General features: G+C 50.7%; 7 protein-coding genes and 2 long non-coding RNA genes across 23 annotated transcripts; 5 read left to right on the top strand and 4 right to left on the bottom strand.

Annotated features, from left to right (window-relative positions):
• The first annotated feature begins 24,023 nt into the window (after positions 1-24,023).
• Positions 24,024-33,785, top strand: PDIK1L (PDLIM1 interacting kinase 1 like). 3 transcript variants are annotated; one of them, XM_005302040.4, is made up of 3 exons: positions 24,024-24,146; positions 26,699-27,000; positions 29,829-33,785. In XM_005302040.4, the coding sequence occupies exons 2-3, from the start codon at positions 26,716-26,718 to the stop codon at positions 30,567-30,569; spliced, it is 1,026 nt and encodes a 341-aa protein (XP_005302097.1). In that variant the 5' UTR covers positions 24,024-24,146; positions 26,699-26,715; the 3' UTR covers positions 30,570-33,785. The 3 variants fall into 3 exon arrangements, with proteins under 3 accessions (XP_005302097.1, XP_065433383.1, XP_008169208.2); XM_065577311.1 differs by lacking the exon at positions 24,024-24,146 and adding an exon at positions 24,600-25,210; XM_008170986.4 differs by lacking the exon at positions 24,024-24,146 and having other exon boundaries at positions 25,217-27,000.
• Positions 33,786-36,504: 2,719 nt separating this feature from the next.
• On the bottom strand, positions 36,505-43,518 carry LOC135977290 (uncharacterized). Its single transcript, XR_010594693.1, has 2 exons — positions 42,853-43,518; positions 36,505-37,575 (listed from the first exon to the last, which is right to left on the bottom strand). It is a non-coding gene; the product is annotated as an uncharacterized LOC135977290 (long non-coding RNA).
• A 196-nt stretch (positions 43,519-43,714) lies between these two features.
• Positions 43,715-55,950, top strand: FAM110D (family with sequence similarity 110 member D). 3 transcript variants are annotated; one of them, XM_024107624.2, is made up of 3 exons: positions 48,425-48,477; positions 49,490-49,581; positions 53,686-55,950. In XM_024107624.2, the coding sequence occupies exon 3, from the start codon at positions 53,961-53,963 to the stop codon at positions 54,993-54,995; it is 1,035 nt and encodes a 344-aa protein (XP_023963392.1). In that variant the 5' UTR covers positions 48,425-48,477; positions 49,490-49,581; positions 53,686-53,960; the 3' UTR covers positions 54,996-55,950. The 3 variants fall into 3 exon arrangements, with proteins under 3 accessions (XP_023963393.1, XP_023963391.1, XP_023963392.1); XM_024107625.3 differs by lacking the exons at positions 48,425-48,477; positions 49,490-49,581 and adding an exon at positions 43,715-45,192; XM_024107623.3 differs by lacking the exon at positions 49,490-49,581 and having other exon boundaries at positions 48,376-48,477.
• A 4,705-nt stretch (positions 55,951-60,655) lies between these two features.
• C23H1orf232 (chromosome 23 C1orf232 homolog) lies at positions 60,656-68,610 on the bottom strand. The gene is made up of 4 exons (XM_042844661.2): positions 68,524-68,610; positions 66,202-66,393; positions 64,061-64,158; positions 60,656-62,774 (listed from the first exon to the last, which is right to left on the bottom strand). Exons 1-4 carry the CDS (start codon positions 68,608-68,610, stop codon positions 62,372-62,374), a joined length of 780 nt encoding a protein of 259 aa, XP_042700595.2. The 3' UTR covers positions 60,656-62,371.
• A 5,921-nt stretch (positions 68,611-74,531) lies between these two features.
• On the top strand, positions 74,532-76,069 carry ZNF593 (zinc finger protein 593). Its single transcript, XM_005302038.4, has 3 exons — positions 74,532-74,792; positions 75,340-75,402; positions 75,865-76,069. Exons 1-3 carry the CDS (start codon positions 74,596-74,598, stop codon positions 75,992-75,994), a joined length of 390 nt encoding a protein of 129 aa, XP_005302095.2. The 5' UTR covers positions 74,532-74,595; the 3' UTR covers positions 75,995-76,069.
• Positions 76,070-77,419: 1,350 nt separating this feature from the next.
• Positions 77,420-85,434, bottom strand: LOC112059941 (uncharacterized). Of its 2 annotated transcripts, XR_006173090.2 has the most exons (3): positions 85,327-85,434; positions 81,372-81,510; positions 77,420-79,080 (listed from the first exon to the last, which is right to left on the bottom strand). It is a non-coding gene; the product is annotated as an uncharacterized LOC112059941 (long non-coding RNA). The 2 variants fall into 2 exon arrangements; XR_010594673.1 differs by lacking the exon at positions 85,327-85,434 and having other exon boundaries at positions 81,372-81,630.
• On the top strand, positions 79,079-113,541 carry CNKSR1 (connector enhancer of kinase suppressor of Ras 1). 7 transcript variants are annotated; one of them, XM_065577162.1, is made up of 22 exons: positions 79,079-81,360; positions 82,265-85,030; positions 90,036-90,193; positions 90,496-90,698; positions 91,457-91,541; positions 95,887-95,928; positions 96,062-96,181; positions 96,278-96,337; positions 96,875-96,943; positions 99,269-99,397; positions 99,849-99,934; positions 102,147-102,262; positions 103,436-103,617; positions 104,262-104,361; positions 106,205-106,377; positions 107,433-107,506; positions 108,126-108,197; positions 108,638-108,711; positions 109,926-109,990; positions 110,236-110,377; positions 111,002-111,183; positions 111,272-113,541. In XM_065577162.1, exons 2-22 carry the CDS (start codon positions 84,946-84,948, stop codon positions 111,479-111,481), a joined length of 2,427 nt encoding a protein of 808 aa, XP_065433234.1. In that variant the 5' UTR covers positions 79,079-81,360; positions 82,265-84,945; the 3' UTR covers positions 111,482-113,541. The 7 variants fall into 7 exon arrangements, with proteins under 7 accessions (XP_065433234.1, XP_065433233.1, XP_065433232.1 ...); XM_065577161.1 differs by lacking the exon at positions 79,079-81,360 and having other exon boundaries at positions 81,610-82,930; positions 84,930-85,030; XM_065577160.1 differs by lacking the exons at positions 79,079-81,360; positions 82,265-85,030 and adding an exon at positions 87,478-89,107 and having other exon boundaries at positions 89,753-90,193.
• On the bottom strand, positions 112,292-116,379 carry LOC103306299 (claudin-1-like). Its single transcript, XM_065577166.1, has one exon. The coding sequence runs from the start codon at positions 115,176-115,178 to the stop codon at positions 114,579-114,581; it is 600 nt and encodes a 199-aa protein (XP_065433238.1). The 5' UTR covers positions 115,179-116,379; the 3' UTR covers positions 112,292-114,578.
• A 1,834-nt stretch (positions 116,380-118,213) lies between these two features.
• CEP85 (centrosomal protein 85) lies at positions 118,214-137,269 on the top strand. 4 transcript variants are annotated; one of them, XM_065576725.1, is made up of 14 exons: positions 118,214-118,345; positions 121,095-121,167; positions 122,196-122,348; positions 125,335-126,035; positions 127,730-127,866; positions 128,733-128,850; positions 129,267-129,452; positions 130,869-131,021; positions 131,277-131,431; positions 132,070-132,190; positions 132,700-132,750; positions 132,838-132,945; positions 133,908-134,133; positions 134,525-137,269. In XM_065576725.1, the coding sequence occupies exons 2-14, from the start codon at positions 121,113-121,115 to the stop codon at positions 134,686-134,688; spliced, it is 2,328 nt and encodes a 775-aa protein (XP_065432797.1). In that variant the 5' UTR covers positions 118,214-118,345; positions 121,095-121,112; the 3' UTR covers positions 134,689-137,269. The 4 variants fall into 4 exon arrangements, with proteins under 4 accessions (XP_065432797.1, XP_065432800.1, XP_065432798.1 ...); XM_065576726.1 differs by having other exon boundaries at positions 118,306-118,383; XM_065576728.1 differs by lacking the exon at positions 132,838-132,945 and having other exon boundaries at positions 118,217-118,345.
• The last annotated feature ends 1,071 nt before the right edge of the window (positions 137,270-138,340 follow it).

Below are 138,340 nucleotides of genomic sequence, written 5' to 3'. Positions count from 1 at the left end.
GCAGACAGGTCCCCGTTTGCTCTCTGGATGCAGCCACCTGCCAGGAGAACAAAGTGTCATGGGGCAGACAGCAGGTGGCCCCTGTGAGGAGCCCACCCCAATTGTCCATGTCCCCAGTGGGAGAGATTGAAGGCTGTCGGGCCTGTCCTCTAGGAGAAGGAAACTCCCTTTCCTCTCTACAGCGGAGTGACTCCCAGCACAGGACACCTGCCACCCTGGGCACTCAACTGTTGTGACCAGCTCTGCTTAGCACTGGGAAGTCTCAGCAGGCTCCTGAATGCATTGCCCTGCTGGGTTAGATGGGGAGACACCGACTCCCAAGGGAAAAACCTTTCCCTGATGCAAGACCATAAGAGACATAGCTGCTATTTCCCAACTCTCTCTGGCCCCAGCTCTGAAATCACCCTCTGCCCCATCACAATCCCACCCAAAGTGCTTTACAAAAGGTGGGTTCTAGAGATGGGGAAACGGAGGCTCACAGAGGGGACGCGACTTGCCCAAGGTCACCCGGGAGATCAGTGGCAGAGCCGGCAATAGGACCCAGGTCTCCTGACTTGCAGTTCTGTGTCCTATTCACTGCCCCATGCAGCCTCTCTATTATTTAGCAACAGGCAGGGGTGGGAGACGTCCCTTATTAATCCAATTTACAGGCATGAAAATCTCCCACCATCTCCTGGAACTTTCCAGGATTCATCTGAATTACCAGAAAGCTCAGCTGTCTTTCCAGAGCCCATGGGATATGGCCCCAGTTGGCCCCGTTACCCATGGGTTGTTTCCTAGGCTTCTGGCAGGGGCTGGAACACGTTCAGGAGAACAAGGACAGAGCCGAGTTTAGTTCAGGCCATTTCTGAGGTGGCGAAAAACCTGGCCCACATGATCAGGGTGTCGCTTCCAGATTCAGCTGGGAACTCAAGTGACAAGCAGGTTATTATTCCAAATTCCGGCACCCGTCCACACAGAGACCTGTAAACACTGGCAGGGGAGCAGGAGGGGGGAGCGAGGGGAGGCCAGGTTAATTATAGCACCTTGACTCATGGGGTCCTGATGACAACTGGCCTCGTGTTTATCATGCAGACAACTCCCAGAGCGGGCATTCCAGCCTCATGTAAGGGTGTCCTCAAGGGGGGCCGCACAGTTGGCGATTTGTTACTGACAGTTACTGACCTCCTTTCACACTGCCTGTATGGAGGATGAGACTATGCTAGCAACAATTAAAGGGCCCATCTTACCTTAGCTGGGACCAAGATTAATGCCATGCATGGGGGTGTCCACATGCAGCAAGATGGTCACCAGCTCTGCTGTGTTTGGTCACAGCTCAGGAATGGGGTCATCCTAAGTCCCACCATGGTTCTTCTGCTGTGTAGCTGGAAAAATGGGGAAACTGAGGCACAGGGTGGGGTGAAGTGACTTTTCAAGGCCACACAAACTCAATGGAGAGCTGGGGAGAGACCCAAAGTTTGACTCCCAAGGACTCAGAGTCCCAGCCCCAGGGCTCTCCCCAACACAGCCCCAGAGCTGGGGGAGTCCTCTCTCCCCAGGCCCAGTGGGGTAGCAGCGAGCTCCTACTGGGGCCGGAGGGGGAGCCTTCCAGTCCTGCCTGTGCAGCCAGTGGGTCAGGGACAGGTTCAGCAACAACCGGTAAGTGGGAGGGGAGGAGGAGGCCACGTGCCCCAAGCTCCCCCATCACTGCCCCCCACCCCCTATTCCCCACCCATCTCCACTCACTGCCATTTACCTACACATCCAGACCCACCTGGGGCCATGCCCGTGTGCACGCCTGTACTAATCAAGCGTGCGGCCCTTGATTGCCTTTTCTACGGCTGCAGAGGTGTGCAGCTTAGAGGGAACACTGGTCAGAGGTGCCAGCTGCTAAGAGATACAACAGTATCCCCGGGGACCAATGCAGGACTACGCCCTCCAATACATCTCCTAATGGCAACAACAACCACCACCACCAAACAGAAACCTATTGCGGTACCATAGCCCTGCAGTAACTGTAATTTCTTGGGGCATGTACCATCTGTTTGTTGTGTGTTTGTACAGCCCCTAGCACGGCAAAGTCCTGGTCTAGGGCTGGGATCCCTACGGGCTACAAGAATACAAATAATGAAGCATTATGCTACCTACTTCATAGGCAGATAAGAGGACAGAGTGGAGAAATGACTCCCTCAAGATCATTCAGCAAGTCAGTGGCAGAGCCAGGAATCGAAGCCAGCAATCCAGGCTCCCACTCCTTGCTTTCAGCACAGGATCCTATCGCCTGGTGCAGTTTGTTTGTTTGTTTGAAACCAGAAACAGTTTGCATTTTTGCTTGGTTTAGAGCTTCCAGGAACAAGGATCGGTGGAGCAACTGCAGCCTGCTAGAACTCTTGTGATCTTTTGGGGATAAGGCGGCACTGGCCGTGTCATCCTATCTCCTGCGGCAGCCCTGGGGAAGAGAGCCAGGACATGGATCCATTCTGTTTGTTATCCTTTTTTTATTTTTTGCACAGAGTTAAGTAACAGGAACATGTGCTGTGGTCAGGGAAAAGCACAGCTGTTGTTTAGAGCGCGGTCACTGTATCTCACTCACATGTCAGGCTGGTGAATGAGTTGGCCCCCTTCCCCTTTAAAAACCACAGTCACTGTCTGGCTTCAGCTTTGGGCTCATGGCAGACCCTAGATGATAGTTGCTTGGAAGCAAAGCTTCCTGCAAAGGCTTAGCCCTTGTCTACAACTAGGGCAGAGCGATTTAGTTTAAGGAATCAATTGAAGCGAAATCAGAATTAGCCACTTGTAATCCACTGTAAGTGTGTCCACAAAGGAGTTGGCAGCAGGTGAGCTAAATTGATTTTAAAAGCCAGTTTTAGGCAGGGCCAGGCAATTTGTCAATCACTGCAGTGAAAAAGGTACAACCTGTGTGTTTAGCTAGGACTTCAGATGAGCTAACACTTTACCTGGCTGTGCCACCATCCCTCTTAGCATCTCAAAGCGCTGGGAAAGTGAGGCAGAGAGCTGTTAAGGGACAACATGACCCCCCACCCCCCAGTCTTCCCAATCCTTCTGCCAGTGCATAGGCACGTCTACAGGGCTCTCTCAGCATCTCTCTTGGCCTTCAGCTCTGCTAACGAGTCCTTCCAGGCCCTCCACTGGTGACAAGTTTTCCCAGCAGCAATTAGATTTGCTCCTTGTGCAAAAGGGACAACGTGAAGTCACCATAGGGCGCACAAGACAGTGAAGATCTCAAGACACGTCCATGCAACAACCCTACAAACTTTTATTATGGGCCTGATGAAATGCATCCTAGAATACTCAAGGAGCTGACTGAGGAGATCGCTAATGGCTCAGCTATTATCTTTGAAAAGTCATGGAAGACGGGAGAGATTCCAGAAGACTGGCAAGGGCAAATATGGTGCCAATCTATAAAAAGGGAAATAAGGACAATCCAGGGAATTACAGACCAGTCAGCTTAACTTCTGTACCCAGAAAGATAATGGAGCAAATAATTAAGCAACCAATTTGCAAACATCTAGACAATAATAAGGTGATACATAACAGTCAGCATAGATTTGTCAAGAACAAATCATGTCAAACCAACCTAATAGCTTTCTTTGACAGGGTAACAAGCCTTGTGGATGGGGGAGGGAGCAGTAGATGTGGTATATCTTGACTTTAGTAAAGCTTTTGATACTGTTTCCCATGACCTTCTCATAAACAAACTAGGGAAATGCAACCTAGATGGAGCTATTATAAGGTGGGTGCAGAACTGGTTGGAAAACCGTTCCCAGAGAGTAATCATCCATGGTTCACAGTCATGCTGGAAGGGCATAACGAATAGGGTCCTGCAGGAATCCGTTCTGGGTCTGTTCAATATCTTCATCAATGATTTAGATAATGGCATAGAGAATACACTTATAAAGTTTAGTATCACAGGGGTAGCCGTGTTAGTTTGAATCTGTAAAAAGCAACAGAGGGTCCTGTGGCACCTTTAAGGCCAACAGAAGTATTGGAGCATAAGCTTTTGTGAGTGAATGCCCACTTCATCGGATGCAAGTAATGGAAATTTCCAGAGGCAGGTATAAATCAGAATGGAGATAAATGAGGTTAGTTCAATCAGGGAGGGTGAGGTGCTCTGCTAGCAGTTGAGGTGTGAACACCAAGGGAAGAGAAACTGCTTCTGTAGTTGGATAGCCATTCACAGTCTTTGTTTAATCCTGATCTGATGGTGTCAAATTTGCAAATGAACTGGAGCTCAGCAGTTTCTCTTTGGAGTCTGGTGCTGAAGTTTTTTTGCTGTAAGATGGCTACCTTTACATCTGCTATTGTGTGGCCAGGGAGGTTGAAGTGTTCTCCTACAGGTTTTTGTATATTGCCATTCCTGATATCTGACTTGTGTCCATTTATCCTTTTGCGTAGTGACTGTCCAGTTTGGCCAATGTACATAGCAGAGGGGCATTGCTGGCACATGATGGCATCTATAACATTGGTGGACGTGCAGGTGAATGAGCCGGTGATATTGTAGCTGATCTGGTTAGGTCCTGTGATGGTGTTGCTGGTGTAGATATGTGGGCAGAGTTGGCATCGAGGTTTGTTGCATGGGTTGGTTCCTGAGTTAGAGTTACTATGGTGTGGTGTGTGGTTGCTGGTGAGAATATGCTTAAGGTTGGCTGGTTGTCTGTGGGCAAGGACTGGCCTGCCTCCCAAGGTCTGTAAAAGTGAGGGATCATTGTCCAGGATGGGTTGTAGATTACTGATGATGCATTGGAGAGGTTTAAGCTGAGGACTGTAGGTGATGGCCAGTGGAGTTCTGTTGGTTTCTTTTTTGGGCCTGTCTTGTAGCAGGAGGCTTCTGGGTATACGTCTGGCTCTGATTTGTTTTTTTATTTCCTTGTGTGGGTATTGTAGTTTTGAGAACGCTTGGTGAAGGTCTTGTAGGTGTTGGTCTCTGTCTGAGGGGTTGGAGCAGATGCGGTTGTACCTCAGCGCTTGGCTGTAGACGATGGATCGTGTGGTGTCTAGGGTGGAAGCTGGAGGCATGAAGGTAGGTGTAGCGGTCGGTGGGTTTTCGGTATAGGGTGGTGTTAACGTGGCCATCGCTTATTTGTACTGTGGTGTCTAGGAAGTGGACTTCTCGTGTAGATTGGTCCAGGCTGAGGTTGATGGTGGGGTGGAAGCTGTTGAAATCATGGTGGAATTCTTCCAGGGTCTCCTTCCCATGGGTCCAGATGATGAAGATGTCATCAATGTAGCGTAGGCAGAGAAGGGGCGTGAGTGGACGAGAGCTGAGGAAGCGTTGTTCCAAGTCAGCCATAAAAATGTCGGCATATTGTGGGGCCATGCGGGTGCCCATGGCGGTGCCACTGGTGTGGAGGTATATATTGTCACCAAATTTGAAATAATTGTGTGTGAGGATAAAGTCACAGAGCTCAGCAACAAGTTGTGCTGTGTCATCATCAGGGATACTGTTCCTGACAGCTTGTATTCCATCTGTGAGTGGGATGTTTGTGTAGAGAGCCTCTACATCCATGGTGGTTAGGATGGTGTTTTCTGGGAGGTCACCAATGCATTGTAGTTCTCAGGAAATCAGTGGTGTCACGGAGATAGATGGGAGTGCTGGTGGCGTAGGGTCTGAGTAGGGAGTCCACATATCCAGACAGTCCTTCAGTGAGAGTGCCAATGCCAGAGATGATGGGGCATCCAGGATTTCCAGGTTTGTGGATCTTGGGTAGTAGATAGAATAACCCCGGTCGGGGCTCTAAGGGTATGTTGATTTGTTCTTGTGTTAGTGTAGGGAGTGTCCTGAGTAGATGGTGCAGTTTTAGTGTATTCCTCAATGGGATCTGAGGAAAGTGGCCTGTAGAATTTGGTATTGGAGAGTTGTCTGGCAGCCTCCTGCTGGTAGTCAGACCTGTTCATGACAGCAGCACCTCCTTCATCAGCCTCTTTGATGATAATGCCATCCACAGCCTCAGAAACCACCCTGACATTGCGTTCTGCACGACTTAGGTCATGAGGCAAGCGCTGTTGTTTTTCCACAATTTCTGCCTGTGCACGTCGGCGGAAGCATTCCATGTATAGGTCCAGACTATCATTTTGACCCTCAGGAGGAGTCCATGTGGAGTTGTTCTTCCTGTGTTGTTGGTGGGAGGGTATCTGTGCATCAGTGCGCTGTTCAGCGTTATCTTGAAAGTATTCTTTGAGTCAGAGGCGGCGAAAGTAGGCTTCCAGATCACTGCAGAACTGTATCATGTTCATGGGGGTGCTGGGGCAAAAAGAGTCCCCGAGATAGCAGAAGAGTCTGTCCTGTGTTGAGTTTGTAGCTGGATAAATTGACGATATTGCTGGGTGAGTAAGGGGTACCCCTGTTGTGGCCCCATGTGGCAGGTAGGATTTTAGACAGCTTACGGTCCTTTTTCCTTTGTAGAGAGGTGAAGTGTGTAATGTTGATCTCCTCTTATTTTAGTAAAGTCCATTTGTGTGGAGAGTTGGTTATTTATGAAAGTCTCCAGGTTGGAGAGCTCTTTCTTGATGTTTTTCTGTTTGCTGTATAGGATGCTGATAAGGTGATTCCTCAGTTTCTTTGATAGTGTGTGGCATAATCTCTCACTGTGGTCTGTGCAGTATGTAGATAGCAATGGATTTTTCACCTTCAGTCCATTTGGTATGATGTCCAGCCATTTGCATTTGGAAAGGAAGATGATATCTGTCTGTATTTGTGCAAGTTTCTTCATGACGTTGATAGATTTCCATTCCATACGGCTAAATGCAGTGCCTTGCATGGTGTCAAGTATCAGAGGGGTAGCTGTGTTAGTCTGTCCTATCTTGGGGACTCTTTTTGCCCCAGCACCCCCACGAACATGATACAGTTCTGCGGTGATCTGGAAGCCTACTTTCACCGCCTCTGACTCAAAGAATACTTTCAAGATAACGCTGAACAGCGCACTGATACAGATACCCTCCCACCAACAACACAAGAAGAACAACTCCACATGGACTCCTCCTGAGGGTCAAAATGATAGTCTGGACCTATACATGGAATGCTTCCACCGACGTGCACATTTCCATTACTTGCGTCTGATGAAGTGGGCATTCACCCACGAAAGCTTATGCTCCAATACTTCTGTTAGTCTTAAAGGTGCCACAGGACCCTCTGTTACTTATAAAGTTTGTGGAGGATACCAAGCAGGGAGGGGTTGCAAATGCTTTGGAGGATAGGATTAAAATTCAAAATGATCTGGACAAACTGGAGAAATGGTCTGAAGTAAATAGGATCAAATTCAATAAGGAAACATGCAAAGTACTCCACTTAGGAAGGAACAATCAGTTGCACACATGCAAACTGGGAAATGACTGCCGAGGAAGGAGTACTGCGGAAAGGGGTCTGGTGGTCATAGTGGACTATAAGCTAAATATGAGTCAACAGTGTAACGCTGTTGAAAAAAAACAAATATAATTCTGGGATGTATTAGCAGGAATGCTGTAAGCAAGACACGAGAAGTAATTCTTCTGCTCTATTCTGCTCTGATTAGGCCTCAACTGGAGTATTGTGTCCAGTTCTGGGCGCCACATTTCAGGAAAGATGTGGACAAATTGGAGAAAGTCTAGAGAAGAGCAACAAAATTGATTAAAGGTCTAGAAAAACATGATTTATGAGGGAAGATTGAAAAAATTGGGTTTGTTTAGTCTGGAAAAGAAAAGACAGAGGGGACATGATACGTAAAAGCTACGTAAAAGGTTGTTACAAGGAGGAGAAAGAAAAATTGTTCTTCTTAACCTATGAGGATAGGACAAGAAGCAATGGGCTTAAATTGCAGCAAGGGAGGTTTACGTTGGACATTAGGAAAAACTTCTTAACTGTCAGGGTGGTTAAGCATTGGAATAAATTGCCAAGGGAGGGTGTGGAATCTCCATCACTTGAGATTTTGAAGAGCAGGTTAGACAAACACCTGTCAGGGATGGTCTAGAGAACACTCAGTCCTGCCATGAGTGCAAGGAACTGGACTAGATGACCTCTCAAGGTCCCTTCCAGTCCTATGATGCTTATTATCATGGGGTCAGTAGCATGCCTCCTGTTCGTAAGCTCTACACCCAGTCATAAGCATTGGCAGGATCAGACCTTGAGGGTTTTTTCTCCTTCCACATTAGAAAGATTTTTGGACACCTTTTTTGGTACTTGCTGTGGTAAGTGTGGGGCCATCTCTCTGAGCATCTCACAGGCTTTTCAGATATTTATCCTCACAGCTCCCCTTTGTGGTAAGGAAGTTTTGGTAACCCCATGGTACAGGTGGGGAACTGAGGCACAAAGGCTCAGTGACTTGCCAAAAGGTTGAGCCCTAGTATTTCAGGGAAAACCCAAATGAACCCATCACTGCCAGAGTCAATACAAGCTCTCATCTGGCTGCTTGATCAGTGCTCTAATGGCAGTACATGTGCTGGATATGGGAGTTCGGGCATTGAGCTGCCCAGGAGGGCTGAGGCTGGGAGAACTGTGGAGACAACACATCCATTCTCCAGGGACAGCGACCCTCTTGAATCTCATCTAGGCAGGGTTTCTGGAGCTGCATTGATGGTGCTGCCCAAGAAGATCATTTGTGTGGCTTTCCTGTGCACACAAAGAATCATCATGCATAACACGGGAACCTTGGGGGCAGGATGGTGGACCCTCCACAAACAATATGGTGCTGACTGAGGTGTATTGATTTACTACAGAACCAGACAAAGCCTCCAAAAGGTGGCAGTGGGGGAGAAATCAGGCCAAACTGAAATTGTGGTAACTGAATTCCAACTCAGCTGCTTTCAGGCTCTGGCCCTTTGCCAGGAGTCTAAGGGATGACTGAGCGACTCGAGTAGCAGGTTTGATGTATCTAGATTCCCTGCAGCTTCAGGCCAGCTTTCTTCTGCTGCAGGTAAATAGAGCCCCCTGCACTTTAAGTGTATGTGAGCCTTCTGAGGAGCTCTTAAATGAGGGTCTGTCTGGGTATTAAGACTCTCATGGCCCTTTTTGGAAGAGCAGGGCAGGGCTTCCACCCAGTATCCCTGGCCAGGATCTCTTCTACACCCACACCACTGTCCACACAGCCACTGCTCCCCCCTCTACATATGGTGGTATTTCAAGAGTGACCTAGGCTCAGATCCTCAAAGGTAAATCACAATGGGAGTTAGGCACTTAAATACCTTTGGGAATGTGGGCCTGTAGTAGTCTCAGCCGAGGTTCGGCCCTCAGCGGGGCTGTGGGGTATCCCACCACCTCGCTCTGGTCCACTGTCAGTCCTAGTCCAGCGGTAGTGTGGGACAGCAAACACACGTTTAGGGGCTCAGGCCCTTAAGCAGGGGCTGAGCCAATAGGTCAGAAAAAGCCCAGGCCCTCAATCAGGGCAGGGCAGCAACCACGCAGTCTGGAGCTCAGGCCCTTAAGCAGGGGCTGAGTCAATGGGTTGTAGCAGCCCAGGCCCTAGGTCAGGGCAGGGCAGCAATCAAATAGTCAGGAACCCAGGCCCTTAAGCAGGGGTTGAGTCAGTGAGCAACAGGTCCCAACCTCTCTAGGCCAGGGGAAACAGGGGGAGTCTGCAGCAGGGGGGGACACAGGCCCTCCCACTCCACTGCGTCCCAGTCCGGGGCCCTAGGTGTGGTGGAAACTCACTGCTGTCAGTGGGGATCCTGGCCGCAACACACTGACATCAGCTCTGGCAGTGCTGCAGCCAGACTGGGGTCGGCTGCCCTCGGGCTACTTCCACACTCCCCCTCGTAGGATACCTGGGCCGGACTAGTGTCCTCGGGGCTCTCCACCAGCATCGGTTCCTCTGGGTAGGTAGCGAAGGGTATGCTCGGCTCCTCCTCGGGATAGCTGGAAAGGGGCAGGCTCGTCTCCTCCTTGGGGTAGCAGGAACGGGGCAGGCTTGCCCAGTCCTCCTCAGGGTACCGGGCGAGGGGTAGGTTCGGCAGGCCTGGTGAGTCGGCAGGCTGGTCGCGGCCTGCAGCTATCTCCCAAGTGGGAGCTTGGCCACAGACGTCTGCTCTCTCCGCCGGCTTGTCCTCCACAGTGCTCTGCAGGCGGGCTTTTATACTTCCGGGTCGGCGCCGTGACCTCTGAGGGGCGGGCGCCGGACCCGGTGGCTCCACCCACGTTGGTGTTAGGGGAGGTTCGGCCCTCAGCGGGGCTGTGGGGTATCCCACCACCTCACTACAGGGCCCTAATCCTTGTCAGCACAGAGATTGCTGGGGATCCTCTCAGATGAAAGGCACAATCTCCTGCAATGAGAGATTACTTTCAGGTACCTCCCTTATCACACACAGCACATCTCCTGGCTTCCTCAAGGAGTGACAGTTCAGCCTCCCTCAGACAATTCATGAGCTGGAGTTGTAAAAATGCAGTGCCATGGTACTTGCCTGAGAAAGTTTCCCACTGTCCACTCATCAGCTGTTCTCTGTCAACTCCACACTGAGAGTATTTACGCCCAGCAGTTAACTTTCACCTTTTGGGCTGAAGAAACCAGGAGTCAGCCTGCCCTTCCTTGCCTTTTAGCTGATATTTATAATCACGAGGTCTCCTAATTCAGACCTGCCAGGCAACCCACAGAGAAAGAGCTAAGGAAAAAACTCAGTATATGGGAAGCATAATATCAGTAAGAACTTGACTACAGACTGGGAAGGGTTAATGCTAGTGGAGAAGAAATAGACACACCTCTCTTACTTTCCATAGCTTAACAAAATTCTATTCCTCAGTATTTCCTTGTGGCTATTTAATCACAGCGCCTACCTGCTGTAACCAAATGTGAGGTTAATAGTTACAATTAGGCTCAAATCAGATTTAACAACCAGCCCTCTGAAGTGACTAATCAGGCAGAGCTGAATCCTAATCTGTGTATCATGCTGGTAGCCAAACTCATTAGTTCTAGATCAGATAGTTTAGGCCTGAGTAGATTAATTTAATGCCAACTGGCTGCCTCTGAAATTAAATGATTCTGAACTGACTAGTCTAGTGTGAAATTGATTAACTAATTATGTCTGAAATTGATTAAGGAGGTTGGATAGACTAGTCAGGTTTGTAATGCACTGATAGGCTTCAGCACGGCTGCAGGCCTGTAAATGTCTAGTACTGCCTCTAATTGGCTCTAGGTAGTTAAGTGAGATGCACTAATCAGCACTAGATAGATCCCTGCAGGTCTCACACGGATTAATAGGTAGAGTTAATTAATCCAGTCTGAAATTAACTAATAAACCTTCCATCAGCCAGGGAAATCTAAAGTGAACTATATGATTTTAACTAGGTCCAAAATGAATCAGGTCCGGTTAGATGATTTAGTCTTAGAGTTGCAACAGCACTGCTTTATCCAGGAAAATCCCTATTAAAATCATGTTAGCACCACTTGTTGACGGTAGCTGCCCACACTGCAGCTCACTCCTGATTTTCAAACATCAGGTTTCCATTCTAATCTCTACTTTTGCACAAACCCAGATAAGAAGAGAAGGAGAAAGGGAGATTGAAGGTTGGAGAGCAGTGTTTTGGAATCAATATATTAGTTTAGGAAGAGAGGCATTTTTTTTTCCAGAAATAGCTTGCCCCAATAAATGCTAGAATAGCAGAGGGATCCAAGGGAATTATGACAGGTTTCAGAGTAGCAGCCGTGTTAGTCTGTATCCGCAAAAAGAACAGGAGTACTTGTGGCACCTTAGAGACTAACACATTTATTAGAGCCTAAGCTTTCGTGGGCTACTGCCCACTTCTTCGGATGTATATAGAGTGGAATAAATATTGAGGAGATATATATACACACACATACAGAGAGCATAAACAGGTGGGAGTTGTCTTACCAACTCTGAGAGGCCAATTAATTAAGAGAAAAAAAACTTTTGAAGTGATAATCAAGCTAGCTCAGTACAGACAGTTTGATAAGAAGTGTGAGAATACTTACAAGGGGAGATAGATTCAATGTTTGTAATGGCTCAGCCATTCCCTTATTCAATCCTGAGTTGATTGTGTCTAGTTTGCATATCAATTCCAGCTCAGCAGTCTCTCGTTGGAGTCTGTTTCTGAAGTTTTTCTGTTGTAAGATAGCCACCCGCAGGTCTGACATTGAATGGCCAGACAGGTTAAAGTGTTCTCCCACTAGTTTTTGAGTATTATGATTCCTGATGTCAGATTTGTGTCCATTAATTCTTTTGTGTAGAGACTGTCCGGTTTGGCCAATGTACATGGCAGAGGGGCATTGCTGGCATATGATGGCATATATCACATTGGTAGATGTGCAGGTGAACGAGCCCCTGATGGTATGGCTGATGTGATTAGGTCCTATGATGATGTCACTTGAATAGATATGTGGACAGAGTTGGCATCGGGCTTTGTTACAAGGATAGGTTCCTGGGTCAGTGGTTTTGTTCAGTGATGTGTGGTTGCTGGTGAGTATTTGCTTTAGGTTGGGGGGTTGTCTGTAAGCGAGGACAGGTCTGTCTCCCAAGATCTGTGAGAGTAAAGGATCTTCTTTCAGGATAGGTTGTAGATTTCTGATGATGCGCTGGAGAGGTTTTAGTTGGGGGCTGAAGGTGACAGCTAGAGGTGTTCTGTTATTTTCTTTGTTGGGAATTATATTAATCTCAGAGCGCCTACGTATTTAAAGTAGGAGCAGAGATCATATGTCTTTTCCCTCACGCTCCCAACCCTTTTATAACTTTTCATAAAAGCAAGTAATTCTGCATTGCATTTTAAATTTGGCTATAACTGTGAAGAACAGTGGTGGGCACTGTGGGGAAGTGCAACCTCAGTGAGTACTAATTCAGAACTACAGCACGGTTAAGAACAGTGTAAACACAGCTGAAGAAAGGGGAGCAGGAAGTGATCATCCCCAAACCTAAGTGCATTATTAAAGTCTCTAAATAACTCCCTGAATTTGTGAGACTGACCCTCATTATCAGATTTTTTACTACAAAATTGGCAATGAATTACAGTGTGCATCATACACAGAAAACTCAAAGTGCAGACCTGTGTGTATCCACCTGTCCTCTTTTGTCTTAAACTTAGTTCCTGGCCCAAAGATTTTATAATCTGTTTTTGATCTGTGTTTGAACAGCACCTTGCCCAGTTGGGCCTGGTCCATGAATAGGGTTCCTAGGTATTACCACAAAGCAAATAATCATTTTTGAATTGCATGCAGAGATGGGCCCAAACGTAAACCTTGGATCCAAACCTCAAACTGAGAGGGGACTGGAGTTTACAGATAGAACTGCTCTTGATAACCAGCTAAGTCCAAAATCTCAGAGTCTGATCTGGATTTCAACCCTGTCCTTTTAACATTCTTTGGAAGGGTGGGTTTGGTTCAGCCCACCATACAGATATAAAATGCAGATCTACAGCTGGAATTCATGGATTCATAGACTTTAAGTCCATAAAAGGCCACTATGATCACCTAGTTGGACCTCCTGCATCACACAGGCCAGAGAATTCACCCAGCAATTCCTGAATTGATCTAAACATTCTGGCCTTGAACTAGTTCAGAGGAGTTATATAAGCCTGGATCCATACTAGTTGCATTTCTATATCTGATTATTTGCATTAATGGACAAAATCCTCTTGAAGCTTCTAAAAGGGTTAAAAAATGCCCATTGTCAAACAAATCCCCTAATTTGATTATACAGCCCTCCCCGTCCAGTCATGACAGAGTAAACATTTCCCCTCTACTTTGCCATCTCTTGAAACCAAAGGCATCACGCCACAGAATGTTGCTGTTCTTTGTGAATGGATTCTCATTTCATTCAACAATCTTGAAAATCAACTCCAAGACGTATTTGTCAAAGGCTGTATGGAGGATCGGTGGCCTCCAGGGACTGGCAAAGGGATATGGAACCTTTAATCTCTGCTGTTGGTTTAAATCCAGCCTCGCTCAGAAGTGACCAAGAGTTCTTACTCACGGAGTAACAACATAGGTCTCTTTGCAGTTCCCAAGTCCACTTTGTCAGGTACGCTTGTACATGATAGGTTGCAGGGCTGCTCCTAGCAGATGGGGCTTCTGTATCAGATACAGACTGACTACAAGCTTGCTTCTCAGAGAACACCAGATGTGTTCACTATAAAATCCCTTAATGCTTTGCCAGGTCTGGCTAAGGTTAGCTTGAATAAGATCTTTTACACACAGCACCACCTAGTGGCAGAACAGTATAACACAATTTAGCATTCGATTACACACATCACCACTATCAGTGCCAGCTAGCACCCTTGGAGACCAAAGACCGGACAGGTCACTAATCGGATCCCCTCTCGGACTTGCTGTAAGGGGAAGGCATGTCTGCAGATCAGCATGGGAAAAGCATGCCTGGCTACTGTGGCTGTTCTGTGGAATTGGTCCAGAACCTTTCTCGACCCTAAATTCATACTGAATTTCAAGTTATATGTTTCAAAATGGGCTGATGGGGGCTGGAATGACTTCCAGCAGCTGGGCATTTGGAAGAGGCGTCTCCCCTGATAGACTGAAGATCTCCACTGAACAGAACATTTCCACTTTGTCCTGTTCCTGGGAGTCAAGTATCAGAGGGGTAGCCATGTTAGTCTGAATCTGTAAAAAGCAATAGAGGGTCCTGTGGCACCTTTGAGACTAACAGAAGTATAGGGAGCATAAGCTTTCGTGGGTAAGAACCTCACTTCTTCAGATGCAAGTCCTGGGAGAATCTCATAAAGGCAATTTGTCCCCATCCCCTTCTCCAGAAGCACATGCCCTCTGTCTGAAATCACAGGGCGCCCCCTAGTGCCCTAAAAGCCAGATTTTTTTCACATGTGCCCAATGACAGCTGTTGTGGCTAGTCCTGCCTCCTTAATTGAGGATTTGCAGACTTTGGAAAAAGCTCCCCGTGAGAGCACGGCCAGGATTAAGCTGGGCACAGGCAGCGAGAGGAAACATTCGCTGCTTTAATGTTCTCATATGTTGACAAAGCAAGTGTCAAATCACAGTATAAAAGACTAATAACATCCCTGCATTAGCTTAATGCAACAGGAATGAGGAGAGCAAAGCTGGAAGGTGTCTGTACTGTTTCTGAGATCAGGACAGGATAATCTGCGGCTCTTGGGATCCTCACCTGCAGGAGCAGCCGCTCTGGGAAGGCGATCTCAGCGAAAGCCTCAAGAGAGGAGGCACGACACCCCCAGAAGGCCATGCAGGGAGACAATGGCAAAAGAGAGTCTGTGGCCAGGGTTCTGTAAGGGTATTGAGATGCAGTGACTGTGGGGGACAGCATGGATGTGTAAAGGAGAAACGCCTGCACTAGGACAGCGTTGAAAGGAACGTGGCAAGCCGAACCCTTTCAGCAGCATGGGCAAGAGCAGAAGTAGCTCTCAAAGATTCAGTCAGCTTTGTACAAGAGGGGGATGGCGCATCAGACAGCAGTGATGGCATCACGAGTCTCTCCTGGAGCCCAAGAGCGGAGCAGCGTGACAGAGATGGCAATTTCCTACAATATCCCGCATAAACTTTACTGAATTAAGTTCAAAATTATTGAATTAATAGACGTATTTTAGGAGCTCATTGGATTAAAAATGCAAATGTTTGTGGGAGTGTATGTAACTGGTCTAGGAGACATGACTAATGTGAACCTTGGAAATGTTATGAGCTTCAAGGACTCTTTTAAACAAAGGGCTAAGACATGAATGAACAATTAGTCAAGTAGGTTTCCCAGAAATCTCTAGGAGAAGGAGGATGCAAATGCACCTATTCCAGTTATTCAAGAACTGAGTCTTCGAAGCTTTGCGAGGAGGTGCGGACCTTTTGTCCGGCTGATTCCCTACTCAAGGTCATGTCAAAGACCCAGTCTGGATAAAGGAGTGACTCCCAGATTCATGAGCGTGTGTGGTCTGAGTGAAAGCTGTCATGAACTGTGACCAAAGGAAAACCCCGCAGTGGGGTTCGAACAACTGTTTACCACCCAGAGCCCGTGTTGGAGTCAGGTGTTGATCTCTGGTAAGCTTATCGGCATGTGTGTAGGTTCTTTTATTGTTTTTAATATGTTTTTTTCTGGAATGCTTTTGCCTTAAGAATAAATGTTCCTACTTAGAAAGAGCTGTGTGGCAATGACACTGTTTACCATCTCTGAGGAGGAAAATAAAGCAAGCTAACATAGGCAGCCAGACTTTGCTGAGGAATTCACCGAGTAAGGAGGGAACTGGGCAGCCTGCAAACACCCCGCCCAGGAGGGAGAGAGACACGGGTTTCCACCTGAGAGAGGCAACAGCTGGGGAGCTGGAAGCCTGAGAGTGGGTGCCTTCACTGGACCACGAGGAGGTACAGTTCCCCTGAATGGAGACAATCAGGTTTAGGCTGTTGGGACGGGAAAGCACCAAGGGACAATACCAACCTCCATGCATGCAACAGTGGTAATAGGGAAATGCCATGTGGGATTTCACCTGGATAGCAGGGCCTCCGGGGATGTGATTCCTCGGGGTGAATTGGACTTGAACACACCCATTACAAAGAGTGGTCACAATCTAATAGTGTTGAGAGTATAATGCAGCCCATAGGAAACGGAACCTTATAGTAACTAACCCGAAAAATAACAGATGATCCCAATTGAAGTTCGTGGTAATGGACGATAAACCCCACCAACTCCTCCCGGGGAACACAGCCATACAAGCTGTGGAGCTGAAAGGAAGCTGCGACAGGAAGTGTACCCTACTGTGGAATCTGTGTTCTTACCATGAAGGGAAATTCCAGTGGCACTATTTCATCCAGCATGCAAGGTGCTCAAAAGTCTACAGAGCAGGCATATCATAGCACCAGTAGAGGTCAGTACGGCCTGGGGAAGCAGCATGGTAAAGAAGCCACCAGGCAAATTACACATAGAATCATAGAATATCAGGGTTGGAAGGGACCTCAGGAGGTCATCTAGTCCAACCCCCTGCTCAAAGCAGGACCAATCCCCAGTTAAATCATCCAACGGATTTTTGCCCCATATGAACTGGGCATGGAAAAGACTCCACTATGCACTGCCCACAGACTGTGATGTGAGGAATGGGTTTTGGCAGAAGCCTGGATAAAAAGGCCAGCATGATAACAACCTTTGAATAACCATTTGATCTCTATAAATGGCTGTGCTTGCCATGGGAATAAGTCCACCACCAAAGGTGTTCCAGAGAAGACTCACCGATGCCCTGGAAGGGCTGGCTGCCTGGAATAAAAATAATTGCAGGTGATATCCTCATTGTAGGTGAAGGGAGCAAAGATACCGAAGCTGAACGAGATCATGACAGAAAACGACACGCTTTTCTATAGCAGTGCGGGGACAAGATCATACAACTCAACCCAGAAAAAATGTGACTCAAACAGTATGAGGTGGCATGCAATGGACATCTGCTCACAGCAGAGGGACTGTCAGCAGATCCCAACAAGATCAAGGCTGCCAGAGATATGCCAGCTCTGTGGATGTGAAAGAGTTACATTCATAGAAACGATACATTTTCTGTCCATACCTGGCTGCAACAGCAAAATCCATACATCAGCTCTTAAGACAGGAAGCTCAATGGGACTGGGCAGTTCCCAACAGCAAGCATTTGACACACTGAAACAAAGGATAAAAGATGACCCTGTCCTGAAGTACCATCTGCCAGGAGAGACCACTGACACACCAGTGCGATGTCTCGGAGAAAGGACTGGGTGTGGCTCTTTTCCAGGAACAGCCGGTCACTTATGACAGCAGAACCATGTCAGAGGTGAACAGGGATACGCCCAAATACAAAAAGAGCTTGTGGCTGTGGTATTTGGAGTGGAGCTATTCCATCAGTACACCTGTGGCCACCCAAGTGCAATCAGACCACAAACCCCTGGAGACAGTCATGGCAAAGTCCCTTCTTTGTGCTCCAACGCATGTTGATGTGCCTCCAGCGACACCGGGCAGTGATCAGATATTGTCCAGGACAGTTACTGGTGTTAGCTGACTCCCTGAGCAGAGCATATATACCCAGCATCAGCGAGTTGGGGGTTCGGGATATTAACTCCATCAACATGCTGCACACTCTCTCAGTTCCGACAGGGAAGCTGATGGAAACCAAAGAAGTAACGGAAAAGGACATCCAGTCAAGACAGCAATACTAGCAGGGTGTCCAGAAGACAAAAGCCAGGAGCAGAACCATATTTTCAAATTCACAAGTCTATGATTGGCACACTTGAATCAGGAGCCCGCCGCTTTCCTTCCCATTGGTGGGTTAGAATCCAACAGTCCCTCCCTGCAGGACCCAGTCTTGCTCCTTGCACCATTCACCTGCAGCGGCTTCTTCAAGCTAGCTACAGCTTCCCAAGCTTCTGTCCGGCCTAGTTGGAGTGTCACTGGCTCCCACTCAAGCCCCACACTGTCCTAATCCGGCCTCTCCCTTATGTCCCTCGGCCTGGCCTGAGTTAGTCACATGACCTTTGATTGCCCCCCCCCCCGTGTTATATGATGGGCCCCAGTCAGTTATTCTGCAATACTTTAAATACCCTCAAATAGCTAAAACTAAACAAAACTTGTTGACTTGATCTTCCCTTTCAAATGGCAGTAAGGATTTTGGGAATTTAAGGGCCCGTCTATAATCCAGTTGGCCACTAGATGTCAATACAGTTTCACGCAAGGAATCTGAGGCACTTGAAGGGACATTATCCATTTAAAAATCACTATCTGAATATTTATTTGCTTATTGTTGGTACCAGTAGTAATTTACAGCCACAAACACGTGCTCAACTTTAAGCCCCATTGAAGTCACACCTCAAAGTGCTGGGTCATACTTTATATGAAGGGTATAGTTATCGTTTATAAAGGGTCAATCAATTATGAATAGATGTTATAAAGACATTTAGACGTGAATAGAACATATTGGATGGTTGTTAAGCCCATTGGTAGTTGGGGTTATAGCTGGTTCTAAGCAAACTATTGACCTCCTGGACTGTGTAGCAATCTATTACAATTGGCTAAGTGTTTATTAAAATATGGATTGATCATCCTATCTTATCTCTGAGAGCTGGGAGGGACCTTGAAAGGTCATCAAGTCCAGCCCCCTGCCTTCACTAGCAGGACCAGGTACTGATTTTGGCCCAGATCCCTAAATGGCCCCCTCAAGGGTTGAACTCACAACCCTGGGATTAGTAAGCCAATACTCAAAGCACTGAGCTATCCCTCCCCCCAAGCCATTTATAAATGTACCCTTACAATCAAGTCTGATCTTTTAAACACATGAGCACACATAGGTTATGAAGTGACTTGCCACAACATGGTGACATCCATTTTCAGCATCCACTACCGGACTTTTCCCCGCTCCCACCCCGTCAGTAGAATCATCCAGTGCGGTGGCAAATGTGGAGGGATAGAGCGCAGCTTAACTGGATCAGGGAATTACCCCATCCCTACTGCTCACTCTCTCCGCCTCTCTCTTAATGCCATCAGTGCACCGATGCTTGCTGATCGCTATTATCGTGGGCTTAACAGCCAAATTAACAAACCATACAAAATAAATGCTGTCTCAGCTAATCAGACAGGCTTCATCCTATGGCAAAAAAATCAAAGAGCAAGATGTGACTTCCGTACAATAAAAGCTGACACCCCACACCCCAATATATTGTCCATGCTGTGGGGGAGAAATTGACTTTTATATGCTTGGATGCATATATCTCCTCCAGTGGAAACCCCACTAAAGAAAGAGGTTGTGTATGACATTGAGAAAGCATCTCTGGCAAACTCCTTTTCTCCCACCTCTCAGTATAGGTAGACGTAATGGGCTGACCACATACTACAGATAGATGATCCAGTTCAGATAAAACAAGAACCAACCCAGATCAGACCTTTCTTTAATTAATCATATGTGCGACATAGTGGAGTCCAAGCTTTGCTCAGAGCAAAATGTAACCCAAATCTCTCCTGTACACACTGCAGAGGACATCTACTCCTGCTAGTGCTAGTAAGAGTTGCAGAATCTTCAAAAGACATTACAAAGCCATACATGTAATGGCTTTTGTGATGGGTTCGGTCACGGAGACCCCCTTGGGACTGTCACCTGATATGCGGAGACTACCTCTGAGCCCGTTTTCCCTGCCAGCTTGGGGCCTCAGAACCCTGTCTTGTTGAGCCAGACATGCAAACCTGCTGCAACACAGACCCAGGGTCTGAACCACGCCCCCAAAGCTGCAGACTTAACTGAAAACCACTCAGCAAGTACTTCTGTCTCCAGCACACAGACAGGCAGCTCCCAATGGGATCCAAACCCCCAATAAATCCATTTTACTCTGTATAAAGCTTATACAGGGTAAACTCCTAAAATTGTCCGCCCTCTATAACACTGATAGAGAGATATGCACAGCTGTTTGCTCCCCCAGGTATTAATCACTTAATCTGGGTTAATTAATAAACAAAAGTGATTTTATTAAGTATAGAAAGTAGGATTTAAGTGGTTCCAAGTAACAACAGACAGAACAAAGTAAGTTACTAAGTAAAATAAATCAAAATACGCAAGGCTAGCTTAATATACTAAGGATCTAGTCACAAATACTAACTTCTCACCCTACATGTTATCTCAGGTACAATCCTTTTCAGACCAACGTTGTAGTTGTGGCCTGGGTCTAGCAATCATTCCCCCTCACCCCCGTAGTTACAGTCCTTTGTTCCAGTTTCTATCAGTCATCTCTTTGGGGTGGAGACAAGGCCGGCTCCAGCTTTTTTGCCGCCCCAAGCGGCGAAGGGGGAAAAAAAAAAAGCAAATCGGTGGCACTTTGGCGGCAGCTCAATTGTGCCGCTTCATTCTTCAGTGGCAATTCAGCGGCGGGTCCTTCACTCCCTCTCTTCCTCTTCGGTGGCAGCTCAAAGAGGAAGAGAGGGACTGAGGGACTTGCCGCCGAAGACACGGACATGCCGCCCCTTTCTATTGGCCGCCCCAAGCACCTGGTTCCTTCGCTGGTGCTTGGAGCCGGCCCTGGGTGGAGAGGACATCTCTTGAGCCAGCTGAAGACCAAAATGGAGAGGCTTCCAGGACCTTTTATATTCTCTCTCTTGTGGGCGGAAACCCCTTTGTTCTTCTGTGCAAAATCATAGCACCAAGATGGAGTTTGTAGCCACATGGGCAAGTCATATGTCCATGAATGATTTAGTTTTTTGCAGGCCAACGCCATTGTTTACATGTTAGTTTGAACGTTCCTAGGAAAGCTCAGATGTGGATTGGCGTCTCCCGAAATCCATTGTTAGTTAAATACTTCCAATTACTTGAATAGTCCCTTCACAATATGCTAGTCAAACCTCCCTTATGTGTTTCCTACAACAAACTCTTCAAATACAAACATAGAGCCAACACTCATAACTTCAGATATAAAAATGATACATGCATACGAATAGGATGAATATATTCAGTAGATCATAACCTTTGCAAAGATAGGTTACATGGCATATCTAGCATAAAGCATATTCCAGTTATGTCATATTTACACTCATAAGCATATTTCCATAAACATATAGAGTGCAACGTCACAGCTTTGTTATACTCTTTGTTCAGCAAGAGTCCAAAAGGACTGAATGTCTTGGAAACAAATAGAAGATACACTGGGACTGAAGTTCAAATTAGTCCAACCTGGGAAAACCTGCTGGCTTTCTCATGAGCGATCCTTGACTGTTGTCTTAAAATTACTGCAACCGTTATTACTGGCTTTGGAAAGTATCTACCAAGATAGGACCAATCTAAGTAGTAAGGCTAGGCTGGTGGACTACTTTTGTTACTAAGTTCAGAGAAGACTATCGCCATTCTCTCTCTTGTAAGTCTACTGTTGAAACCACGTGGGTCATAAACAATGTCATCCAGGTATCTGCTACAACAATAGTAGATCTTTGTCCAGCAATAGAAGCTACCCTTGGATCAATCAGCGATATCCATTGAAATCATACGGGAAGAAGCAAAGACTTCAGTCCAGAAGTTGACTAATGAAGGTACTTATATATTGATTCCTTAAGTGAAGAGGACAAGAAGTGTTTGTTAAGCCAGCTGAAACAATACACAGACTTGATTCTTACAAATATACAATAGCGATTTCTGGATTCTACTCAACCTCCACGTAGCTTTTACAGATGCCTGTCTTATAAAACACCTATAGTTGAGTGGAGTGAGGCACTACCAGCAATGGGGCTGCTATGTGATCAGGACAGAATAGAGAATTTTGAACACAGAGTGGCATATCATATGATGAACGAATGAAGATTTAACTTCAACTATTTCTTCTTTATCATCACTAGTAGTTCGACCCGATCTTTGTGCTCTGTTTCCTGGGATGAAAGAAGTAGGAATTCATCTCTTGCTACTCCCAGTCACAACAGCTACAGTTGAGTGTTCTTTTTCCTCATTGAATAGAATTTTGTATTCTGAAATAAGTTGCCTTCTGCCTGATCATGAGCATATCATGAAGGACTGGAAGTAACAGACACACAAGACACCAAAGAGTTGTGCAAAATTACAACAAAAAACCAAGAAGGGTGTAGATGTAGTGCTTCATAGTAGGCTTGAGTAGCCAACTTTAATTTCTGTGATGATTTTAAAACATTAGTTAAATCTAATAAAATGATCATGAAACATTTTTCAGTTTTTACTATGGTGCCACACAGCCTACCTTCGTCCTCACGGTCTCGACCCTCATTGGCCCTCGCCCCCCCGTAAATGCAATCCCTGCCCCTAATTTCAATTCCTGGGGGAAACACTGGTGCAGCCCCATTCCTGGGAAGAGGGCGCCTCAGATCAGGGCACTTCCACTCTGACTGTTTTTCACAGGCAGGCGCTGGAGGATATTAATGAGGGGTGTAACGAATGCTGATCCCTGCCTGCGAGCCGTGTGAGAGTGTTCTAATGAAGACTGATACCTGACTGTCTTGTGCTATGAAGTCCAGGGGCATTAAACGTTAACCCATTCTGAGATGCGTGCAGTGGTGCCTTTTCTACCACATTGATCTGGGAGGTATAAGGAAGATGGGACCTCAGCTGCCTGTCACCATCACTTCTGAACTGTATGTCTTGCAGGTGACTAAGTATAATAGAGACACCGCATAGTCAATAAGGGTGTCTTCCTGCTTCCCAGCAGGGATAAATGTAGACAGTGTCCCTTTAAGGGAAGATACCAATAACCCTGCATCCTCTCGAGAAGAGGGGGGATCTTACCAAATGATCGCATCCTTCAATGTGCTTGCAGACCCCTAAAAGGCATGTCCCCATCACACAGTGACAAGGGATAACAAAAGGTGCAATCCTCCTCCCTGCGTGGCAAACAATAAGCTGCAGCCTAACAAGGGCTGCTTTTTCTTTTTAAAAAGGCAAAATAATAGGATTTGTTTTTTAAAATGGCAAAGATCTAATTGCAGAAGAGAAAAATGAGAAATACATAAAAATTCAGCAGGAAAATCAGCATCTATGAGTGACAGACACGGTAGGTGTTTGCACAGGGGACGGCAGCAAGCAGGGGGCAGCAGCATCCCCTTGGTGAAGTGGGCTGGGGAGGGCTTGGGATAGAGGGCACACCCTATGCAATTCAAACCATTATTACTTAACCGGAGCAGAGGTGCAGGTTGGATTTGCAACGGGGTGTTGATAATATCTAGAGAGGGAGACGGCGTGGTTTCCTCGACCTCCTCCCCCAATCTCTATGTCAGCTGCGCGAAGTGGTGTATATTACACCCCCCCCCCCCATGATCTGCATCCATGGCGCATCATCCCCTCTCCCTCCTTCCTTGCATCCTAACGTGAGCTGCACGAACGCCATATCCACCCCTCACAAACCAACTCTCCCCCTGCCGTCAGCTGCCTTAAGTGGTGCATCCTCGTCTCCCCTATTCCCTATGCTGCTCTGGGAGCTGCACCAGGCGTGCATCCCTCCCCCCACCCCGCATCCCGACCCCCATGCATGGAACTGGGGGAACGAGGAGGTCTATTGAGCGGCATGCGGCAAACAGAGGCGCGAGCTCCTAGGGAAAGCCCCGCCCAGCGCGCATCCGGCCCAGCCAATGAGAAGCGGCGGCGCGCGCCACAAAGAAGGAGAAGGGGCTCGCCCGCCGCTTCAGCCAATGGGGAAGCGGCAAGGGCAGGGCGCGTGCGGGAGTCGAGTCCGGGCTGCGGCGGGGGCGCGCGGAGGGGGGTGTGTCGGCGCCAAAGTGGGGGGGAAGGGAACCCTATAATGGCGGCCGGGCGGCGGGAGCGCGGCGGCGCTGAGGTAACCTCCAGTGGCCGGCCGGGGAGGGCGGCTGTCCGGTGCGCCGCAGCAAAGGGCAGGCGGGAGCCGAGCGGGCCCGAGGCCTGCAGCAGGGGCTGAGGGGAGGAGCTCCTGACAGACAGCCCGAGCAACGCGGCCTCCCGTGCCGGGGGGAGAGGGCAAGCCCGAGTCCCCCGCTGTCAAGATGGGGGAGGGGACTGTAGGGGGCGGGGGCTGAGGGAAGGTGGGAGGGGGATGGAAAGGATGGGGGAAGGGCTAAGGGGAGCGGGGGGGCTGAGGCTCAGGAGGGGCTCTGGGAATCTGGGGTGAGGCCTCACCTGCCCTGTAGGGGAACGATGGGGCTGGGGTCTAATTTCCTGCCGCTTCCCCCCCTCAGGAATCTTAGGCCAGCTCTGGTTTTGCTGGAGGTCTCCAGGGAGCACCAGAGCACTGGGGAGGGGAGGGGAGGGGAGGGGGGGGGGAGCATAGAGAGTTTCCCACCCTGTAGTTTTTCCAGTACTTGAGTTAAATGTTGAGGAAACACATGGGCTCGAAACACCTGAGTAAAAATCATTTCACCTGTCAATCAATCAGAATGCCCTTCCCTTACTTGTCTGATGCGCTCTAGTCATCTGAGTTGAGAATATGTGAAATGGGATATTACAAAACATGGGGGGGGGGGTGACCTTTTTACCAAAAAAAGCCAAACAATTAATTTCCAGGCCCTACTCCTATATCCTAAAGGAACTCCCACCCCCCCCAAAAAACATACACAATTGGGTGTTTCCTTTGTGGGTCAACTTTAACCATGCGTTCCTGATAGCCTCATCTATGATGGTTAACTGGGTTAGCACCTATTTAGCATGTGTCTTCTGGGGTGTGAGGTTTGGTTAGATTAGATTATTACATAGGCCCTGATGATATTTGGGAATGTTCTGATGCCGTATGAGAGAAGGGGCTTGTTGAATCTGGAAATGGCCTTTTATTTTTTTGGAGGGCAGTGGGAAAGACAGGTGACAGTCTTTATATTTATTTAGCAATGGGAGTGCTTCTAGTACAGTGTAGAGTAAACTGATGTTTAAAAGGTAAATTGTGCTCCATACTCTGTTTGAGCCTGAGATGACCATGTCTGGGAAATATGTGGCTTTCCTTCACAATTACATTCATTTTGCTGGGTTTTTTAATATCAGAACTTGATACCATTTTGTGTGCGTGTACCTTCCTTTGTGTGTTTTCTAGTTACTAATAGGCTGCACTATTCTCCATATGCTTATATCATGATGATATAGGAGCAGGCTAAATAAATATTACTATCTGAATCTCACATTGTAGTGGCATTTCTGTGGGGAATTTATAGATTTACATTTAAATCATTCAAGATTGTAAACTCACATAACAAAGATGTTGCTGCCAAGTCTCCATATATCTGCACTGATGTTGTCATGACACTGATGATATTTGTAATTTATTTTGTGCTGCAAACCTTGTAGATACTTGAAAGTTGCCTGATGATAGTAGGTTGCTTCAGTGAAGTAGTCCTTTGTGCATGGTTTACTGTAGTAAATATACTGACCTGTGTCACTAACTTTTAAAAAGTATTTTAATTCTAATAATCTAACTTGCTATTTTACCATTAGTCCATTTATTTTCTTTTTGCAAATCACTCTGCTTGGCCAAACTTTATTTTCTGTCTGTAATTAGTGTCCCTTTCTGGTTGGCTTGCATTAGTGCAATGCTGTTGTATTTTTTGGGTTTGTAATCTTGCAAGGAAGATCTTGGGTATATTCCCATGATTTTTTTAAAAATATGAACATACAAGTTTTAGTCCAGCCTCCTTCTTTTCTTAACAAAACTAGAATTTGAGTGTAAACAGTGTAGAATGTCTTTTTAAATATCTTGACCTATTTAAACTGCCCATTCATAATAAGCTGTTTGTTCAGATTGTATTTAAAATTAAAATACATCTCAAAGTACTCCTTTTGCCTTGGTACCAGGAAATCATTTAATAGTTAAACTACAACAGAAAATTTTTACCCATGCTGTATGTGACTTTCTACTTAGGGGATTTTATACATTGTGCCAAACTGTATTAAGTATGGGCTTCACGAAGGCCCTTAACTGGAAAAATGCTATAATATATAGGGAAAGAAAGCACAGTACTACACTGATATTGTACACAGGGTTAGTGTAAAAGATGTTGAGATTAAGCAGTTGAGAGAGTTATGTGACCGTTCTATCCTGACCTAATACAAGTGAAAGACAGAGATGATGTTGTGTGCCTGAACTGTGAATGTTTTATGATAAAGGCCAGCTAAAATGATAACACTAGTATATAGTGTATATTTTTTGAAAATCCTTCTTAGTCGTGATTTTACTAAACAAGCTTGAGGCTTCTTCATATTGGTAACTTCTGAATGTAATGGCTCATTGCAATCTGATTTATATTTGATGAATGAAAATACTGATGATTTTAAGCACAGTGATTAGCCCAAACGATACTGATACAAAGAGAGGAAATGCAGATCAGTCGTCATTCATAGGATTTAGTCCCATGTTATTGTTTTTCCCCCTAGAATCCCTGACCTTGAAGATGGTGAGTAGCCAGCCAAAGTACGATCTAATACGGGAGGTTGGTCGTGGTAGTTACGGTGTGGTGTATGAAGCAGTCGTCAGGAAGACCTCTGCGCGGGTTGCAGTGAAAAAAATTCGGTGTCATGCTCCAGAGAATGTGGAACTAGCTCTACGTGAGTTCTGGGCACTGAGCAGTATCAAGAGCCAGCATCCAAATGTTATCCATCTGGAGGAGTGCATCTTACAGAAAGATGGTATGGTGCAGAAGATGTCACATGGTTCCAGTTCTTCCCTTTATGTACAGGTACATGAAGCTGGGAGGGGGATGGGAGTAATTTATGGGTATCTAGCTGGGCAGGAAGAAGTGGGGAAGGTATGGCCAACTTTTTTTTTCTTTATATGCAATGTAAACAATGCTAAGAGTTCTCTAGAGATGTTTGGATACAATGGGTTTACTAAACAGAATCCTTTGGATTTTCAGATTTATAGCCATGCAACTCCAGCAGACTTAATGAAAGTCACACAGCTAAAATCCCATATAGCTCTGACAATTGAAGGGAATGAAAACAAAACACTATCCAGATACACACTGTTGCATTTTCTGGGTAACAGCCCTACAGTAGCTCTAATCATGAATGGACATTTGCTAATTTATTAAGACAGAACTCACAAAGATTTCTAAACACCAGCTGTCCTTTGAAGAGGAAGTAACCATCTTTGCTTAGGAAACCATTGCTTAGGATTCTGCCTGTAACCAGGAAGTCCATTACCAGAGTGCAAGAGAGATTTATTTATTTATTTATTTATTTATTTTAAAAAGGGGGCAAATAAACCTTAAAAGCATTTGGAAGGGTAGCAAAGGTGATGAGGCCATGATAGGAATATATCTGTGTAAGTACATTCACATTTGTATATAAAAGCACTCTTCAGTGTGTGAGTAGCACATCCAGTGAATACTTATCAAATGTTTACTTTATTTATATATGTCATTAAATATAAATTGTGTGAGCTGATCAGATATGTAATAATCAGACACTTGTTCCTGTTGGTTTTTGCGTCCAGTGCAGGTCCTTTTTATTAAATATTTATTATGGTAGCGTTCAATCGGGATTTAGGCCCCATTGTGCTGTACAAATGTAGGAAGGCGCCTCACAACTTATCAGTCTTTTCATTGGGGGAGTGGTTTGAGCATTCGCCTGCTAAACCTAAGATTGTGAGTTCAATCCTTGAGGGGGCCATTTAGGGAACTGGGGTAAAAATCTGTCTGGGGATTGGTCCTGCTTTGAGCAGGGGGTTGGACTAGATGACCTCCTTTGCTCCCTGCCAACCCTAATATTCTATGATTCAGTGGACAATGTTAGACATGACTGCTGAGGAAAATTGTGAAAGTGCCTAGCTCACTGTTAAAGGGACCAGTGTTATTGACATTAAACTAAGTGAGCTAAAGAAACTTTCTATTTTGGATTGATGGAATAAGGATGATCTACAGGGTCCTGCTAGAATGACAAAGAGCATGGGTTCAGTATATTTCTATTTATTATTACTTGTATTGTAGCACCTACAGGCCTCAGCCAAATCAGAGCTCCTTTGTGCTAGGTCCAAAAACAGCAAATGATAATACCTGCCCCAGAGAGCTTATAAGTATAGAATTATCTATTGTATCTAGACTTTCAAAGAGGCTTGGGTAACTTTATAATGACATTTATAATTATACACGTTAAGATGGGGGCAGTCAAATCTCTTGCCCTGTCCCTACCCAAAAAATAGAACACTACAGAATTGGCCAGATGCAGTATTCAAGTAGTAAAGGGGGAACGCCTTCTTAGGAAGCATTTGGGGACAGATACTCAGCTGGTATAAACTGAAGCCAATGGAACTTTGACAGTTTAAACTAGTTGAGGATCTGCCTGTTGGTGTTGTGCCACTGTCAGGGGTGGGATTTTGAACTTTGTGGACTAATGGTCTGAACCAAGGTGCTAAATACTATGAAGACTTGGCAGGGCTGTATGGAAGAAAAAAAATGTACTGTTATGACATATTTCTCTAGAAAGCTTCCTCGCTACTGCCACAGTTCATCAATTTCACTGTCATGAGGTGTGGGTAAAATGTGAATATGTAGTTCGAACAACATAATTTGTATTCCTTGCTCAGTCTCTGCTTCTTGCAACCTTAGGAGCACAGCTATATTAACAATGTCACTTTAAAGCTGCCATGTGTTTTGCACTCACTTTTCAGAAGAAGAGCCTCACCGTTGATTCAAACAGTCTTCCTAGAAAGCTATATTAGCAGTTGCTTTGATTTTTGAAAATTCTTTCCAAGTATCCTTAGTCCAGTATGTATTGATAGTATGTGTTGTTTTATTAACACAAATGGTTTGAAATGCTTAGCTTCCAGAATGTGCTGAAAGCCACCTCACATAAGCTGAAGAAGCAAATGTACAGTTGTGTAACTAGGACTAACAAAGCTGATTAGTCGTTACATTAGTTTTCATGTAAATCAGTAACTGGAAATTCCTGCTCAAATATATTCCATGCATCTGGGAAAATAGCTCGTTAATAAGTGGTTACTTTAAAATAACTTCAACAAAAGCAGAAGCCTGTTAGTTTCTATTGCTGTTTAGCTATGCATATAGATTGTTCTTCGTTAGATTTTATTCATGGATAGTATGTTAGAATTTATTCATGGAGATGGAGTGAAAAGTAAGTTTCGGAGTTCCATTACATAATGTTTCATCAGCAGAGGACAAGTGACTCCTTGGCACTGTATCAATGCTACTGGCTGAAACGCTGTATTTGGATTAAAGTTGTTAGAGTGGGTGAATCTAGCTTTGCTGTGGCTGGGACACTGCCCAGCTGAAACAGATGAGAAGGTGATACTTGGATATCTTTCAAAATACTGTTATCTGCCCATAGCTCTAGGTTCTAAATTGGAGTTTGAGCTATGTTTTTCAGGCAGAAAATTAGTAGGATTGTCAAATTCATTAATATTTCAAAAATTTTTAAATTTTACATGAAATAGATAAGAATGTAACTTCTTTCTCTGTTCATTTCTTATTTTTTCAGTCAGTAGTTCTTTGTTTCTGTGATTTATGCTTCCTGAACAGGTATGTGAAATCTCTCTTCCTTGTTACAGCTTGTAGAGACCTCATTAAAAGGAGAAATAGCCTTTGATCCCAGAAGCGCCTATTACCTTTGGTTCGTAATGGATTTCTGTGATGGAGGAGATATGAATGAGTACCTGCTATCCCGAAAGCCCAGCCGCAAGACCAACACCAGTTTCATGCTTCAACTCAGCAGTGCCCTGGCTTTCCTTCACAAAAATCAGATTATCCATCGTGATCTCAAACCTGACAACATTCTGATCTCACAAAGCAGAATGGATGCTAGTGACTTGGAACCCACTCTGAAAGTAGCCGATTTTGGGTTAAGTAAGGTATGTTCAGCTTCAGGACAGAACCCTGAAGAGCCTGTCAACGTAAATAAATGTTTCCTTTCAACAGCATGTGGGACTGACTTCTACATGGCCCCTGAAGTCTGGGAAGGACATTACACTGCAAAAGCAGACATTTTTGCATTGGGGATTATAATTTGGGCAATGTTAGAAAGGATCACCTTCATAGACACTGAGACTAAGAAAGAACTTTTGGGGAGCTATGTGAAGCAAGGGACAGAGATTGTGCCAGTTGGGGAGGCACTTCTAGAAAACCCCAAAATGGAACTTCTCATCCCTGTAAAGAAAAAATCTATGAATGCCCGTATGAAGCAACTGATTAAGGAGATGCTGGCTGCCAACCCACAAGACCGTCCTGATGCTTTTGAATTAGAACTCAGATTAGTCAAAATTGCTTTTAAAGACAGCAACTGGGACACGTGACCTCGAATACTCAAACCTCTCAACAGAGCTGCTTCTGTTTTTTCACAATGGTGCAGCCTTTTGTGGCAGCAAAAAACAAAACAAACCTGAACTGAGAACTTCAGGGTTTAGTTTTTACCAACTGAATTTCTTTTGATTTGCATAAATTAAAGTAAACTTGAGTTGGCCATTTTGTTTTAAATACATTTATATGTATATTACCAAGATGTTATACTAAAGTGTGGATGTAAAGATAATTTATATAAGTTGGCCAAGAAAATTCATGAGTTGAGATGTTCTTGCTTTCCAGAAATATGTTATGGAGTATTGCAGACATTCCAGTTTCCTAGCACAGTATTAGGAATTCCCATGGAAGAGGAGGTTTGCATGCTGGTAATGCAAATCCTTGTGCTTTGTAAAGTAAAACTATGTGTATATATTTATGTATATGTGAGTGACTGAGCATGTGAGTTTGCATTCCATACAGAGAAAATGCCACTTTTGTTTAAATTATTTGGTGTGAATCTGGATGATTGGGATCTGTGAGAAAAACAAACGAAAAGCATACTTCCCTCCCCGCTCCCAAATGAATTGTTTTTTTACATTTTTATTTTTATAGCCTATAAATGTTAACAAAAAAAGGCCTAAAACTTGACTTTGTAGACAAAAATGCAATGCAAAGGAATCAGAAGATTTAAAGGTGCTGAGATGTTTCTTAGCTGAGCACTTACCACCTAGTAAGTTTGTAGCTGAGGGAGTCAAATTACAGATTTATGCAATCGTGCTAGCTTGTTCGTTAGATCATTAATTACTCAATTTTATTTTATTTTGATAACCAAATACTCTAACACCTTTGGCTACAGTTTCCTAACATGCCTGCACTTGTGCATCTATAATCCAGTAGCAACTACAGCACTTTCGGGATGGTTATTTTATGAACTTGGTTTATGAAAATATAGATACTTAATAGAGGAATCCAGCAGATAAAATAGTACTCTAAGACTCTTCCCCCCCCCCACCCCCCAAAAAAAGACTGAAACACAATTTTTCTTTGTCCTTTTGTTTGTTACCCAGTTCTGTTAGTCACTTGCTCTTCCTTTCTTCTTGGCATTGATGCAGTTATGTCACTTAATGTGAGCGTGCTGTGGGGTGATTTAATTAAATGGTGAGCATCTTCATTTTCAAATGTTGGAGAGAAGTTCTAAAATTCAATGTGTGAATGAAATATCTCCGCTTTAGTTGAACCTTTTATGTGGAAAACTTTAATCAGTCCTTGCATTCTTTTGCTACATATTAAGAGGTAGTGTTTTATTCCTTTTGATTTTATTTTATTTTTAATCCTGGATGGTAAATCTAAAAGTTTTGAAATAGTACAAGGCTTTTAACCCATCTCCACAAAAACTGGTTCATATGTTAATGGAGAACTTTCATGAAGAGTGCATATTAGGGTAGACTAAAACAGCTTTGCAGTAGTGTCATGAACGCTCACTAGCTCAGGTGCATGATCTTACTTGCTTACCCTTTAAACTGATCATAATTGGGGGGAGGAGATCTGAGACGAAATTTACTTATCCAACTGTCATGTCTAATTGATGAGTAAAATCCTAAAGTTGCAGTGGGCTTTTAAACAACTTTTTTACAAAACCAAGTTCATGAAATTTTTAAAACTTTCAAAATGAAAAACACTTCTTGTTTGGGTTTAAACGTTCCCCTGGAGTGCTTGCAATCCAAACATTGCACCCTAGGGCTGCTGTGTGAACATCAGAAAGTGAAACTGACCAGTCAGTGTTTACTGTCCCCATGAATAAAGTGAAGTGAACACTTACCACAAATGAAAAGTACAGTTTGTCCCTCCTAAAACAAAAAGGGAAGGGACCATGAAGCAGGGTTATTGGTCACTTTACTAAATGTTTAGGAATTTGTAAGAGCCAATTGTATTCTGTCCTTGCACAGTGTAGTGGGTTAGCAGGGAGCAAGGAACCCTGAATTTTATTTTTGACTTACTTTGTCACTATAGGCAAGTTATTTAACTTCTGTGTCTCTCAAGTGAGTATACTTCCATGTTTCAAAGGTGTATTGTATGGCTTATTGGTTCTAAAGCATTTGGAAATTTGAAGATGCTGTAAAAATACAAGGTGGCAATAGATTTCAGGAAAAGATGTACTGTCATATTGAGATGTTGATAGAATACATTGGGCCAGAACCTTAGCTGGTATAAATTGGCATAGATTTCAGTAGTGCTTTGCTGATTTATACCAACTGAAAATTGGCCCCGGTCATCTTGAGCAGGCTTAGACAGTGACATCACTATTTCTTGCATGTGACTTTGTCTATAAAGGTAAGGTTGGGAATTAAACTTTGTAATTAATAAATGGAACTTATTGGAAGTCATTTGTTCATCCTGTTAATGTTTTGTAAGTTGAATTGGTATACTAAAAGCCACAGCTTGCCTTTAAAGACAAGGTCACAGTGCAAGGAGGAAGGTAAAACTGGACTGTGTGTGCAGCGTTACTGTACAATGTATTAGTAACATTCCAACATTGAACAGTTGATGCTTTTTTGAGGGTTATGTAAGATGAAAGATCGTGCCCTGCTAGAACTACAAACGCTTGAAGATTTTAAAAATATCAAAATACCAAAGCAGGGATACTAGTCTGTTCACTATTGTACCCTAAAATGTTAGTCTGTCTTGGAATAATATTTAGCACTTACCTTCTTTGTGAATCAATTAATCTCCTCTGAAGAGTTTCAAAGGATAACCATGAACCTGCTTCTTAACTTCAGTTGAGAAATTAATTTAAAGCGATAGAGTTAATGGATCATACAGTAGAACTGTTGATTTCCCAAAGTGTTTCTTTGCACTGATTGCCACTTTAAAGGCTGGGGGTACCTATAAGACCCTCGCATGGTGCTTAGCCTAGTGGTGGTGGTGAAGCTGAGTGTTTCATTGGTTAACACTGAATGATAGTCCTTGAGGTGTGTGGTTTTGTGTGATTGTTCTTTTTTTAACCTTTGTTGTAAAACCTTTGATAAATCAAACTATTGTCGCAGCTACAAAATAATTCACCAGCATGACAAAGGTCAAGATATTCATCAGCACTTCAGAAAGAAAAGACTTTCTAATCTTTCTTTAAAATTGTAAAATATATTTTATGAAGAATTTATAAAGGGAGAAAATTATTGTGTAATTTATTAAGTTCATGACTGTTTTGAAATAAAATCTGAATTTAAATGAAACCTTTGGAGACTGTAGAGAAACTTTCTTCCTAGTCAGTGTCATTGGGTTTTCTATTTAACCATCACCTAAACGAGAGACTTCTTTGTCTGTTCAGTCACTTGCTTGCCAGGAAAGGACTATTGAATAGTATCAGTTTCTTAGTATGTCACTTTCTTAAATAAATTTAGTGCTTATGAAAGGTGCTAGATTGATGTCTTTTGAACCCTGATGTCTCTTCTCCGTTCTTGGCAGAATTCATTTTTTTTAATTATTTTTTGATAACTTTGACAGTTTATTTTTACGCATTTAAACTTTTTTTTTTTAATTTTCACAGCTGTGGGAAGTTATGGAGGGGTCAGACAATAGACATTGAGATTCAAAAAGTTAAAGCTTTATAATTGTTAAAACACAAATTGTCAAGATGGTGTGTCAAAATATACAAAGTAAATATCCTTAAAGCACACTCTAGTAACTTCTCAAGCAGGATTTTTCTTTTTGCCTATCTGTACATTTTTGTTATTGAAGAAAATATTTTTTTCATGGGTTTGTAGGTGTATGGTGAAATTGATGTCTACCAACATTTACTGATTAAAAATCTAATCCTTCCAAGCCTATCTCTATTCATGGAAGAATAATAGCATCAGTAGTAACAAGTTTTCTTTTGGTTTCCCATCAGTGTGCCACAAATCTGACAGCAGGGACTGACGAGACATGAAGATCAACAGCTAATTTTCTTACCAATAGAAATGGGCCGTGTCCATTCAATCCCTGCTCTCTCTGCTGAGGCTGTTAACTTGTGCATAAGACCCTCATTTTCTTACTATTAAGAAATGGTCTGAGATCACCAAAATGTTCTTGTACATATCACTGAAGGCATCAGATTGCAACAATTTTCAGTCATTGCCACCCTGGGCTGTCTTTTGAATCTCTGAAAGACCCTCTCTCGTTACCAATCCTGTTAGGTTTTTGAGCCTATCCCAGCGGGGTCTCTGTAGACAGAGATGCCTCAACCCTTTTGGGTCACTGACCTATAACCTATTAGAACAGGGGTTCTCAAACTGGGGGTTGTGACACCTTGGGGGTAGCGAAGTTAGTACATGGGGGTTGTGAACTGTCAGCCTCTGCCCCCAGACTCTTTCACCTCCAGTATTCATAATAGTGTTAAATATATTAAAAATTAATTAGGGGTGGGGGAGGGGTCACACTCAGGCTTGCTGTGTGAAAGGGATCACTAATACAAAAGTTTGAGAACCATGCATTAGAATGACCTTTGTACTGTTAACTTATGCTCAAATACACACCAATGGGAGGCTCATCCTAGGGGGATGTCTGTGTGGTGCACTGGAATAGTCAGACTTATTCCAGAACGATGCCACACACTGTTCTGAATGTGTGTGGAAATTGTCACCAGCCCAGCAATGACCTCTTGCAACATTAGCCTCACTGCAAAGGATTGGAGGGAAGCATTAAAGAAAGGGGCTAATGTGTGCAGAATGCCTAGATAGGACCTTATTGTTTAAACTAGTCTGGTTTTAAGTTGGAGCTGGAAAAAAGCCTCCCCAATCAGAGGGCAGCATTGGTTGCTGATACTGGAGCCTGTTAGATGTAATTGACTCTTTTTGGGGAGGCATATGAAATGACACTGACTCCCTAGCACACTGGGGTCCTTGGCTAGGGCTTATTAGCATTACTGTAGTGCTTAGAATTATGATGAAAAATCCTAGTTGTGATAATGAGTGGAAATATTATAAAAATACTCTCCAGGATTAATTAAAAAAATAGTAGTAGGAGTCAGATTTCAGAGTAACAGCCGTGTTAGTCTGTATCCGCAAAAAGAACAGGAGTACTTGTGGCACCTTAGAGACTAACAAATTTATTAGAGCATAAGCTTTCGTGGACTACAGCCCACTTCTTCGGATGCATATAGAATGGAACATATATTGAGGAGATATATATACACACATACAGAGAGCATAAACAGGTGGGAGTTGTCTTACCAGTTGGGAGTTGGCCTCTCAGAGTTGGTAAGACAACTCCCACCTGTTTATGCTCTCTGTATGTGTGTGTATATATATCTTCTCAATATATGTTCCATTCTATATGCATCCGAAGAAGTGGGCTGTAGTCCACGAAAGCTTATGCTCTAATAAATTTGTTAGTCTCTAAGGTGCCACAAGTACTCCTGTTCTTCTTTTAGTAGTAGGAGTGTTTCAGACTGAGGGATAGTACAACTAGGGTGAGATGAGTAATGTGTAGAATAGCACAAGCTGTAAACTTTATAAATTCTATTTCCTTGTCTTCTGACTCCCCTGTCCCTCCACCAAAGAAATCTTTCATCTTTGCCAATGCATCTAAATCCTGACCTATGATACGCATCTATCCCAGTGGAGAAAATGGACCAGGTTCCCAGCAGTGAAAGACTTGAGTGCTAAAATCAAGAAGCTAATGAGTTCCTCCCTCTGCTCCTTAAAGTATACATTTTTTGCTACAGGATAAAACTGATTACATTCAAGGCAAAACTGTCCCAATTCCTTGCCTGACTTTTATTTATTTATATTTATTTTAATTTTTTTTTCCAGAGTGATTTTTAAACAAACTAAATTCCCGTCCCACAAATGAAATAAAATGCTAAACCTACATCAATTCCAAATATGTATTACAGGTTAATGTTTTTAAAACTGAAATTAATTTGAGTGATGGAACTCTGTGGCCCAGCAGTTAGATGCAATGAAGGCCACATTTTTGGTAAGTTAATACAACTACTTTTATTTCACTCATTTTGCAATGTGTTAAACTGTAGTCTGATCTTGCTCATACTGTACGTATTGGCAGGGCGTTTCTCTTTGGTGCTGGGGTTGTGAACTTTACTTGTTTTTGTTTTTGCTTTCTGTGTTCATTTAAATAATGCTCTTCTCTGTGCATCGGCCAATCAGGGCTCCTTCCTAAATTGCAGTGTAATGATAGACGTTTCTTTTGTGGTTTAGATAAAATCCTGTCTGAGGAAACCTACAGTAATTATACCCCGCCCCTTGGAACATTGCCCTCTCGTTTAAAGTGCTGCACTTTTTTCCTCCTGAACATTGACGGTTTGCGCAAGCTCAAATGAACCTTGTACTAACAATCTGCATATGAACTTGGGAGGCTTTTGTGTACTGTTTTTTCTTTCCTACCAAGCATTGGTGTTCATGATTCTTTTATGCTTGTGTGCGCTAATTAAATGTCTTTCTAAACTTCTACTGAAGAGCTGTAAGAGAGGAGAAAAGGGTAATGAACTTCTACTAGAATACAAAGGATACTGCTTCAAGGTAAACTAGCAAAAATGTTTAAACACAAACCATTTTAACAGGGCCCCACAACTCTCAGGAGACAGTGGCAAGTAGCATGTGCTGTGCCTCATTTTCTTTTTCAGTCATGGGGTGAGCAGCTGATGCGAAGTGCTGGTTATTCTTACAGGTACAGTTCCCACCAGTTAACAAAGAGGGATTTGTTACACCCCATATTAGAGACCACAAAATGCCTCAGTGTGTCTGACCTATCTGGTGAATATTTATGAAAATACAGTAGAATAATAATACCCAGCTCTTACAGTGCTTTCCATCTGTAGATCTCAAAGTGCTCTATGAAGGAGATCAATATCATTATCCTCATTTTAGAGATGGGTAAATTGAAGTACTGAGGTGAATTGACTTGTCCCAGGTCATCCAGCTGGCCAGTGGTAGAGACAGGAATAAAAACATTGGTCTTCAGAGTCCCCATGCAGTGCTCTGTCCACTAGACTGCACTGCATCAGATTGGCTGGGAAACTGCAGACTAAAACAAAAGATAACTGTGTAAGGAATATTATTCATGACAAATAGTTGTGCCAACTCTAATATTTACCCAGTTCGACTAACATGTTCTATTGGCTGTAACTTGGAACTTTCAAATGTCCCACTGAGTAATATTGAGCATGGCCACAAGGTGGCACATTATAACCATGATTTTTGCCAGAGCCTGCCTGGCTTTTGAATTACCTCACGGTGTTGATGGTGATGATATCTAGCTCGTACTTAGCACTTTTATTAGATCAAGTATGCTTATTTTACTGAAGATGAGTTGTGTTTTTTTTAAACTAAATTTACAAAAATAGAAATGCTGGGGGCATGCAGCGAACTCTCACATTTTTGTTTTCAGTGAGAGCCCTGCAGACTGAAATTTTCTATACAGCAATGTAAGCTTTCCCCCAGGCCACTCCACTAATGTCCCTCCATGTGACACAGAAAGTTTCCGGAGGAGTCAAGGTGGCCCATTCAGTCTATGGCCTCTCTGCTGTTACTGCCACAATGTTCCCACTTGTGGTGGTGGTTTATTGATGTGGAGCCCCCTTCAGTGAGAACTCCAGAGAGACCCATCAAACTGATTTCACTGAAGTCACTGGAAATGGTATCCTAGAGGTGAATCTCCCTTGCTGCAAATTAAGCCCATTACTTCTTGTCCTACCTCTAGTGGATACAGAGGACAGTGGCACTCTTACAAGAGACATATCAGGATGCATAGAAACCATCCTCCAATCACTCCCCTCATGAAGAGCCAGCTTCCTCTAGGACACAACCGCCTTCCTCCAGGAACTCAGCACCATTAACAACCCTCCCTCTGAACAACAACCCTGACACTATGGATGTTACCTCCCTGTACACCAGAATCCCTCACAATGACAGCACTCCTGCTTACCTCAACTATCTACAAGGCAATGGACAACACTTAGATATCCACCCCGAACACATCACCAAACTCATCCATAACAATTTTACATTCAACAACAAACACTTTGTCCAAACTGTGGGAACGTCATCGGTACTAGGATAGCTCCCCAATATGCCAACTTTTTCCTGGGCTGCCTTGAGGAAGAATTTCTGGACAAACACACCATGCAACCCATGATATACCTGAGGTACATCTAGGATGACCAGACAGCAAGTGTGAAAAATCGGGACGGGGTGGGGGGTTAATAGGAGCCTATATAAGAAAAAGACCCAAAAATCGGGACTGTCCCTATAAAATCAGGACATCTGGTCACCCTAGATACATCAATGATATTTTCATCATCTGGACACATGACTTAAACTCCTTCCTAGATTTCCAGCACAACTTCAACCACCACCACCCATCCATCAAACACTCTCTAGAACACTTCCCTACTAGCATTAACTTCCTGGACACCGCAATCCGCTTCAGCAATGGAACTCTACAGACAACTACATACAAGAAACCCACTCATCGCCTCCCCTACCTACACAGATCCAGTAACCACTCCAAACACACCAAGAAATCTGTTCTCTACAGCCAGCACTCAGATACTTTGCACTTGTCTTTATTTATTTAAATTCATCTTGTTAAACTTAGACTAATTCTCCAGTTTGTCACGGTCCTTTTGAATTCTAAGGCTGTCCTCCAAAGTGTTTGCAACACCTCCCAGCTTGGTGTCATCTGCAGATTTTACAAGCATGTTCGCCACTCCATTATTCAAGTCATTAATGACCATATAGAATAGTACTGGACCCAGGACTGACCCCTGTGGGATCTCACTAGGTACGCCCACCCAGTTTGACAGTGAAGGATTGAGGGCTACTCTTTGACTACAGTCTTTCAACCAGTTGTGCACCCACCTTATAGTAATTTCATCTAGACTGCGTTTTCCTAGTTTGCTTGTGAGACTGTCAGGAGAGACTTTCAAAAGCCTTACTAAAAATCAAGATCTATCATGTCTACTGCTCCCCCCACCCTCCCCATCCACTAGGACAGTAACCCTGTGCAAGAAGAAAATTAGGCTGGTTTGGCATGGTTTTTTTTTCTTCTCAAATCCGTGATGGCTATTCCTTATAACCCTATATCATCCTCTAGGTGATTACAAATTGATTGTAAGCACCCATCTCCCTTCCCTACCCTGCGTCCCCCCTTCCTATCAGTGCTGTTGAGAAGCTGTAGGTGACTACTGTGAATTAGATCCCTTGAATCTCAAACAGGTTTCACTGCCTTGATCCTTTTTGTTTTCGATTTATAGACCAGGACTGCCCCCTCCCCCTCCCCAAGCTCTAGGTGCATGTTGAGGGCCTTCTACCTAGAATGAACAGCAGACAACACCCAGGCATAGAAATCTTGACACTCTCCGCTCTGGAGCATCAGCTGATCTTGCAGTGAGACCGTGATACTGGCCTCCAACCATAAAGGACTTTTATGGATTAAAACAAGCAAGTAGAATTGCACCTAGAAACGGATGGGCATGTTACATGCTCACTGTGACATCTGAATGCTTTTAAAAAACAATCTGAATCCAGATGAGTGGTTGCCACTCAGCCCTGAGTTCTCTTTCCAGCAGCTGATGGGAAGCTGTACAAAATCCTATCGTTCTTACCCTGCCATTCTTATTTTGCCCACTACAGGCAGAGTCGTATATGTTCTCTGTCTTGCATTTTGGCTCATACTGTATTCTTCGAGCAGTCAAGCCATTCTATGCGCTAGGAAAAATCTGATGTGGCATTCTCGAGTGCAAGGTATATCCAACGTTCAGGAGTCCTTACTCTATTAAGTCATCTAACTCTGGTCAGGGAAGGACTCGGAGATGACATGGTAGTAAAAATACGTGAGCTCTGTTTATGCTCTAGCTCAGTGGTTCTCAGCCAGGGGTTCACATACCCCTGGGGGTATGCAGAGGTCTTCCAGGGGGTACATCAACTCATCTAAATCAGTGTTACTCAACACGAGGGCTGCAGCCCCAGGGGAGTCACAGGACAGGTTTAGGGGGATTGCGAGTGCAGGGTCAGCATTAGAGATTGGCAAGCAGGACAATGCTTGGGGCCCCAAGCCAACGGGGGCCCCACAAAAATAAGTTACATGCTTCAGCCCTGTCCCCTGGGGCTCGGCTTTCAGACAAGGCTCACAAGTGAAAAACAGGCTGAAGTACAATATTTATATTCCAATTGATTGATTTGATAATTATATGGTAAAAATGAGAAAGTCAGCCATTTTTCAGTAATAGTGTGGCTATGACACTTTTGTATTTTTTATGTCTGATTGTGTAAGCAACTAGTTTTTAAATGAGGTGAAACTTGGGGTACGCAAGACAAATCAGACTGCTGAAAGGGGCACAGGAGTCTGGAAAAGTTGAGAACCAGGTTTAGCTACACTATTGCTAGCACTGGTGGAGAATTACAGGTCAAATGTGTTAGTCTCTAAGGTGCCACAAGTCCTCCTGTTCTTTCTGCGGATACAGACGAACACGGCTGCTACTCCGAAAAGAGGAACTTGGGATCCAATTGAAACTGCAAGCGCAATTTGAGATCAGCAAAGTGGACAAAATTTTCCAAAGCACTGACGTGAGTTCAACTGAAAGTGAGGGGGATTTAGGCACTTCTGAAAATGGTTTTCCAATGTGTTTACAGGGGGCTGGATCCTTACACTGATTGACACCGGCTAACTCCATTGAAGTCAGTGGATCTCTGCTAACTAGCGGCCGTCAGCAGCCGAGGAGCTGGTTCCATACATGTATAAGGTCCTTTGTCAGGTTTTTTCTGGGATTTTAAGGTGTCTGTTGGGGTGATTACCAAGCACTACCACAGAGCAGTACTAATTGGATGAATGCATTGATGGGAGCAATTGCAGGGTATTCTCCCTTGGAAAGCGCATTGCGTTGGTCCCCTCTGGATGGAGGAGGAGGACACGTGAAAGCGGAGGTGATTTTCCTGAAGTCTCTCAGACAAAGGCAGCACTTACGCTACATTCCAACAAGTGAACTGCAGCCCCCGGACTGCAGAACCGGATGCATCATGCCATGTACGCCCGAGCCAAGCTACCTTTCCTTTACAATAAGAAAGTGGTGGGGGTGAGGAGAGAGGCAGTCTGTGCTCAGTAAGGCTGAACCGCTGCTGCTCAGGGCAGGAAAAAAGGGTTTCTAGTTCTTGGTGGCTGCTCTCTTCTAGCCTGCTAAGGGAAGCTGGAGCTGGCTGGGTTATTGCTGGCAGACGAGGCCTCAGAAACCTTCGCTGTTGTACCTGGAGAGGAATGTTGGCTTATTGACTAGGGCTTTATGGCATGATCCGATTCAGCATGCTTTGTGCATGCTGCTGGCTGTGATGGGAGCCGCTGGGGACTGTTCCTATGTGTGCTTTCGTGGGTTTGCCAGCCAGGAAGGCGCAGGCTGCCGTCAAAGGTTTGGTAAAAGGGCCCGGCATTAGCAGGAACCATCCCCATCTGCTCGGCTGCTGCTATTACTCACCTCTGCCTTTACCAGAATAGCTGGTTGAATTCCAGTGCGGTAAACAAACTGAGCATAGTAAACAGTGACTCATGCTGCAGAGCTAAAATAAGAGCGGATGTTTTTAACACTGTTTTTTTTTTTTTTTCCACCTTGGCATTTCCAGCGTGGAACTCTCCTGTCCCAGAAAGTTTGCTGAGGGATTCCTCATTTCCCGCTCTGGGTGACCCTCTGACTCCCCCATTCTCACTCTCCACACAACTGTTGACCCACAGCTGCAAAGCGTGAGAAGGACCAAGCGTGTGGGCCTGGCACTCAGGTGTGAAATAGCTCACTGGGGTTTTCACACCTCGTCCCATCTGATCTGTGCACAAAAAGCTGGGATCAGCAGTGTCTGATTTGCCCTGTTCTCCAACCGGACCTGCCCAGCTTTCCGCAGTGACGGTAGCGCTTTGCTCTTCGCAAGTGCTTTCCACCCCCTCTGGATACTCACACCAGCTGAGATCACTGCAGCCAGGGACGGGGGTGAAGTTAGTAGCCTGATTTTTTTTTTTTTTTCCCCAGAGGTGCTGGGTGCCGTTGGCTCCTACTGCTGTCAATGGGAGCGCGGGGGCTCCGCACCTTTGAAAATCAGCCCACCCGTGGCTTACCCAAGCCATGCACAGTGACTCTGTGGCAGAGATGTAGGACTCTTGGCTGCCAGGCTTATGTCTCCTTCACTCGTCTGGAGAACCACCCGAGTCAGGGGCTAGTATTATCTCGGTACGTACATGGACAGCGCAGTCTAGCAGTTAGAGCGGGGCCCTGAAAATCAAGACCACTGGAGTCTGATTTCTGCCACTGACTTCCCGACTGACCTTGGCCAGGGCCGTTGCTCTGGGTGGCAGGATTCAGTTACTGCAGGTTTGGGAAGTGCTATGAGATCCTAAAGAAGGGCAGAAAGTCGCTCTCCGGCTCAGCACTTGGTGGTCTCCTGTTGCTACACGAGCAGCAGTAAGAAAGCCCTTAAGAAGAACCAGACGTATGGTATTTTCACAGTCCAGAAAGGCGCCCACCATCCCCCGCGGGGTAGTGTCGTTAGCAGGAAAAGCAAGCTCGAAGCTCAGCCATTGCTAGTCACTGTGTGCCCTCCCGATGGCACTCCGATCTCTTCCCTTCCCTGCGAGCTGAGACGCTGGCGCCCTGCGTGCAGCTGCCTCTGTCACTTTCCCTGCCGGAAGCAAAGGTCGGATGGCAACTCGTGTGTTTTCTTTACCCAGACCTCCCTCCCCGTTGCTCCTTTATTATTTCAGATGGGCTCGACGGAGACTTCCACCCCCGTGATGATGGGCCAGGGGAAGCCGAAGTGAAACATATCCCCTTAGAGTTTTGCTAAGGCCCCAGTTCAGCAGGTGAGTGGTCCCATTGGCCTCAATGGGGCTAATCGTCTCCTTAAAGCTATGCACATGGATAAGTCCCAGGCTGAATTGGGGCCTGATTCTCCAGAAGGACCCATGGATCCGTGTAGGGGTTGCCTACTGACATGGGAGGTCGTCTTTGATCATTCAGTGCTGAGAGTTTGAACCATCTCCAGCCCTTTCGGGCCTTGTGCATGCTGGGAACAAAATCATTGTCGCTACGATGGTGTCTGAGCAGGGTTGGAACTAGCAGAGTTCTGGCTCGTTTCCTTGAGCAGTGCTGGCTGGGCGTTTATCTGCCAGCGGTGGTGCTGATGGTGGCGTGGGCGTAGCATGGTTCTCAGAAGATACCCCTGCCCTCAGTCGTCGGGGAAAGCAGACCCAGCTTTGCTACCAACACTGGCCTTGTCTGCTGTAAAGCTCCCACCAGTGCTAGCACCGTCCTGCTGGGGCCAGCACTACGTCTGTGACTGTCAATGGAACTCACTGGAGCAGGGTTAAAGCAGGGCTTGGGCCTGTCCACCGTGCAAGACCCAGCTGTGTTGAGACACTTCTTTGTTCTAACTAGGTCCCCTACCATGAAGCTGTTCCAATGTAAATGGGACCTATGTAGTCTTCCAGTTACAGAGATCCTTCGGGCCGGGAAGAAGCGGAGACTTGTGTACGACAGGTGCCACAGATAACTAGGCAAAGTGGAAGCGAAGTGTCCTGTAGGATAATCCCAAGTGTGAGAAGGGTTCAGAGGCAGCCTCACCCCAGTCACAGCAAGGGCAGTGTGAGCTGTCGCGCTCGGGTCAGTGAGAGAGACATGAAGTGAGCAAGGGGGATGATACAATGCACTCAATAAATGCACCAGGGAGAAGGCTGGACAGATACGGTGGGAAGAGAACAGGGAGATGGAAATAACTGAACAGGGGCCAGACCTGTAATCATCACTGTTAGCGATTTGCACCCGAGTGGCACCTAAAGGCCCCAGCCACGTTGTGCTAGGTGCTGTACAGACATAGAGCAAAGAGACGAGCCCTGATCTCCTGCTCCCAGGCTGCGTCTACACTATAGCTATGCACCATGCCAGCATAGCCCGCTCGCGTAGGTGCAGCCTATGCCAACTGGAGCGTTTCTGAGACCGCTTCCCAGAAGGGCTTTAGCTATGCGGAGGGCAGCCCTCTTCTGTTGACCGAGCTACATCGACACTGGGGTTGTGTTGGCATAGCGACGTCAGCCAGGCGTGGCTTTTTCACAACTGTGACCGAGGTAGCTATGCCGACAGAACTTTCAAGTGTAGACCAGGCCTAAATATATGCAAAAGACAACAGGTGACGGCAGCGAACAGGCAGGAGGAGCACAAGATAACAATGAGATGATGCTCTGGTACTGGGCCGATGCTGGCTCCAGGCGGTGCCTCTGGCCAGGCAAGGGGGAGCTGGGCTGATCCGTGTTCCTGGCATTGGCCCTTCCGGCAGCGTGGGGCTGATGACAAGGCAGGAAGGAACTGATTCTGCTGGAGAAAGGTGATTGTTGAGCACTGGACTCTGTTTCATCTGTGGTATAAACAAACCAGTCTGGGCTGTAGCCCCAGGTGGATTTCCCTTTCCACTTTCCTTCAAGTCACCCTTCCTTTTGGCGCCATCGCTTCCGGCAATCACGCTTCTCGGAAGCTGGGGGCTGCAGTCACTCACCGCCGGCTGGAGTCGCACCACGTATCGACCTGCTGCAACAGCGTGCCCACTCGGTAGGTGTTGCCAGTGGCCTGCTGAGTCCAGGACAGTGTATGAGCAGGAGCCAATCCCTAAAAAGTGTGTAAGTGTAAAAACACTGTTGCAACTTCTGTTATAAACCAACCCCAGCTTTCATTGTAAAGAGCCAAGCTGCAGCCCTGAGAAGGACAGGAGCGAAACGCATCCCCTGGGAGGGAGGGTGAGCTGTGGGGGGGGTGATATCGTTCCTCGGGCTCGGTGCCTAATCGCACTTTTCCATCTCTCGCGTCTCTGCTCCTGCCTCTCAAAACGGGGCTGGAGCGTGAAGAACTGAGACTGGTTTCAAGTCTGAATAAGCTGAGAGCAGACGGAACAAGCTGCCCTGTGTCTGCTTCAGCTCCGCCTGCAGCCCCCGCCGGCTGCCCTGAGAAGTGGGCAGCGTGTGGTTTACAGATCTGGTCAGTCTCCCTGCCTCGGTGCTGGGGGCTGGGGGGGGCCTTTCCCTGCAGAATGAACAGCCCTCGGGCAGGTCAAAGGGCAGATGTAAAAATAACCCCTGGCGCTCACCCCACCTTCCTGCAATTTATAAACTCCCCAGGAAAGACTAAGGGCAGGAACCTTCCACTGGCTGGGGAGTGTTTGGCCAGGAAATGCACCAGCAGGACGTGTGCTATCCCTCTGCTGGTTCAGAATCTCGTGTCTAGAACCGTTGTAGGGACAGCTGGACATGTCCCTGCTCAGGGACAGTGAGAGGGGAAGTAACGGAGGTTAGCGCTCAGGATCAGGGCTTGTGGGGGTTCATGGGCCTAATTCCCCTCTGGTGTTGCTTCACTGTAACGTGTGTTGGGGATGGATCTGGGCCAGGGAGTAAAGGCAGCAGATACAGAGAAGTTCCGGGAACTCCCCCTGCTATCCTCCTTGCGGTCCCTGCCAGTCCCAAGGTCCTGTCAGACACAGCTGGGTGTCAGCCCATCAGCGCTCAGCAGGGCTCCCCGGGGAAGGTGAGTTCCTGCTGCCAGGCTGGACCCCAGCCTCTGAGTAATGAGGTGTAAAATGCGAAACAGCTGGGGCCCTGTATCACTTTGTCTCCTTCCAGACACAGGGCTGGCAGGGAGAGGGCTGAGAGAGAAGCGGCTGTTTGCTGCAAGGGGCTGAGGGTTATCTCCCAGCACAGACCGCGACACCCACTCCATTATGCATCCGAAGAAGTGGGCTATAGTCCACGAAAGCTTATGCTCTAATAAATTTGTTAGTCTCTAAGGTGCCACAAGTCCTCCTGTTCTTCTTTTTGCCACTCCATTGGTGCAACCTCCCCCACCTCCACTGCCCCAAATGGCAGATCAAGCTGTGAAAGCACAGAGAAACTGAGCAGGGAGAATGGGGTGAGGGTGGAGCTTGGTCTACGGGGGAGGGAGGAGAATGGGACATCGACTCCAGGATTTAGGCCCAGGTCCTCGCTTCCTTTGTTGTGATGGGAATTAGGTGCTGAAAAACCTTGGTGATTTGGGGGTTAATGACAGCAGGGCTTGTTTGGAACAGCTGAGGGAATTGGGTGGGTAAAATCCAGCCCTGAGCACTGTTTAAACAGCGATGGCCCCCGTGCGGTATTTGGATGTGACCATTGGTGGTAGAGTCGCACGCACAGGCCGCAGCTCAGATTAGTAGTATTGGTGGCTTGTCATACATTGTGCTCGGTGCTGCACATATGCCTGGGGAGAGTCCTGCCCTGAATGGCGCAGTCGACATGGACAAGATAGGAAGGATCCTTGCCCCCATTTTATAGATGGGGGAAAATGAGGCTCAGAGAGGTGACGTGACTTACCCAGGCTCACTCAGGCATCTGTGGTAGAGCCCGCCACAGAACGCAGCTCTTCTGTGTCCCAGTCCATAAGACCAGCCTTCCTCTGCAGCCACTTAAAAGGCCAGAGATTTCCTGTGAATGTCTGAGTCAGACAGCCTGTGCCGCTCGGGCAGCACGCAAACAGGGCAAAGTCAGGGCCCCAATTGAAACCTGCCAGGAGATCAACTGCGGCCACAAATGGATTCTTCCTGGCTATGTGTGCATGCAGCCCCCTCCAGTATGCTAGAGACAGAGATGGGGGGTCAGCAGCAGGGGAGTGGAGGGTCTTTCTCATCAGGAAAGAAGAGGGTGAGGTATGGATGGTAAAGCAGAGAGGAGGAAGGTAGGCAGAGTTAGCACCGGGGTGTCATTTCAGAAAAAAGTCGGGGAGGGAGGGAAGTCATGTCGTTATATGTAATTGTCTATTTCCTGCAAAGCCTACGGGGTTGAGTGGAAGACACAGTTGAGCATATAGACCAATGAAAAGTCTGGGGGCTGGGTGGGAACCAACTGCCCCCTTGCCCCATAGCAAATGCCTCTGGTTAGGAGGGGGCAGATTGTGTGTAACAGAGCATAAGGCAGATGTAGTGCACTAGGCCTGGCAGGACAGGGGTCAATGCTGGGTGTGAGCAGGAGGGCAGGGGTTAACGCAGGCTGCGTGGGGTCAGGAGGGAAGGGGGTCAGAAGGGAAGATGTTAATGCAGGCTGGGGGGGACAGAAGGGGTTAATGGGCTGGGGGTGAGTGGGAGGGAAGAGGTTAATGCAGGCTGGCAGGGAGGGAAAGGGTTAATGGGCTGGGGCGAGCAGGAGGGAAGGGGTTAACGGGCTGGGGGCGAGCGGGAGGGAAGGGGTTAATGCAGGCTGGGTGGGGTCAGGAGGGAAGGGGTTAATGCAGGCTGGCGGGGGGCGAGCGGGAGGGCAGGGGTTAATGCAGGCTGGGGGTGAGCAGGAGGGAAGGGGTTAATGCAGGCTGGCGGGGGGCGAGTGGGAGGGCAGGGGTTAATGCAGGCTGGGGGAGGGCAGGGGTTAATGCAGGCTGGTGGGGGTGAGCGGGAGGGCAGGGGTTAATGCAGGCTGGGTGTGAGCAGGAGGGAAGGGGTTAACGGGCTGGGGGCGAGTGGGAGGGAAGGGGTTAATGCTGGGGGTGAGTGGGAGGGAAGGGGTTAATGCAGGCTGGGGGTAGAAGGCAGGCATTAATGCAGGCTGGCGGGGGGGGCGAGCGGGAGGGCAGGGGTTAATGCTGGGGGTGAGCGGGAGGGATGGGGTTAATGCAGGCTAGGGGTAGAAGGCAGGCATTAATGCAGGCTGGCGGGGGGGCGAGCGGGAGGGAAGGGGTTAATGCAGGCTGGGGGCGAGCGGGAGGGACGGGGTTAATGCAGGCTGGGGGTGAGTGGGAGGGAAGGGGTTAACGCACAGGGAGGGGCTGGCTCTCCCCTGACCGTGAATATCCACCAGCCGCTGCCTGCCCTGGCGGAGCTCAGTTCCCTGGGAGCTCTTGGCAGGGCAGGACCAGCTGGTGCTTGACTGGAGATGCCTTAGCCGGGCTTGGTGAGTGCCCCTCCGCCCTGCCGCCCTGTGCTGGAGCCCCTGCCCCCGCCCTGCCCTAGAGCCCCACTGCGCAGCTCAGCAGAATTCCTGCTGCAAGGCTGGGGGGGTCCCAGGGCCGGCGTTACGGGGTAGCAAGCAGGGCAGTTTCCTGGGGCCCGTGAAGCTAAGTTGCTTTAGCCCCTCATGGCGGGGCTCGGGCTTCGGCTTTCTGCCCTGGGCTCCCGCCAGTCTAACACCGGCCCTGGGAGGTACTAAGGGGGGATGCGTGGCAGTGCCAGGCTCTGGGCAGGGCGTAGTGTCTTGTCCCTTGGGGCAGGCCATGCCCTGCTGTGGGCTCCCATGGGAGCCCTGTTTGCTCTGTTCAGCCCTGGCAAGCGGGTGCCACCTTTGGGCATCCAGCTCTTGGCCTCAGTGGCTTTCCAGAGGGAGGCTGGAGGCCTGTGCTGAGATCTGGCTGCCCCGTGTTTGAGCTGTCTCTGCAGGGCACGTGCCAGGGAGGCGGGCGAGTGTCTGCCCTGGAACCGCTTATTTATAGCGCTATGTTTGGGAGGCAGAAGTTCAGCTCTTTGGGCTTTTTATAGCAGGTTTTGTTGTTGTTTTTCCCCTTCCTTGCATCCTAGTGGCCCTGGGATAACACGGGATGGGATCTAAGCTCCCAGCTGGAGAAATTTTGGTCTAGCTTCAGTGCTGTGTTAGGATCCACAGGGGAGAGCCCCCGGGGGGAGCCTTCCAGCAGCCTTTACAGTCAGTCTCCCCTTAGTGAGCAGTGCATGGGGTGATCTTTTCAGATGCATGTTTTCCCCTCTGGTGTCTGGCAATGAGGCATCTCATGCCCTGGCTGCTGCTGTCCCAACTCGTGTGGCATGTGTGTGTATGGTTTTCAAGTGCTCAGCGCCTGTTTATGGCCAGTTTTTCAAGGGCATTCAGCCATCAACAAGCTGAGCTCTGCTGAAAATCTGGTCTTTGGTGTCCTGGCCATATTCTAACTCTGGAACGCTCTCTCCCCTGGCAGTTTCACCAGCGCACCATTCTTCTTTTCCTACACCAGCCGTTGGTGTAGTGTTGCTGTGTGCTGTTCAAGACTTGCTGTGTTCCACCCCATAGGTGGGTGCAGTGATCCTTACCTGTCTTTACATACAGGACTGTTGTGTGGCTTAATTCATGTGCGTAAAATGCTTTAAGGTTACCCACAAGGTGCTGTACCCAAGACAAGTGTTGTAGTGGTAGGAACAATCGCGTTTTGACTCAGATCTGCTGTGGAGCGTCTATCTAGAGTATACTGGGGAGAGCTGGTAGAAAACTTTCCTGGCAAAATATGGAGTTGCACTGAAATCAAATTTCCCTGGGGGAAAAAAACCTGTTATTTATTTGTCTTGCGATAGCATGTGAGAGGCTCAGTCAATGCACCAGGGCCCTTTGTGCTAGGGGCTGTACAAACATAGGACAAGGAGACACTCCCTGCCCCCAAAAGCTGACAATCTAAGTATATGACCAGAGACGACAGATGGATGCAGGCAGCTAGAGCGGCACCAGGGAACCAAAAATGTGGATTTTTTGTTTTTGTTTTTTTAATTGGGAAAACGTGAAAGGAAACGGTTTGACCGAGTGTTTCACTCTGATAGAACACGTTTCCTCTCCCAATTTCTCAACTTTCCAACTTTTTGCTTCATGAAAATTCTCACCGTTTTGACTTTTCCTCCTCCTTTGGGATGAAAGCAAATGTGGAAAGAGGGATTTCCTGCAGGCTGGAAATTCGATTTCCCCAGTGGCTCTAATAACTGCTCCGGAGCTGGTCTGTTAGCTCCCCTGCTGACTTGATCTCTGCCCTAGAGCTGGAGTTGAAATTCCTGCGCTCAGGACTGATCAAGGCAGTGAACCTTTCCATCAGAAATGCCCCTTGGGAATCTGTGCCTTTATATTATGCAACCCCTCTTTGTGTGACCGAACTGGGTATGCCAGACCCTGGGCAGACTCTCCCTGGGTGGCATGAAGTCTCCATGTGAAAGTCTTACTGATCTCCAGCATGTGGGGTCTTTACCGTGACCGTGCAGGTCAGAGGTGTGTGGTGGGATTAAATGGCAGGAAAGGCGGAAGGAACCAGGGCTTAGCTGGTGGAGGGCTTGGGTGGGTGGATGCTGATCCCTTCCTTTCGAACACCACAGTATCAAACTCCAGCTGTTGCCTCTTTCTCAGGCCAGACTCTTGCTTCTCGTCTCAGAGGTCTCGGTTAGTTTGGCTCCAGGGAGATCTGGCTCTGCCATAGACTTCCTGTGGGATCTCGGGCAACTTGCTTAACTGCTTCATACCTCAGTTTCCCTGCCTGTAAAATGGGAATGAGACCGACGGGGCCTCCGGGGGATGTTGAAAAGTTTTATTTTGTTCTCATTTGTCATGTGCTTGGAGATCCTCGGCTGAGAAGGGCTAAGTGTTCACGTGACAAGTTAGCTGGGGGTTTGTCCTGAGTGTTCCCTGGCAGGCTGGAGGGGAATTGTGAGGGGAGGGAATTCAGCTCCGAGTGTAGACGGGCTTGTCTCCAGCAATGGGCAGAGAATGGTGACTGCCTGGGGCAGGCAAGCTAGTTAACCATTCGCTTCCAATCAGTCACTGCTGGACTGAGAGGCTCTTCAGCGCCATTTGTGTCTCTTCTGTTAAAGGAAACCATCTGCTTGGGGCATTTACAGCTTCTGCATCTGACTCCAGGCCCCCTGCACTAGCTGCTGTCAACTTCAGCACCAGATTTACTGCCCTGGTCCCACCCTGGCCCCTCATTCGCCAGCCCCTTAGGCTCAGACGCTGCTTTGTTCTAGTCCTTCCCTGGAGGGATGGTCAGTCGGGAGGTGAATAAAGGCTCTCTGGTGGTCACGATGCCAGCAGTGACCTCTGGCTGTTCATTTAGGGCCTCCTATGAATTAGGAATTAGTCATGGGGCAAAACCGGGGGGGGGGGGATTTTGCCCTTTCTAAGCCTTGTTGGTCGCTGGCTTGTTCGGTGTGAATGAGAGGTGGTTGGGAGCTGAGCCAGCAAAGTTTAATGGTTCTGGGATTGGCCCACCTGTTCCGGGATGAGGCTCTTTGGTTCTGGGACCCTTTATCCTGGGCAACTAGACAGGTGCTTGTTTATATGACAGTAGCACCTGGAGGCTTTGCACACACACCCAGTCAGAGCCAACTCCTGCCCAAAAGAGCTGACAAGCTAAACAGTCGAGCCACGTGGGGAAACTGAGGCACAGAGACAAAGGGGGAAGTGACATACCTAAGGTTACCCAGCAGGTGAGAGCTGGGAGTAGAACCCGTGTCTCCTGACTCCCGGTCCAGTGCTCGAGCCGCTGGGCCATGCTGCCTCCCTGGGGACTCTAGCCCTCAGCAGCCACTGTGGAGTCAGTGTGTCAGTTGGCTGAGACTTTGACAGATTTAAAAAAAGCCTTTTTCTTGTTTTCCTTTCTGAAAAGGGAAACCCAGAAGGGAGCCCGTCCCAACCCGGGGCCGCTCAGACGCTGTGATTATTCTGAGCCACACGGAAGGCGAGTGGAGCCAGAAACGCCCTTGTGGCTTTTCCACCTCCTGCCGTCTGGTTCCTCCCCTCCCAGTTGCTCCAACCTGGCTCCTCCGTTGCTCCCGAAGGTAGCACCGGCGGTGCTGGGGGCTGCCGGGAAGCATGGGTGGCTCTGCGGCACTTGATGGCCGGATTGTCTTTGTTCTGCTACCGTTGGGCACATAAAGATAAGGCGGCTGGCTCCGGTATTTTTTCCTGTTTAAGTTGCTCTTGGAAGCTCTGCAATAACCCAGGCGACTTCACAAGCTGTTCAGTGCTTTCCCCTTCCTGTAGTGATTAGTCCCACCTAGAGGCCTGCTGCTGTCTAGAAAAAGGCCCGTCTCCCGTCCTCTCCCAGTCTCTTTGCTGTGCATCTGAGCCAGCCAGGTGCCCTCCTTGGCTCCTACTCGTCCTGAAGCGCGGTGGTATCCCAGCAGAGATCAATCAGCCCGCCACGCCTCCTCTCTGCTGCTATGATTCAGAGGATCAGGGGCTGTCACGGTGGGGCGAGAGGGAACTCGCACCCACCTGAAAAATCACTGTGCCCCTCAGCAGCCCGCACGACGTGTCTAGAGGTGGCATCAAAACCCTCCCTGAAACTGCAGCCCCGGCCGGCTGCCCCATTCCTCCAAGGTGCCCCCCTCCCTCTCGTCAGGGTCTCCTTTGCGGAGCGGCCGTATGCGGTAGTTAGGTTTCCTCCTGGCGCCTTGAACGCAGCCACGGGGGCGGGTGGTTCACAAGGGCATCTAGCCCGGCCCCTTTACGGGGCAAGAAAATCAAGCTCCTTCCCTGCTCCCGACTGCCCCCTCTCCTCAGCTCTGGGTTGCCCCTTCGCCAATGCATTCTCCTCCTCTTCCTCTCCTCCATTCTCCTACCCCCATTGTCTTGGGCTCTGAACTGTCTGGGTGCCCATCTCTGCCATGGTGAGGGGGAGAGGCTCAGACCAGAACCCTCATCTACCCCCAATGTGGGGGCGGGGATGGAGTCCCATTTTGTGGGGGAGGTGGGGACTGAACAGACGACTCCCCCCCCCCCCCCCCCCCCGGGGCTCTTGTCTTCCTCTCGCTCCTGAATCCTTGATCTTTCTCCCATAGAGTGATACAGCAGGCAGCAGCTCTGGGCTGCCCCATCCCCTGCTGCCATATCCAGGCTCTCTGTGGCTGCGGGGCCTCGTCCGAAGGGTCTTCCTTTGCTCCAGCTCTGGCTGATGCAGCTGAGTTGGACACACTGCTGCCCGCTGGGGAGAAGATGGTGCTGGGTACAGGCCCCTCCTGACTGCATCCTCCACAGGCAGGCAGAGTGGAGCGGGGGCGGGGGGGCGGTCTGTAGCCTGGGTGCCATATTACACTGGTGGGGGGGGGGGCAGGGCACCTCTCTGTGCACACAGTGCCAGGGAGGGGGAGATGGGGTGTGTGTGTGTGTGTGAATGACCCAGCTGGAGGGTGGCTTCCACTTGAGATGATGGTTCCCACTCAAAATGGTCCATCTGGGGGACGCTTGGGTGCTACATTATCTGCGTCCCCGTTCCCCCACAAACAGAACTCCTCCTGCGGTGGGACCAGGTCCTGCCCCAGCCTGTGGATGGTTGGCAGCTGCCCGTTACCCATGCAGGGCCCTTTGCCGGTGGTGGTGGTGGCAACTTTCCTATGACTAACCACTTCCCTCCTCTCCTTCCAGGAGCTGAGTGCACCTTCCCCACGGCCACTGAGGACTGGCTCCTTGCGGATACGGAAGCTGGTGCCAGAGAGCCCCTCTTGCTGTCCTGTCTGGATACAGGTTCCGGCTTCTGGGTGAAGAACCGCGTCGGTGTCCTGTGGCCCACTCGAAGGACTGGCTTTAGAACAGTGTGGATTTGGGGTTCGGGGCTTTCGCGCTATGGTTCCCCTGAGGGGCCTCCCATTGCAGGTCGCTGTGCCCTGTTCCTGAGAGCCGAGGTGCAAGTGCACGAGACCATGAGGCCTGTGTCTCCTGCAAGTAGCACATCCCCCCTGCGGCTGCTGAACCGGGGCCCGGAGTATCTCCGCCGGCAGATGGAGGTGGGGAGCGGGGGCCGCACCCCGAGTGCCGTGGAGAGGCTGGAAGCCGACAAAGCCAAGTACGTCAAAACCCAGCAAGTGATCAACAGCCGGCAGGAGCCGGTGCTGCGTAGCTGCCCCCCGTGGCCTTCCCCTCGCAGCAGGAGGCGCCTGACTCTCCACCAGTGTCACGAGATCTGTCAGAGCTCAGAGCTGGGCCGAGACAGCCCCAAGCAGAACGGCCCCAGGAAGCTGCTGCCTTCCCCCCAGTCCCCCGTGGCGCGCAGGGGCAGCAGCAAACGCCTGCTGAGGCCCGACTCCCTCATCATCTACCGGCAGAAACGGGACTGCACGGCCATCAACAAGGAGAATGCCAAGGGCTCCGGCCTGGTCAGGCGGCTCTTCCAGGGGCCTCTGAGAGACAAACTCCCCAGCTCCCCCTCCTCCAGGGGCCTGGGCGACAGGCGGCAGGGGCCGGAGAGAGACGAGACCCCCATGGTGTGGGTGCCGGTGGAGAAGGAGGCTGCTAGAACGCAGAGCCCAGGGGGCGGCATCTTCAGCCCGAACGCGAGCCCTGTGGCGCAGCCTCCACACAGCAGCCAGTCGGGGCCAGGCCCGAAGGAGGCCAAGAGGGAGCTGGCCCGAGGCTGCTCCCTGCCCCTCTCAGAGAAGGAGAGGTTTTTCAACTACTGCGGCTTGGACCGGGACCTGGTGGAGGTGCTGGGCAGGGAGAGGTTCGGGCCTGCTGGCTGGGATGCGGCCTCCTCCTTGCTCCTGGGGAGCGCGGGCTCGGCCGGCTCGGAGCGCAGCGAGCCGGCCCACTCCAGCGGCTGTGAAGCGGGGCCTGACGCAGAGGAGCTGGGTGCACGGCGCTGCTCGACCGTCTCCATTATCGAGCGCAACGCCCGGGTGATCAAGTGGCTCTACGGCTGCCAGAGAGCCTGGGCGATGTCCAGGGAGTCCACGGTCTGAGGGAAGGGTCCTTTAGAGACCCCGTCCCGTCTCAAGGGCTGGGGGCAGGCGATCTCCACTCCACCTCAGGACCCGTCCCGGCACTGGTCACGCCCTCCAGTCCTGCCTCCAGCGAAGGCAATGGCACCCCCCCTGTTGCTCTCAGCGTGGGCAGGAGGTGGCCTGGGGCATGAACCAGGCAGATCGTTCGGCCCTTGACTGAACCAGACGCTTGTGGGGGTGAAGATGCCCGGAGCTGGCACTTCCCATGCTCCTGCCCTGTGTGTGCAGCTACCCACAAGCGCTTTTCTGCACTGGGGCTGCCAACTGGGGACTGTCATGTAAATGGGGGGGCCCAGGTGCTTCCAGCAATGCATGGCCTAATCCTGCTGAGCGGGGGAGGGGGTGCGGGTGACATTCACCTCTCAGGGCCAGTGTGCTCAACAGAGACTTTCCTCTTCTGAATGATATTTTAAAATGTGCCTGGGGAAGGAATTGTGCTGGGGGAGGGGGCTTGGAGCAGCTCCCCCTCGGGACTGGTGCTGGCACCTGAGCGTGGGAGCAATGGGACTGGAAGGGGAGACAAACTGGCCACTCCCTGCGTCCCCCTTGACTGGCCCTTTAACCCTTCCTCTGCTGCTAGGCTCTCGGGCTGGCCCCTTCACCGATGCAGCCAGCTCTGCAGAAGATGAGATCGTAAGGGCAGAAATGGACCCTCTGGCTGTGTGGGCTCCTCCCTTGCTGAGCAATCCAGGAATGGCCGGAGGCGCTGGCGTGACACTAGCAGCCTGGGGTGTGTTTAGGTGTATGGCTGCACCGTGAGAACGGGATCCAGCGGTGTGGGCAGCCGTGGGACCTGGCTGTGCCAGCCCCGGGAGCCTCCCACGCTGCCAAACTTTCTTTTTTTTTTTCAAGAGAAATTGTTTCATTTTGGCTGGATCTGAAAAGATCTGAATAAAGCCGGCTGTGTTTTCAATCCTGCCGCGTGTGATCTCTGCCCAATGGCGAGGATATGTCAGAGCTGCGTCCTGTCTGCGTTTCTCTGGACTCCCCACTGCACTCCACGTGGGAGCAGAGTGAATGTGAACTGAGGGGGGCTCTGAGCCATTGACGTTCCTCTTCCCGCTAGACCTGACAAAGGGGAAGTGCCTGGATGGCAGTGGGGCGTGCTGGGATCGGGGCCATGCTCAGGCTAGGGTACAGAGCATCACCAGTTCTTCCACCCCTCGGCAGAGTTCAGCGTCGTTCTGGAGAATCTGCTTGCCCGAGGCTGGTGGGCCAGTTCCCTCCTGGGGGCTGGGCTCTGCCCTCCTGCGGCCCCTTCCCCCCACAACAGCAGCCTTGCCTTCGGCAACTTCTACTGGCCACCATCCCTAGCCTTGCTTCCCCCTCCCAGCCCCCGCAGGAGCAGAATAATCCTTCCCAGCCCGTGCAGATTCCAGCCTGACAGGAACCTGCCTGAGAGCGCTCTGCGGGATGATTTACTCATCCTTTCAGGAGCCCCGATCACTCCCGTGACCTGTGCCCTCCTCCAGGTGCAGGAGGGCTCTGGCGCCCGCTGTGCTCCAGAAGCTCTGCTGTGATAAATGGCTCCCTTTAATCTGCAGGGGAAGAGGAGTCAGGTTATCTCAGGGGAGCCCTGAAACAACCGACTCCTTTCATGTCCTCTGCTCATCCCCCGCCCCCACCTGGGCAGTGGCAGCTGCCTCTTGGGGTCACACCTTCTGCTTGACTTAGAACACAAGGGGGGGCTCATGCCTCTAGGACTTTCCCAGCCAGCCCCACCGCTGGCTCTAGCGGAAAGGCCTGTAACCAGCCGGGAGGAATGGCTAACGGGAGAGTGGTTCTCTCGGGTGGACCATGGAAGGGCAGCCCCTTTGGTGTGGGCAGTTAAGAGGGAAACAGTACTCCGAGTGGAAAGAGGTGGAGAGCCAGGATGGTGGGTTGAAAGGAACCCCTCTTATAACTGAAAACTGGACAGTCCCAAGCCTGTTCCGTATCTTGGGTTATGAATTTGTTGGGCCTCAATTTGGTTCAGCGCAGCCCTGTTTATCCTAAACGTTGCCACACCTAGCTGCCAGGTTGGGAGGCCAAGCACTCAACAGCGCTGGCCATCCACGCTTCTGGCTTTGCACTGTGCTTCCTGCTCACAGCTCGGCATGTGACCCACAGTACGGGAGTCCTGCCAACTCCTAGAGCCACATGGCTCTATGCCTGTGGCACTGGGGCCTGGCACTGCGCCAGAGTCACAGCAATTAATCCGGGTATTGCTTAGGGTTACCATATCTCATAAATAAAAAAAGAGGCCCCTCCACAGGCCCTGGTCCCGCCCATTTCCCCACCCTCTAGCCCCGCCCCAACTCCGCCCCTTCCCCACCCTAACTCCGTCCCCTCCTCCCTCCCACTCCCAGCCAGGGGGAAAGGGCTGCCCCAGCGCTACTGGCTTCAGGGTTTGCCGGGCAACCCCCAGACCCTGCGCCCCCAGCCGGCGCTTCCCCAGCGCAGCTGGAGCCCGGGAGGGGATGCGCCCAGCCGGGGGCGCAGGGTCTGGAGGCTGCCCAGCAAACCGTGAAGCCGGTAGCGCTCGGGCTTCGGGCAGCCCCCGTGCCTCCGGACCCTGCGCCGCCGGAGCCCGGGAGGGGAAGTGCCCGGCTGGGGGCGCAGGGTCTGGAGGCACGGGGGCTGCCTGAAGCCGGTAGCGCTCGGGCAGCCCGGCTCTTAAACAGAGCCGAAGCGTCGGGGAGGAGCAGAGCCGCCATTTTCCCGGACATGTTCGGCTTTTTGGCAATTCCCCCCGGATGGGGGTTTGACTGCCGAAAAGCCGGACATGTCCGGGAAAAAGAGGACGTATGGTAACCCTAGTATTGCTTGAGCTGTCCCTTCTTACAGCCGGGTGCCTCTGCTGCATGGCCTGCACTGTTCGCAACTGACACCTGGATTTAGTGATTACAAATCAGTATCTCACGAGTGTAGGGGGCCCTCTGAGGAGCTGGGGAGCCCCCTCTCCACCCTGAAAACTGTCTGGGACAGTCACTGTCTATTCTAACACCTTTCTGCTATGTGTTTGGGAGCTGCCTGGCAGCCCTGAATCTGAGATCTGCGAGCCAGCCGCCGCTCTCCTGCAGAAAGTTACATCCTCGCTGCTGCAGCCATGAGGATCAGATGATGCTTCAAGTTAATCAGCTGGAACTTCTGAACTCTCCGGCTTGTCCCTGGCATTCTAGCTACCGAGCTCTTTACAGAGGGTGACCAGAGAGCAAGTGTGAAAAATTGGGGCGGGAGTGGGGGGTAATAGGAGCCTATTTAAGGAAAAGACCCAAAAATCGGGACTGTCCCTATAAAATCGGGACATCTGGTCACTCTATCTTTACATTTACTGAGGCCTCCTTGGAGCTGGGCTAGGCCGGTCTGGCTGGGGAACCACAATGCTCCTCTCTGGCCTTGCACTCTATGAATGAAAACTGAAGAGTTGGATCTGTTCTTTTCAGAGTTCTTTTCTCATGCTGTAGACTTACTGACACCTAGTGGCTGCTCTAGGAACAACAACCATGTCAGGGTGACTTTAATAGAAGTTTACCATGTTGATGTTCTTTCTTTTTTCGCAGAATTGGGGGAGGAGGGAGGTTGGGGGAGGCTTTATACTGTTAACGAGAAATTAAAGATTTGGGGGGGGGGTGAGGATGTAAAATTCATGTAGAATCTATCCCCCTTGCGCTGGTGCCAGCAGTGGGAGTTGAGAGGCGAGGCAAGGGGTCTGTGCTCTGTAAGTGGAGATGGGGCAATACGGAGGAGTGGAGGTGCTTTTGTAGAACCTCGTTGGCCAGCTCCCATGCCAGGAGTTTGGGTGGGATCCCACATCCTGTGAACCTGAAATTGCAGGGGTGGGGCACTACCGGGATAGAGGGTTCCCACCATGTCCCAGGACTAGCAGGAAGGTTAACAAGGCCCCATGCTACATTAAAGCTACTCCTGCTCCAGCCCCCAGAGATCCTAGCTCCTGCCTGGTCTTTATCCCTTTTCTTTTTTTTAACGTGAGAAGAATGAAGGCCGGAGAGGCTCTGATTGGTGAGGTGGCTTTCCCTGGGCATATGATCTTCCTCATGTGCTCTGTAAGCCTTGCTCTTTGTGTAGAAAGAAAAAGAAATACTTAGATCTCAGTGTCAGATGCAGACAGAGGTGCTGCATGGGCAGGGCCGGCTCCAGGCACCAGCATTCCAAGCAGGTGGTTGGGGCGGCAATCTGCAAGGAGCGGCAGTCCATGTGTTTTTGCCGCCCCAAGCAGCGCGCCGAATTGCCGCCGTGGATGGCGGGGGCAGTCCATGTGCCGTTAGGGCAGCACGCGCGTTTCCACGGCAGCGGCAATTCGGCAGCAGCTTCTATGTTCAGCTGCCCGCGGCGGCAATTCGGCGGCTTCTGTCTTCCGGCTGAAGCTAGAAGTTGCTACCGAATTGCCACCACTGTGGAAACGCGCATGCCGCCCTAACGACACACAGACTGCCCCTGCTGTCCGCGGTGGCAATTCGGCGCGCTACTCGGGGCGGCAAAAACAGTAGAGCTGGCCCTGTGCATGGGGTAAGGGGCACATGTGGGGGTTATGTCCGTCCCCCATCCCCCCCAGATTTCTGCCAGGTTTTATAGGCCGTGCCCTGAACTCCGCTGCATACCACCAGAACCTTTACATTGTGTGTCACCCTCCCTGTGCTGTCACCAGTCATGACTCATCACTGGGTGCAGGGAAGGTAAACTCTTCCCCAGGAGGGAGCAGGGATTGTTTGGCCTGTGCACGACTGTAGAGATGTTTGAAAGGATGCGATGCAGCCCAGGCAGGAACTGAATCTGTCTTAAATTTCTCTTGGTAGCCAACTCTCCGACCAGAGACCGAGAGAACCTGGTGGGCGAGTGGCTCGCAGTGTATCGGCCCGCTATGCTGGTCTCTCTCTTTCTTGGGTTCCCCCATTGGAAAGTAGTTCAGGAGAGGGGGCTACATGGGCGGGGTAAGGGGGGGAGCCTGCCCCTCTAGGTTATCAGTTCTGAGCTGGGGGAGATGGACCTCATGGACTATCTCACTGCTAATCCCCTCTGAGATGGGTGGCTCTACACTGTCCTTACGTGGCCGACATGGACTCCAAGGTTGCGTATCTACAGGCATGATGTAGGTAGAGCTCTGTGAAGTACCTGGCCCTTGACATGGTGAATGTTCTCCCTCTGCCATGCTCCCAGGCAAGTCCCTCTCAGGTCAGCTCAGCGCCAGTTTCCATTGAAGCTTTATTGCCTGCAGCAGCTTATCCCCTAGGGACTAAGCGGAGAACGCTAAACTCCTCTCATTCGGCCTCGGGGGCGGATCCTCAGCGGGTGTAAATAACCAGAGCTCCACTGACCTCACTAGTGCTCTGCCAATCTTCACACGCTGAGGATCTGGCCCAGGTAGTCTTGTTTTCCAGGCTGTTTTTCCACTAGGCTGTTCAGTAGAGCAAGGAGACGTTTGGCCCTGTTGCTAAACGCTGCCCCCCTGGGCTCAGCTACTCTGCAACCATACCGAGTAAAAATGTGACGACCTTTCTGCTTGCAAAAGCGTGACTGTCCTTTGCAGGGCAGCCCCTAGGTTGACTCTGAGCGCCGGAGCAATGCCGCAAAGAAATGATCCCAGGCCGAGCCGCGTCCTCGGGATGCGGAAAAGGGGGTGGAGGGAAGGGATCTTTACTTTATACACGTCTACATATGATAAAGATCAGCTGAAACTCACTGCAAATGACACCGTCAGTGTTAAACAGGCACAGCGGCGGGAAAACGCCTCACTCACGCGCGCTCTGCAAATGCCCAGGCCAGTCCAACTGCAGCCCCCGTCCATGTGTGATGGTGGGTCTGAGTCGCAGAAACAGAGTTTCATGCGGGGAAGCTTGGCTGGGTCGGTTCCCTGCGGCTGGGTGATCCAGGCCTTGCAAGGAGCTGTGGAACAGTAATTCACAAGCCACCATGAACATCTAATTCCAGAACTCTTCCTGCTGGAGGGGGAGTTCTTGGCACTCCTTAGCCAAACACTAACCCAGAGGCACCAAGAACCTGCTCCTTCTTATCCAGGCTTTGGCCAAAGAAAGTGTCTGAAAGCCCGGCTGCCCTGGTTACACGAGTTAGGATGGAAGCCACCACGGCCAAGCTTTTTAAAGCGCCTAGTGATCTTTGGTTCTTCATTTTCAGGTATCCAGCTGGAGCCACCTTTAAAGAGGGTTTGGCTTTTCCGAAGTGGGTGCTCTGCTCTTTCAACAAACCGGGCCCCTTTAAGGGCTCCCAGGCTCGGCACCCACAGGCTCTGGTCACTTCTGAAAGCCTTGGCTTGCCAGGTTTGGGAAATCACAGTACACAGAACTGCAGCTCCTCGGGCTCTGGGCTTCCTCCACTCCAGCCATGCAAGGATCACAAAGCGCTCTAGGTCCATGAATTGCTCAGTCCATGGGGCAGGCTCAGCCCAGTCACCTCACACCATGCCTGGGAGGTAGCAGATAGAAAGTCTCTTGCTCACGTTTCAAATGTTGTGCAAAGAGATGACGGGACTTGCCCACAGTCACTCAATTCAAGTCAATAGCAGATCAGGCAGCCCAGGTCCTGCTCTAACCACTAGGCTGCGAGCACGTTGTACAGTACGGGTAGGGAGTGCTTAGCCCTGTGAGATGCGTCACACACTGGCGTGGTCCCAGGATCTCTCCTTGACAGTGCAAACGGTACAGAACACAAGGGAGGAGCTTAGTAGAGACCTCGCTCTGACAAGGGCTTCCCAGCAGTGGGGACCTCATTGATATCATGCAGAGGCCGGCGCTGCACCAGGGTGATCCAGGGGGGTGTTTTCAGCTGAGTTTCAATGCTTTACCTACTTGATTCTTCTGGGCATGATGGGTGCTGGCTGGACCTCCACCGTGTCCCCAAGATGCCCACGTGGTACGAGCTACCCCGAGCTCTGGACTCCCAACCCAAGTGCCGCTGTTGGCCCAAGGCGAGGGGAGCAAGGCTCCAGGACAAGCTAACCCTGGATTCCCCGGGCCCAGCCACGTTCTCAGGCCCAGCTGGTGTCACTGTGAGCAAAGCCCAGGGTGACCAATGTCCCCATGTGAACCACAGAACTCGGAGAGCGGGAAAGCCGGTGAGACGCTCTAGTCTCTCCACCCCAGGGCAGGCTGGGATCCCCAGAGGGAGAGGGTATCAGCCACTGAACCGTCCAGCCCCTTAGCTCACAGGGACAGATCCTGGGGGTGCGGGGCGGGATACTGCAGCCACGCTGTGGGTGTTCTAGGCTGACGGTGCTGCTGGATTCTTTGCAGGGACGGAAAGGGTTGAAATGCTGGGTGTTCGCCTCCCGAGTGAGCGAGAGGCCCTGTGCTGAGGCTGATGGGAAAGGTCCTTCCGCTCTAGTTACTCTTGGGGGCATTTTTATTCCTTATCTCAGCCAGTTTGCTGACCAGGAAGCCCCACTTGAAGGCGCCCTCTTCTGGCTCCCGGAGGTCGCTGCCGTTGCTAGAATAGGTGGGCTCCTCTCCCGGGGGCTCCCCTGGCGCCCCGCTGAACTCGGCCGCTGGCTCGCTGAACTCAGGCGGGGCCGTCTTCTTGTCCAGCGCAGAGGCCTGCTGCCACTTGGTGGCAAAGACATCCCAGAACCCTGACGTCGTCTTCTCTGCAGAGGGCGACTCCGCTGGCTTCGGTGCCAGGGGGCTGGAAGCAAGAGATGGGAAGATTAGGGGGCGGGGAGCGTCTGAGCATAAAGATCCGGACACACGCGAGAGAGGAAAACCAGACGCCGCACGCTGCGGGGCAGAGCGTCAAGGAGAGAAAGGGAGAGATGAGCAGCAAGAGGGAGGCGGGCAGTATTGCAACATACAGGGAAGAGACTGCGCCTGTATAGGGGAGACACAGATAGACACACAAAGAGATCCAGGGAGCGGCAGAGACAGGATGCCAAGTCCTGGTGTCTGGACAGGCTGCTAGAGCGCGCGAGAGAGAGAGGCTGATTCACACAGACGTGACCGTAGTTTAATAAGAATCCCGGAGCCACAGGCTTCCCTTCGGCAGATGTTACTGAACCAGCCTGGTTGGGAAGGGGGTGGCTTCTCATTAAGGCACGGGGGCTACCCGAACGCCAGCCCCCGTTCCTAGGCACAGGGCCAGAACACAGGCACTAGCCCGGCTCTGGGTTTGATAGACACAGCGGAAGCCATGTGGGCACTGGGATGAACAGCTGGTTGCTGGGCTCAAGGATCACCCTGCCTACATGACTGGGGGATGCTCGGAACGGGGGGCTTTGAACTCTCCTGGCCCGGGAGGATCTGCACGTAGTGCCCCATGGCGTGGGACAGGCAACTTCTTATTGCAAAGCTGCCGGCTCTGGGGGCTGAACTGAGGCCGCCCAGTGGGAGGCTGGAACAGTCTCCACACAGGCAAAGGAGCACATGGGAACTGGGTAACTTTTCTACAGTGTGACTGAGGTAATTTCTTCTCTCTCCTCCTACGCCGGCTCCTGGGAAATGCCTCTAGATCTAAACACTTCGCATCCAGCCCTGGAACAGATTTCCACATGGACATGACCAGGACAAGACAGCAGCAGGGTGTGGGTCTCTTGCCTTCAGCCTTCACCTGCGTCCATCTGAGTGCCCCGTGCATCATGTCCCCTGGCTAGTAGAAGATAGCCGAGGGGGCTGTTGTAGGACACAGTTTCGGGTTCAGACTCAGCCATGGGGTAAGCAGGTGTAGCTCTCACTGATATCAATGGGACCGGGGTCCATGGACAGCAGGGCTGACTTTAGTCCTAAGCCCTCACTGGAATCCCGGGCAATGACAACAGGGTCATTGTGATCCTGGACTTGAGAGGACCCCTTGGCTGGCTGAGTGCTCAGGTGTCACAGGGCCGTACACGCATCCTTGCTCTGGGGGGTGAAACCCAGACACGCTTGTACCTTGCTGCCTGCAGTCTCACCCCAAAGCCACCCCTCGTCCTGGTCCTCAGGCCTGTGGCAGACCCTCAGCCCTACCATAAGCTGGGCCCTGCCTAGAAGGATGGGAGCCCGATGGAGACGCTACGACCCAGACGCGAGCGTCAGTCTTACTGGTCAGCGCAGGGCTCGGGGGTCAGCAGCTTGTGCTCATCCTCCCTATTGAACAGAGACGACATGCTCCTCCAGCCTCTGGCGCCAGCCCCCTGGACCTGCAGAGCAGAGGGAGGGAAACCACTGGTCAGTGACGCTGCCCAGGTCCAGGCAGGAGTGGAGCTAGTGTGGTTTGGCCGAGCTCACGTGGGCCCCTGGGAACGTCAACGGGCCCCAGAGCTTTGCTCTATGCGACTGATGCAGCAGGAATGTATTTCCTCTGCCTTCTCCTCCCCCACACACGGACTAGCCTCACGGACACACCCCACAAAGCATCACTGTCCTCTGTCACCCTCAGCATTCTCTCCCCCTCCCCCAAAAGGGCAGTGCCTGTCTCCACTCCAGCCCCTCGTCCCAGGTTAGGCAGGGGACGGACAGCAGATTCAGAAGGGGGTCTCTGCCCCGCTCAGCCCTTGCATGCCCACTGCCCCCTTGTTTTCCATGCTCCCCTCTGAGTGACTTCACTGGCCGTTGTGCGGGTGAGGAACAGCCGGCAGAGACCCCGGGAGCCCACAGGCGAGGGGGCGTTTGCCCTTCGTCTTTGTTAGGCTGGGTGTAGGCTCTTTGGGGCAGGAACCAGCCTTCTGGTCTGTTTGTACAGCACCTGGCGCCATGGGGCCCGGGTCCAGGACTGGGCCATCTCGGTACTATAAGGACAGCACAGACATTATGACGGCACATGACCGGGTTCCATGCTCACACTGCCTGTCCCCCACGAGACCCAACCACCCCCTCCACCTGTTTATGGCCATCTGCCACCCACTGCAGCAAGAAGGCCTCCCATGGAGATTTCTGCCATCAGGGTGGCAAAGGGGCGAAGGTTTGACCAGCTCGAGCCGGGCTGGCTGGAGACTGATCAGAGCCAATGTGGCTGGGCCAGGGAGGGGATGGCTGAGGCTGGAGGGAAGATAGTGTAACGGGTGCCTGGATACAGCTGGGCACCTGGAGCCACAACACAGCACCTAATTTCTAGAGTGCTCGGTGCTCTCCGAGCACCTGAGGCTCTGATCTGACAACAGACTGGGTGGAAGCAGCCCCCAAGCCTGGCAGTGATCAGGGCCTCCAGCAGCCAGGCACAATGCCCCTGAGGGGGATCTGGGCACTCAAGTGACTTTTTTCCCCACTTGTGGTTGTAGATCTGCTGTCCCTTTCTATTATCTGCGACCTCTTCGCCTTAGGCCGGGCTCTGCACTAGCACTGGTGCTTCGCTGTCTACCTTTGGAGGGGGTCTGTTTCTTTAAGGACACGTGTAAGAAAGCCCAGGCTACGGTCAAATCAAACGCACCTGTCTCTGCTAATTCACATTCATTAAAGAAACCTGCGGCCGGGGGAGCCCTGGTATTAGGGCCAGAGAGCTTGAGGCCTCCTTATAATAGCCTGGTTTGATTCCCCTGCTCTCCCGCAATACGTTATTGTGTGCTTAATCCCGCATCCGGCATTCCCCTCGGAGCCCTGCCCTCTCGTCCGGGCTACAGCTCCGCTGCCTTCTTCCCAGCGCGGAGCTCTCCGCTGTAACATCCTAGCCGAGATGGGGCCCAGGCTGTGGTGAGGTGAGGGCCACCCGAGAGCCCGCACACCCAGGGTTTGGCCTCGCTCGTTCCACTACAGGAGGACCCACCTGCCCCTTGTCTGTGGTGAAGACAAAGCCCCTGTTACATGCTGCAGCAAGGCAAACCGTGCTGCAGTGCTGGGCTGCCACAGATGTAGTAGGGTTGCCGGCCCTCTAGGACTGGCCGGGAGTCTCCCGGAATTGGCATCCATCTCCCGGTGACTATTGAAAGCCATCCAGGAGATTTTAATGGGCTATTTTAAGAAAATGACATTACATCACGTTGGTGGGGGAGAAAAATCTCCCGGAATAGCTTCAGTCAGAGTTGGCAACCCTACGATGCGGTGGCACCGAGGGGGTGACAGAAAGCCAGGCAAATCTCCAGGGCAGATTGGAACCTACAGAGACTCCTGAAAACAATCCCAGTGAGCAGAGAAGCCCCAGGCTGGTTCTGCTGGGGGGGGGGGGTGGTGACTGGGGCCAGAGGCCTGATGCTAAGAGAGAACTGGTCGCTCTGGGAGGCAGGTGGAGCGCCTAAGAGGGGAGACCTTACCCTTCGTGCCAGCTGGGAGATGGGGTTCGATCCCTCCTCCATCAGAACTGGGGCATCTGTGGTTTCCACCAGCTCGGGGTTATCCCCCTGAAACAGACTCACAGCATCAGCCATGGGGCAGCAGCGCGTGTTGAGGAGGGCAGCGTGAACAGCTGCAGGGGTAGCACCAGGAAAAACTGGCTGGCTCTGTCCCTGGATGAGTGGAGTTAGCAGCAGGATTTCTCACCCCCTAGACTCCCCTCCCACCAGTCATTTTTTTTCTCCTCCTCCGCTAGCTGCTGCCTTTGGACTCGGTCTGGTCCATGCACTAACTATTCCCCGTGCAAGGCGCTTCCACCAGAATTCCTCAGTCGTTTGGCCCTGGTCCTAGCAGAGTGTTTGACCCAGGCTCGGTGTTGTGGCATCTCCTGTCTATTCCCTACTGAACAGAAGCTCCCTTCTGCAGCTCACTTTCTCCAAAGAATCAGGCCAAACCCTCAAACCAGGGCAGGATTAAAGAATTCGGGGGCCCTGCGCACGATGGAAACGGGGTCTCCCCACCTGCCTTCACCTAGACAGTTCAGTTAGTTAGAGACTATCTGTGGGCAAAAGCAGGCAGCTGCCTAGGGCTGCAGGTTCTGTCTGCGGGGGGGGGGGGCTGGGCCAAACCTGAGTGGGTGGCGCTCGATCCTTCCCCACTTCTACCATAACCAATTTTTTTTCCAGTGGTTGGGGGGGCCTCCCTGAGATGGGGGCCTTGTGCAAGTGCACTGAGTTCACATTGGCTAATCCGGGCCTGCCCTATGTGACTAGATGGGAGCGGAGAGTCTTGTGTTATCACCTGACTCTGGGAGCTGGGGCTTTAAGGAAAACATCAAAAATCATGCCATTTGGCCACACTGAAGATAAAGTGACCAGCTGAGGTCTCTCCATGCTAAAAGAATCGTCTCTGCTCCGAGCTCAGCGACCCCTAGAAATGGGTTTCCCTCATTTCACAGCTGTATAGCACCCACCAGTTCTGGAGTTGTACCCACCCCTCCACCCCTACTGGTCCTTCTCCCTGCTCTGTAACAAGCAGTGCTGACTTCACAGGGCCAGAGCTGGGTTTGGATTTCTCTGCGCTGAAGGGCACAAACCCCATCGCTTTTGCCCCACCCCGAGACTCTCCAAATTGCTCGGATCTGATTTTTCTTTTTAATTGAATGATTCGTCAGTGCCCAGAACGCAGATCTGCCAAAAACCGGGGTAGGGCGGGCAAGCCAAGCAGAGCGTCTGAAGTGGCTGGCGGCTCACGGGGCACAAACGCCGGGCGCCAGAGAGTGACTGGCTGCCACAGGCTGCAGCAGCAGAGAGAGGAACAGCACAAGGAGAAGCAGCAGCAGGGAGCGTGGTGGCTGCTGCACTGGTTGTGACCACAGCAATAGGGGCCCCAATGGCAGTTGTCCTGCCAGAGACTAGACGTGGCGGCAGCAGCAGCCGTGCTGTGCACTGGGACTCTCTGAGTCTGGGAATCGATGAATAAACCCCAACGTGGCTTGGGAGAGGCTGGTGCCAAAGGGATTGAGGGTGTGGAGCTGGGGGCTGGGCCGGGATCCCAGGGTACCGGAGCGGGCGGATCTGGGGGAAGTGTGGGGATCCCGGGGGCACAGGGTACCAGAGCGGGCGGAGCTGGGGGCTGGGTGGGGATCCCAGGGTACCGGAGCGGGCGGAACTGGGGGAAGTGTGGGGATCCCGGGGGCGCAGGGTACAAGAGTGGGTGGAGCTGGGGGCTGGGTGGGGATCCCGGGGGCGCCGGTTACCAGAGCGGGTGGAGCTGGGGGCTGGGTGGGGATCCCGGGGGCGCCGGTTACCAGAGCGGGTGGAGCTGGGGGCTAGGTGGGGATCCCGGGGGCGCAGGGTAACAGAGCGGGTGGAGCTGGGGGCTGGGTGGGGATCCCGGGGGCGCAGGGTACCAGAGCGGGCGGATCTGGGGGCTGGGTGGGGATCCTGGGGGTGCAGGGTACCAGAGCGGGCGGATCTGGGGGAAGTGTGGGGATCCTGGGGGCACAGGGTACCAGAGCGGGTGGAGCTGGGGGCTGGGTGGGGATCCCGGGGGCTCAGGGTACCAGAGCGGGCGGAGATGGGGGCTGGGTGGGGATCCCGGGGGTGCAGGGTACCAGAGCGGGCGGAGCTGGGGGCTGGGTGGGGATCCCGGGGGCGCAGGGTACCAGAGCGGGTGGAGCTGGGGGCTGGGTGGGGATCCCGGGGGTGCAGAGTACCAGAGCGGGCGGAGCCGGGAACCCCTGTTGCCTGCCCCTATGGCTAGCGATAGAGACCAGAGGCCCCTGCCAGGGCCGTCCCTACCTCATCCTTGAACTCCTCCTCCTGCCCCTCGCTGCCCAGAGTCTGCAGCACTTTGGACTTGTAGACTTTCCAGAATCCCTGAGTCATGGTGGCAGCCGGGAGGTTGGCCCGGAGGCCCGGAGGCCCAGTGGCAGCCGCGCTCCTACAGCCGGTAGCAGGAGAGGCCTGGACAAGCAGGCTCCTTGTGGCTTAGGCGGTTCTGTCTGTGTCGTGCCTGGCAGCCTTTGGCTCAGCTCCTGTGCCCTGCGTGCCTAGGGCAGGGGTGGGGTGCCATTGCACAGTTATCCCCGGCGCTCCGAGGGCTCTGCGGGGAATCGGGGACTTGGCGGGATGCTGGACTCGCGCCTGGCACCAGCGAGTGCTTGCTGGGATCTGGTGTCTTCATTAAAATTGCAGGGGCCTCCTTCGATATGCAGTTCAGACCACAAAGAGGAACTTGATCCGGGTCTGACCCAGAATGCCAATGGGCTCCTAGACATAGGGCCTGTGAGGAGTTCTAGCTGCCTGATCCTGGAGGGGCTGTCCCCTGTCCTTCAGCTCCCCCCTTATCTTGCCTCCAAGAAAAGGTTCTCTCTAACCCCTCATCCATCCCCTCTGTCTTGTTCCCAAACGGGGCTCTCTCCTGGGCCACAGCTACCTTCTCCATCCCACTCCCCGAGTCTATGCCTGGCCAGTCAGCATCTATGTCCCTTTGCAGCATCTATGTCTCTCTTGACTACTATCTGTTCCTCTGCCCCTGTAGAGGCTTCCAGCTCCCAGGGTGAGGTGCTTGCACAGCCCACAGCCCGCACCCCATCCCGGGGCCCGCAGACAGCGTCATCCCAGCTTGGCTGAGCTCTTGTGTTACCCTTCATTGTTTGTGGCCTGTAACTGATCCCCTCTGAGAAGGGGCGCCTGGAACATAGTATCTCAGCAACCAGCTGAAAATAGCGTCCGGCAGCTAAATTATTCCTTAGGAGTTGCTGGCCCTGCAAACCCATCTCTTCTCATTCACGTATTTAGTTTCTGCTCAGGGACCGAAAGCTTTTTGGAGCTGGGTCTATGCAAATTGCCAACAAGGGAGGAGAACTCGAAGCTGGAGTAGAAGTAGGGCAGCTAGCTGCGGTCTACAAGGAAGGGGCTTCTTGCCTGCCACACATGAGATGAAGGGACATGGAGGCAGACGGCCACTGGTGGTCCGGAGTGGCAAGACCCTGATGTCTGGTATGGGGGTGTCTTTTGTTCAGTCACCCTCCTGAGCTGCACTGTGTTAATGACAGAGGTCTGTCTGCCATCGCTACGTGCCTGTATGTATTATTGATTCCTAAGCAGAGAGGTAATGTGATCACAGGTGACTAGCTGACTGACGGCCGCTCTTTTGTTGTGGATTGACAGGTGTATCCAAAATGCACGACTCCAGGTTTGCTACACTTCATGCCATTAAGACACCCACCTCCAGTGGAGTTTAGTCATGCTGAGAACCCCCCCAGATCAGAGCACCGGTGACCTCACCCAAAGTGGCAGCCATGCACCTCCCCGTTCCAAAGGTCACCCGCAGGTTAAAACCCTTTCACCATTTGTGCTGTTTACCTTTTGACCCTCACTTTGCTTGGGCAGAGGGAGCAGAACAGGCTGGATCACTGGTTCTTTAGTCAGTATCAGATTCTCCCCTTGCGGGGGAAGTAGAAGGTTGCAGACACTGCAGGGGAATTTACACACCCCAATCAAACACTATTACCTCCGAAAATCAAAATCCACAACCACATTTCTAGGTTTGTTATTTCCTGCCAAATGTTTTAAACACGTCAGACAGGACCTTTATGCCTCCGTCCCACAAAAGCTTGCTTTTGATTTCACCGAAATGGAAAGCCAAAGTTAGACTCACTGAGCGTGTTTAGCTCTCCCAGGGTTTTCTTTTCGGGCTTTCAAGATCATTCAATATAAGGGTGCAATACTCCTACTAACTGCACATGTCTGTATCACTTTTCATTCAGCCAAGCTGCCTTAAAGAGTTTATTTATAGAGATCATTCGTCCACCATGCAGGAATGCCCACCTCTGGGGTGGGAGGCTACAGCTGTTTATACACAGCAAGGGGCAGGGCACATCATGGTGTCAAGCAGAAAGTGAAGTACATTAGAACATAAGAACGTCCACACTGGGTCAGACCAAAGGTCCATCTAGCCCAGTACCCTGTCTGCGGACGGTGGCCAATGCTTCAGAGGGAATGAACAGAACAGGTAATCATGCCTCACCTGGACACTGACAAATACATAGCTGGAATTTGTCTGGCTCACCTGTGTGTTAGTTTTGTTAAAACAGGTATCAGAGTTATAACAATGCGCTTAGTGTTTAGAGCAGGGGTAGTCAATTATTTTTGCCAAGGTCCACATTTCTTGGTCAAGGTACAGTCAAGGTGCGGACTTCAGGGAAACATTTTTCACACCAAGTGCCACTGTTCAACGAACACATACAATTCTATGTAATATACCCAGGGGCCTATTGCTTATATTTTTAGTGCATTAAATTAAAAATAAAATCAAACCACTGTATAACCTAAAAATAGCCTCCAAGAAAGATGTAATAAATTACATCTGAGACTTTGAGAAAGTACATAGAGAAAATGTCAAATAGAGGCGAATATTAGCATTAAAACACTTTCAGACACCTGTTCTAAGTTTTGAATGTGTTTTGTCAAATAAGATTATTGTAGGCATATATGTATATATAGAGATAGAAAAACTCTTCGAAACTTTTGTGGTTTATTTAATAAGTATCAGAGTATGAAAGAAAATAACACTTAGTACACATGAACTCTTTATCTTTTATGATTCAAGTCTTTCCAATAACAAATACACACCCACTTACACATGTATTAAAAAAGACTCATGAATAATTACTCTGAAATACCTGTTAAAACTGTAGTATTACTACTGAAAATGTAATTTTATACAGAGGTTCACATTTAAAATAAAATATGCGTGAATAATGTATAATTATACTAATCGTCATTGGTGGGAAAATTGATAGGTCCTTTGCTGCACAAAGGCCTTGAAGTTTGGAGTGAGTTCAGTCAATGCAAGACGAAGGCAATTGCACAGATGATTATCAGTCAGAACAGAGCGATACGGGATTTAATCTTGTTCATTGTTGAGAATGCTGATTCACACACGTAGGTCGAGCCAAACATAATCAAAATGTTAAATGCCACCTTCCGCAAGTGTGGATACATGGAGTCCAGCACAAGAGTTGTCCAGAACGTTTCAGCTGTAGTTTCAGCATGCTGCACCCTAAGCACTTCATTCGCTTGTAAATCAATAAGCTCCAGCTATAGTTTTGCTTTTTCAACATCTGGAAAGGATGCTTTTGCTTGATCACACCAAGTGCCATTTTCTTGTACCACAAATGGGTTCCTTACAAACAGGAAGATGTCTTTAATACTTTCAAATTCTTGGACCCTCTGTGGGAAGTTTTGAAGAAGTCTGTCCAGAGATGATGCCATCTGAGTCACGTCTGCAGTGTCCCGGCAGCTTAGCAGCGTTGGGAAATGCAGCATCTCTCCAGTTTCCAAATCACTTTTGAAGAGACTCAGTTTGCTTTGAAATGAGGTGACGCTGCTGTGGAGATCCACTATGTTGTGATTTTGCCCCGGTAGCTTTAAGTTGAAATCATTTAAGTGAGCTGTCAAATCAACAAGGAAGGTCAGAATGCTCATGCTTGCGGCATCTCTCAAAAATGCATGTACCTCTTCTGTCTTTTTCCCTGGAATGTTATGTACATATTCTTCCACATGAACTCGAATTTCCCATAGCCTTCTTAGTACTTGCCTTCTGCTCAGCCAGCAGATGTCTTTATGAACCAACAGGTCATTGTAATCGGCAGATACTTCTGAAAGAAAGCTTTCGAACTGTCTGTGTTGCAGTGATGACTTGGACCGAAGGAAGCCGACACGTTTAATCACCATTGACAATACATTTGCATACTCATCGCTAAGCTTCGCACAACGTTCTGTTTGGTGAATTACACAGTGATAGGAAATCAAATTGGGGTTCAGATCTTGCAGACGTTTCACAAGCCCTCTGTGAGTGCCAATCATGGAAAGAGCACCATCTGCTGCAATTGACACAATCTGAGTTACGTCAAGACCTTTATTAGACAAAATAGTTTGAACACAATTAAACAAAGCTTTGCCTGCCGTGCAACTGTTATGCAGTATAAAGGACAACAACTCCTCCTCAAATTTCTCTCCATAAAAAAACGGACATACAATGCTAGCTGTGCTGTGTCCCTGATATCATGGGACACTTCCACTGCCATGGAAAATTTTCAGTTTCATACACAATTGCTTGAAAATGTCTTGTGCCATCATCTCAGTACGCCTAATAGCTGTTGGGTCCGAAAGCGGCAGTTGTCTGACGGCATCAACAATGTCTTTCTCCTCTGCAAAATGGATTTCAGCTGTAGTAACCATCCACTGCTTAATAAGGTCTGCATTTGCAAAAAGTTTCCTGTGTTTTGCTGTTATCCACACATATCTCTGTGATGTTTCAGTTGCCTTTTCCTAAGCACAAGTAGCCTTTGAAATAATATTTGTGCTCAGAAAATATGTATCCTTCAATGAAGCGATCTTGTCTGATCTTAATTGGGAGTCCAGTGGATATTTGAGGTCAAAATCCATGTGCTTCATTTCGTAGTGCCATTTGAGGTTCCCACATTTTACAACAGCCACAGTCTCTGTACAAATTAAACATACTGGTCGACCCTTTGGACGTTGTGGCAAAATAAAACAGTAAGTGTCGGTCCACTTTGCTTTAAACGAATGGTTTTTGGTGTCGACTTTCCTTTTCTTTGCTGCCATGTTTAAACACAGTGCCATTAGATGTCAAAAGGGATGGAGGTGGGACAACCTTGGCTCACCTTTGCTCCTCCTGCAGTTCACCCCCCTCACACAGGCCAGGGAGGGAGAGGAGAAGGCACAAGAGCCATCCCCTTGTCACAGGAGTAGAGGACAGGGAAGCGCAAAACTGCCGCAAGCCACCAAACTCTGTCTTCTCCTACCTGCCTCCTGTAAGAATGGGGCCTGCTGGGACGGGGGAGAGAGCAGAGCCTGCTTCCCAAAGCACCCCTGATTGGCAGAAAAGGAAAAAGCAGCCTATCAGAGGAGGTTGACTGGGCAACTGGGCAACAAAATAGCAGATGAAATTTAATGTTGATAAATGCAAAGTAGTGCACATTAGAAAGCATAATCTCAACTATACATATAAAATAATGGGGTCTAAATTAGCTGTTACCACTCAAGAGCGAGATCTTGGGAGTCATTGTGGATAGTTCTGTGAAAACATCCACTCAATGTGCAGCAGCAGTCAAAAAAGTGAACAGAATGCTGGGAATTATTAAGAAAGGGATAGATAATAGGACAGAAAATATCATGTTGCCTCTATATAAATCCCTGGTATGCCCACACCTTGAATACTGTGTGCAGATGAGGTCAGCCCATCTCAAAAAAAATATTGAAATTGGACAAGGTTCAGAAAAGGGCAGCAAAAATGATTAGAGGTATGGAACAGCTTCTGGGTATGAGGCGAGATTAATAAGAGTGGGACTTTTCAGCTTGGAAAAGAGACGGCTAAGGGGGGATATGATGAGGTCTATAAAATCATGACTGGTGTAGAGAAAGTAAATAAGGAAATGCTAATTACTCCTTCTCATAACACAAGAACTAGGGGTCACCCAATGAAATTAATAGGCAGCAGGTTTAAAACAAACAAAAGGCAGTATTTCTTTGCACAATGCACAGGCAACCTGTGGAACACCTTGTCAGAGGATGTTGTACAGGCCAAGACTATAACAGGGTTCATGGAGGACAGGCCCATCAGTAGCTCTTAGCCAGGATGGGCAGGGATGGTGTCTCTAGCCTCCCTCTGCCTGCCCTGAGCTCAGCTCCCACTCTGGCCCTGTGCGTTTCCCGCATGCGCACTGGGCTCGCTCCCCTGCCAGGAGGGGGTCGCCCTGTGATGAGGTCACAAGCCGGCGCCGGCCGGAAGAGGAAGTAGGGGAGGACGAGGCAGTTCCGTTTTCTCTCCCAGTCTCACCCATGGCGCCGCGGAGCTCTCGTCAGACGGGCTCGCACAAGGCGCGCTCCCTGGCCCGCCAGTGGAAAGCGAAGCGGCGGCGCCGGGACCTGGACCAGATCCACGGGGACCTGCAGCCGGACAACGCGGCCAGGCTGCTGCACCAGGAGCCGGACCCCGACATGCCCGGGAGCGCGCAGCACTACTGCCTGCACTGCGCGTGCGTGAGAGAGTGTGCGCGCGGGGGGGGGGCATTGCGCGTGAACTGGGGGCGTCGCAGTGGCCCCTCCAGGGACACCCCCCCGGTCCATCCTCCCCTCCTGCTGCGCCTGTCCCGGGAGTGGGGAGAGACATGGGAGCCCAGCTGCAGTGCATCCACCACAGCAGGCACAGGGGCTGCCCACGGCCTGCGGGGTGTGAGGGGAGTGTTCCCAGGGCCCGACCTGAAATCAGAGAGCCCAGTCCCCTGGGCTAACTGGGAAGAGGCGCCCCAGCCGGGCTAACTGAGAAGAGGCGCCCCAGCCGGCCTTCCCCCATGTTTGCACAGTGGGCCCCGGGACCAAATACTTAACTTCATCAGGCCCCTTTCCCCACCTTCTGATAGAAAAAATGTTTGGTCAATAGTGACCTTTGGTATCTTGAGCCTTCAACCCTGTCTTCCTCAGTCTGAGTCTCCAAAGCCCCCTGTTTAGTTCTTAACTTGACTCTTTCATGGAAAGGGCACTATTGTTTTCAACTGCCTGAACTCCTTTCTTCTCTCCTGACAGGCGATACTTTGTAGATTTGAATAGCATGAAGGAACATTTCAAATCTAAAGTTCACAAAAGAAGGTAATGTAAATTCTGTTATGAGGGCATATTTTTCTTAGAAGACTATTAGTGTGAAAAAAAATCTGATTTATTTGGGGTTCTTATGAATAAGAAACACCCCCCCACACTCCCTTTTCCCTTCAAAAAGTTATTTGAAAAATCTATTTTTCCATCTCTTCTTCCCACCCCACCAGTCTTCATGGCTCCTTCAGTCTTCTAAAGATAGTTTAATTCAGCTGGTGGCTGAAAGTGTCCATCTAGTCACAGAACAGGTGGTGCAGCATTGATAGCTTTCCCACTGCTGTTCTTCAATCCCACTCTGAAATTTGAGCACCTGAGACTTAGTCTGGATATCCTGGCAATGTCAAATGTGGCTTTCGCTGGTTTGGGTTTGTGATAGTTTTTTAAAGTGCTCAGCTTACAGGGGGAACATTAAAGATCGGAACCCATGTGCCTCGCTTGGGTTTCTTCTTTCTCTTTTAGACTGAAGCAGCTGAGTGAGGAGCCTTATACCCAGGAGGAGGCAGAGAGAGCAGCTGGGATGGGATCCTACATTCCTCCAAAGAAGATAGAAGTACAGACTCAACCGCTTGAGATGGAGGAATCTGGCTGAATACGGAGGCCCAGAGATTGTTCTCTGATCCATTAGAAAGTGCCCTTGATTAAAGCCCCACTTTGTGGCAGCGTCTTTTCTGAGTTCAGCAAATGTCTTTAAAAACACTCCCCCTGCAACAAGGCATAACAGCTAACTCCGCTGTTCTCATTAATTCTTCAGCAAGGAGTAGAGCACTGACCAGTGGAGACCTTTGGACCCTCTTGCTTTGGCAGATATTGTGCATTATGTTTTCATTGGCAACATGGACATACAGTGCAGCCAGAGGTCCAGGGAAAGGATGAGCAACGTCCTGCTGTGATAGTGACCTGATTGTTACAGTCTTTTCTCTTTGTGTTGGTATTTTAAGCAGTGGATGCAGCTCTTGGCTCAGAGTGTGACCTCTGAAATCACCCATCAAACTATTGTAGCAATCAAGCGGGCCGCTGCTGAAGGAGCTGTAGAACATTCCTTGCCAGTTTGATCCAGATTGAGTTGTAGGGACTCAGTTTGGAAAATGAGCTGAGCTGAATTGTTAGCAAAAACAGCCCTTTCACCAACCAGCTACCTGGACTGGGGCTAATGCCACCAGCTTGATCGTTCATGATGACTGTTTGAATTAGTTGCTTGAAGTCGCCTATCCTTGTTTGTGGGGCGCCTAGAAAAGAGGTCTGAGCAGCCTTGCAGCTTGGTCACTGCTAAATTCCCACTATATTTATTCTTAATATATTTCCTTTGGCAGATGTTCTAACATCTCAAACAATTTCCTTTCTGCCCTCTTCGTGCGTCTAGTTAACTCTTCCCTGATATGGGAGGATGACTTACTAAGCTCCTTCCCTTCTCTTCTATCAAGAGGAGTGCGCTGAAAGACTGCCCCAACCCAGCTGAGCCTAACCTCATCACATTGCTAGGGATGGATACAAATTGCATATGAAACTGTTTAAAACCCACTGAGAGTCATTTGATTGTGGGAGATCGCCTTCCAGCCAGGGAGCTGTTTTGGGTGAGATCAGTTGCCTAAGAGGAGGGACACACTGCTCATAGAGAGGGTAGGCAGAGTCCGCGCTGACCCACTTTACAAGTAGGGGACTAACAAATTCAGCCCTGTTCCACCAGATGTCGGATAATACTGGCTGGCACATGCCCATATGCTGCCACAGCATAGCTGGGTACTTGGCTTGAGCATCTGAATTGGATTTTTACTGAGCCCCTCAAACAGGGAGGCGCTTTCTAGAAAACACATAGCCTGTGTTAGGATAATCGCTTGATCTGCAGGGTGGAATGTGGGGAATGCCACTGTCTGCTGTAAGTCCCTGCAAAGCAAGTTCAACTAATGCCGGCCACCGCAGTGTGTCAGTGGAGATTAAACATCTTCAGTTCTCCCCTCTCCCCCCCCCAAGGGTGGGGAACCCACCCCAGGTCTTTGTAACGTTTTTATCACCTGACCGTGTATACTCTACTGGCCACATGGAGGTGGGGTGGCAAAAGGATGAGACAAGGCAGGTCACTTAATATAAAGGGATTTATTTAACATACACCAAATTATTTCCTCAGTTCTCCCCTCCCCAGGTATAAGGGAGGGTGAGATAGATGATCAAAATTTAGAAATGTCTTGTATTAACATCTAGACTTCCCTGTTAGCAGCTTAAACCTAGCAGGCGGGCCACAGCGGTAGAAGTTTTCATAGAGGTGATGGGTGTGAAGATTAGCCTGATGCTGTCTGAGAAGGTGAAGTGTACCTGTCCCTGGTGCGGGGGGGAAGAGACATGTACTAATTGCTCCATGAAAGTGTCCTCACGCAATTGCTGCAATTAAGTAGTCCATGTCGGCCAGTCTGGACTTCTTGAAAATCCCCCTTTCTAATCTGTAGTTTAACAGCATGATTTAGGTCCCAGCCATCTCATTGTGTGCGCTGTTATATAACAGCAATCGGCAATGACCTTGTTCCAGCTTGTTTTGCTATCCTATGATGCACTGCTCCTGGCTGAGCTGGGCGGGGGGAGGAGATGATAAAAGGGCTCAGTCAACCATGTGTAAAATTCTCTCTTGCTGTCAATGCAGCGCATTCCGCCTGTCATACCCCATCGCACTGGTTTAGAGAGGGACACACAAGTGCAGCCAGTGAGGTGGAAGTTGCTGTCTGGAAACCTCTTGCTGGAAGTCTCATAAGCCAGGGTGACTGGTAAGCTGCCAAGGTGGATTCTACCCCTGGCCTGGGAGGATGCCTTCTACCCTTTCAGCCTCAGTTCCTGCAGATCGTACTTTATATATATCTGTCCAACCTGTGGGAATGAGTCTTGTCTTCTGTCTCCCACAGGGCCCGAGTCGGATCTCACTTCTGTATAAAGTGGGAGGTCTCCCACTGAAGCTTAGAATCCGGCCTCCCATATGGAAGTAGGTTCCCCAGCCTTCTGTCATGAGCTCTGGTAGAGCTTCAGGGAGATGGTCTAGCCTTTCATTTAGTAGCTTAGTTGCATGTAGTGGAAGGACAGAGCATGGACAGGTGCTGGGGTGGTCAGTGGATGGGGTAGGACTTCGCAATGAAATCCATTGGCCCAAACTGGTGTAACTCCATGAGAAACTCTGGAAGGGGTGTGACAGGTGTTGTTTGCTTCACTTACTCAAGGACCCTGGACAGCAACAACAGTGAGAGGCTAGGAAAAGCAGGATGGCCCGGAGAGCATGTACCGAGCGATCCCTTTCAAGCCAGCACAAAGCAAGTTGGGAGATGCTTCTAGCTACTCTTTTAGCCTGGGTCCAGGATAGCAGTGCGAGGGAAGCCTGCGACTAACCTTCCACTACAGACTGAGGGAGGAGGATGTAGCTGACCCTAGTATGAGAGCAGGACTGGAGCATGATGTCACAGAGTGAATGCCAGACCCAAGACCTAGTCCCCACCACCACCTCAGAGCTGCTGGAATCTCCTTAGATCTAGAGCACTCCATCCACATGGATGAGCCTCACTGTTCTGGTGGGGTTTTAACCGGCTCGGTCATTTGGCGGACGCTGTAGTAGGACAGACTTAGCCCCATGATAGCCAGGACTAGAGCCAAGTGATTCACCAGACGGTCTTTAGGTTCGGACTCCAGCCCCCCGGCCAGCTGCATCTATGAGAGGAGAAAAGGCAGCTTTTTAGAACAGGCGAGGCAGACTGAGGGGAGAGGAACTTGATCGTCTCAATGCTTGAAGGACAAGGGAAGCCGGTCTCCCATCAACCCTTGTGGGTTGTGAACTTGAAGTAACCCCATATTCCTTGTGGATGGCAGGAGTCTATTCAGTGATCTGCACCAATTAGAACTGGAACCATTTCTATCTGCAGTGCATGCTTTCCTTTAGCTAGGGGCCTGCCCCAGGGGACACCTTTCCTGGGATGCAGACAGCAGGGAACACCAGCTGACTCCTGGCTGATACCCAGTTATGTCCATTCAAAGCCACCCCAGGAAATCTTAGAAAGCATTCTCCATGCCTGGCTCCCTGAATGACTGGATTTAGTGTGCGAGCGGCCGGTGCTGTCACTTCTGACCAAGAGGCTGGCTGTAAATTCTTCAACTCTGTGCTCTAGCGGAGTGAACCCTGTTGCTGAACATATCTAGGCATCGCTGCCCTTCTGTGCAGAACCATTCTCTCAGCCCTCATTAGTGACTGTGCCTCAGATTAACCGCTGATCAGGGTTTCTCTTATGCTCTAGTGGGAGGGTCTGTTTCTCAGCTGTGTTCTCATTTGGGATGGGGAATCCAGGCCCCTGTGGCCCCGAGAACAGAGTCTGGGTCTGAAACGCAACCTGCCCATTTTGACAACCAGCTTTTCCAAAAGAGACACTTTCTGTGGTGCAGTGTCGTCAGTGGCAAGGGGGAGGAGAACAGACAGACAAAGTCTATAACAGTTTTCACGGGAGTGGTTCTGTCCCTTTCAAAGGGGGGATGACGGGAACGATAACCAGCTGCTCTGCAGGTACTGGCAGAGAAGCCATAATAATGCCCTGTGGGGCAGGCGTCACCCTGCACTTTACCAGCTGAAATGCTCAGCACCGCTCCTTACATGGAGCCATTTAGGCAAACGCCCCTGTGAGCAAAGCAGCGGCGCTCCTAGCCTGAAGCTAGTGATCTGAAACCTGCATACACCTGGTGGGTGATTGCCACTTCCCTCCCCACGCATGCTCACAGCCTCCCAAGGCAGAACTTGCCATCATACACAATATACCCCCGGACAGCAGGTGCAGTTAGAGCTCAGCGCCGCCGATGATGCCCCTGTGGGGGATGGAGCCCGGGAATGCTGACTCCCAGTCCCCTGCTCTAACCACTAGCCCACACTTCTTGAGCTGCTCTGAGTTGTCTTCTCTTGCTGGAGCAGCGACTCACCAGGGCAAGACAGTGACGGTGCCTGCCTGGCTGCATTCGGCTGCGTGCTTGGGACGGACTGAAGGAGGAATCGGCAAACTGGCCTTATCCCAGCCACTGGTATGGACAGCAGAGAGCAATTCCCTCTCCTGTGTGATGCTGCATGATCAGTGGTGCAGGGACATTCGCTCTCCGCTCACCGGTGTCTACGCAAAGTGCCCTATGTAGGGCATCACTGCTCAGGCGGCACAGAGCATGCCTGGCACACATGGAGCCAGCGTGGACAGGCTGTTGCCAGACCTGGCTCAGGATGAACTGATGGGGCAGGGTCGGGGGAGGTATTAGCATCTCACATTTCGATCTGCCGGAGCTGGGCAGCGATTGCCACTGAGTCTGGGTGATTGAGGCAAAGCTGCGAGCCCCGTACCTGTAAGTACTGTTGTTCACAGAGCTATAAGCTGGGGGCCGGGGGTGGTTTAGCAGCCTAAACAGCAGGGCTGAGATGTGCCCCAGACCCACAGGCACAAATCACAGCAGGCTCAACTCCTCACTCAGAGGAGTTGGAGGCAGTTTAGTGGGTGTGGGCCCGTCAAGTCCTGGCTATTCCGTGTGGACATGAACATGCCCCAGGCTCTGTTCAGAAGAGCGGGGAGTTGCTCCAACATTCTTGATTAAAATTTCCCCTCTCCTAACTGCTGTGTGGCAATTGACTGCCCTCCCTCTCCCCCAGAAGAGGCTCCGGGGATGCCAGATACTGATCCTGGACAGGCCAGGGAGGACTGGTGCACTCGATGAGAACTAACTCTTGGCTTCGTGTCTAAAACACCAAGACAGGCAGGAGGAGAGAAGCAAAGGGATCAACCCTATCAGAGCTCCAATCCAAAGCGCCCCAGGCCCCGGGATTGCTCTGGTCACTGGACAAGAGAGGGTTCAGGCCCTGGAACTGCATCCCAGGAAGATCAGTGAGGAAGAGGGGGAACAGAGGCATCGATAAAGGCTCATGGACTGGCTGGAGCATCCAAGCAAACCAACAGCCCTACTGAATGGGAGGTGGGTGTTACCTGGAGCAAGCGGAAGTACCCCGGGGTTAAGTGCCTGAGGCGGATGATCATAGCTCCCAGGAGGAGGAGGGGTGGATGTCAGGTGCTGCCTTCTGCTTGTAGTCAGGCAACTTCACAGAGTTGCCTTGACTGCCTCCGGCTGTAGGAGGAAGATGGGCAGAGCTGAAGATCAGGGAGGGTGTTCAGGAACCGGGTAGCAGAGAGCAGTCTCCATCCAGATGAACAGCCGTAAAGACGTGTTCTTTGGCCCACGGAAATCACTGGGAAACAGCCTGCCCCCCTCACTCCCCCAGCCTGCTCCAAACCAGTGTTTCCAAAATGCACCCCCCCCCCAGCCCAGTGGCTGAGCGCTCCATCGTTAGGCCCAGATTAGAACCACGTCATTAGTGTTTCCCCTTAGATGCGCCTTCCCAGTCCCCAGCACTGGCACTTATACCCCAAGCGACAGCTAATGGCTTTTTCCCAGGCTGGGGGTGAGAGGAGCATGTGTTTCCCCCCACCCCATTTTGTGAGGGGAATCCCTATCTAAATTCCCCTTTGCTCTGAACCGGTTCCTGGACCCCAGCCTGTCCTTCCCCCAATAGAAACAATTTCCTCTCAATGCAATGGGGATGGGTCTCATTGTTGATCACTTACCTGTGTTAGACTCCAGTCCCTGAGTGCCAGGCAGCAAGACTCCCAGGCAGCTGTGTTGTGGAGCTTTTAAATATTACACACACACACACCCGCCCTGATGACGATCCCAACCACAGCCAGCCCCGGGAGCAGCTGTCACAAGAGATCAGCGCTCGCTGCTTCGCTGAGCGCGTGCGAGAGAGACGCTGAGAGGGAGAGGCATCTGCCGGGCAAGAAAGCGTTTCATACTGTATATATCATTCTGCAATCTCCTCCAGTGCCCGCTAAAGAGGGGCCACGGCGCCAAGCAGGAGGGAAGCAAAGAATCACGCCGGGCACAAGAGAACGGCTGAGGGCTTCGCTTGAAGGTTACGGATCTGGAGAGATGAGGATGGAAAAATCTTACACGTACCAACAGGGGGCGCCCTCGCCTGGCTGGGATCCAGCTGCCTTGTGGGTAAGGCAGGTGTGAGACGCAGGATGGACTGGTGCTGTGGTTAAAGCACTGGGCTGGGACCTGGGGACAGGGATCTGGCATGAAGTCTGAACCTTATGGTGAGCCATTGGGGTGGGATATGCCTGTCCAAGCCTCAGTGCATGGAAACTTTCTGATCACGCCACCAAAGCTGAAACTCGCTTTCCGCCCCGCCCCAACCCCCTGCTGCATTCCCAATCAGTTTAGACAGCTGGAGATTATCTCATGAAAACAATCCCAGCACTAGACTGGGGTCAAATTCATGACAGCAGCAGCCTTAATCTGAGCCCGCCTGGGAAATCCAGAAGCACAGTGGCAGATGCTGATAATCCGGCCTCGCTCCCTGGGGAAGAGGGGCAGACAATTGCTGCAGGGCAGGAGGAGCTGTGTATGGAAGCCCCGGATTGAAGGAAGGTGGAGAGAGCATCTTCCCCTCCAGCCCAGGAGAGGATGGAGCCTCCAGGTCAAGGTGAGAGCTCATTGGTGATGTGTTGGGGGAGGTGCGTGTCCAGAACTGGATGAGCATCAAGAATGAATTCCCCTTTGTCAGCGAAGAGGGAAGCAGCTGAAGACTGAATTCCTCGTCCATCCCATGACAGCTGCGTCCTTCCAATGGGGGGATGGCTTCCGAGAGAGGAGCAGTCAGCATCCCAGCATTGAAAGAACATGGGGCGTGAAGGAGAGACCATCAAACAGCTCCAAGGGCTCTGGGCAAGGGTGAGGAGGACAGTAGGAGCCGGGGTGGGTGGAAGGAAGTGTGGTCTAATGGACTGGACACCAGACGGGGCCCCGCCTACTTCCCAGCTCAGACACAGACTTCCTGTGTGACCGTGGGCGAGTCACTCGATCTGCAGAGCACACATGGTAGTGCCGTGAGCCTTCCTCGCAGAGAGCGCTCTGCAGGTGTTTGCGTCACAAAAATCACAACCACCCCTGGCGCTAGAGGCTCCCCGTGGGTCCGGGCAGCAGAAAGGCCAAGGACTGACTGAACTCCCCTCTCACCGCCTGAGGGGGCGCTCCTGAGCAGGCCCAGGGCACTCCAGAGGGCAGGGTGGGAGAAGCTGGTGCCCATGCTCTGTATAGGCTATGTCTGCCGGCATAGCCCCCTAGCAAAGCATAGACTCAGCTTGCACTGACAGAAGGAGGTTTTTGCTGGTGTAGGGACGACACCACCTCCCCGAAAGCCCTTAGCTGTGGCGCCGAAAGCCCTCTTCCATGGACACAGCAGCGTCTACACTGGGGTTTTTAGCTACGTTGGTCAGGAGTATGGGTTTTACTCCCCCTGGCTGACAGAGCTATGCTGATATAAGGTTTAAGTGCAATCAAGCATAGGCAATATCAGCGACCCGTCCCTGTCCGTACTGCACCTTCCACCAGCATTACCTTCACTTGAGGGGAACTTCTCATCAAAGGAGGCCAGTGTAATTAGCCCCATTTTACAGATGGGGAAATTGAGGCACAGAAAGATGCCCAAACTCACCCAGCAGCAGAACTCGGCATAGAACTCACCTCTCTGGAGTCCCAGGCTAACGCTTTAGCTGCTGCTACGCTGAAGAGAAACCTAAAGAATAAAGCCAAAGCCTCCTCTCTGATTAGAAAGGTTTGGAAAACGCCCCTGCAGATACTGGAGTGTGGAGCTGGACAATCAGCCAGACGCCCAGCCCCTTCTATCCCTGCCTGATCCTCCCTTTGTATTTACAAAAGCAGAATAAAGCACCTACGGATGCAAAACCTGAGCTCAGAACAATTGTTCTAGGCCAGTTGTCAGACAGGGCTCCAGCCTGCAGTGGAGTGGGTGGGGTAAAGCTCCTTGCTGGAGTCAGAATGGCGAGCAATTCGGGTGTCTCCCCATAACAAGGCAAGGAATGTGTCAGCTAAAGCGGCTGAAAGCAAATCGCCTGTCGGCATGTCCTCAGGAGGCTCCTAGGGTGTGATGCCCTGTACGGATGGGATGTCGGGGTTTTCCGTCCCAGGGCTAGTTCCTAGGGAGCTAGATTGTTAAAGGTATTTAGGTGCGTAAAGATCTGGCCCTAAGGGACTAAGAGCCGCAGTTCTAGAGCATCTGTGAAATGGGCTCCCTTTGCCATGGTTTGTATTAGTGGAGCCTAACAGCCTCGGCCAAGATCAGGGCTTGTTTGTGCTACGACCTGGAGGAAGAGACAGTCCTGCTCCGAAGAGCTTGCCATTGAAATAGACAAAGGGCAGAAGAAAGTGTGAGCCCCATTTGACAGGTGGGGAACCGAGACATGGAGGGATGAGGTGACAAGGTCATGCAGGGGAGTCTGTGGCAGAGCTGGGAACCGGAATCCCAGCCCAGGGCCTAACCTATAAGACCATCCTTCTGTTCTGGGGAACTGATGCCCTCTACCCATGAGGAACCCCCACCACAAGAGGGTATTTACAGCGATTTCACCCCCTCCTCCGTTCCTCGCCTGACTACAACCAAACTTCTCCTCCTCCCCCTGCAGATCTCACCCCACGTGCATGCTACAAACAGTCTGCGCTCTGCCCTGCAGGGTGACCAGTATCTGCAGCACCACCAACCGCACAGGAGGGAAGATACTGCTGGGTGAGTGCTCAAGGGGTCTGTAGATGACTTCCCAGAGGAGTCATGTGGCTCTTCCAGCCTGGATCCCGTCAGTGACTGGCCCTGGCTGCAACAGCCGGATCCTGCAAAACCTCTGGGGAGCTGAGCTGGCTTCAGTGGGGCCTGCTCAGGGGAAGAAGGTCGACTTGCCTGGGAGAGGCTTTGCAGGGTCAGGTGCATCTCTGTTGGCGCATCTTGCACGCTGACCTGCCCCTTCGTTCAGCAGAGCAGCAATGTTTTCCGAAGGGTAAAAGAACAGAAAAAGTGGGCAACTCTACCTTCCTCTGTGGGACTCCCGGGCTGGCCTGCAGAGCCCTGAACGGGGCTGTGGAGCTGCTAAGGGGAAAAGCTTCCGCCCCTCCCCCCCTTCCCCCTGCAGACCGCCAGGGCAAAGAGCAGAGTGAGTGGGTGGGGGGTGAGGCAGTCCTGGGGGCAGGGAACTCACTGGGCGGGTGTGTGCATGTGGGAGAGGGCTTGACAAGACAAGACCAAACGGGGGAGGGGTGTTCTTGTACTGTGGGGGCGGGGGAGGCGCTGGAGAACAGAGTTGAGTATTTTGCGGACATTATCTAGGGACTGTCATTGACTGGCACAGCCAGGCCTAACATGGAAGAAGCCTGTACGCCTGGGAAATAGGCAAGTATTATCTCTATTTATAGAGGGGGAAACTGAGGCATGGAGCGGGTGAGTGATTTTCCCAAGGTCAAAGAGGAAATCATTGTCAGACCAGGGATTAGTGTTCCTGGCACCCAGTCCTATGCTCAGATCAGGCCTCTTTCCTCAGCGGAGTTCCTGCCTCCGAGGGGACTGTAGAGCAAGGAACCCAGTGAGGATCTGGGGAGGGGTGATTAAGGTGGCGGCTACGTGCACTGCTGAGGAGGGTGTGGGGGGGAATGCGCTGCATCCAGGGTACTAGGAAAGAGGAAACACGTCAGTCCTTCAAACCTGTGCTGCAGAGGGGAGGCTAGACACCAAGAGTCACCACTCGGCTCCATGTTGGAACTCCAATTTCAATTGGAACTCCCAATGCAATTAGGAGAATTGGACTCCGGGGGGCGCTGCTTCCACAGAACCAAACAATGGCCACAGAAATGAGTCAGGTCTTTCCCAGTGCTTCAGCTGGAGTGTGGCTTTAACATTTACTTTGTCCTCCGCTGTCATGCTTCACTAGGATTGCAAAACACTTTCCAAGCAGATACGAAAAAAGCCGCGATCGCGATCTGCGGCACTTCGGCGGCAGCTCTACCGCCGCCTCTTCAGCAGCAATTTGGCGGCTGGTCCTTCGCTCCAAGAGGGACTGCGGGACCCGCCACCGAATTGCGGCCGAAGAGCCAGATGTGCCGCCCCTCTCCCTTGGCCGCCCCAAGTACCTGCTTGCTGGGCTGGTGTCTGGAGCTGACCCTGTCTGTTACGATCTGGGATGTGCACTGCTAACTCTTGTGACAGGTGTTTTGATGATCTTGACAAATTGGAGAAATGGTCTGAAATAAACAGGCAGAAATTCAATAAGGACAAATGCAAAGTACTCCCCTTGGGACGGCGTAATCAATTGCACAAATACAAACTGGGAAATGACTGTCTAGGGAGGAGTACTGCAGAAAAGGATCTGGGGGTTATAGTGGATCACAGACTAAATATGAGTCAACACTGTAACACTGTTGCAAAAAAAGCAAACATCATTCCGGGCTGTATGAGCAGGAGTGTTGTAAGCAAGATACGAGAAGTAATGCTTCCGCTCTACTCCAGGCTGATAAGGCCTCAACTGGAGTACGGTGTCCTGGTCTGGGCACCGCCCTCCACAAATTGGAGAAAGTGCAGAGGAGAGCAACAAAAATGACGAAAGGTCTAGAAAACATGATCTCCATGGAAATATTGACAAAAGTCTGGAGAAGAGAAGACTGAGGGAGGACATAACAGTCACCCTGTATGTAAAAGATTGTTATAAAGAGGAGGGTGATGAATTTTTCTCCTTATCTACTGAGGACAGGCCAAGAAAAAATGGGCTTGAATTACAGCAAGGGAGGTTTAGGTTGGACAGTAGGAAAAACTTCTTTACTGACAGGGTAGTTAAGCACTGGCACAAATTAGCTAGGGAGGTTGTGGAATCTCCGTCACTGGAGGTTTTTAAGAACAGGTTAGACCAGTGATAATCAGACCTCAGAGTCACAGTAGTGTGAATTCATTGTTTCATTTACTACACCTCTACCCCGATAGAACACTGTCCTCGGGAGCCAAAAAATCTTACCGCGTTATAGGTGAAACCGCGTTATATCGAACTTGCTTTGATGCGCCGGAGCGCGAACCCCTGCCCTCCTGGAGCGCTGCTTTTCCGCGTTATATCTGAATTCATGTTATATCGGGTCGCATTATATCGGGGTAGATATATAATAATATATATATATATGATTCTCACAGCAAAATGACAGACCCAGTATTATTATTTTATCACCTACAATTGGTTAATAACATAGTAAAAGCATTCTGATTGGTTAAGAACTTAGATTGGTTAATAATTCAATCACACGGTGTTTTAATATCATGTGCTGCAAAGAGCCGCAGGAGACACATTAAAGAGCCACTTGCAGCTTGTGAGCTTCAGTCTGAGTATCGCTGGGTTAGACAACACTTGTCAGGGATGGTCTAGGTCAGGGGTTCTTCGCCTGGGGTGCGAGATGCCCTTTCTGGGGGTGCAAGACAGGCCAGATTTTTTTAGAAGGTAAATCATCGAAAACACCAATTTAGCACAGGCACGTAAGTACAACTACTTTGTTTAATCAAACCTATGTATTTATTAACATTATACATTTTTTAACGATTACTGTAATATACAAACAAAAATATATCTAGGTTTAAGGGGTGCGAGAACATATTTTGAGAACCAAAGGGGTGCAGGCTGCAGTAAAGGTTAAGAACCACTGGTCTAGGTGATACTTAGTCCTGCTTCAGTGCAGGGGATAGGACAAGATGACCAGTCGAGGACCCTTTCAGTCCTACATTTCTAAGATTCTGTGATCTCCAAGTATTTACCAAGGTGAATCCATTTTAGAGAGAGGGAAGCTGAGGCTAAGTGACATGCCCATGCTCACGCACTGAGACAGTGGCTGGGTATAGAATCCAGGAGTTTCTGATTGCCAGCCTCTGCGTGAACCAGTCGGACACGCTCCCGGATATGCAGTCAGCAAGGACGGTGTTTGCTTTAATATTTAGAGTGAGGATGCGATGTTTAGCCACACTCTGTTAGTAATAATACTTTGTACTTTTACAACATATTCCATGTAAGGATCTCAAAGCACGTTACAGACTTAAACTCTCATGATCCCCCTGCGATGAGCTGGTAGGCCAGTCGTACTTATTCTCATTTTACAGGTGGGGAAACTGAGGCACGGAATGTCAATGGTGAGCGTGTGTTACAGATGCCGGAGCTACAGACGATACCTGTGACAGCCCCTGCTCAGGGACCTTGCTTCTTTAGTTCAAATTGTAGCCGCTCCTGCTTTTAGCTCTGCAAGTCCTCCTTTCCGTGCCGGGCATGTCAGCCGAGATAGCAGGTGTTGTGTTAGTGACTCGTCCATGATCAGATGCGGAATCTGATGGCACTTGGCGCTCCTAGCACCCAGTCCTGCCCTCTGCCCACTAGGGAACACTCCCTCAGTGGCCAGGGCCGAGGTAAACAACCTACTGTGGGTCTGTGCCTTTAAGAGAGTCAGGAGACAGCCTGGGGGAACTGGGTGTGTAAGCCTGTTGAATCAGTGAGACTGGGGGGGTTGGAGGCTGGGCAGAGCTCTGAGCTGGGTTGCTAAGAGTTTGGAATTCCCCGTGGGGAGGGGAGCAAGGGTCCTCCAGAGGGGGCGGGCCTCTCTCTGCTGAGCGACAGGCAGCTGCACCAACCCCAGAGCCGGCTGGGAGTTACCTGGTGGGGCTGCCTCAGCTCAGGTGTGTCCGGGAGGCCTGCCCCTGGACAGACTTTCCGGGAACAGGGAAGTCCCAGCTGGGGAGCAGAGCTGGGCATGGAGCCCATCGGCGCCTGGGACCCTGTGCAGGTGGCGCAGTGGCTGAGAGGTGAGTGGGGCAGGGTGGCGGGTCCAGGGCTGGCAAAGTTTGTATGGGGGGAGTGCTGAGAGTCATTGAACCAAACTGTAACGTAACCCGTGTGTATGATGGAAACCACTTCAAGCCAGGGGGTGTGGTAGCACCCCTAGTTCCAGCACCTATGGCCAGGGGGTGCACTCCAGCCCCTCGGGCAGGCAGGCGGCTGCCCGCTCCCAGGGCAGAGTCTGCGCTGGCAGGAGGAGCTGTGCAAGTGCTGCTGGGAGCAGGAGCGACTGAAACCTTCTGGGGGCTCTGGCAGAGGCCGGTTACACTCCTGCTGGCATGGCATGGCTGGGCACGGCCCGGATCCCTGCCCTGGGGGAGGAGAGACATTCCTGGGGGAGGATATACAGCCCAATGCAGGGAGGCGCACATACTGGCGGGGTGGATATGCAGCCCCATGGGGACCTGCTAGTAGGGAGGAAACAGATCTGGCAGCCAGGGAAGGTAACTGGTGTTACACACTTGGTGGGATGGGGGAGAAGGTACATCAGAGAGAGGGTAGAACGGAGGTTCTGTTCTCCCAGTCTCCTCACACAAGGACAAGGGGCCAATCAGTGAAACAGAAAGGGGGACAAACTCAAAACCAACGCAAGGAAATATTTTTTCACACAGCACGTAGCTAGACGGTGGAACTCCTTGCCACAGGATGCGTCTGAGGCCAAAACCTCAGCAAGACTCCAAAGGGGTTTGGATGCATTTGGTGGATAACAAGAACTGTCTGGAGTTAGACGAGTTAATGCTATTCTGGAAGGGCTGTTAAAAGTCATGCTTCAGGGCTTAAGCCCAGGTGGCGGCGAGAGGACAGGAAGGCCTGGCAGAGCTGTCAGCAGAGGGGGAATCCAGGCAGAGGTCTGGACATGGGCGATCTGGGAGCAGCTGCGTTTGCCCCTTTCAGGCCTGGACAAGGCGCTGCAGGAGTATCCCTTTGAGACGTGGTCCCTGACCGGGAACGATTTGCTGCAGTTGTCCTACCGGCGCTTGGAGGAACTGGGCCTGAGGCGGGTTGGCCATCAGGAGCTCGTTCTGGAAGCCGTGGAGCAGCTGTGCGCGCTGGTGAGTGAGCGGCTGTGAGGCTGGAGCGAGGCCCTCTCCCGATCTCCAGCACCGCCTGCGGTGAGCGACGGCGTGAGGGTTCCCTCCCGGTGTCTGACCTGCGGTCTTGCTTCCCAGATGGAGGGAGCTCTGGGATTCAGGGGATGGTTGGGTCGGGGATTCTGCCCCCCCCCCCCAAGCAGTTTCAGGGAGCAGTGCAGAGTTGGGGGGCAGGGGAGGTCGGCCATCCACAGCCTTCGTTCTGAGCCGCTCCAGGGCTGGCGCCTCTCTCCTCTGCTGAGCTAGTTTGGATTGTTCTCCAGAACTACGAGCTGGAGACCACCAGCCTGGGGACACTGACGGAGAAGCTGCAGCAAGTCGCTCGGACCACCCAGACCCTCATCCTGAGCCGCAGGAAGGTGACCGCGTATGATGGAGAGGCCATCGAGACGCCCTCCCCGGACCTCCTGGCCTGCATCGCTGAGCTGATCACGGCGGCCAAGGGGCTCTTCTCCTGGCTCAACAGGTACTTGCTCCCCCAGTCTGCAGAGGGAAACACCTGGGGAGGCTGGAAGGCCGGGCCATGTAAGGAGGGATCCCACATGATGAGGAAGGGGGTCGCCGAATGGCACAGGGCGCAAGCTACAGGCCTTCTGTGTCTGTGGGGTTTGCACACACACTCTTTACAGAGGCGGAAAGGGACGCCGGACCAGTGCTGCCAGGACTGGATGCAAGGCAGCCAGTCTCCCTGGCCAGAGGAGGATGGTCTGTTAGCCCAGAGGGACGAGGCTCCACTCAGTGACTGGGGACAGGAGGGCGCTGCTGTGACCACACTCATCTTGGTGATGGTGAAAACAGCAGCATGACAGCCCGGAGCCTTCTGTGCAGAGAACGGGCACAGCATGGGCAGTGACTGGACAAGGATCCCCTGCTCATGTGCCTCTGCCCTGCAGGGACCCCCTCTTGCAGCCAGAGGGGAGTTCCGTCTCCACAGCCTGCTCACTCCTTTGCTGAGGTGGCTCTATGGGGTGTGGACAAGATTGAGACTCCCACCTTGTTCCACGCAGGCCACTGAGTGCCCGGCAGCTGCCCACTGCAGGCGATTAGCTCTGTGGTCAATTGGGACCCCTTCAGAAAGCACCATAAAACCCTGGAAGCTTCCTCACTTGTGTTAAGCCCCTGGCCCATGGGAGGACGGTGCCTCGATTAACTTGAGGCTCATTGGGCCCTCTCCTTTCCTGCCTTCCTTTGACCTGACGACTGTCTCACTCCCGCACCTCACAGGTATCTCTTCTCTCACCTGAATGATTACTCAGCCAGCCGGGACATTGTCTCGCTCTGCGGAGAGCTGGCCCAGATCCTACAGAAGGTCAGTAACGAGGGTTTTAAAAATCCCAAGAAACCAAAGCCAGACTGTGGCAGGGTTGGCGTGTTTGTGTGTTACCCCTGAGATGTGCAGATAAGGGCGATGTCTCTTCAGTACTCATGTCATGCCGGGGTGTCTCAGGACCTAGGAAGTGAGAGTAGGAGGGGCAGAAAAGAAGGGCTGTCCAGATACCATGGTGATGGGCACAATGTAAGGACTGACCGACGCTCACATGCCACACACGCTTTTTTCTCACTAGCAAACAATCAGTGAGATGTTTCCCAAAACTTCATCAGGATCTCCATCCAGAATGTTCCTCCTTGGCTGATGAACACCCCCATATCCCAGGAGAGTGTGAGCTCCTAGCAGGACTGGCGAATCTATTTATTTGTTCTTATTTCAATTCAAAACATTTTTCTCGTAGTCTCGGCACCCTGATTGACCAGCAAATATCCTGGCCTCTGTCAATCTAACCACTGTGTTAAAACTGTATTATTAGCCCCTTGGATTTTAAAGCTTTTCTTTCCCATACTCTAATTTGTCCCTCTTTGTTTGTGCATCTCCCTCAGCTCAGAGAATGAAAATTGCTCGTGTCTGTTTCACGTTTGTTTCAAAGTCAGTTGCATTTTGGGGCAGTCCCCTGCTGCAGTGTTTTGTTACTAATGCTTCAGGCAGATGTTGTTGTTTAATAATGTGTGTTTTCATTACAATTTAAATCTAGACTGGAGACCTTCCTGTTGCTCTTAGTGTGTCCATACATCTAATCCTGGGCCACTTCTGAACAGACAAGTGAACCTTGCACTGGTTCTACAGTATATTTTTCAGGGATAAAGCTGAGTGTATTGATAGACTAGCCCAATGTCCAATTTGGAGTTTGTCGCTTATAGAGGAACCCAACCATATCCTTCTGCATTATGATTTGTATCCGTGCAATATGGTTCATTTCACAGGCAGACCATTTGTCCTTCCAAAGTGGTTTTATCAGACGCGGGGCACTGTCCCCTCAGGCAGGGATGGGTTAGCGGGTAGCTGAGTTAGATGAATGGATATTGGTGGAAGGATGGAGACTGTTTAAAAGAAGGAAGCTGACTGGAGATAATAAACTGTCAGCTGATGGAACAGATAACCATACCCTGCCTTTCAATTGCACCTTTTCCCTACAGTTCTCAAAGTGCTTTACAAACACGAATGAAGCCCTATTAAATAAGTCAGGGTCACCCACATGTATATATGGGGAAACTGAGGCACGGAGATGAACTGACTTGCACAATGTGTCAGGGATAAAATGCCTGAATCCTGGCTCCTAGTGTCCTGCTCTAACCACTAGAGTCATGTCTATGAGCAAGTCACTGCTGGAGGGGAGGGGTGGTATTTGGGTCATGGGAAGGAGTGCTGTTAACTACCTTCATCCTCCAGTTCTCCTCTGTTCGCTAGTCTTCTGCAGTGCTCCTTCATCTTGGATTCGCAGGTTGCAAGAGGGTAAAAGCAGACTCGGGTCTCGGCATGCCTTCTAGCCAGCAATGCCTTTGTAGTCCACAGGGCCCAATGGTGTCCCAAGTATGTTCTGACTCCTCTAACAACTCCTTGGACCCCAGCAGGGCTCTCCAGCTAGAGTAGAAGGTTACCAGCAAGAGGTACCAGTGCTGCTAGTTCAAATCCTAGGCATGCGCCTCGCCTTCAAGAACCCAATTTAGGGGCAAGTCCATGGGGAACCTGGGGAGCCCATCAAGGAAGGGTCAGGGAGGGACTGTAGGTTTTAGTGTTGCAAGCACGCTGTGAAGGCTTCCTGGAGAGAGGTCTGGAAGTGGAGAGACGGTTCTTTGCCTGGGGTGTATGTGATCTGGTCACCTGAGCCCGCGTCAGTGTCTATCTCGGGAACGGCCTCGCTTTACAGAGAGGTTATGGCAGTGATTCAAAGCTGGCCGAAGGGGTGCGTGTACCTGAGCTGCCCGGGGAAGGCTCGGTGCCTCTGAGGTACTGCCCAGGGGGACGAGGGCAGTAGGAGATGAGAGCCATGGATGGGTGCATCTGCGGACCCTTGGCTTGGCACAGTTCAGTCAGCTGCAAAGAGGGGAAGGGAAAGAGAAAATGACCAGAGTGTGAGCAGGGAAGGGACCAGGAGATAAACAACATCAAAGGGGGGGTGGGGAACTGTTCTTTATATAACCCTGTGATTCACCCTTTGGGATCAGGTTCCGGGCTGGGGGGAGCTCAGTTGTCCATGAGACTCAGCTGAGCGAAAGGGAGGAGAGAGACTAACGGGCTGAGCCAGAGATTCGGGGGAGGCTGCTCGGCTGAGCCACAGGTACTGGGAGCTAATCATTCCCCGAAGATCCTGCCCTGCTCAGGGGGGAATGCGGCAGGAGAGGGCGTGTCTGGAATGGGCTCTGGGGGAGGCTTCTCCGGCTTTGGAAAGGAGGAAGGGAAGGGTAGCTGTGAGGTGGGGGAGGGGAGACTGTGACATGGAGAGAGATGGGAAAGGAGGCTCAGGGAAACAATGGTTTGTAAATGGGGGGCAGGGGCAGGCAGGGGGCTGGGGGACAGGGTCTGGGGGAGCGGGGGCAGGAGTGGGGGCGGAGGGCCGGGGGACAGGGTCTGGGGAGCAGAGGCAGGAGAGGGGGCGGAGGGCCGGGGGACAAGGTCTGGGGGAGTGGGGCCAGGGGACAAGGTCTGGGGGAGCAGGGCCAGGAGAGGGGGCAGAGGTCTGGGGGACAGTGTCTGGGGAGCAGGGGCAGGAGAGGGGGTGGAGGGCTGGGGGACAGGGTCTGGGGAGGTGGGGGTGGAGAGCCAGGGGACAGGGTCTGGGGAGAGGGGGTGGAGAGCCAGGGGATAGGCAGGGCCGGCGCAACCAATTAGGCGACCTAGGTGGTCACTTAGGGCGCTACAATTTGGGGGGCGGCGACCGCAGTGGTATTTCGGGGGTGGGACCTTCCGCCGCCTCTGTTGGGGCAGCATTTCGGGGCGGGACCTTCTGCTGCCTAGGGCGGCAGAAAAACTGGTGGCTCTCTTGGGGACAGGGTCTGGGGACGCGGGGGCAGGTGAGGGGGTAGAGGGCTGGGGGACAGGGCCTGGGGGGCCAGGGTCTGGGGGGGGGGTTAGGGCTGTGGGGCAGAAAGAAACTGACCCTACTAATAACCTAAAAGTAGAGCCACGATCCACCAGTGCCACCCCTGCAACAGAAGGGAGCTCAATGCCGAGGCTGTGCTGGTTCGCCCCTTCCTCTGCCATGCTAAGCAGAGAGGTTCCTGCCATTGTGCCTTGGGGGGCGGATTCCTTTCTGATCCCAGCTCCGGAGATTGGTGTAACTCTGTGTGTGTGTGAGCAAGAATGGCCTCAGTAAGGCATCTCTCGACCATTACCCCCGTCCCCCATCCCATAACAATGGATTCTTCTCCCTTGGGGATGGGGCAGAGCCTTCCAAACACCGACTGCCCTGTGGACAGATACCCCTGTGTGCCTAACCCAGCGGCTGCCCCACATTCTAGCTGTGTGTGCCGCCTGGCTTATTTCCCATGCCCAGGGTGTTTTCCCCACTCCCGTCCCCTGGCATTCTCCTCTTGTCGGAGTCACTGATTTTTCTAGTGAAATTCACAAGAAGGGGCTGGAGTTGGGGCCTCATCCAAAGCCCCTGGAAGCCGAAAGTCGTCTCTCAAAGGTCTGTCCATCGAGCGAGGAGTCCCTCCGACACCACTGCCAGCTCCTCTGCTCCTGGATTCTTTCTCCATTGCTGTACGGGGTCGTGTGAGGGCTCAGTGACTCCCCAGACTGACTGTGTCGGGGAGTCATGTGCTGCCTGGGACAGTTGTGCTCTGGCAGAGTACCTGTCTCTGGGAGCATGAGCACCATCAGCCGACCTGCAGGGCCCAATCCCCATGTCTGTAGGGGAAGGGGTGATAGTGCCTCTCCACGGCGCCTGGCCTCCAGGATCCCAATGTGCTCTCTAGGCCTAGATGTGATCGGCCAAGCCTTCCCTCCCCCAAGCACCGGCTTCCCTGCCACATGCAGCCGCTCTCTGGGAGGAGCCAGGCGGCGCTGACGGGAAGGAGTGAAGAATGGCGTCTCCATTGGAGACAGCTGGAGGAGTTGCTCTGGAAGCTGGCCAGGGCGCTGGGGTTAATCCTGCTACTGCGCTTAAAAGCCAGTGCTGAGGAGTCTTTCGTGACTGCACAGCCTCAACCTTACGTCTCACCTGGAGGCCGGCGGCACGGCACCCTCTAGCACAGGGCGGGGGCATGGGGAGAGGAGCCACCAGCACCACTACTGCAAGACCTGGGGCTGTGTTACGTGAGTCCCCCATCCATGTAAAGCTGGATCAGCCTAATTTATCGCGTGTCTCTTGTTCTTCTAGGACTGCAGAGTGTCTGAGAGAGAGAACCAGATCCTGCTGATTGTAAGTACTACGGTGGGTGGGTGGGTGGATTCAGTGCAGAAGAACACACATTGGGGTTTGCCTGAGGTCGCTGCTGCCCTTCTGTAGACGCCGTGAGGACTTGGCGGAATGAGTCTCTCCTGCTGTCCTTCAGTGCAGGCACCTCGCGGGGATCTGTGAGAACATCTCGAGCTGCAGCCCGGCAGCCCTGCTGAACCAGACCGCCATCTTGGAGAGCGTGGACCTTGTACCCACCGAGCCAGAGGACAGTCTGGTGAGTTGGCTTCTCCACCACAATCCTCGCCTCTGCCTCTGGCTCAGGCTGGGGACTCCTTTGACGTTTCCAAACTCTGTCTGTCCCTCTCCGCAGGGCATCGAGATCAAATCCACCAACTCCTGCCTCCACTTCATAGCGGGAACCACCGCTGAGGTGAGAGATTTGGGGGAAGGGGAGATGGCTTCTGATTTGGTCTTTCCAGCCTGCAGGTGCAGGGAGACGGCTCAGAACTGGTGTCCCAACGTAGCCCCCTTCTTAAACCGTCCTATGCTGGCCCATGATGAGCAAAATCTAGTTTGGGTATCAGAACCCCGTGGGCTTGTTAAGGTGCTAAACCCTCTTCCTGAACCAGCTCTAGGACATGGGCTGCACTGGACAGGACTTGGCTGAGTCCTTCCAACTCCGCTGACTTGTGGCCGTGTGTCACACTAACCTTGGCCAAGGCTTCAGCTGGCGCCTTGGTTCCGTTGTCTCCTCACGCCCTCGTGCCTGTGATCCAACAGGAATCACCCAAAAGATCAGGCCTGCAAGTAATGGTTAATCCCCCTTTCCTGAGCCCCTCTGACTTACATCAGCCTGAGAGCTGCTTAACTCTGATTAGGCTCAAGCCACTTGCGCTGCTGCCTCTCTCAGCTTCCCAGCAAGCACAGTTCTGACACCGCTCGGTCTTTTCCTTGCCTCTCCTCCTAGTCTCCAGCTGACCACTGCAGCCAGATCCTGCCGGGGGATGAGATCGTTCAAGTCAACGGGCAGGTTGTGGTAAGTATGGCCCTGTCCTCGCTCCCATTAGCATGCTGGTCTCTTGGGACAGCCAAAATCCTACCAGGAAAGGGGGCTTCTGAATGTAGCTGAGATCATGGCTGATGTGTATGGTCTGCCCTGGGGAAGAACGTCACACTCGGTAGAGGGTGCGGCATGGCCTCTGGTTAGAGTGGGGGCTTTGGGTTCTAGTCCTGACTCGCTGTGTCACCTTTGGCAAGTCACTTTCGTTCTCTCTGGGTCTGGTGGGGTTCCCCACGTGCGAGGCTCTTTCCCAACAGAAGGTGTGATCCCCGCCCTGAAGGGATCCGGCTAAAACTCACTTCGACTCTGGGCCTCGCACACCCCCTCCTGACAAGGGGATCATGCTGGCTCCCCCTTTATATAGGGCTCTGAGGTCCTGGGATGACAATGCAACGTATCCCTACTCCTGTTTCTAAGACTGGCTGGTTCCCACTTAATCGCTCTGGACCCTCTTGGCTGTAGGAGTCTGTATGACCCAGATGCCGCTGGGATGCTAGCATGGCTAGTTTCCTTTATTAGAAAGCCTGGTGCTAGCTCTTTTTTTCTTTCCTCCGTCCCCTCTTTGCTCTTTGACTCACATCCTGCATGGAGGAGAAGCAAACGCCACCAAAGCCTGGCTTCCACCCCCTCACCCCCCTTTCTAAACACAAGCGCATGGGCACGCCCAGGAAACAGGTAGAATCGCTGTAAGGAACCCGGGTGTTTCTGCCCTGACTCTCTGTCGAACCACATGCTCGACAGACTGAAACCAGAAGAGAGGGGGAGGAAAGGAGGGTTTCAGGCTCTGTCCTGGGAGAGGCAAACACCAGCACTTGGCTGAGCTCTCCACGCGCTTACAACCATCAGTTAATTTAGCCTCATAAAATCTCGACTGCCCACCCAAGTGGGGTCAGAATCATTCTCTCCACGTGACAGTGAAGCATCTGGTTAGGTGGGCGACTGTTTGCCCGAGCTGGTCGGAAAATGGGTCTTTTCCTGTGGGAAGAAAGGTTGACTTTTCAGCAAAAAATCAAAACCTGAAATAACTGGGTTCAGCAAAGGTGCTGCGGTACCTCCTGGGAGTTGTCGTTAGGGGAGAATGGGAGCATGAGCACCCAAACTGGGCTCCCTGGCTGGACTGTAGCTCCCATGATGCACCAGTCTCACCTCTTGGGGAGAGCAGATGGTGCATGATGAGCGTCCCTGGGTGTGATGCAGCATGGGATATGTAGTCTGACTGGAAAGCCCAGTTTATAGAGGAGAACAGGGAGATGAAGAAGCTGGACTACAACTCCCATGAGGCACCACGAAGGTCTATCCAAAATGAAATGTTTCAGTATTTGAACAAAACCTGAACTCTTTATGGGCATTCAGGTTTGCAGCAACAATAAAACCAATTTCCACAGAAATCCGATACTTAGTGTAAAAATTGTTCCACTGAAAACCAGTTGTCCTGGGGACAGCTTTCAGAGTGGTAGCCGTGTTAGTCTGTATCAGCAAAAAGATCGAGGAGGACTTGTGGCACCTTAGCGACTAACACATTTATTTGAGCATAAGCTTTCATGGGCTAAAGCCCACTTCATCAGATGCGTGCAGTGGAAAATACAGTAGGAAGATATATACATACACCGAGAACATGAAAAAATAGGTGTTGCCATACTAACTCTAATGAGATTAATTGATTAAGGTGGGCTATTATCAGCAGAAGAAAAAAAAATTTGTAGTGATAATCAAGATGGCCCATTTCAAACAGTTGACAAGAAGGTGTGAGTATCCTGCCGACCCTTTGACAGGGAGGATGGCCAGCTGGCTGGCTGCAGGCTATTAGCTGAATGTGTCTCTGCCTGGCCGGTGGTGCTGCAGAAATGGACAGTGAAACGAGAAGGGTGTGGATGACTAGCTTACGAAACTGCATTGATGGCCAGGTGTTTAACTGGTTGGTAGCGTTGTTTGGAATCCCTGGTTACTGGGCGGTAGCAGAAAGTAAAAGGAGGCATGGTGGGATTGCTGATGGCCAGCTGGATGTCTTGTGAAATGCGCGGTTGCTGAATTGTGGTTCTGGTGACTATAGATTCCCTTGCGCACCATGGAGCTGTAATCAAGGCAGGTGTCTAAACCCTGACCATCGATTGTACCAGGTGCCCAGGGAGAGAAACATCCCCTTTCTGAAATCCTGTGGTAGTGGTGCTCGTGGCCTTGCCAGCTGACAGAGCCCGTGTAACAGAGTAGAATGACCTGCGGAGTTGCCTGTTTCAAACAACCCATTCAGTGCGATTCGGCCTGTGCTGGCGATGAGCACTGATCTGCTAATCCCGTGCGTAGGTGGGTTGGACTCGAATGAATCTAGTGAAGAAAATACTCGAAAAGCCAAACCAGGTGACGTTGGTGCTGAAGAAGATTCCACTAACCTCTGTGGGGTCCCCGTGTTCCCCCAGGTCTCCGTGCCATCAGGTAAGCAGGACCCGGTACCCCCACACCCCCAGCATGAGAACTGAACCTTCACTTGCTATGCTGAATAGGCAATGACTGGCTAGGAACCCAGTTGCGCTGGGCTCAGCGCATGCGTTCGGAGCTGGAACACAGGGCCCTCTTTGCCCGGTCCCCAGGGCTAGCTGTAGCTGCATTGGTGTCTTGGCGGGGGCACCAGCTCCCATCCCCACCCAGTGTGCTCCCAAATCCTCCTTGTGCTGGCTGGAGGCTCCTTTCTGGAGCTCAGCAGTTCTGCAGCTTCCCTTTCACTCCAATCCTTATCTCGTGTCAATGCTTTTGTGAAGTGCCCGGAGTCAGCTGAAGGCATTGTCCCAGCAGCATAGAAGAGCGGTAGTAAGGTGACCCCTGCTCTGCTGTGTGTCTATTGAGCTCCAGTGGTGCGCAGGATGGAAATTCGCTGGCTGTTTTATAGGCACCTGGAAGCTTCTCGGATGCTGCAGAATCTCCTGGCTTGGAAAACAATGACTCTCCAATAAGCTTGGTCTCCCTGCCTTCCAGGTAAGAGCCCAGAACCTTAATCTGAAGTGGCTTCCTGTTGCTTGTCTTCTCTACCCTTGCCGCTGTGTTGGGAGGAGTGACTAGTCATTGTCTGTTACCCACAGAAAGGTGGGGCGGGCAGGGACCTCAGAGGACTAGTCCAGCCCCCCGTGCTGAGGCAGAACTAAGTAAACCTAGAACCAGCGTTTCTCAGATGTGGCCACCAGGAGCTTTTCTTGCGGCCACAACCTATGGGGGGGGAAGTAACAGCCCCTCCCTCTCCCTGTTGCTCCTGAATGCACCACCTTGTTGTTGGTTGCTCGGGCCCCCAGCAGGGGTTGAGCCCTGTCCCCCTCTGGAGACACCTGGGGCACAACGCTGGAGGAGCTGGCAGCCGGTGAGTTCCCCACCTTCCCAGGGGTGGTGGGGTGGCAGGCTTTGGGCTTCCGCCCTGGGGCGGTGGGCTGGCAGTGGGGCTTTGGCCTCCAGTCCCAGACTCTAGCCCCCCGCTGCCACCCCCAGCCCCTCGTCCAGGGCTTAATTTGTCCCCAGGTTTGGCAGGGCTGAGTACGTCTACTGTGAAAAGTGATACTTGTGCATTTGTTAATTTCACTTTTCACAACAGACTTACTAGCTAGCAGTAAATCTAGTACAATGATTTGGACATGTCTATGTGCATATTTATTTGTTTTTCCTAAAGCTAATTAAGTATTTTAGGAAAAAGTGTGAGAGTGGCCACCAGCAAGAGTTGGTGGCCGCACTCTGAGGCCATCAAAATATTTGTCCGGTGAACCCCTGACCTAGACTATTGTGTTCCAAGTTCGATAGCTTTTCCTAATATCTAACCTAAATCTCCCCTGCTACAAACCAAAGCCAATTACTTCTTGTCCTACTCTCAGTGGACTTGGAAAACAATTGAGCTTGGTCCTCTTTCTCACACCCTTTCAGGTGTTTGAACTCTGTTATCATGTCCCCATTAGCCCTGTCTGCTCTAGACTAAACAGGCCCAATTCGTAGGCTGGGCAAGTCAAAGACCCTGCTTCTGTAGGTTTGCTCAGGTAGAGGGTAGATCTGATAAGATCACGGTCACCAGAGCAAGGTTCCTGTTTTCAACCTCACATGCCAGGGAAATTTTTTTAACGTTGTTGTGAATTAATTATAAGCAAAACTATTTGTTTCCTTACGGATCTTCTGGGGGGAGGGGTGGGGAGGTAGAAAAGATTAAAAACATCTCTCCTCTCTCCTCCTCATCCCATTCTTCCCCAAATGCAAAGGTTCCTGTTTCCCGGGAGGAAATGTGGTCTAGTTTTTTTGGATCAGACACTGGGAGTTGGGACTCTGGGTTCCATTCCCAGTTCTGTCATAAATTTGCTATGTCACCTGGCCAAGTCACAGCACCTCCGTGCCTCAGTTTCCCCATCTGGAAAAGGAGGAGGAGATGTCCCTTCCTCACAGTGGTGTTGTGGCCTTGCTAGGCAGTGTTTGCCTCATGGATAGAGCCCTGGACTTCAACTCTAGAGACTTGAGTTTTATTCCTGGGTTGGCCGCTGGCCTGCTAGGTGACCTTGGACAAATCTCCCTTTTTTTTTTTTAAGTCTGTGCCTCAGTTTCCCCATCTAGAAAATGGGGATAATTTATGAAGTGCTTTGAGATCTATGGAAGATCTAGGCAGTATTTATTCAATTTTTATCTGGAGCCAGGGGTGGCTCTATGGTTTTTTGCTGCCCCAAGCATGGCAGTCAGGCAGCTTTCGGCGGCATGCCTGCAGGAGGTCCGCCGATGCCATGCCTTCAGCATCCCCCGCCGCCGAATTACCACCGAAGCCGTGGGACCGGTGGACCTCCCGCAGGCACGCCGCCCTCACAGCAACCAGCAGGCTGCCCCCCGCGGCTTGCTGCCCCAGGCATGCGCTTGCTGCGCTGGTGCCTGGAGCCACCCCTGTCTGGAGTCTCACAGTTGTTTTGCCCCACTGACTTTTCCATGAAGTAACGTTTTGCGTGGGAGAGGAAAACGATGCAGAATCAGCTCCTAGATCGCCCGTGTGGTGCCAAAGGTAAAAACAGCCCACGTGACCAGCACTGACAGGCGTTTCTTTGCTGAACTGAACTCTGATGAAACGCTCCCACTCACACACCGCTGGGGCTTGCAGGGCGGCGCGATCTGCTGAATAGCAAACATGCTACAGGGTTAGTTTGCTGTCAAGTGCTAGTTAGAGGTTTCTCCTCCCCTGAAGCGTGATTGCCGGGCTGGACTCTGCGCTGGATCTCGCCACTGACGAAGAGGTGGCGTTCGACTCTAGCCACCCCGGAGAGGAGACCAGGGACTTCCTACAGCGACTCCCCACTGAAGGTAGGAGAGAGCAGATGCCCTCCGCATCCTGTGGAAAGCAGCAAGCCCTCCTCTGAAAGGCTTTCCACGCTGGGGTGAGCGCTGCTTGTTGCAGGCTAGTGGGACGGGATTGTGGGCAGATACTTGGCTGAGAGTCCTGGGCAGAGCAACACCGGGACCATAGGTGCTGACTCCGTGGGTGTTCTGAGGCTCAAGCACCCGTGGGGGGGGGGGGGGGGGGGAATAGGGGGTGCTCAACACCCACCAGCCACAGCTGTTCGGCAGGGTCTCAGTGCTGCCAGCAGAGCAGGGAGCAGCTGGGAGAGCGAGGGGGTGCCTTGGGTGGGGGTGGGAGGGATGGAGAAGAGGCGGGAGCTGAGGGCGGAGCGGGGATGGAGCACCCACCAGGGAAAAATGTCAGCCCCTGTGACTGGGACTCCTGTTATAAACTCCCTGCCCCAGACGCTCTGTCTGCCTCCCGTACAGCGCCATGCACATTTGAGGCCCGATCTGATCCTCTTCGTGCTACTGTAATATAAGTAAGTCAGGAAAGGGACCAAGCCGACTGGAGTCAGGGCAGGTCTAAAGAGTGCCGCCTACTGCTCAGAGCGGAGGCCTGGGTATCTGGCGTCTCTTCCTGGCTTGGCTGCTGACTCACTGTGTGATTTTAAGCAGGTCCCGTAACAGCCCCGTGCCTCGGTTTCCCCATGTGCAAAACAGTGCTGATAGTACCCTCCTTGCAGGGCTCTTCTGAAACTTTCATCGACTAAGGTTCCCAGAGCCCTTTGCGATCTCCTGAGAGATTATCCACTGTGCGATATGTGCAAAGGCGCTCCATGTAGGGCACATGCAGAGCATGTGGTAACGTTGATCCTGGAGGGCCAGCTTCCCCCAGAGCTTGTTTGGTTTGCATGGCCATGGGGTGGGGGATGTGGGTTGAGACTACAGTGATCGGGTAAAATGTGGCATCGATCATACAGTGCTTCAAGCCTGAAAGGGTAGGCCCCTTACAAACCTCTGGGCTTGAGCACCTGGAATGGCGCTCGTGTTACAGAATAAAGGCTTTAGTGGGGCCAGCAGGGGATCTGGCCCTAAATTTTTAACCCGCTGTCTGACCTCTCCGTGCAAGTGAAATACAAATCGCCATGTGGCTCAGAGGTGTTGGCGTCCCCCTGACCGGTTTGATCTTTGCAGACGCTTCAGCAGCCCCTACGTTGGAGAGCCAAGCTGTGGGGGCAGGATTTGAAGGGTGCAGCTCCCCCGTTGCTGTCGCTCCAGCCAGACCCAGCACCTTGGAACTCGGATCGAAGGAGTCCCCAGAGAACGGAATTGGGAGCAGAAGTCGGGGACCAGAATCTCCCGTTCTTCCAAACAAGGTGAGAGGAGAGCGACCGAGCCTAGGCCAGTCTCTTCCTGTGTGTCCGTACAGCGACAACCCCCTGGGCCTGAGGTGGCTGAGGCCTCTAATGCAGCACACAAGACTAATATAAATGTGGATGGGATAGAGAAGGCCACGTGGGCTCCTAATGCCCCTGCCCTGTAAGACCAGAAGGAAAGCCATTAGAAATTTAAAAGGCAACAAATGTAAAACTGAGATGAGAGGGGGAAAATCTTTAACTTTGGGTGTGGTTAACTTGTGGAACTTGCTGCTGCAGGATGCCTGAGGCAAATAACTTAACAGGACCCTCATCTTCATCCTTGCAAATGGTAGGCTCAGGGCTGGCCTAACTCTGCTTCCAGTGAAGTCCCTGGGAGTATACCCTACCCTGCAGTTAACATCACCTGGTGGGCAGGCAGCTGCATGCTGAACTAGCTAGAGCCCTTGGGTGCTCTAAACAAGAGAGCTGTGATCGCCCAGCCATTTCCCACATACGACGGCCAGCCAGCGAGTGCATTGTCCAGTGCCGTAGAGAACGGCGCCTCCTTCACTTTATTGTCTGCCTCCCCAAAACCTTGTGAATTGCTTGCATGGCAGGATCTTTCTAACCACGTGTATCTGTGTCCTCTTCATCCCTTTCAGAGCAGCACCAAGAGTTGCTCCAGGCAGAAAGGTGAGTGGCCTCCTCCCGTGAGCTCCAGGTTAACCAGGGGATCGGAGCGTTTCCTCCCCTTCCACATAGGTTTGTTTTTCCCCAGGCCCACGGCACATTCTTAGGTTGCACATTAACTTGGCCACGGGGCCGGTGGCCCAGGGCAGCCTGCCAAAGAGGGCGCCGGGTGCAGGGTTTGCTGAGTCCCACCTGACCTGCAGTAGCTGGGCTGATCGGGTGAGCAGCAGCGTCTGGAGGGGGTGGGGGACCCAGGCTGCAGGGGGGCAGTTGGATGACCAGCCAGGTGACTCCTCTGGAGCAGGGGTGCCCCTCCTCCCTCCTGCTCCCCTGCTGCTCAGGACTGGGAGTGTCCTGTTTGCTGTGCGGGGAAAGGGGGGCAAGACTGATGTCGGGGTGTCCCCCTCCCCCTGCCCATGCCCCTGGTCTCCACTGAGCTGGGGTGACAGGGCAGGGGGGAATCTGCCCATGCTGCTGCCTCTCTGGCTCCCAAGACAGCTGCTTGTGTCTGAACAAGCCTGCAGGCTCCTGATCCGGAGTGCTTTCTTAAAGAGACAGCGCGCTCATACTCACTCGGGCGCACACACACTCTCGCAAGCACCAACACTCTGTGTGTATGTGAGAGACAATTTTCTCACACACACACACACACACACACACACACACACACACACACACACACACACACACACACACACACACACACACACACACACACAACCAGGGCTCGTTCCCCACCTGGGCTGTGCTGTGAGGCGGACATCAGGAGCTGCTGCTCTCCTTACCCAGAGCAGGCAGGGAACGTGACCTGGATGCAGGGAGCCCTGACGTTGCTCCTCGCTCCCCCCAACACCGCCCCCTAAGGGTGCGTGGGGCAGCGGAGCCGCAGTTCCATGTGGGCGTGAGCAGCAATGCAGCTGCTCCCTGCATCCAGGTCAGTTTCCCCAAGGGGGCGCTGGAGGGGGATGCAGGGGTGTTAGGGGCGAAGGGGGCACAGTGCAGGGGTTAGGGGGGGAAGGGAGTGTGGGGATCCCGGGGAGCCCATGAGGGCAATGGGGGGGTACCATACCCATGGGGGCCAGGGCACCAAAATACAAGTTTGCCCAGGGTGCAATTTCCCTAAGGCCGGCCCTGCTTGGCCACGCAGCCAGGAGGGAAGAGGGGTCCTGTGGGCTGTGGCCCCCCGGCGTTCTGTGCCGCGTGGCACTAGATGCAGGACGCACTCAGGCTGCATAAACCCAGAAGGAAGGGCCAGACGTGGTGCTTGGGGCTGCATGCCAGGGAGCAGAGCACAGCCCAGGCAACCCTCCGTCCGATGCTGCTTCTCTTGGCTGCGGAGCAGAATCCGGATGTTTCTGTTTGGAGCCTGGGGCTGGGAGAACCTGCTCTGAACCTTTCTCTTCCCCTCCCCACCCTTCCTCCCTCCTCTGCTCCTTGGTGAGCTTCCGCCATGGAAGTGAGGGGTGCTGTTCCAGTCCCCTCGTCCCCCGCCGGTGCAGCTCCTTCCCCATCTCCTCGCTGCCGGGTGCCAGCAGCTGCAGCCCAGAGTGGTTTGGGGGTATGGAGAGAGTCCCTCCAGGGGCTAGGCCGACCACCACCAAGCTTATTTCCTTTGGGAGCAGAGGCAGACTAGGATGAATGGCTGGTGCATTAACGGGCGTGGGCACCGAGGGCCCAGGCTCCCCGTTGTCAGGCACCGAAAAGAGTGGGACTTTCCCCCCCCCCCCTTCCGTGTCTCTGCTGTCCCCTAGCAGTGAGAGGGCGCAGAGGGGTGGGGATGGGGGAGCCTTGCAGAGAAGCCGCTGACAGGACACGGCTGGGGCAGGATCCCTTGGAGGCTGGTGGCTCCTCTTTTGGAGAGAGCTCCCCTCCCCGTGCCTCACGTCCCCCTGCCCCCTCTCCTCCTTCCTTGCAGGAGTGGCTACCAGGCTGAGCCGCCGGCGGGTGTCCTGTCGGGAGCTGGGCAAGGTGGACTGCGATGGCTGGCTCCTGAAGAAGAAAGACCACGTGGGATTCATGTCCCAGAAATGGAAACGCTGCTGGTTTGTGCTGAAGGGCCACGTTCTCTACTGGTACAACCAGCCCAGTGTGAGTGCGTCCCATGAGCTATGCTGGGGGTTAGTGGAAAGGGGCAGGTGGGGGGGGGAAGCAGATGTGCCATATACTCAGGGGGCTTAGGGCGGGAGGGAAGGGGGTGTTGGCTGCTGGACTCCAGAGATCCTGGGACAAATCTACAGGGACCGTGTAAAGTGAGACAAGTTCGACTTCGCTATGCTTGGAGCCCAGTGGACTCCCCCAGGCCTAGGTCAGCCCAACCACTGATGGGTCAGGGAGTCCTTGCTGGTGTGCCGAGGAATCGGACGTCAGCGTAAGAAGTTTAGAGTAGGGGGTAGAGGCCTCCCGTTAGCAGCGGTCCTCACTGCACCTTCTCTCCTGGCCCAGTTGGTGCATGTCCCCAAATGAGACTCCTCTACGCTCCGATAACTCAGTGAGCCAAATTCAGAGGTGATGCGTAAGAGGGGTGCATGGGTGTAACAGCCCCACAGAGAGAGCTGGAAGATGGATCCTGCACCAGCCTTATGGGCTTTTCCCCCATCCTCTGACTCCACCAACCCCATTTATAAGGAGGACCCTGATCTCCTCTGTAAAGCGCATTCAGGCCTATGTGCGGAAAGGCTAGATAAGAAGAGCTGGGGATTATTATTACAATCATAGACTATCCGGGTCGGAAGGGACCTCAGGAGGTCATCTAGTCCAACCCCCTGCTCAAAGCAGGACAAATCCCAGACAGATTTTTGCCCCAGATCCCTAAATGGCCCCCTCAAGGATTGAACTCACAACCCTGGGTTTAGCAGGCCAATGTTCAAACCACTGAGCTATCCCTCCCCACAAGGATGTCTCCAAGGACAGCATGATGTTCCCGGAGTAAGCCGCACGTTGTTGATTTACCTTCTTGGCACACATATCAGGGGATAGCCGTGTTAGTCTTTAAGGTGCCACCGGACTCCTTGTTCTTTTTGGTACAGTGGCTCTCCTGGCCACTGAGTCCCGCGTGATGCCCCAAAACCAAATGAAACTTGCTTCTAAATGCCAACGGCAGCAAAGCCCCCTGTGTGTGACGTGCTCCTTGTTTCACCGCTCAGGACGAGAAAGCCGTAGGCCTGATCAACGTGTCGACCTACGACCTGGAAAGCACCCGGGAGCAGAAGAAGAAATAGTGAGTGCGTGAGATGCTGGGCAGAGACCTCGGCTTCGGGAGAGGAGGACCCTGAAGCACCCAGGAGCTGCCTGGCTGCTGGGGATGGCGTGGGAGCATTCTCCGTAGGGCAGCACATCCATTGGAGCGCTTGGTGCCAAGCGGACTAGCCGAACGCAACGGTGCAGGAGCTCTGTGTGGGGAGATGCTCCCAGCTGCTCCAGTCCCCGCCTCTCCAGCAGGAGGCGCTGAGTAACGGTGCAGGAGCCCTGGCTGTAGGGGAAACAAGCAGTCCTCTCCCAGCAGGAGGTGCTGTCGGGCATGGTGCCGGAGAGCCATCTACCAGGTGGAACTTTAGAGAACTGCCTAGAGGGAAAGGCTCTCTCCAGGTTGCTCATTGTGGATGGGTTTGAATTTGATTAATGTTGGGGGAAGGGGGAGGGTAATTTAGAAGAAAAGGCTCTGTTGAAAGTTAAGGGCGAACATGTGTTTCAGCAGAGCCCAGCTAGCCCCAGGGGAGGCTGGAAACGGGGCTAAGAATGGGACACTAGCTTCACTCTTAACTAGGGGGTTGTTACAGCCGCCTGCTAATACGGGAGGAATTGTGGAAAATGCAGCCACGTCCTTGTTCTTCTTTCAGTGTCTTCCAGCTCTGCCATGAGACGTACAAACCTTTCATCTTCGCAGCAGAGACTCTGGCTGATCTGAGCATGTAAGTAGCAGGCCGGGCTGTCCCTGCGTGAATTTGACATTGCTAAGCAAACACCCTGTGGTGATCCATGATTGGCTACAAAACCCTCGCCTTGCTCGCTCAAATACCTGGATGCAGTTAAAGCTCCAGCATTCTAGTGAGGGGCTGAACCAGCCCGAATCTACAGTTCCTGTGGTCACTGGAGGCTGTGTCCAAATGTCCGGTATGATTCAGTGAAGACAGTGGTTCTCAGACTGTGATTTGTGGAACCCACTCCGAGGATTTGAGCTGCCGGGAAGGGAGGTGGCTGTGGAAGAGGGCCGGATCTCTGATTCCGAAAAGCATTGGTCTGAGATGGCTTTCCCCACGTGTGAGGTGGTTCGTGTGATGGAAGGGGAAGTGCCCGGACACCAGGGAGGGGATCTCTTTGGTGACTGTACGTGATCTGTTTGTCTTCCCAGGTGGGTGAGTGGTTTGATCGCTGCAAAAACCAAATACAAGTTGGCCCAGGAATCGCTCCCGCCCAGAGAAGAAGGTAGGAACCAGGCATCTTGCGAACCAGTTATTACATGCCACGTCCCTACAGGGTGACTGGATGAGCCTCTCCCAGCATCCTCCTGACTCCAGCGGGCTCCACTCCCGTATCTACATAAACTGGGGCGGGATAGTTAGCTGGCGGGGGGGGCAATGCTGCAAGTGGTCTGAAAAGTGGGGGGGCGTCTCTCGTAATCTGGGAGCAGCCACTTCAGGAAGACAATGCTTAAAGTGCACCCCTCAGGACAGTGCTCTCTTTTTAATTGGCTGGGTCTGTGACCCCCCACTGTCCTCTGTTCCCGCCCCTCCACCACCACCCCCCGCCCACACAGGTGCACATAGACATGTTAAATACTGGTGGGGAACCAAAGCTCTTGGATCTTGGAGACCAGTAGCCCTCACTAGGGGGAGAGAGGAAAGTCCGTTGCCTCTGGCTTGGGGGTCAGAAGGGTGGGCCCTGTGGCACAGAGCATCTTTTCTCCAGTCCTGTGCTCAGCTGGTGAAGGCCCAACTGCATGGTGACCGAGAGGGGCACGCACGAGCGATTCACGTGGGAGACCTGAAATCTGGCGGGATCCATCCCGCTGGCATTGGGACTTTTGTAATATCAGCGCAGTGCTTGCCGATGCACGTGCCTTTTGACAAAAGCGAGGGGACCCCAACTTTGTGTGCAGCGTAGGACCTTTGAGACAAAATGAGGGACACCCCTGAAAAAGGTGGTGAGTTTTTGGGGTAGAGGGGTCAAGGAAAAGGGTCCCGCTCTGCACTGACTGCAGGCACCCCCCCCTTAAGACCAAGAATCCAAAGATGTGGGCAAGCCAGGCTCCGTTCCAGCTCCCGGTCTTTCCTTCGCTGGCCTGGGAGGAGCTTGCTGTGCTGTATGAAGGGGAGGGGGTGAAGATGAGAATCCTCTTCCTGAGCCATGAATCCTCCAGTCAACAAGCGGCAGCCGGGCTGGAGCGAGGTTGGGTGACAAGATGCAGTGAGCTCTAATGGTTAGATGACCAGCTCGGGGACCAAGAGGCCTTGCCCCACCTTCCCACTCTGTGAGGATCATCCCCAGCTGGTAGGCTGGGCCCCTTCTTCTCACTAAAGTGCTGTGAGATCCTTGGATAGAAGGAGCTGGAGAAGGGCAACGTGTGCCGTGTCGGAGCGAAGGTCCGTGGCAGGTCCGGGCTTTCCCGCTGATTGTCCCCTCTGTGCTTCTCCTGCCAGACTGCTACAGTGAGACGGAAGCTGAGGATCCGGACGACGACGCTCCCAGGCCTGGCTCTGATCTGGTGAGTCTCATCGGGGAGGAGGGCGGATCCTACAGTCCAGCTGGGGAGAGCCCTGGCCCTGGGTGATGGGACCTGGGATCAGCTCTTGGCCCTCCCTTTGCGGATGCTGGCGGGCAGTGCTGCGTCGCGGGTGTCAATCGCAGCTTGGCAAAGGGCGAGAGGATTGTGGCTCTTCCCAACCCTCTTGGGAGCTGGGATTCCTTGGTGTTGGGGGGAGGTCTCTAAACAGAAATGTTCTTCCTCAGCTGCCAAAGAGAAGGGAGCTGCTAACCACTCTGGAGAGAGCCCAGCCCGGTGCTGCAATGGGGAGCCCCGACTCCACGGGCCCAGTGGGGAGCCCCCTGGGGAGCCCCGTCCCTGGCAGTGGCAGGCCCAGCTCGCCCCTGGGTAAGTGCTAGCGCTGCTGCTCTGAGAGCAGCCTGGATTTGGGCCGCTGAGCATCACCTGCGCTCAATGGGGCCCTCTGGTGACTGATCCAGGTATAGTGGTTTATGAATCCTCTGCTCACCAAGGTGGTTCTCTCGCTCAAGCAGAGCGGGCTCCAGCAGCCCAGGGGGCTGTGTTACACAAGCGGGTCCTTTCTGGGGCAGGTGGGCATTGGATTGGGGCGGGGGGGTCAGGGCTTCTCCTTCGTTGTGAAGAATCTGCTGAGGTTTCTCCCCCCCACCCCCCATCCCCTTTCTATTCAGCCTGCCCCGGGATCTGCTCTGGTGTGTCCCAGTACGATTGGTGCCAGAATGTCCAAAGGGCCATAGCTTCTGTTGTGACACCAACATGCCATTCCCTGAGCTAGCCGCTGTGTCTGGGGCCTGTCGTATTTCTCCGGCGCCTTCTGTGGAAGTTCTCGTAACCCTCCCGACCACAGAGTACCAGGCTCCTGAACTGCCTGTAGTGCTTGGGGCCATCCTGGCAGCAGGCACCACCTACTCCCCACAAGCACATCGCCCTGGCACAGAGGCTGTTCCGGCCCCACTCTAACTCTGTCTGCTGTGTCCCCCCGCCCCTATGCAGACTCCCCTGGCAAAGAACTGGAGTCCCTGATTCAGTGTCTGAAGCAAGGCGGGGTGTCTCTCATCGGCACGCGCCAGCTCCTGACCCACGAGCAGTACCGCAGATCCTTCATCAAGCGCAACAAGAACCCCCAGATCAACGAGAGAGTTCACCTGGTCCGGGCCCTGCAAAGCACGCTCAAAGTAGGTGAAACGTTCAAGCCCTCTCGCCGTGTAATGCCCTCTGACGCACGAGCACTGAGCAGCGGGGAATGTTCTTTTCCTTTTGCAGGCGAAGGTGGCTGAGCTCCAGATCCTCGATCAGCTCCTGAACGACTCGGAACTGACCTCGGAGAAATTCAGACACTGGAAAGAAGAGCATCAGGAGTTATACCAGGAAATCCACCAGTGGTGGGTGCCCAGGCCCAGCCAGGCTGAAGGTCTCGAAGCAGAACTTGGCGCTGAATCCAGTCCACAGGAAGCTGCCGGTGCGACGCCATAACACATGGAAACGGGGCAGATCCTGGCAATAACGTTCCCTTCATAAACCTCAGTGCAGGGAATAACCCGTCCCTCTCTCGTTCCGGAGAGAGATTCCTGTCGTCTCTGTCCCAGTAAGAAACGCGATGCTCTGAGAGCAAGGAGGAATGGTGCTCGCTCACAACACGCAGCGCGTCAATTTAACTGGAAAGTAGGCTGCATTTTAAAGACACCGTTTGAGGCTCTCCCCTGAAAGCAGGTTTTTATGTAGGGACCCACTTTTGACAAAGCCTTGTCCTTCTGAGGACAAGGGAGGAATTCTCAGAATGGATCCTCGGTTGGGTCTAGAGAGTCTTGCTTGTTTTAAAAGAGCTGCTGTTTCCATTTCCCAGTGATGCTTAATGAATATGCATCCATATACTTCACTGAGTAACTGACCCCAGCGCTGTGAGGCCAGGACGGTCCCTCTGGGGACAATTCTGAGATTGGGATATTCAACATGTTGATGCCTTGGCATTTCTCATCACTCGACATCCATCTAGAGCCCGATCGGAACCAAGAACCCGTGTGATGGAAGATCTTTTATGGATAGAAGTGCTGCCTGGCCCCCCTCTGGCTCCGCTTGCGGTGGTAGATATTCATTTGATAAAGAGAGAGGCTGGTTTTCATCCATGTACAAATAATTGTGTTACAGTGTTTGCTAGTGGACAGAGTTGGACTCAGGTGCCATTCTCTGCTCTGCTGCTAACTCCCGCGTGTGACTCGGGCGATTGCCTTAGTTTCCCTGTATTTAAAAGGGGATAAGACTGATCTGTCTCATAAAGCTGCTGTGTCGTTTCATTAATTCATGGGGCCAAAGCTCTTTGAGATCCTCTGCTGCAAGGCCTCGTTACAGATGTAGGCTGGTTAGCCAGGGGAAAGTTCTGATCCAGCTCCCCTCGCTGGATGGATGTGTCGTTGAGTGAGTTCTGTTTAAACATCCAGGACCTGTCTACACTGCATTGGAAAGCAAGCCTCCCCGCTGACCTCCCCAGACGTGTGCTAGCAGGGCTCACGCTACCGCTCTAAAATTGGCCGGGTCGATGTTGCTTTAACGTTGTGACGTGGGCTCTCGTGCCCACCCACCCCCCTTCATCCCCCAGTTGTCAGAGCCCAAGCACCAGCCCGAGCCGCAGTGTCTACACAGCTGTTTTTGCAGCACTAACACAAGTCTGAGGAGGCGGGCTGGGGGGCTCACTCCTGATGCAGCATGGACAGGCTGACACCAGCTGGCTCGCTGCAGCCCTGCCAGTAATTTTAACTAAAAATAGCCAGCTGTTGTCTAGCATTTTAACTGTCCATTTTTATTTTTTGTTTTGCAAGTGCCTGATCCCAAGTCCCCGTCCTTTGCTGACAAATCAGTTCAGGGCCTGTTTTAGCTAAACCTTGACTCTTATAGGAACCAAGGTTTGCTCCAATGAAATGGACCCACCCTGTCCCCCTACATGTGAACCAGAAGCTGCCTCTGGCTAACGGCAGTGCGTTAGCAGGGCATTTCCTTGGCTGCTTAGGGCAGGAGACGGTTGAGCCTCCATCATCTCGTTCTCGTCAGCAGCTGCCAGGACTGGCGTCCAATTCGAAGCTTAGTGAGCGTTTTCCTATGGCTTTCAATAGGCTTTGGTGCCTGAGCTTGCCTTCACCCTAAAGTTACCACCCTCGCTGCTTGGTTCTGCTGCCCTAGCATTCCCTTACTCGCCCCCTCTCTAATTCAGTACCTCCAGTCTCAGCTTGGCTACAGGCTTGGGGCCTCGTTCCTGTTGGGAGGGGGGAAAATCCCTCCATCCCTTTCGAGCTTCGGGGAAAGGAAAGCAGCCATTGTTATATTTTTGTTTTTCTATTGTCAAAGCTGTTTTATTTTTCTAAGCACTCTCCCCTGCCGGATTTGTATACGGGGAGGATTAGGTTTTATATATGATCAAACCACTTCTTTGTTCCATCCTCAATCTCTCTGCATCTAGCCACTTAGAGCTGGAATAGACAGGGGTTGTTTGAAGCAGGCAAGGTTGGTTTTCTTGGGGCATGAATAAAACTGTGTTGATGACAGGTCCAGCTTTGCCTCCTTTTCTTGGATTTTAAGTGTCTCTAAAATGCAGGGAGTAGCTGGCTCCAGAGAGACAGGATCCCACCCCCACTTTGACCCTGAGTCTCACCAAACCCCTCTGTGCAATAGTCTTTCTCCATCCCTCTTTCCTTGCCTTCTTCTCGCTTCAGGGGCTGGCCTCTCCTGCCCTGAGGGATATTCAGCCCCTCTCAGGAGGAAATAAGATGACTTCAAAGACAGGGACTATGCCAGGGTGTTCTGGAGGTGGGTGATGTCATCATGTGCTGTGTTATCTGAGCACTTCCGGGGCCCCAGAGCAGAGCCCCATAGCCCAGGGAGAGCAGCTGAGCACTGCTGGCTTCTGCCTGAGGGCCAGAAGCATTTGCATGTCTCCTTCCCACCCTCCCCCAGCAGCAGCAGGCACCATCCCACCCCTATCAAATCTGTGCTTGGAAAGTCCCGACTCCGCTGCCAGCTGTGCTCCTCCCTTATCAATGTGCCTCAGCTGGATCACCTCTGGGCCAGCCTCCGCTGCCAGTTCTCCACCCCAGCTCCCCCCTGGGCTGCCCTCACGATGCTGCCCCCACCCCTTACAGATGTGACACAGCTGGAAGCATGCACTCCCCTTCTGCTGCACCCTCCCTCAGCCCCTTCCCCTGAGTTGGGGGGGGGGGAGGCGGCGTTTTCAAGTAGCATCAGGAAGACAAACCTATAGGCTGGTAAAACCCCAAAGCTGGCAGGGCCCCTGAGACACCTCATTAGGGAAACGATCATCAGCCCATCTTTAAAATTGGCTTGATTGAGGGGGGTGATTTTCCCTGCCTGGCCGGCCCGTACATCCCTGTTACCAGCAATGCCAGTCCTGCGGGGTTGAAGATGTGCGGCTTGATCCTGGCGCAGCAAGGTAAAGGCACAGTCATGCTCAAGCAGCTACAGCAGGAGACCCACGTGGACTCAGTGCACAAGGAAAAGACAGTTGTAGTCTCCCGGAGAACAGTCCCTCAGTTTCCTCTCCCGGCGCTGGCCTGGTAGCCCCTCCTCAGTAATCCACCTCATATGGAGCAGCCACATTCCCTGGGCTGCTTTCCTGCTTCCTTTGGAAACTGACGGCCAGGCAGATCCCAGCCAAGATCTCAGCGACTCCGCCACTCCAGCCAAGGTAGAGACAGGTCCCAAGCCGGAACTTGTCCCCCGCAGGGGTCTGGGGGTTGGCCATGTTCTCTAGGACTTTGTAAGCCATGTAGGATGTGGCACATAGATACATGGCTCCAGAGAGAACCAGCAGGAGTCCAGCAGTTCCCGTAAGCTTGGGGTTGGGCTGGTGTGTCCACCAGCGTACCCCCACATGGGCTAGAGAGTAGCTCAGGACCCCTGTAAGCACTGAGATGACAGTGAGTGCTCTCAGCATCTGCATGGGCCAGGAGATGGCCGTCTCCTGGGGGATGGCTTGGCACACCCTGCCCGGCACGCTGATCACCTCCACGCAGCTTTCCCACAGACCGTCGCTGAAGGAAACGTCCCACGGGAAGCCGGGCCGCCTGGAGAATTCTCTCCACTGCGGGGTCACCGTGGCTGCCAGCAGCAAGACCCATCCCATGGGAGCCACCACCAGTCCAAGCACCATGGAGCCAGTTGCCATGGTCTGATGAGAAAGGACCCTGGTCTCTTAGTCTCTTCAAGGGAGCTCCCTCGGGCTGGGATGCAGAGTCGGGCAAAGACGCTGTGCAATCGGGAAGGCGTTTTCTGGAGTGCACCCAGCCTGGAGCGGAAAGGAGAAAGTCGTCGCTCGTCTCCAGGGCGCTCTCGGGCCGGGCTGGAGGCTGCTGGAGCCCAAGTGAAGCTGTTGGTTATGGTTCTACTGTCCGCATCACCTTGACTTTGTAAATCCTGTCGCGAACACGTTTCCTTCCTAACATTTCAAGCCTGTTGATTAAATGTTAAGTGACCCCCATTCCCATACCCCCTGGTTACACATTAACGTCGCCCCTCGTTCTGCTCTGGGCCTAGTGCGTGGCCAGACATAACGAAAGGCTCTAATCATTAATATGCACCAGGAAGGGGCCCCAGTGAACAATGCTCTATTGACCTCCACCAGGGGTAACTGCACGGAGAGCACCTTCAGTTAGACCGTTTATGCTGCTTGGATCGCATCAGCCCCACCATGATACTTCTGACTGTACCAGGGATGAACTTGGCCCAATAGCTTCGTGAAGGGCAAAGAGGTTGGAGGATTGGGGTGGGGGAAGGGTGTGAGAGGGGTGATGAACGCCAGCATTTGCGTTGTGCAAGAGGGCATGTGTCTGGGTGGAGGATGGGTCTAGGAGAAGGGGTGTGTGGAAAGGGGACCTGGGAGAGATTGGGTGGTGGGACAGGGGATTTGGGTGTGTCGGGTTGGCTGGGAGTGTACAGGAATGGGAGCTCTGGAAGACTGATGGACGTGGCGGGAGGGGAGACTAGAATCGCTGTGCAGGTGTCCGTGAATTGGCAGCTGCAGGCTCCAGGTTCTCATTGCCATGGAAATGTTCCTTATTAAAGATGCCGGGTGGCTCCATCCTGTGCACGGTGCTGTACACAATGTACCGCACACACTGCACTCTACACTCTATCTAGGCAGTGGGCTAACATCCTTTCTCAGTTACCCCAGCATGAACCTAGTGTAACTCCAGAGAGGGAATGGCCATTACTCTAGATTTTCCCCACATGACAGAAGTTGGCTGGTGCAACAGAAAAGGAATCCGCCCAACTGGGTTCTAGGCCTGGCTCTGCTATGGACCTTTCCCCCCTGCTCTGCTCTTCTAGCCTCATGTATTTAAAGGAGCAAGGTGCCAATGTTTGTCTTCCCAAGTGTCCTTATTTCTACTTCTCAAACGTTGCCAGGTGTGAGAAGGCCTGCTGAGCAGAGGGCAGCATTCTCCCTCCCCCCCCCCCCCCAACTGGTGCTCTGTGGTATAAACAGTAGCTCTAAACCTACATAACAACTTTGGCATCTTTCTCACAGTTGGTAGCTGAAAATGCTTAGAGCTTTCCTCCACTCACGGTACAGGTTTGCTTGGTAGAAATACTTTGTCCTGCTATAGTCCCTTTCAGCCAGCAGCACCTGCCTAGGTTACAAAAAGGACCCTCTGGCCAAGTGATCCAACTTTTCTGTATCTTGAACATGACTGTGGGAGAAAGTTCTCAGGGGTGGGAGCTTGTATGATCAGTGTGGTGTTTAGATGTTGCTTGTGATTATTAGAACTGGGAGCACTGGCTGTTGGGAGTGTGAAAGGCCAGGAAACAGGAAGGAGGGGGGAGGAGTTGAGGAGGCGGAGGGAGAGTTACAGAGGGTGCAGCAGCAGCTTGGTAAAGAGGTTTCCACTTTAAAAATAAAGTCCTGTTGATACAACAATCAGTTACCTTCAAGGAGGGAGTGGTTTCATTGAAGCCAAAGGAATGCTGGCAGGTCACTGAAGCATTTTGTCCTACAGGGGTTGGTCTACTGTTCGGTACAACACTGCAATGGTAGTTAGGTGCCTAAATGGCTTTTTACAATCTGGTGCTTAGCGCTAAGGGTAAAGCAGGCTATAGAAGTGCATCCGCCTGTCAGGGGTGGTCTAGGTTGGCTTAGTCCTGCCCCACTGCGGGAGGCTGGACTTGATGACCTCTAAAGGTCCCTTGCAGCCCTGCATTTCTATGATAAATTTTGTTAGCTATGAAACTGCTCCGGGCCTTAGTGCTCTGGAATAGAAGCATGTTCCAGTGGCTATTCATCTCAGGCCAGTCCCCTAGCTTGCAGTAAGGGGGTTATTAACGAGGTTACAGTTTCTTTCTCAAGATAACGTATTATTGGTATTGGTTATTGGTACTGGGTAGTGCCCAGAGGCCCTAACCAGGCTGCAGTCCAGTGCATCTCTCCAGTGCATTTGTAGAGATATAGGCCTGGTCTACACTAAAATGTGAGCTCGACCCAGCTACGTCGCTCAGCGGCGTGCAAAGTCCACACCCCTGCGCGCTGTAGTTACGCTAACCCGAGCCATGGCGTAGCAGAAGAATTCTCCCATTGGCCCAGGTACCGCCTCTCTGGGGGGCGGCCGGGAGACCCCCTCCCGTGGATGTGGGTGGTGGTCACACAGCGGCACCGCTGTAGCATTTCAAGGGTAGCTAAGCCCTGGGTTGTGCGGCATTGAGCAATACCAGGTGACTCTGAGTTCTGGGGGGACCAACCCCTGTATTGGCCTAGGCGGACGGGGCAGTGCAGATGTTTTACGGCGGGGGGGCGGGGCAGGAGAGCAGGGAACAGATGTTGAGGAGCCTCCAACACTGGCTGCAAAACCTGCAACTGAGAGTGGCCCCAGGGCTAGGGGGCGGGGCCTGGGCCAGCCCAGGCAATGCCACGTGGGGCTGCAAGGCGGGGGGCAGAGGCTAGGGGTGGGACTTGGGGTTTGGGAGGAGAAGGGTCAGGGGCGGGCTAGGGGTAGGCGAGGGTTGGGAAGGGGGCGGGGCAATGGTGCGGCAGCCCTAGGCCCCGCCTCCTTTCCTTACGGGTCGCTGTGGCAGACATTTCTTCGTGATGCGCTGCCGTTATTCAGCGCTCCCAGCGGGAAGGCGGAGCTCATGTATCTGGGGCGGGGAGCGGATCCCGCGGGCCAATGGCGAGGGGGTGGGAGGGCACGAGGCGGAGCCGACGCTCCGGATAGGCTCGGCGCGGCGTGGGGGCGTGGTTAGCTAGCCTGGTGCCCCCGCCCCCCGGCACGGCTGTAACGGTCGTCGACTCCGTGCGCGTCCGCGCCGCGAGACAGTGAGAGCTCGAGAGCCGAGCGGAGCCAGGTGAGGGGGCGGGTAAACTCCCTCTGCCCCTCCCCCCGGTAACTGCTATCCCCCGGGTAACCCCCCCGGCCTCCCGCGGGGTCCGCTCCCCGCACCCGCCGGGCCTCCCCCTAGGGGCGCAGCCCGACGCGGGACCCCCCGCCTAGCTCCGACCCTCCCCAGTCCCGCTACGCCCCTGCCCCTAGATATACCCCCGGGGGCTGGAGCCCCGGTCCCTGCCGCTCTCCCCGGGGATTAACCCCCCCATTGCCCCCCCTCCACCGGCCAGACCACCCCCCCATTGCCCCCCCTCCACCGGCCAGACCACCCCCCCATTGCCCCCCCTCCACCGGCCAGACCACCCCCCCATTGCCCCCCCTCCACCGGCCAGACCACCCCCCCCATTACCCCCCCCTCCACCGGCCAGACCACCCCCCCCATTGCCCCCCCTCCACCGGCCAGACCACCCCCCTCTCCACCGGCCAGACCACCCCCCTCTCCACCGGCCAGACCCCCCCCATTGCCCCCCCTCCACCGGCCAGACCACCCCCCTCTCCACCGGCCAGACCCCCCCCATTGCCCCCCCTCCACCGGCCAGACCACCCCCCCCATTGCCCCCCGTCCACCGGCCAGACCACCCCCCCCCCCATTGCCCCCCGCGCACAGGCCCCAGGCTCCCCAGCCACCCCTGCGCCTTAGGTCAGCTAATACCCCTCCCTTCATCCTGGGGCACCCCCCAACCCTGCCCCTCAGCTCCCCCCTGCCCACTTCCGGCACGAAGTGCTGCCATCCAGTCCCAGCTTTGCCCCTCTCTCGAGTGGGTCGGGGCTCTGGGGTCCTGGGCTGAATCTGCTCACCCCGATTCCTGCCCGCCCAGATGAATAACACTGGCTGGAGCTCTGGGCCGGTAGCTTAAGGCTGGGGGTTTAAAGCAGCAGCCAGGCTGCCCCAGCGGGGGGTGGGGACAAGGCATTTTGAGGGATTTTAAGGTTATTTCCATCACTTCATATCTCCTGCACTCTTTAGCATGACCTGGGCTGGTCTACTCTGGATAGTTGCTGCTGTGCCTGACGGCTGCTAGAGACTGGTCTAATGTCAGTCGGCTGCATGTCTTTCTGTTTGAACCGGGCTGTAGTTAATAACCAAAAACCATAGTCAAAACACATAATTGGGACCCTACCAAACTCACGACCATGAAAAAAAGTGTCAGAGGTGAAATCAGACTTTCTCTGTGAAATTGGAGGGGAGGGGCAGGGCTGGAGTGCCCCAGCTGGGGCTCCTACCATGTCTCCAGCTACTAATCCCCTCCGGGCTGGGGAGGGTTTGGATTTACTCTTCCTCTGCACAGCCACTTCTGGGTACCTGACCTGGGTAGCAGCCCCAGGGCTTCCTGCAGCTGCAAGAGATTGCCAGAAGTGGAGATAGGTCTGATCTCCCTGTGCTGCTAGGAGTGCCCTGCAGCTGGGGGAGATTCCCTGAGGGGGGTCTGATCACCCACCCCCCTCCCAGAGCAGCTGTGCAGGGGAAGAGCAAGTCCTGTCCCTCCCCAGCATGGCCCAACTCACAGCTAGGAGCCACCAGCTGGGGTGTTCCCAGCAGCACAGAGGAGATCAGACTCACCTCCATCTCTGGGAGCTGGCTGCAGGAAGCTCTGGGGCTGCTGACAGCGCAGAAGTGAGGGTAGCAATCCCATGACACCTCCCTCCACTCTCCCCCCCCCCCCCCACTCAACAGATTTGCGACCCCTCCATGACCCCCTTTCGGGTCGGGATCCTCATGGTTACAACACTGAAATATCCATTGAAAACCTCTGAAAAGATGAAATTGACTAATTTTCAAATCATATGACTGTGAAATTGCCCAGAATGGCCCTTGAATTTGGTAGAGCCATACACATAATCCATTAACCTGAGTTAACCACCAAGTTTTGTTTCTCTTTGCTCAGAATGGAACTCCACTTCTCCCCATATCTCATTGCATTCCCTACTGTCTCACCATGTGACTGGTGCCAAATCATTAGCTCTGTTTTCAAAATAGAAATATTTTCCATGAGGACTTTGGATGACAAATTTACTTAATTAAAGTGGGGCCTGCAAGGACTGGATAATAGGGAGTTATTATTTCACAGGGTTGAAGGAAATGAGAGCTTGAATTTGATAATGAAGAAGTTTGCAAGTGCTAGATATTATAGTCATACTCTGGGCAGGAGATTCATGTGTTTGAGATGATTTCATATACAATAAAGTCAACCAATGCTCTGGATAGAGCATGATCATAGCTGATGGTGTAACATCACTTATGACTGACTGACCAGGTTTCTGGGTGTAGCTGCATAAAGTAATCTTCAGAGGGCAGAAATAAACTGGCCAAGTGCTGAGGTTTGTAAAAGGAAATTTTGAATATCTATAGATATAGAACGAATACCTAGATACTATGGTGGCTGATGCCCTATAAATAACCAAGATAGTATAACATGTGGCCAGGTTTTATGCTGAGCACTTTAAGAGTGTTACAAACCAGAACATTTTCCATTTCTGAAAAGTGTGTTAATCCAGACTAATTGCACTTCTTGAAGTGTTAACTGCTGTTCTATAGTGGAAAAGTAGTGGAAAGGAGGTGCTAATTAAATGTGAAACATGGTATTAAAGATAAATGTTTCCTATAGCGAAGAGTAGCTGTAGTATTTATGTCAGTGTAGGATTTGTATACTTGCTTGGCCAGTGGCAAAAATGGATTGGATTATGTTGATTCTATTTCTTTAATTTTATAGTTGACTGGAATAGCTGTGATGGCCACCCTTGAGAAATGCCCAGACCTGAGGTTCCAGCAGACAAGTCCAACAGGTTTGAATTATGAATTGTTTTCCTTAAAAGTCATACTCCTGCCATATCCTGGGAGGAGATTCCTTAGGAAACCCAGGACGTGGCTTATTTACCAAAAGCTTTTTATTAAAAATAAAATCTTAAAATAATTATTTGATCTGTTAATATCCTGTGCCTGCAAAACAATTGCATGACTGTCCAGGGACAGATCGTCACTTACACATACACCAACCTCTCTTAAAACCCAGCAAAGGGGGAGTTCATAACATGATAATATTGCAATGCATCTTTACCATCACCAGTATTATCTCTGTACTTCCGTATGCAAACACTGTCACTCTGCCACTTCTTCAGTTTCGGAGCACATGCATAGTGATACCAGCGAGATATGCATTGCATTCTTATCTTCCATAGTGGTGTCCTTTCCTCTCTTGCTGACTTGGTTTAGGTCCTCTGTGCCTGTTGCTAGAAGATTTGCCATAAGGAAAGAGATTTCACAAGCAGTGATATTTCAGAGGAATCAAACAAAGAACAATTCATATCCACCCAGTAAGGAAATGTGTGAATACAGCTTAATGCTGATTCTCAAGCAATTGACTTGCTAATCATTCTGGAGAGATCCACTTCTTTTTTTTAATGAATTTAAATTAAACTGGAAAAACGATTTTGTAACCAAAAGTTCAAACTCCATTTGATAAATTAAATTGGCTTGTTGGTCTCCTTGGTAAAATTAATTTCTAATATTTCCTCCGTTCACCCCAGCAGGGGCAAGGACAAGGATGGGTTTAATAGGTCTCTTCCATTTGCCGTCTCCTATAAATAAATCTGAAACTTTATTTCTTTGAAATCAGCTGCAAAGTCATCTTGTTCATTTATTACCTTTCAGTCTCCTTCACTGGCAAATATCTCTGAGCAGGTGGAACAGGCTGGGGATACTTTCCCCTCAGTGTAGGTTCTCAAGGTTGATCTTTGGGGAACACTCTCTCGGTGTAATACTGATAGGTAGTACTCTGAATTATATATATGCCCACAGTGTGACTCTTTCCCAGACTCTAATACAGGTCAAAAGAGCTGTTCTTTGGAGACCGACTGGAAAACCCCAACTCTGTCTGTGAAGTTCCAGAGTCGCTTTGGTCACTGTTCAAGTATGGCTGACAGTGGGGATACAGCAATCGGGACCTCCTGCTCAGACAGCACAGAGGGTGAGTCTGAATGTCTGATCCTTATAGTAAAAGTGCAGAATTCTTTCTAGTTCTTCTTACAACATAAACCAAGCGTCAAGAACCTCCCGATACAGAAACAGCCCTAGCGTATGAAATGGAGGGGAAGACGACCTATCCTGTAGTGAGACTATTGTACACTTTCACACTTAGCCGTCAGTTTTGTAACCTAAAATGTAAACAAATATATATTGGTTTAGAGATTCATTATCTTATCTAAAGCTTGAAAGGGGATTAGCCAAACTGCATTACAATTTCTAGCTTCAACGGTAGTTACAAGTTTGTCAATTAAAATGACTTTTGACAGAGGTAGATTAATAATCTTTAAGATGCACAAGGATTCTGAACACCTTGAGCTTCAGCCTCTGCTTCACATTAATATACTTTCCAGTAGAAAGTGTGTGAGGATCTCGCTGTACACAATATGCCGGACAAAACTATTGCCTCAATATTCCTCTTTACCTGTATTTTGTAAGAATTATGGTCCGTTTATTAAAATGGATAGAGACTGGTATATTGTGGCTCTTGAGCTGCAAACAGAACAAGGGAATTTTTGTGTAATAGTTCTCAATGATATCTAGACTTGACCATTTTGATTGTGTAGTGAGATGCATTCTGCGAGGTCACTTTTCATATTGCATCCAGTCCTAACCAGGGGATTGTTAGCTTGGAGTTCTCCTTTCAGCACAAGGCTTCCCAAGAAGGCCATGACTTTAAGAGCACGGGAAACTGACATTGCTATCAATGGGGCAATAATCATGTTTTTGCTTTTTAATGGGGGAGAGAAACTGATCCACTTCTTGTCCTTCTGTTGTTTGAATTCAGGCTTCTACACTTCCACAGCATCATGTTGGCTTTTTGAATTGTATGCAAGTAATGTACTCTACAGCAATATAGGAAACTGCGCCTTCCCTCGTGCTAGATGAGACAAACTCTTGTGTATGTGTGGTCTGAGGCAGTAGTCAGGCTTGTGTAGGACAGTGGTTCTCAACCACAGGTACGCAGAGCTCTTCCAGGGGGTACATCAACACATCTAGATCTTTGCCTAGTTTTATAACAAGCTACATAAAAAGCACTAGCGAAGTCAGTACAAACTAAAATTTCATACAGACAGAATGAGAAAGTAAGCAATTTTTCAGTAATAGTGTGCTGATATACATTTGTATTTTTATGTCTGAGTTTGTAAGCAAATAGCTTTTTAAGTGGAGGTGAAACTTGGGGTATGCAAGACAAATCAGACTCCTGGGACGGGTACAGGAACCTGGAAAGGTTGAGAACCACTGGCATAGGACACTGCTCGTTAACCTGAAGCTCCTTTCAGTCACAAATAAGGAGGGTTTACTTGTATTGCTCTTTAGAAGAAACGCTTCTTGTTCACTTTCCCATTCGTCTTCAGGTGTATGGTACCATTTGAAACTTGCCATATTTTCTAACAACACAAGATTCAAGATCAAGGTGTTCTTAAATAATTTTTTCAAAGTATTGTATGCCTGCACCTTGAGGTTCCCCATCTAGTCTTTCTCAGCACAAGAAAATTTCCAGTTGCACTCAAAGTGGGGTGGTGGTGTCGATAACACCACAAACATACAGCAAGACAATGTCCCTTCTCCGAAGAGCCCAGATTGACTTGCAATACTGATAGTTATTAGAATCCTATTTTGACTTAAAATCAGCGTACTTGTTATAAGATGCTACTGGCTGTGGTGGTCATTCCCATGCTTCCAGGGACTGATTCATTCCCAGTGGAGTCCATTGCTAGTGGATAGAACTCAATAGCTCCTGACCATGATGCTGCAATCTAAGCTTAGGAGACTTGAAAGAAGAAATCGGCACTGACTCTCCTCAGTCTGTTTGAAATGTGTATTCTTGTCTATTTGGAGGGCTGTTTCCTCTTTGAAGGAGTCCTAGGTGGGGCTGATATCTGTAGGGATTCTCCCCCCGCCCCCCGTTTGTTAACATTGAGAGATGACGTTCCTTCATATTATCTTTTATGTAGCTCGAGACATTTGACAGGGTCCTGCATAGTTCCTCATTCCAGTTACTTTAAAATTGTGACTTCATTCCTTCCCATAGCAACACTCTGATGTTAAAAACATATGGGAATGCGAGCTCGCTGTCCCAAAGCTGGGCTGGAGAAATCGCACATCAGGATGGGCCTTATGCCAATGCATTGAGAAAACAGGCTAGCCCGAGGAAACATGACATTGGTACCCAAATATAGGGGGAAGTGGAAAAATCAACACCTTGGGAAAGAAGGCTCTTCAGTATTTGCCCAGTTGAGCTCTTGTTGTTGCTCTATTGAAACCTGAGAGTTACTAAGAATAACTTCAGACTTCCATGGAGGCAGGTTTGGTAGCTGCGTGAGATGACGGATCGGCACTTGATCTCATTTCCTGTGACTGTGGGACAGGGCCATTACTTTTAGTTCTAGGAACGGCTGGTTTTGTTGCCATGTTCCAGGGGAGTTCTAAGGTCAAGGGCTCTGTGGTGTGTGCTCAGCAAGGCTTACAGCTTATCATGGGCTTAGCTCCTATTGCTTTTAGTTACAGTGCAGAGTCGCTGTGCTGTGGGATGAGCAGAACGTAACCATGGTCTCAGTTTTCAGTTCTTGAGTAAGTTTCAGCCTTTTTACTCAATTTCAGGATTTATTGACAAGTGACTAGACAGATAAGTTTATCGATAAGTTTTGATTAAAAAATTTTAACACCAAAATGTAATGGTCTAGGATGAATGATAGCAGTTGTTGCCCTTTTGCATTTACTCGGGCAGATAAATATCATGGGGCACCTGGAACTTTCAATAAAGGAAAAAACAGATGTGCAAGTGTGCCCTTGTCCTGCTACTGTGTATGGTCTCCCCCAGCCCCTCGACCCTAGGAAATGTTCCTAGTAGGATAAGAAAAGGTGGCAATTGTCTTGTAATTGAAAAGTGTTGCTTTAATTCTAACTCTCAGAAATTCTTTCCCTAGAATTTTGGAATTCCAGTAGCAGTTCCTCGTTTCAGCCCATCAAAACCCAAGTGACCATCCCCACAGCCCATGTCATGCCTTCTACGTTGGGTACGTCACCCGCCACACTCTACTCAACAGGTGAGCCGAGCTCTTTGCAGAGTGCCCCAGTTTCATCCAAACCAGCTGTACCAAGATCGTCCACTGAAAATGGAGGGCTGACAAGAAGTGGAGGTTTTACTGCTGTGAAATCCTCTCAAGTGGATCTCTTGCATCTCTACGGGACGTCTGGGGGAAATGGTTTTGAGCAGTCCTGGTTTCCTGTTTCTGATCATCTGAGAGCGGAAGACACTCGAAAATTTGACACTCCTGCCATTGAGCCTACCCTTAATCAATCTGGTTTGCTGGATACGCTGCACGCGGACCCGGCCCACAAGTTCCAGGATCCAAGCTTGATTTCCACTTACAAAGTGCTGCCAGAGACTAAACCAGCAACTGGGGCCAGTGAAGCCTGTGAGCCACGAAATGGTACTTGGCCCACTGGGAGCAGACTGATGCCATTGGGATTTCAGCCCAATAACGTCTTTTCGAAACCAATGGCGGCTCAGTCTCAGGTGTGGAGGCAGGAGCCTTGCACTTTGCATCCACATCAGAGGGCCTGTGAACTCAGTGCTTGGAGGCAGCAGCTGGACAACATACGGTTGCAAGTAGAACAGATGCAGGTAGAAAAAGATCCACTTTTTAAACAACAAAACCCTTTGAAATCACTTTCTCCTTCCCTCTCCACTCTCTCGGAGTTGTATGTAATGTCATCACAATTCCTGACTAATGCAGTAAGGGGGCGGAATGTCTTATGCTTCTATTACACATTTTTATACAAATTATCTCAAAACTATCTACATATACAGGTCATTCCTCACATCACTGAAATGTGGCAACCATGTAACACGGGGGTGGGGAACCTTTTTTCTATCAGGGTCCACTGACCCCAGAAAAAATCAGTGGCGGGCCACACACAGCCCCGTGGGGGAATACAGAGGCTCGGGGCTTCCCCCCCGCCAGTGGGCAAGCTAGCGCTCGAGGCTCCAGCCTGGAGAGGGGGAGGGCACAGAGGCTTGGGGCTTCCCCTAGGCTCCGGGGTGGGGCCATAAATGAGGGGTTCAGGGTGTGGGAGGGGGCTCTGGGCTGGGGCAGAGGGTTGTGATGCGGGAGGAGGTGAGGGCTCCAAGAGGTTTGGAGTGCCCCAGCCCGCACTCCAAACCTCTTGGCCCCTGCCTGGAGCCCCCTCCTGCACCCCCTCCCACACCCTGAACCCCTCATTTATGGCCCCACCCCGGAGCTCTGGGCTCTGGTGTGGGGCTGGGGGTGCAGGAGGGGGCTCCAGGCAGGGGCCAAGAGGTTTGGAGTGCGGGCTGGGGCCCCGGGCTGGGGCAGGGGTTTGGGATGCAGATCAGGGTGCGGGGTCTGGGAGGAAGTTAGGGTGCAGGAGGGGGTTCTGACCTGGGGCAGGGGGTTCGGGGTGCAGACTCCGGCCAGGCGGCGCTTACCTGAGGCGGCTCCTGGTCGGTGGTGCAGTGGGGCTAAGGCAGGTTCCTTGCCCACTGGGACTAGGGATCTCTGTGTGTGCTTGCTGCCCTCAGGCGCCGCCCCTGCAGCTCCCAATGGCCGTGGTTCCTGGCCAATGGGAGCTGCGGAGCTGGCGCTGGCGGCAGCGTGCAGAGCTTCCCTGATTGCCCCTGCTCCCAGGGGCCACAGGGACATGCCTGGAGCTGCGCGAAGCCGACTGAACTTCTGGCAACCCAGCGAGCCAGCGCTTGCTGCTCCAGCCCTGCAGGGGACACCGCGGCTCAAGGCCTGTGGCGCGGAGACTTGCTGCCGCCTGGATGAAATGAAGCAGCGGGCCGGATCTGGCCTGCGTGCCGTAGGTTCCCCACCCCTGATGTAACGTAACACAGCAATGCTACACAATAGTTTAAATCAGGTGGTGATTACCCTTTCCGATGGGAAGTGCAGGGGAAACATATGCAGATAGAAGGTGGTGGTTCTCAGTATTTCAACTAGCAGACTAACCTCGCTCCATATCTAGACTTGTGGAACAATTTTAAGTAGATTTTTATGAAAATATCAGGCGTTCACTGGAGGGGGAGCCATTTGTTTAGTGAGCAGTTGGTGAGTAGCAATATTAGAAACCAATGGCTTCCAGTGACCCAGCACAGTGGTCTAAAATTATTCAATAAACTCAGTGCCTGAGCTCAGCCAAAATGACTTGTTCCCGGAGCCCAGAAACAGGCTGGAATAGCGCCGTACTAGATGAACTTTCTGCGTGCTCGCATGCCAGATGAGCACACAGCGTACAAAATAGCCCCAGCAGTTACCTTCTGTGAACCCTATGCCTCTCCTTCCTACTCTCTTTCAGTTACAAAATGGAGCGGCGGCTTGCCACCAGCCTTCAATGTATGCTACTTCACTGCACTCCACTGATCCAGCCCAATGGGTCAGTATCCTGAACACCAGTGAGAATCTACTTAAGGAAAAAGAGATCCTCATTGACAGGTAGGAGGTATTTCAGGAGAGAGCAATAAAGAAAAAAAAAAAAGAAATGTGTTATCCTGTGGGTTTTTATCGACACTAACAAATAACATAGTACTTGTAAGAAAACGTTTGAAGAAATGCCCTTGTCTTCCATGAGATTTCAGAGCGATTCCCATGGAAGCGAATAGTGAGGAAGTGAGACAAGTGATTCCTTAGCAGCAGTGGCTAACTTAGAGGATCTGCAAAGGATTTTTAAAAACTGCCTTTGTGCGTTTTTCCTGCTTTGTGACAGAGAAGGAAGAGCTAAACGCTTTTAAAATGTGTTCTCCTGTTTGTTTACATGAGAAACATTTGGAATGCCAAGTCTGCTCTTCCTAGTTTTGCTGGAGGACCTCTTTGGGATCTCAGGGATGTTTATTTGGGTCTGGTGAGTCTTTAACAAATCTCTCCTTTCTCCAAAGTGCTTATTGACTATTGATGTCAGGTGTTAACACGCGTGAAGTTTTAAACATTTGGACTAAAAATCCCTACCCAGGTCATTTGCTCAGCTTGACTCTTCTGACATACGCAATTTCACCAGTAAATTCTCCAGTCGCCGTAGAAACTTGCAGGGCAGACAAGACTTGAATTTTTAACGTGAAAAACAAGCATGTTTTTGACAAAAACGCTTTCAAGCCTTTAAAAATTGTTATTCCTTTGCAGGCTATTTTTAAGCTATGTAGTTGTGTTTTTTGTCATGATGGAGGGCCCTGAGTGAGGAGCTGTGTGTTTTTTGACTGTACTGGGTTTACATAGCTGGCAGAGTGCCTTGTCCTATCAGCTAGGGCAACAACTATGGGGTATGTTTGAGAAGGATGTATTGTCTGATCTGATTATTTGTTTTGCAGGCAGAGGCAGCACATCTCCCAGTTGGAGCAGAAAGTGCGTGAGAGTGAGCTGCAGGTTCACAGTGCTCTTCTTAGCTGTGCTGCCCCCTATGGAGATATTTGCATGTTGAGAATGCAGGTAAGTAGGAACAGCAAGAAGTCGGTTGAAAATAGCAAGCACTGAATCCACTTGCTGCAGTGTGCTTGTTTTAGCAGGTTATTTCTGCATAGGAGGGGTGGGCAAGGTAAAAGTCCATTCCAGGTGTGTCTGCTGGTGCCAATTCATCTGGCCCATCTGGGTTTTTCTGTGGTCTTGACATTTAGAGCCTTTGATTTCTGAACAAACTGCAGTGGTCATGCTACTAATGCCGGTGGCTAACAGCACCAGTGTGCAAGCTGATTTTGCAGGTGCATAAGAGGGGCTGTAAAGATCTTTGGGAGCTGTGAAGGGTGGATAATACATCAGAGTTGTAACTTCTGTTCTGGAGAATAGGGTCTGCTATGTTTAGTGGACAATGGGAACCCTTACGCTGGTTGCTGGGTGTCTGTTGGCAGGAGCTGCAGCGGGAGAACTCGTTCCTGCGAGCACAGTTTACTGAGAAGACTGAATCCCTCAGTAAGGAAAAGATTGAACTGGAGAAGAAGCTGGCTGCTTCAGAGGTGGATGCGAAACTGATTCGGGAGACACTGAAGGAGACCGTGCAGAAGCATGCAGAAGAATTGAAGAAACAAGAAGAGAGGGTATGACTGTTGGTGCTCTGGAACTGCGTCAATGCCTTTTTTTTTTCCCCTTAAGGGTGGGGAGTTGGCCCAGTGACTGGCATTGGCCCAAGGAGCCATTCCTGGCACCACCACCTGTTGTGTGGAGTCATTGGGCCTGCTCTCTTCTCTTGCAGCCCCCAAAGAGAAACCTCAGCCACCATCAGGCTGTAGTTGGGAGCAACTTGCTTTCAAAAAGAAGCAAAGAAAAACATCTGGAGTGGCCTTTCTTTTGCCCCTTAATTTTCTTCAGTGTGTATCACTGTAACATCAGTGACTTGTCTAGACACACTCTCTTAATTATAATTAGCAAATCAATATAATTAAGGCTTCATTGTGAAGGAGAATTTAAGGGTTAGTACAAGAAATAGGTTGGACTCCCTCTTTTGACATAAAAGTCCTTCCCCTGCTCGAGGTAAAGTCTGACTTATGGATCCACGTTTGTGTCACATGGATCACACTTAAACACGCTGAAACGATCTATTCAGTGAGGAAAGAGTCTTGGCTTAATTAATAAAATGTTGTGTTTTGAGGCTAAACCTTTACTTATTTTTCTTGTGCATTCTGGAATATAAATGTCACACCCTGAGTAGAACTGCCTGTTCCATTCTTGCCTTGTACTAGTAAGAGTGCTCCATTTGGAGGCGCTCTTCTCTTGTTCGTCTCAGCCCTATTCGTCCTTGTTCCCTGTAAATGCAGTGATCCTATTTTTACAGTTCTAAAAACAAATGATACATAAATCTGCAGTTTGTGGGGAGTGGGTTTAGGTGAGCCCCATAGTTTTCCTAAAGTGGGAAACTCTCCTATGTTGCTGCCTTAGAGGTTTGTTCAGTCAAAGTGGCATTTTCTCAAGTTCCTCTGATTATTTGAAGAGAGCTCAGAGGACAGGAGCACACACGCATTGCGACACTCAGAACCTTATTTGCAACTTGCTAAGAGTCTGCGGGCTGTGTTAAATTTGTGTATTTAATGACCTCATATTGCTTGGTTTTAATTATTTTTATATTTCAGAATTTTAACTGTATTTTTAATTGTGTGCAGCATCTTATAAGTGTGTGTGTGTGTGGCACTTGATAACTTTTAAATTCCAAGTGTATTTGCACATCCTTTCTTTGAGTACAGAAACTGCTCCTTGCTTGGGTTCACCAGCAATAAAAACCTGCAATTACAGAGGGTGGCTTAGGAGCTCATGTGCTGACCAGATAACTAGCATATAACTTCCAGTGGATGAAGTTCACTTTCAGATAACAGTGAAAAGAAAAGGTGCTGAGATGCGGCAATTTGTTATCTTGGTGATGGGTGCTGCATAAATGCTTAGATAGATAAGCTGGAGAGAGAGAGACACACACGGAAATTATAACATAAGCAAATCAAACCTTCAGATGTCTCTTCATGCAGGTAAAGGGAAGAGACAAACACATTAACAGTCTGAAAAAGAAATGCCAAAAGGAGTCTGAGCAAAACCGGGAGAGACAGCAGAGAATTGAGACCCTGGAGCGCTACCTGGCTGATCTGCCAACACTGGAGGATCATCAGAAACAGAATCAGCAGGTAAAATGACATCCTTTGTATAGTGCTGCGTTTGAGGCATTAGCCTGGATGCCACAATTTACTGCTGCCAATAATCCAGACACTAGGCTAGTAGAATTGCAATCTGTCCTTCTGAAAGAGAAATGTTCTGAGCTATGGGCTGTAAATTGCCACAGCGATAGTAGAAATCCCTGTCAACTACTAGGGTAGCCCTAATGTGGCACATGGCAAAGGATCTCTAGACTTGTTAGTGCTGAGCAATGTTCTCTGTTCCAGTTAAAGGAATCGGAACTGAAGAGTTCTGCTCTGCAGGAAACCGTGACGGCGCTGAAAAGAGAGCTTGGAGATGTCCGGGCTGCCTGCAGAGAGCAGGAGATGCAGCTAGAAACACAAAAACGCAAAGAACTGGAGTTGCTTTCCACTGTTCACAGGTAAAGCCCCAAAGATGAAGGCGAGCCTGACTTCTGCCTAGGAGCGAAGGCAGTAGCTCTAGAATCCTGAGGACGGAGAACAGAGAAGTGGAATACGCTAGAGCGCATCTTTCTACTGCAGCGTAGTTATGAACTGGGCTTGTATTGAGTCTCTGGATATTGTGCTCGACTGTAACTTCTAGATAAAATTGAATGACCATAACTTGTGGCTGTTCCAAAATGGAGGTCTGGCTCAGGGAAACGCATGAAGCCTTTCTGCTCCAGGTCCCTTGGTTCGTATTCATCAGAGGCTACTGAAGCTATGTGAAAGCAGCTTGTGGCCTCGGACTAGTTCCCATTGGATGTGTGTCTATATCACACATGATACAATTGAGCATCCCATTGTGACAGCCTCAGCCAAGAGGGCAATGGTTGACTGGGTCACGGGGGGTGATTGCTCCCCTCTATTCCTTAGAAATAAATCGCCTCAAGTCACATGGAGGATCATTGACAGGGCAGTGGAAAAAGCTTTTCCCGTCTGTATCTGTTCTGTGGCAGAGGATGTCAGTTTCTCCTATTGTCCCTTTAAAAGGGAACCACTGCCACGTTGTTGAAATTTCTTATATTTGCCGGTTCATTTGATGAGCTGTTTATCTCAGCTTGCAGGACAGAGTGCAGCAGTGTGTGAAGAGTGCAGGCAGAGGGTCACCTGTCCAGGAGGTGGAGAAACAGAAATCAGAAAATGATTCTCTGCAGAAAGACTGTGATTGTCTCAGGAAGGTAACTCTGAATATACAACTCAGACATGGGTGAGACTACCCCACACTAACTCAGATTTCTCTCCTTCCTTGGACTGTTCCACATCAGGCATTAAAACAGGGGTTCAAGTTTAACATTCAAACTCTTATGTACTTATACAAGTGCTATGCGCTAGTAGTTCTCAGCATGCCACGCCTGGAGGGGTCTGATAGCCATTCTTGGTGTGAATACTCTACAATTCTGTAGTAGTCTCTTAAACATCAAAGTGATGAGAAACTGAAGAATCCAGAAAAGGAAGCAGGTAGGGAGGGGGAACCCCAAGAATGCAGCCTCTCCAGTCTCAGTACATAATTGCTATTCCTACTAGCACCTTCCACTAGGGAATCTCAAAGCACTTTACAAACCAGGCTGTAATTTAAAGTGATTAAAAACTGATTTGTAGCTATTCGATCAAAGGAAGAATCCCAAGTGGTATTACTGAGTACGTTTGGGCATGTTCAGCTCTGAGATGCATCTGCTTTTGATTTCAGATTGTGGACAAACAGCAGAAGAAGCTGGAGCAGTTGTCTTCACGAATAAAGGTGAGAGGTGTGAATGCTGAAGGTCTGGGAATTCTGGAGCATTGATAAAATACGTTGAACTAACTTCTCACCCTGGGTCTGCTGCAGAGCCTGGAAGAACAGGTGTCGCAGGAAGAGGGGACAAGTCAGGCTCTGAAGGAGGAGGCGACGCGAAGAGAAAACGCACTGCAGCAGCTACGCACTGCCGTGAAAGAGGTCTGAATTGGAGTTTGTGTATGAACCCAGTAGCTGAATGAACAATGAACTGCCTTGTAGCGGGGGACTTAACGTGCAGTTGCTGGGTCCTCCTTCACTGCATCTTGTCAGAGTCTGCTAGCTGCCCTGACAGTGCTCTAGAAAGGGGGTTCCTGGTCTCTATTTTAGAACCATGATTTCTCTTTTTCATCCATCTCGCCACCCAGTTGTTGCTTTTGTAATGCCTGAGATCTGGTTGTGCCTGGCTCCCATGCAGCAGCTTGTCTCCCTAACTCCCAACTTAGTGTGGATTGTGATTGTAGTTACTGATGTGACCACCAGGGTGCAGTAAAGAAGTCTTATTCACCACAGCTATATACCAGAGCTTCATAAGCCCTGAGTGAAAGATTCTAGGTTGAATTCCATCTGATGTCTTAAAGTGACCCAAGTACTGAGTGCCTCTCCTGAGGGAGAATTCACCCTGCATCAAGTTGGGCAAAGAGAAGGGGGAAAGAGCACAGGCATCCCTTGGAAGCCACTGCATTATTATCCAGACTGAGGGCGCCAGGGAGCTAGTGGGATAAGCGCTTCCTGTCCTGTTGATTTTATATTCTTCCCTTTTGAGAGAAGCAGGCTCCTATTTAAAAAAAAAACTAGTGTTGTGGTGGTCAGGCCCAAAATTTGACCTTTAAACTGTTCTAGCTGGGTTTGAATCCAGAGGACATTCTTAATATAAACCCACTCTTCTGGTCACCACCACCACCAAGTATCCACACAGCTAAAGGTATATACCCCTTCTGGCAAGACACAAAGTTCCAGTCCCGTGAAAAGAAAACATCCTGATTCAGAGAACAGTGTCTGTACAGTTCCCAAACATATACATGCAACCAAAGTCTGTAATGCCTGCTCCACGCTGAGGGGCCATTAGAATCAGACGGCCTATCTGACATAGGACTTGGCTAACGTGACTTTTGTTTGTTCAGCTTTCAGTGCAGAACCAGGATCTGATTGAGAAGAATTTGACCCTACAGGAGCACCTCCAGCAGGTAGAGATGAACCAACCGCTTCCTGTAGGGACAGCACATCTCGCCCATGAGTTACACAGTGAACTGGCCAGCTGCCTACAGGATTTGCAGTCTGTCTACAGCATTGTGACTCAAAGAGCACAGGGCAAGGATCCCAACCTTTCCCTGCTCCTGGGCATTCACTGTAAGTACACAAAGGACTCTGTGTGTGTATGGGGGGGGGCTTTGGTTCATGCACTGGGTGGAATAGAATAATTTGTTTATATCAGTGGTCCCTAAACTTTTTTCAGGGTCGCGTTCCCCGTCTCCACCCGAGCTGGGGCAGGAAACAGGGCTGGGCTGGGTGATGCTGAAAAGTCTTAAAAGCCAGCCTGCCTTTCTCTGTGCTCTGTCGTTCTGTTCAGACCTCTGATTCACAGACTTTAAAGATTTGAATTCCCTGTATGGATCTGCTGGGTGTTAACTAATGCCATGTACTGTGCATAATTTGTCTGGTGTAAAGTGATGTATTCACTAATGCATGACTCCTGTTCAGAACTGTGTCTCTGATGTGATTTAATTCTCTAACTATACAGCTGTGCAATCTTCACTTAAGGAGAAGGATGACTTGCTGAACCCAGACGTGCTTGCAAAAAAACGGATGGAGGCGAAACAGCTTCACAAAGAGATCGAGGACTTACGGACTGCAATATCTGACAGATATGCACAGGATATGGGGGACAACTGCATCACGCAGTGATGGATAAGCTCTCCCCAGGATAGCATAGGAACAACTGGAAATTAATACTTGAAAATCTGAGGAGATTAGAGCCCATGTAGTGGAAAAAACTATCAAGCACCTTACCATCTCCATGCTTTAGGTACAAGATGCTGGTGCTTATCCACAAGAGGAAATCAGGGATTCTGATGCCAAGGTCATTTAGTTGCTGATTGGCTAACTGGAACGATTTAGGATCTTTGCTGTTCATCAGACTTTGCAGCAACTTTGAGCCGTTGGATTCGGTGCAGTCTCCGATTCGATCTGGTGGGTGAGTTACTAGTTCTCTTCCAAGTATGTCAAATACTGAACATGGAAACACAAGGATTCAAACTGACCTGAAAAGGAAGCGGATGCCATGGCTTCTGGTAAATAAACAATCCAAGCAGATTCCTTCTGAATATTCTGGCCTTACTGATTGCACAAAAGTGTTCAGAGGAAGTCTGTGGAGTTCATAGACAAGCTGCTACGCCAGTAGCACTGTTCAATTGTCCCTAGAAGTACAGTGTTACAGGCTTATCTGCAACAACCATGTATATGGTTCTGCCCCGGATCAATAGTGTGTGGCCATTCGGGTAACCAGGTCTGCATTGCTCAGGTATAGGCCACTGATGTCTTTCAGTAGCCAACAGGCTGGAAAAAAGGTGATGCTAAAACTGGGTTCTGAAAATGCTAGTCTTGATGAGGCCTTAGGATTTTATCCCTTTAACGATGCTCTGAATGTGGAGAGCAGCAAGTGGACTGCTACTGAAGTGCCTTAATCTTCTAGAGAAATTTCCCGCCTACTTAACTTCATCCCTAATGCATCTTCTGTGGGGTGTGGGGGAACTGGTCTTTCTCCTAGCTGCCTTTATAGCCATAAACCAATCCTGCAGCAGCCTTGGGCATACACACTCTGCCCAGAAGGACAGCTCTCTGCTGCCTCCCTGTAGCTGTTCAGTGGGAGAAATGACAATCATTGCTGTGCTGCTGTCTGGGATGTGAACAGGGTTTTCCCAGAAGTCCTGCAGGGTGGTGACTACAGTGCAGTCACAGGGATCCATCGCCGCTCACATAGACACACCTGCTAGATTAAAGCTAGCTCAGGACCAGACTGGTGAAATTGCAGCAGGGTACGTTAGAGCGCAAGTAATTACCCAGGATTCCGTGTGCGCATGTATAGCCTGCACTGCCGCACCTTTGCTGCTCCAGTTCCTGAACTAACTAGATTAAAGCTTGCTTGGTTTTGTGTACGTGAGCTGAAACCGCACCCTGCGAGCGGAGTGATGTCAAAATAAGCACATGAAAATTCTTTTCCATTCTTATATTTTGTCAGCGCTCAGCCTTAGGGGTGACTCTGAAGTACTAAATGTCTGCTTAGTTGGAAAAGCACCCAGGGGCTAATGATGAAACCGGCCGGCTGGGTCAGAAGCTAAGAAGTCAATTCAGTCAGATGAAAACCCTGCTGACACATGTTAACATTTGGCTGTTGTAGGTTTGCATCCTTCTTTTGGGGCTGATCCCCAGTTCTGTGAAGATGCTGTTCCTGGTGCTCTTTTGTCAGACTTCATTGACCAATGAAATCTGGCCAGCACAATGTTTGTTCTGGAAACCACCTGGCTAATATGCTACCCATGACTAAGATCAAAAAGTATCTGATGGGTGGCTTGTTAGCTGGCTCATTCCCTGCTGTGTAGCTACGCTATCCTTCCTGGAGCATCTGGTAGTGTAACATGGATCATTGCTTATAATCATGACATCTCTCCACAGGTGTTGCCTCCAGCCAGCTCCCTTGCTGAGTTACTTAGATAGTGGGCCAAGATAATTCCTTGAAGTCAGTTGCCCAGACTATTGAGAAATATGGGCACGACAGGGCCAGCAGCACCAAACATGAATGTTGCTGGGTAACTGGAAACCTTGGTGACCATGTTGTTTAACAGAGATGCTGTTAGCCTGCCAGGGAACCTGCATTTAGCACCTGACTTTTTTAAAGCAGCCTCACCCACGTTTCCATTTATACCCACAAAACACATGCAGGGAGAAAGAGAGGAGATAGCTACATGTCCCCAGCGGCACCCATAGAATGATTGGTGCAAAACCAGAATCTAGGTCTTAAATACATAAGGGTTTCATTTCTTAAGCTGATACAGAGCAGGGCACTGCATTTCTGTCCTTGGGGAAAGAGGTGATAGGCTCCTACGTGTCATGGCACTCGGGTAGCATATTACTGTGCCTGCGAGAGAGAGAGAGAGAGAGCGCTTCATTTTAATCCTTTTGCAAAGGTTTGTATTTAAAAAAAAGTTCTTTGCATACCTTGTTAATAAAATAACTTCGGTTATAGCAGGTATCCACCAGCTTTGGTGGCTAGAGCACCCAAGACCCAGGTATCTAAAATAACCATGTACTGTGGTTAGTCTCATTGCTTACGCAGGACGTGTTTAAATAATTGACTTGGGCCTGGTGTTTCCTTGTACAGTTAAGCACAGGTATATTTATATGAATATTTGTCTTACGCGGTTGTTTGTACTGAGTATTTGGATTATAAAATAAAGCTGCTTTGTTCCTGTTGTGCAAAGCAATTCAGGGTATGGCTCTGCTTCTCAAGGATGTGGCAGAGGGAGGTGGGATTGGATGGTATTTCATAACACTGCATTGTTCCTACTAACACTTGTGCTTTGTCAAACTGAAACCACTTCCTTCACGGCTATAAACAGACTTCGGAATCAAGTCCCATATTCTGCTTCATCGGTGTATCACTAGAGTTGCTCTACTGAAATCAATGGGAGTTTCACTGCCATGCAGTGATGAATCAAGCCCTAGGATTCTTCACTGCATAGAGTTACAAATTCAAGCTACTGTTTACAATAAAACCTTCGATGTAGGGCTATGAAGGAAACTCGGGGCAATGGAAAGCAGAACTGTCTCACCAGTAACCTAAAATAACACATCCATATAGGTTGCAGAAGACTTTTTTTAGAAGTTCCTCCTCTGTTTGTATCGGGAAGTACAAGCTGACCATGCAGCATTTAAGATCCAAATAGCAGCTCAAACTGGGCACAGAACTGTGCCTTCCTTTTAATCACGTGCCTCCAGGAAGGCAGAGTTTGATTGCAACTGCTAGTATTTTTGGTTCAAGTACTGCAGTGCTTACTACCTCCTTGTTAGTCTCTAAGGTGCCACAAGTACTCCTGTTCCTTTTGTGGATACAGACTGACGGGGCTGCTACTCTGAAACCTACCTCCTTTCTGTGGCATTCTGAGCTAGATAATGGCGTGAGTGCTCAGATGTGTGTGCCAGTCGCTTTGCTGTAAGGGGATAGTTGTCAGGATGCCCACTGCCTTCATGTGGGGCGAGGCATGAGGCCAGAAGGCTGTACAACTTGAGTGATTACAACAGAAAGCGGAGGCTGGCTGCCTCTGCCTCCCACTGGCTAGGCTAAGCAGTGTTGCTCTCAAGGATACTTTTCCTTGACAAGCATTGGGAATGGCGGCTAGCAGAGGAGGTTATAGGGATTTGGGGAGGGTGGGCGCTAACTGAGCGAGTGATCTGTGCACGAGGCACAAGTTGGTGCCTTATGCCAGGGTCCCTGTGGCTCCCAGTTCCCTATTGGAAGGTTAAAATTACTTCAGAGTGAGATGAAATTTCAAAAAATGTA

This window comes from Chrysemys picta, chromosome 23 (assembly GCF_011386835.1).
Source record: "Chrysemys picta bellii isolate R12L10 chromosome 23, ASM1138683v2, whole genome shotgun sequence".
Lineage (NCBI taxonomy): Eukaryota > Metazoa > Chordata > Testudines > Emydidae > Chrysemys > Chrysemys picta.
Note: the sequence above shows the minus strand (reverse complement) of the source record. Positions and strands in the feature narration are given on the sequence as shown.

Bases quoted from the DNA above. Each gene is read 5' to 3' on its own strand.
- PDIK1L (XM_008170986.4), top strand. From the start codon at position 26,578: ATGAAAATACTGATGATTTTAAGCACAGTGATTAGCCCAAACGATACT. The intron at 27,001-29,828 runs GTACATGAAGCT...TCCTTGTTACAG, and splicing joins GTTCTTCCCTTTATGTACAG to CTTGTAGAGACCTCATTAAA.
- LOC103306299 (XM_065577166.1), bottom strand. From the start codon at position 115,178: ATGGCAACTGGCTCCATGGTGCTTGGACTGGTGGTGGCTCCCATGGGA.
- CNKSR1 (XM_065577160.1), top strand. From the start codon at position 89,906: ATGCTTCAGGGCTTAAGCCCAGGTGGCGGCGAGAGGACAGGAAGGCCT. The intron at 96,182-96,277 runs GTGAGTTGGCTT...CCCTCTCCGCAG, and splicing joins CCGAGCCAGAGGACAGTCTG to GGCATCGAGATCAAATCCAC. The intron at 96,338-96,874 runs GTGAGAGATTTG...CTCTCCTCCTAG, and splicing joins TAGCGGGAACCACCGCTGAG to TCTCCAGCTGACCACTGCAG.
- ZNF593 (XM_005302038.4), top strand. From the start codon at position 74,596: ATGGCGCCGCGGAGCTCTCGTCAGACGGGCTCGCACAAGGCGCGCTCC. The intron at 74,793-75,339 runs GTGCGTGAGAGA...CTCTCCTGACAG, and splicing joins CACTACTGCCTGCACTGCGC to GCGATACTTTGTAGATTTGA. The intron at 75,403-75,864 runs GTAATGTAAATT...TTTCTCTTTTAG, and splicing joins TCTAAAGTTCACAAAAGAAG to ACTGAAGCAGCTGAGTGAGG.
- CEP85 (XM_065576725.1), top strand. From the start codon at position 121,113: ATGGCCACCCTTGAGAAATGCCCAGACCTGAGGTTCCAGCAGACAAGT. The intron at 131,432-132,069 runs GTAAAGCCCCAA...TGTTTATCTCAG, and splicing joins TTGCTTTCCACTGTTCACAG to CTTGCAGGACAGAGTGCAGC. The intron at 134,134-134,524 runs GTAAGTACACAA...CTAACTATACAG, and splicing joins CCTGCTCCTGGGCATTCACT to CTGTGCAATCTTCACTTAAG.
- FAM110D (XM_024107625.3), top strand. From the start codon at position 53,961: ATGAGGCCTGTGTCTCCTGCAAGTAGCACATCCCCCCTGCGGCTGCTG.
- C23H1orf232 (XM_042844661.2), bottom strand. From the start codon at position 68,610: ATGACTCAGGGATTCTGGAAAGTCTACAAGTCCAAAGTGCTGCAGACT. The intron at 64,159-66,201 runs GTAAGGTCTCCC...TCTGCTCTGCAG, and splicing joins TCTCCCAGCTGGCACGAAGG to GTCCAGGGGGCTGGCGCCAG. The intron at 62,775-64,060 runs GTAAGACTGACG...TCCTTGACGCTC, and splicing joins CCCGAGCCCTGCGCTGACCA to TGCCCCGCAGCGTGCGGCGT.